Consider the following 122,365-nt stretch of genomic DNA (forward strand, 5'->3'; position numbering starts at 1 on the left):
TTAAGACCTAAATAAATCAAAAACATGAAAGCACATGTCGGGCACGAGGTAGGGCTCTGAAGGGCTTTTTTTTGGATTTAGGAAACAGCCTGGCCACTGCAGTCTATGCCAGTAATTACTGCCTGACAAATGCCACAAATAGTGATTCTGTTTCCTCCTGGGAGCAGCCTTTGTGGAGGAACTATGTAAATTTTACAGCAGCTGGAAATCACAGGATCACATGACAGCTTTTTTCAAGTTTCACACTGTGTGCTTGTGGTAAACACAGTGATGCAATCATTGTCTTGTGAGGAATTACAGTATTTTCTTGTTTTATGTATTATAGCAGTCAGATGCTGTACCTAACAAATACAGTTTAGGTAGAGTGTCAGTTATACGGTCTATGGGGCAAATAAAAATGTGTTTCAAGTTTCAACGGTGCCTTCTTATAAGCTCTGTATGTGGTTGTAAGCGTTAGGCTACATCGCCTAACAATCTCTAATGGGCTTTATTAGAACATGGCCTACAGCATGCAGTGGAATAGTTCACTATAAAGTTATTGGCATTAAGGGGAGCACCTCTGTCTGAGGACGGACACACCGCAGGCATTACAATGAGTAGAATTTAAGACTGTAAAGCAGGACATCTTAGGATTAGCCTTCTCCTAACATGAACCACATCTGGATAAGCGGATGAAGTAATCATGAATGACCATTGTATATTGTTATGGTCGACCTAAGGTGAACCCTTTGTCTACTTTGGAAGTGACAAAAAGTAAAACACCCAAAAGAAAAATAGAAGTCAACAAAAAAAGTTTTCTTATCCTTACAGCTACCAGGACTGCACGTTTTACACTTGGAGATCAAAATGCCAATCACATGACAGCACAGCATAGTCAGGACAGAGGTGCAAGGAAAACTCACAGGGACAATAACTATGAACTATGACTATGAATAACTATGTCTTTACAAGAAAATCATCGTCATTCATTTTAAGGGGTACTAACCAACATGAAGAGTCTTTGTCTTATTACTTTTTATGTTAAAATTGCCTCTGTTTCCAGTTTGTTTGAAGTCAGTGTTACACATTTAGTCAGATGCTGTCAAGGTTATTAAAGTTCTTAGTCACATTGAGAATAATAGTAATAGTTAATACAATAACACTTACAGTGCAGGGATGAGGGTTTCATTGACTCTAATGGATCTGCTTCACACTAAAGACTAAAATACAGGTTCTACAGCTCACATATGACAACATGACAGGAATGGAAAATTCTTTGTAGACCAATGTCTCTCTCACAAATCCTACTGTAGCAGCAAATCTCCCTATTACAAGCAATTGATGTAAGTCAGGCTGCCATCAATCTCATTGGAGATAATGGAGGGCAAAGGAGGGGTATATTGCTTCAAAGAGTCAGTTCCATTCTAAGAGAGTCTTGCTCAAGGACATTTTAAAATAAATGTTTGTGATCTGTGAATAGACATATGTTATAGACTTATGTTATGTATCTTCACATCCGACAAGTGTGAACATATATAACATGCAAAGAACTACAAACCACAAAAGGTAAGTCATGGATGACCATTCTATTGTTGGTGTTTAATGAAATAAAATAGGAAAGAGTTGTGTTACCAAACAGCTTGCTTGCTCTACTTCATGTTGTTCCATTAATGAAAATGATTATGAGAAATGATGCACCCCGTCCTGTAGTCAATGATATAATGATATTTCATTACATTTAATTAGTAGGTGCACAGAAAGGAAGAAGTACAATAATATTACAGATGTGTTCAGCACATCATCGCAACGTTTTTAAATGAATGGTGTCTTTGCACTGACTACTGGTTGTCAGACTGTGAGGCATAATGAAGTAAAGCCATGTGACAACATAGTTTTAAAAAAAACTAAAGAAAAGGATAGAAAAAAAACAGAAATCTAGCAGAGGCAACACAAAGATCTTCAGAACAAGGGATAGCATATGCTTGCATCTCAGCTGCAAGCATATGACTGGTTCAAGAAGAATCAAGAATATTATTGTCATTATTCATAGCACCATGATAGGCTATGATTTGGAAAGGCAAATACAATAAACAGAAAATAGAATAATAATGAAAATATAGGTATTTTGGTTCAAGTCCAGCAGGATGTTATAAAGTGCAGCATAGTCATATCACAGACTTTAGCAGTGTGTGTAAGCCTGTCTGCTGGGAGTGTCTATAGGGGGGAGGTGTGTGTATGTGTGAGCAGGGGGAGTGATTGATTTCACAGCTCTGTGTCTCAGTCTGCTTGTATGAGTCTTTATGATTCCGTACCTAGAAGGAAGAGGCACAAACAGCCTGTCACCTGGGTAGGTGGAGTCTGCCACTACAGTGGTATCATCTGCAAAAGTCACAGCCGTGTTTGTGGAGTGGATGGCAGAACAGTCATGTGTAAACAGAGTGAGGAGGACTGGACTGAGCACACACCCCTGGGGTGTACCTGTGTACAGGATTAGTGTGGAAGATGTGCAGCTTCCAATTCTCACCACTTGAGGCCTGTTGGTGAGAAATCCCCTGATCCAGAAGCACAGTGATGTAGCCACTTCCAGTTTCAGGTTCAGTACCAGTTTGTCAAGAATTACAGTATTAAAAGCTGGATTGAAGTGAACAATTAACATCCTGACATAAGTGTTAGGCTGCTCCAGGTGGGACAGGGTTGTGTGAAGTGCTAGTGAGACTACATCCTTTGCTGATCGGTTCTCCCTTTAGGCAAACTGGTGGCTGTCCAGACTAGCAGGGATGACATCCAGACTTTAGGATGATCCTCTCAAAGCAGTTCATGATTACCAGGGTCAGAGCGTCAGGGCGGAAATCACTGAGGCTGGTGACGGCTGATTTCTTAGGCACAGGCACACTGATGGAGGACTAGTACCCAGCCTGACACCCTGTCCGGTCCTGCAGCTTTAATGGTGTTGATGCTCCTCAGGGTGGAGCTCATCTGGTGTAGCTGCAGGGCAAGAAGCTGGTGCTGCTCCTCCGGCTGGGGAAGATGTACAGCTTCTCTGTCCGTGTGTCAAGAAGAGGTAATTCAAGTTGTCAGGTAGAGTAGTCTGTTATTGTTTTTATGCCTTTCCATGTGTCGTCATGTACACAGTGCTCCTTAATGCGTCGTCTGTACCTGTGTTTGGCCAGCTGGATGCCCTTCTTGAGTTCTTTCCATGATTATGTCACTGGGTTAATAGAGAATGACAGAATCAATCTGCACTTTACTGTACTAACAACCTATTCATTATTGACGTAAATCTCACAAAGAAAAGGACATTGAGCTGCAGATCTGTAAGAGAAGACCATACAGTCAACTGCCAGGAAACATTCAGTACATTTGCCAAGTGTACCTTAGCACACCTCTCTGGTAGTTTTTCTGTTCTGTGGCTTTCTTACAGAACACAAAGAATAATTTGTGAGGTGTTGAGTAGTATGCAGGGAATCTCTGCCTAAAGTTAAAGTTGACATGGGTGTGTGGGGGGATGGTGTTAAAAATAAAAAAGGGAACAACACGTTTTCCCTCCTGGATTTCTTTAAAGCACACAGACTAATTACATCTGAGAACCATTCAATGGGAGCTCAGGCCAAATTCAAAGAGTAGAACAGACGTGACCTCCAGCTGTGATATGTGGAGAGGCTTTAGTTATAGTTCTATCCTTTGGAAGTAAATATAGCCTCACAGCTTGGCTTCATGTTGAGCTGTGGAGTGTTGGCTGGCTGGTGTACTGGGCTCCAGGCCTGCTCTCAGACAGGTGCACTCACCCAGACTACTGAGCAGGTCCTGTCACAACAGGAAACACTAATATGATATTTAACAGAGCATTGGAATCCAAATGTGAAATTAATTAGCTATCAGCTTGTCAAAGCCTCACCGTGGTTGTCTTTAGAGGCCGGAATTTATTCAGATTCATATTCAAAAAACTTTATTTGTCCCAGAGGGACAATTTAAGGCACAAGTGAGCAGCTTGAAATATAAGACACTGTTATGAGATGTAAAGAGATTTCCAAGAGTTTAAATCGAGGCAACTGGACTCAAGGATTGTTTTTTGAAGAAAAAAAAAACAACAATCCACTCCCCCAAGTGGCTTCTTCAGTTCTGCTACTTTTCTGGTTGGGAATCTGAGTTTTATGTGTTCAGGACCTCTGTGGGTGGATCTTGCAGGACCTCACATGACTAAGATCCCTATAGTTGGTTAATGGTCAGTTAACAACCAGAAACTGTGTCTGGGCCATGTGCAGGACTAGTTGATGGCCCATCGTTAGAGTTTGAATGTGAGTGAAGTCTGCTAGGAAGGGATGAAGAGACAGGGTTGTGAACAGGTCAGCCCTCCCCCTCTGTTTAGAGAGGGTTTTTCCAATTTCACATAGTAGGCTTCTTTGACTCCTCTTACATACCATCTGTCCTCCCTGTCTAGGATTTGGACATTATTATCCTCAAAGGAATGACCCCTCTCTTTGAGGTGACGGTGAACTGCTGAGTCTTGTCCTGAGGAGGTGGCTCTCCTGTGCTGTGCCATCCTTCTGTGTAGTGGTTGTTTGGTTTCACCAATATAGAGATCAGAGCATTCCTCACTGCACTGAACTGCATAGATTACATTGGTCTGTCGGTCCCTGGGAGTTTTGTCCTTGGGGTGGACCAGTTTTTGTCTCAGTGTAGGCGGCGTTAAAGAAGTCTCTGGTATCTGCCTCCAAGGAAGGCCACCAAAAGTGACGGCAAAGGAGGTCCACAGTTCAAAGGATGCCCAGGTGTCCAGCCCAGCAGGAGGTGTGAATCCACTGCAGGACCTGGGAGTGGAGTGAGGTAGGTACATAAAGACTGTTAACTGGTTCAGGCTCCGCACGCTGGGCCTCCCGGACCTTAGTCTCAATCTCCCAGGTCAGAGTCCCGGCGACGAGAGAAGGTGGGAGGACAGGTTCAGGCTCAGTGGCGGGCTCTGGAGGTGAAAACTGGCAGGAGAGAGCATCTGGCTTGGTGTTCTTATTACCGGGCCGGTATGACAGGGTGAAGTTGAATCTGGAAAAAAAACAACTGCCAGCGTGGCTGGCAAGAGTTCAGTACCTTAGTTGACTGGATGTAGGCGAGGTTCTTGTGGTCGGTCCAGACAATGAATTGGTGTTCAGCTCCCTCCAGCCAGTGTCTCCACTCCTCCAGGGCGAGCATCACAGCCAGTAGTTCTCTGTTACCCACATCAAAGTTCCTCTAAGCTGCAGAGAGTCGCCGGGAGAAGAAGGCGCAGGGATGGAGCTTGCCGTCCCTCTCGGCATGCTGGGACAGAACCGCCCCCACCCTGAGGTCAGAAGCATCTACCTCTACCACAAACTGCCTGGCAGGGTCTGGCTGCTCTAGAATGGGAGCTGAGGTGAAATGGTTCTTAAGGGAGGTGAAGGCAGCTTCGGCCTGCGGGGACCACGAAAGGGTCTGGCAGTGGAGGTGAGCTGAGTTAGCGGGGCCACTATTTGACTATAATTACGGATGAAATGGTGGTAGAAATTAGCAAACCCAAGGAAATGCTGCAAATCCTGTCTCGAGGTTGGCTGAGGCCACTCAATTACGACCTTGATCTTCTAGGGGTCTGCTCTGATCTGTCCAGTCTCTACTATAAAGCCTAAGAAGCTAACGGACTAGGTGTGAAACTCACATTTTTTGGCTTTAACAAAGAGCTTATTCTCGAGGGGACGCTGGAGGACAGCCCTGACATGAGTGACATGCTCTTGGAGGATTCTGGAAAAGATGAGGATCGATTAAGAAAATCTCTAAGGATTCTCTAAGGATATCATTCAAAAGACACTGAAAGACGGCTGGGGCATTGGTTAATCCGAAGGACACTACCAAATATTCAAAATGGCCAAGGGCAGAATTAAATGCGGTTTTCCATTCGTCCCCCTCACAAATTTGAATTTGACCAGATGATAAGCATTACGAAGGTCGAGTTTTGACAAGACCCGCTCCCCCTGGAGGAGCTCAAAGGCCGAATTCATGAGGGGGAGCGAATACTTGTTCCTTACCATGATTTTGTTCAGTTCCCGGTAATCAATACACGGAGGGAGTGAGCCGTCTTTCTTCTTTACAAAGAAAAATCCAGCGCCTTGTGGTGAGGATGACGGACGAATAATACCGGAAGAGAGTGACTCGTTGACATACTTCTCCATCCCCTCTCCTATGGCAATAGGCTATAGAGCCTACTAGATGGTAATGGAGCAGTCGTACTTGCTAAAAACCTTGGTGAGATCATGGTAATCCGGAGGGATGGTGGCTAGGCTAGGTGATTCGGGAGTGTCAGGAGTTACAGCAGGACAAGGCGAATTCTGAATCAATGAAGTTACCGTCTGCCCCGGAATCAACCAATGCGGAAACTGAAAAAGAGGAAGAATCGGAGGTTAGAATGACAGGTAAGGAACTTCTAGGGTTACCAGCAATGATAGTGAGTCCCGTCTTTTTGGCGAGGCGGCAGGCTGAGACGGAGTGGGAACTACCTCGACAATACAAACATAACCCCTGCGTTGGTTAACGTGGAGATGACAGTTGTCTGCTAAGTCGGGAGGAGCCTCTCCTGGGGTTCTCTCTGAGACGGTTGTCGATTTCGATAGCCAGGTTGATAAGGGCGTCCGGCGTAGGGGGAGACTCCCGGCTGGCTAGCTCCTCTCGAAGGTGAGGGTTGATGGAGTGGAGAAAAGTGCCCTGGCTTCCTGCCCAGCGTGCGGAAGTGGATGGAGAAGTCTGCCACCATGTTCGTTCCCTGAGTCAGTTGAAGACAGGTGTGGGTAATTACAGCCACTGCTCCACCCAACGCACCTGGAAGAGGCAAACTGTGGACCAAACACCACAAGAAACAGAAGGAACCAAGAAAATCCACAAGGGGGCATGAAAGTTCCTCACCACACTACAGACACAATAAAATAGAAAATAGATACAAATGAAATATAAAAATATACAGGTACATGTACAGGTTATCAATTCATAAATGTCCATCCAAATGTCCATGAACAATGTAAACAGATTGTAAAGTGGCTGAAGTGCAATGTACGCAGTAAACAGTACTATCAGGGAATATGTTTGTGCAAATTAAAGCTGAGGTAAAAATGGTGATAGCAGTGACTAAGAATTACAGGTATGTAATGTAAGGGGGTGGGGGGCAGGGGGAAAGGTTGACTGTACTATGGTTGTGTGTTGACTAGAGAGGAGTCAGGGAGGGGAGAGAGTGTGTGTGGGGAGGAGTTAAGGAGAAGAATGGATTTGGGGACAAAGGTGGCCTTTCTTTTTTGGGTTCTGCAGGCAGGGCAGTGGAGCCGTTGTCTAGAGCAGTGGTCCTCAACCACCAGGCCGGGGACCGGTACCGGTCCATGGGTCATTTGGTACCGGGCCGCACAGAAAGACTGCAAAACATATTATTCATTATCTGAGTCTGAAAGCTGTTTCATTTTATAAATCGATCAGATTCATCCGCCTGTGCCTTTAAGCACCTGCCCAGACGCTTGTCTCGGTCATGGGATATGGCCCCCAAAATTAAGCCCACAAGCTAGCAAAAATGAATAAAAAACAAACGTCTTTGGAGAGCTTCTTCGGAAAGGGGAAAAGGCCTAACGAGGAGACAGAAGAAGAGGAGCCTACCCCTTCAAAGAAAAAGAAACCTGCATTTAAAAGACTATATCAGGAGTCCTATTTAAAATACGGATTTATTGCAACAGGTGATTCTCACACACCAAGTCCGCTCTGAGTGATATGTGGCGACAGACTCGCAAATGAGGTAACAAAGCCTTCAAAACTGCGAGACCGAGCACCCTGCAAAGACAAGCCATGGAGTTTTTTGAAAGAAGAAAACATGAACAAGAAGGACAGAAGCAATTAATGATGGCCAAAACAAAATTACGTGGACTAGACATAAGAAACACACTTCGGGTGTCATTGTCTTCCATTATCCCCAGATGGGACCCCCTCATTGCTGAGAAAGCTCAAAGGCTCCCACTAATTAAGCATAAGAGTAAGTTGTCTGTTTATGCACTTTGTTTTTATTTATTATTTTTTCTGTGCCGGTCCGTAAAAGTATTGTTTTACATGATACCGGTCCATGCTGCAAAAAAGGTTGGGGACCGCTGGTCTAGAGGGGAGCCACTGTGGAGGAGTGGAGGACGTGTGAAGGCTCTCTGATGATTTTTACTGCCAAGTTGAGTGTCTATTGGTCATGAGTATGAGCAAGAGTTCTTACAGGCAGGCCAATGATCTGAAGCAGACGGTCGGTTTCTGTTGTGGAGGCTAATGGAGTGGAATCAACAGGTTATTGAGAAGGTAAAGTAGAAGTAGAAAGTCTGTAGAATGTCTCTCCAAAGGATTTCAGGAGGTTGTCAAAGATGGTACCTAGATATCTGACCTCCTCGCCCAGCTCCACTGGTTCTCTGTGTTGTGTGTAAAAAGCATCTCCAAACGCAGACTCACAATAATTCAGTTTATTAACTCAAATCTCTCCCGAGAGAAAAGAGAAAAAAGGCTTGCAAATAATGATGAGAGAACAAAAAACTACCATGAGGGCGAAAAACCAAAAGGCTTGAAAACAAAAGGTGACCACGAAGGCAAAATCCTCGAGGGCAGGTGTTCAAAGGAGGACTGGCAAAGGCTGGACAGGACTAGGCTGAGCGGCGTCTAGGAAGAAGAACGAGGTATTAGTGAAAAACACGGAGCAGGAACAAGGTGAGTAGTTGGTCTAGTTTCCACAATTTGAGCTGAAGAACTGACGGGGAGTTGAGGTGAGTGAGATCCTTAAATAGGCGGAGGAGGAGTGGTGAAGTGGAAGCAGGTGTGCCTAATCAGCCCGGTGCGCCGCCGAGCCAACCTGCAGCAGGGAGGGAGAGAGAAAAAAAAGGAAAGCCAGCCAGAGAACAACAAAAATAGTCCAGTAGGGGGAAAATAGCGTGACTGACAACACTCCATGGATGATTGTGGTGGCTGCTGTAGTCAAGTCCCTCTGTTTTTTGGAGTCACAAGTCACAACTAGCTCCTTGGTCTTGCTGACGTTCGGTTCCAAGCTGACGTTCGGTTCCGAGCTGTCACACCATTCAATGAATTCCTGTAGAGCTGGACCATGGTGATGTGAGGGGCCTGACAGCAGGGACAGGAGAGTGGTGTCATCAGCGTACTTGATTAGATGACAGTTGGGCTGAGTGGATCTACAGTCAGCAGTATATAGGATGAAGAGTAGGGGTAATAGCACACAGCCCTGGGGGGAGCCGGTCGAGGTAGAACGGAGGTCTGAAAAGGTGTTGTTGACCAGTACTCTCTGGGACCTGTGGGTGAGAAAGTCCAGTATCCACAGAATTAACTGGTCATCTAGGTGGAGGAGAGTTTAGTGGGAAGGATATGGGGCTGCAGGGTGTTGAATGCTGAGAAGAAGTCAGCAAACAGTAGTCTGGCAGAGGAGTCAGGATGCCACAGGTGTTTGTGGATGCTGTCCATGATGAATGTCTTTGCATCATCAACGCCTCTCCCTGTGCGATATGCAAACTGAAATGGGTCAATCATGGAGTCCGTTTCTCTGATGATGTGGTGTTTAATGATCTTCTCCATGGCTTTCATCACTAAGGATGTGAGAGCTATGGGCCAAAGGTCATTCAGGGTTTTAGGTTTACTTTTTTTGGGGATAGGGATGACAGTGGAGTGTTTCCAAATATGGGGGATGGTGCTACTGTCCATGGAGCTCTGGAATAGGGTTGGGAACACATCCCCTAGTTGCTGAGCGCAGTGCCTCAGGACTCGGCCACTGATGTTGTCTGGGCCAGGTGAGCTGCTCTCTTTGGCCCCCTGAAGGCTCTCACCACGTCCTGTGTATTGAAGGTAAGCGCAGAGCCCTAGGGTTGAGTGAGGATGTTATAATCTCAAGCTAGGTGGTGTTATCTGTTTCAAGCCTGGTGTAGAAGGAGTTGAGGTCGTCAGGGAGGGATGTGGTGTTGTGTCCCTCCACCTGGATGCAGCTGGGAGCTGGTAGGACTATTAGTGGAGGCCATGGTTTTGAGGTCCTGCCAAGCTGCGCGTAGGTTCCCACTGGTGAATTTCTGCTCCACTTTGTTTTTATACTTCAGCTTGGCATCCTTAATGGCCTGCTTGACCTCCTTGTTGACCTCTTTCTTTTCCAGTTCAGAGCCTGTGAAGAAGACCCTCTTCTTTTTGTTCAGGATCTGCTTGAGCTCTTTGGTGATCCAGGGTTTATTATTGGGGTAGATAGTGACAGTTTTTGATGGGATGATGTTGTCAACACAGAAGGAGATATATGACAAGTAGTGCATGTTATATACTGCTGAGAACCTTTAAGGGACTTGTCAGGAGAGCAGTGGTTGAAGTCTCCTAAGATGAACTTAGGGGGGTCCGGTGATAGCTCAGTCGGTGTGGCTGTGTTGGCTCGGGGATGGATGTAAACCAAGACGAAAAAAAGTTGTGGGATTTCTCTGGGCAGGTAGAATGGTTGCAGGGAGACAGCCTAGAGCTTGATGTCTGCGGTGTCTGTCTCTCTCTCTCTCTACGATTGTGGAGCACCAGCTGTTGTTACAGGCACACACCGCGGACATGTTGTTTCCCGGTGTGTTCACTGTCCCGATCCAGCCGGAGTGGTGGGGTAAAGCCATCAATGTGCAACATGTTATTAGTGTCGTTCTTATTTAACCACACTGGCTTTCACACCACCCTTCTTTCTTCCCCTTCTGGTTACCTTTCTGTTGTTGGTGAAGTCGCGTTGGTTGGAGGAGTCTTTACGGAGTATTTCCTCTGGAAGATTGCTTATGGTGTTGGTGTGCTGTGACTGTAGTCCGATCTGTAGAAGAAAGTCTCTGGTGTTTATGTATTTTTCGGCAGACACGCAGAGAGACAGCCACTGCAAGCAGAGCAAGGAAGCAAGTAATCCAACAGAAAAAAAACAGGGAGAAAAGTGCAGGATTGTGCGGCTGTTGCCCTGCGGTAGAACAAAAAGCTAACTGCTAACTGAGAGGTAGCGTAAGAGTCGCTATTACGTGGTGGTTAGCGTCCTTAGCGTGACGATAAGAAAAAACAAGAGCAAAACTATAAAAACGATATAAAACTAGAGAAAAGTAGAGAAAACTGCTCAGCTTTGCCACCGGTCGACCGCACAAGCAGTGACCCAGAAGTAACACCATAATCTTTAATTATATTGGACACTTGCAGTATCAAATAATCAAATCAAACTTTATTTATGTAGTACCTTTCATACAAAAACTTGATTTTGAGTTAAAGTTAAAGTTAAAACCCCAGACACCCTCACCTTGAAATCTTACCACACACATACACACCTCTATTCATTGTATAAATTAAAAGAAATAACAGGATAAAACACAAGGATCAAGCAAACACTGCCATTACTCACCAAGTTTTGCAGTGTGAGGAAATAGAGGAAATGGAAATACAACCTAAAAACAATGCAATAAATATGAAAGAATTAAATCCATAAAAGGAAGATAAAAAGATATGTAGATTAAATAAACACATACATACAAATGATAAGTATATCAGATAAAAACCATTACATCCAGTGAGTTAAACCATACAATAAAATAATAAATAAGCTAGAGATAAGTAGTTAATAATATAACTTAGTTGACTAATAGCCAAGGTAATGACTTTGCTTTTAAAAATGTCCACACTATCTGCTGCCCTCAAGTCCTCAGCCAGACTGTTCAACAGAAGAGGGCCATAGAAATACAATTATAACTCACCGTGTGTTTTTGTTTTTACTTTTGGAATATTTAAAGGCCAGTAACAGGGGACCTGAGGGGGTTCATAGGTTACAACAAATCAGATAAATAAGATGGTCTAAGACCATGAAGAGATTTATAAACTAGTAAAAGGATCTTAAAATCAATTCTGAAGCTGACAGGAAGCCAATGCAGAGACTTTGGTGTGAAGTGTGCTCTTTGTCTGTCTTAAAAACATTTCCCAAGTTAGACCGTTCCTCTCTCAAGCCAATGCAGAGACACTGATGCACACTTTTATTACATCTAGATTAGATTATTGCAATGCTTCTCTTTCTGTTTTCCCAAAAACCGTCTACAGCTACTGCAAAACTTGACTGCACACCTGTTAAGATGATAAAAAGCAGTCTTAGTGATGTGTTTGATATGTGGTTCAAAACTAAAACTCTGCATCGAGGTTTTTCACTTGATGAAGAGGGTTAAATGCTGCTGCTCTCAGTTTTGTCCCCAGTTTGTCTCTTGCCTCAGGACCAATTATTACAACTTCTGTTTTGTCCTGATTGAGCTGCAAAAAGTTTTCTGCCATCCACACTTTTTTCCACGCTTCCATCCTCTGCCTCCTGGTGCATCACCTAGAGGTAACATATAAAGATTAAAAAGGGTGGGCCTAATACTGCACCTTGGGGTACTCCACAGGTCAGTCTACAGCTTTTGGATGAGGATGTCTTTATGCTGATGAAAAATTCCCTATCTGTGAGATAGGATTTGAACCAGTTAAAAAATACAGTACCAGTGAGGCCAACCACAACGTGAAGTCTATTTAAAAGAATTGTGTGATCTACTGTGTCGAGGGCTGTTTAGGTCGAGTAACACAAGGACAGAAAGGTTTTTTACGTCAGCATTTACTTTAAGAGTATCTACAACCTTGACCATTGCCGTCTCAGTACTATGATAAGTTCTAAAACCGGACTGACATTTCTCATATCTATTGCGTGAGGTTACAAAAATATAATAAAAAAATAAAAATAAAATAATATTATTAATTATTAAGTATTTTTCTAAGATCTTACTACAGGTTGGATACTGGTCTGTAGTTGTTAAGAACTGAAGCATCTAAATGACTCTTCTTCAGAACAGGGATCACCAAGGGATGAAGGGAAGACACCCGTCTGGAGAGAGCAATTCACAATGTTCAGCAAATCGTCTGTCTTCACACTCTTGCTTAGCACTTTGGGATTGGACCAATACCCAGCAGCCACTAGGGAACCCAATTAACCACCTGAGCCTTAGTCACCACAGCTCAAACCTAAACTGTAAACCATCATGTTATTTTGGGAGTCAATGAGTAAATTATAACCAGCCTTTTCACACATGGACTACGTTTAAGTCCAGAGTTAAGTGCAGACATTGTATGAAGATGTGCTCTCACTTCAAACTGGACTTATCTAGGACTACTTTGTGCTTGCAACCTGTTATGTTTACATTTCAGCCCTTCAGCTAGGACCTGACAGGATGAAGTTCAGTTATGTCCTGTATAAGCTAGACATTTGCATTATCACATACAGCTCACCAGGTGATGTCTGGAATGTACTGGAATCCCTGTGTTGGGCAATACTGGATTGACAAAATGAAGCAGTCTTGTAAAGTTTAGAATGAAACTCAGACACATTCAATGTCAATATTTTTGGGGAAAAAGCTTCTTTTTCCAAAAACCTTGTCAGACAGAGGGCCTTTGAAAAAGGTCTTTGTAGTTAAAGATAGCAAATACTTGATCCACTTGATACACTCCAAGTATCAAGTGTGTCCTACTTTTTCACTCGTCTCTCAACTCAAACTTACAGGTTTCCTTTTGACTCTTTTACCAGATTATGTTATGATCCTGTGTTCTCCTATGTTATTTTACTATAGCTGTATTTTCATGGTTTCTTTGGTTATATTCTGTTTTATATTGTAAGACCGGTGTCCTGTGTGTTTTGCTTCCTCTTGTTTCCCTCCTTTGTGTACCTGCCCCGCATTGATTGTGTTACCCTTGTGTATTTGAGTCTTGTGTACCCCTTTGTCCTTGTTGATCCATACTGTGCTGTCACACAGCGTCCTTGCTGTGTTCCCCCCGTGCTCCGGTAACTTCTGTGTGTTCCAGTTCCCTGATCTCTTTGTGGATACCTCTACCTTGGTTTGGTTTGTTTCTGTTTCTGTGACTCTTTTTTGATCACCCTTAGTTGTTCACCTACTTTAAGAGTCTGTATTTGGATCCTTTGTTTATCTGCTTCTCGGCTTCTTTCATACCTTACTTGGTTTGAATCACCTAAAGAGCCTGTAAACACTTTCTTTTTATTCCACACAGAGATAAATCCATGCCTATTACAATATAACCCCGAGAATGTTCTCTTGCTTATGGAACAGATGTGTCAGTCACAAGATCCAGTCTGTGACATCTGTGTGCTTCTGTGACTCGGGAGAAAAAGTCACAGTGGAGGTTTATGGTGTCTTGTCTTCCTGGTGACTTCAGTTTGTCTGAATTTTACAGTCCCCGGTTTTCTCTGCCTGTGCTCATGGTCCCTCCCAGTTTGTTTTTTGTTTTGAACCATTTCCAACCCGAATTGCTCCTTTGTTTTGTCCTTTGTCAGTATTTCTACCCACTTATGTTCTTTGGACTGTTGTTTGGAAACCACTATTTTCTTTTATTACAGCTCGTTTTGCTTTCTGCTTTGAGCAACCTCCTTGTGTATCCCACATTTGGGTCTACCTTTTGAAACCTAACAGCATTGGATGCTTTTGTAAATGAAATCAAGGTCAATAATATTTTTTTTAACAAGAATTACTAAACAGCAAACTCATTTAATTTTAAATATCTGCTGGGAAATAAATGATTACATAAATATTTATTTCTGCTGAAGAGAGCTCATATCAAATCTGGAATAGAGGGTATGTGTGGTAGATTCCAAGGTCAACTGGAACGAGTTTTTTTTTTGATGAGACCTAAATGGCCTTTGGCCTAGGGCTGCAACGATAAGTTCACTAGTCAACTAATTGTCAATGGCAAAATTTTTCAACAACTAATTTAGTAGTCAACGGGTCATTAGTAGCACGGCATGAAGTGTAACGCATTTGCAGTGGATATGGATTGTCTGGCTCGTGGTGTAGCGGGATGATTGGTGCTTTGGGTGCAAGAGCAGGTTTGTGTTCGACCCAAGATCTTCAGCTTTAGATATCGAAGCAGTACCAGAGATAACTGGCTGAATCAACAAGAAATTAGCGCTCCAAAGAAGTCGAGTATTGAAATAGTCATTCCTTGCTGTGGTGAGCTGTATCATTGCCCTCTGTGGGCCGTCTGTCTTTTATTTATTCTTTGCCTGGTGAGGTGGCAGTGTTGGCTGAGTGGAGCACTGGGTTGATTAGGCACTCCCCTCTTTACCTGCTGCCTTCTTAAGGACCTGCCTCACCACTCCTCGTTGACAGTTCTTCAGCTTACCTCATGGTAACAACACCGTGCTCTCAAACGTACCTTTTTGATTCCTCGTCATACTAAAACCTTTTTCCTCTTTTAGACACTGTTCAGCCTGCTCCCTCCAGAGCACCTGCTCCTCAGTAGTTTTTTCTCCTTTGGGAAGTTTTTTGTTTTGTTTTTGCAAAATAAATTGTTATCTTTTGGAATCTGCACTTGGATCTCCTCATACTGTTTAGTCCATCAGACTAGATGCTATGTTTGAATCAGCATTGTATTTTGCCGCATGAGGACAATCTCTAGTCTACAAAAGTACTTTGGCCATTTCCTGTAAAACAATAACCACAGCAAAAGTTATAATACATTACAATAAATTATAGAGTACAAGACTCAAAGCCCAGACTAACTTGTTGTTAGTTTTTCCTGCTCAGGGCTATGCAGGCAGTGCAGAGAATGAGCCTTTGCACTGAAAACATCTGCTACTGCAGGAGAACAGGCTGTAAGCCAAAACACTCTACATGGCAAAATGTTGCATGTATGTGGGCGACTGTCTGTACATTACTTCCTTTCAAATTACATACAGGGTGACACTATGGTGCTTTAAATATTCTCAAAACATATTTGAAAAAGCAAATTGGCAAAGGCAGGAGACAGGAGACAGGATTGGATATGAAGGACTAGAAAATAGGTAAGTTAATCCATCAGTCTGCCATTCCAGACAAAGCCACAAGGAAGACAAGCTCTTAATTGTCTGTGAAGAGTGGAAAAGAGCTTCTATTAAATGCACTGTTGTTCAGGAGTAGCATTTATCTTTGCCTTATAAGCCCTCTGGAGGCTGTAAATGATGATAAAGATAGTCCCTGCAGCACAGCTGAAAGTCTACAATGACTGCCCTAAAGGCATAAAACCGAGGGCAGGGTCTAGAGCAAATCAATGCAAAAACAGAACATTTAAACACTGATAAAAGTGAGGATGAAATAAAATTTGAATCAGAAAAATCAGCAACCGTGTGTGCAGGATCATCTTTGTTCTGCATTTGCTATAAAAATCCCTCATCTCCAGGTAAGCATCAAGTACATTTCAATGTTTTGTTGTAGTCTGTTTCTCTGTTTTATTAAAAGCTGCTGAGTTATGCACATTTACAATTGTAGAGTGAATGTGATATGTAGCTTCGCACACAAAACAATATGAGATTATTAAAATGATTTGACAATGAGGCATAGAGAATTATATTTTAGTGCAGATGTTACGGGCTGAGCAGATCCTGACATGATGGATGTTCTTTTTATTAAAATCTGAAAAGCATCTAATCTTGCCCCTCAAACTCATTGGCCTTGATGACATCCTGCTTAAGTGGTTCATATTTCATCTCAAAGAACACAGACTGATATTCCACTAAATCACCTGACCTTCAGAAATGGGGTGCCACAGTACACTATTCTTAGTCCATCACTGTTTATATTATGATTATGAGGATACAATAGAATTCATTTCAGTCAGTACTTCAGAGTATTGGATGACACAGTTCTATCTTTCACATGCTCTATCCAAGCACAGACATTGTCTCATCTACTGTATAGTCTTCCTTCTATACCAAATAGCATTTCTAAAATGTACACACACACACACAATATACAATATTCTCCACCTAAATGCCACCGTGTCATCCTATAAATATCACAGAAAGTGGTTCGACAACAACCCTAAATTCTATATTCATTTGCAGCATCAATGCTTAAAACTCTCATCAGGATTGTATATATTGTTTTCTACATGTTGATTATGGACATAATCTATATTGCCATGTTGCTTCATCATGCCTTCATCAGTTAGACCCTGTTTACCATAGTGATGTGTGTTTCATCACAAATGACTGCTTTCACTTGCATCTTTATCAAATGTTGGATGGACTCCATTACAGGCAATGAGAAATATGTATTTCATCCAGTCCTTCTATTTAGCATTCCCAACCTACCTCGTATCTTTCCTTTAGATTCTGGAATTACACAACTCCTTCCAGAACATATTTACTCTCAACATCCCCCACATGCACACGCATGAGCAGTAACAGGCCTTAGGCTCTATGCACCCTTTAAATAGTATGAGCAAAAAACTGTTCCCAAGTTGGAGAGCTCTGCTCCTCCTGAGGATTTCAAACTTCAAATATCATGTCTGTCACCACTGTTGTAGTTGATTCATTTATGTGTGTTGTGTTGGTCTGTGTTCTGATGTGTTTTATCTTCGCAGGTCTCTCTCTCAAAATGGTCTTAATAGGACTCTGTTTATATGAAAAACTAAAAGGAAAATAAAATGTGTTGACCCATGCTGAATGAATTTTGGCATTGACAGACACAGACTAACCCAAGGTGGCCGTCCATCACCATCAATGTCATCTTTATTATGTTTTCATCTTCAAATTCGAACGTGTGCGTGCGTGTAACTGAATTGATTCTACCTACTTAAAGTGCTTGTACCCAAAGGAACTCGGGGTTAAATGTCTTGCCATGTGTTGGAAAACATCAGCATGCAGTCTGGGCTACTAAAAAAAGATACAGGAAAAACTGAATGAGGCACGACAGACCAGGTAAACAGACCAGGTAAACAGGTGGTATTGCACTTAAAAAAACATGGTAACATAAACAGAGAAACTGACAAAGAGAAGAACACGGACCAAATAAACATGCAATCACATGGAGGGAACATGACAGCTAAGTAAAACAAACCCACAACACTGGTGTTAAACAAACAGGAAATAAAGTTAAGCTAAACTTGAGAACAGATAGAAATAAACTAAACTAAAACTATGCATCATGACAAAATCTAAAATCTACAAAAACACTCCAAACAGGCATCATGACACTCAGTAGTAATAATGTAACATTAGTAAAAGAATTGCTTGAAAGATCTTCATGGTAGAAACCTAGTGACGCACAGGAAGTGATGCTTTTCTCAGTTTGCTTAAAATAACTTTCCACTGAGCATGAATAACATCAAATTAAGACGTGTCACAGAAAGCCCTGTAGACACTGCTGCTACTGAACCATGGTAGCACTGCGCACAAACAGACAAAAAACTAATTGATTACCACTTCATGCAGCTACTGAATGCACATATTATTCCTGATTAAAGACAAAAGAAAATTATTTCTACATTATACAAAAATGCCACAGCTTTTTATGCTTCAACCTCTTAACCTCTGTGCCCACTTCCTAGCTTGCATCCCCTGAACACACATCCCCTCTTACAGCCTCATTTAGGGACATTTTTCTTTGTGTTGTCACAGCGTGGGTAAATCTGAATAACTATGAATGAATAATGTAAAAGACAACACAAAGATGGCTACAACATACTCTAATGAGCATTTGCTGCACAGGAATATACAATATAAACTCTCACCCATCTTCCTTCCTGGTAAGAAAGGGTGTTTGATGCAGCACGCCCTCTGAAAGGTTATATTTACAGTTCGCCTGGAGATACAACTCTTGGACAATGGCACTTTAAATGCAGCAGCAGCAGCACACTGTGAGGTCATTTCTGTTCATTATAAGCCCTTGATTAGAGTACCCAATAACCCTCGATTGGCCAAAACTCTGCTCACTGTACTGCAACCGGTCTCAACTTTATGCAGCAGTGTGTGTCAATGTGTGTCTCTCATGGTCGGAACATGTGTTTATGCACATTAAAACAACATGAGCTGGACTTGGCTTTTGCCCTGTGCTTGTTGTTTTCTAACATCTGTTGACTGGAGCTGTTGATGAGTTCAGTACAGGGAAGCCTTTTAATCTGTGGTAAGAAGATGGGCGTCAATCTGGCACAGCAGGAGGCTGGAAGGTGCTAAAAATGGCAAACTAAGAAGCTTTGTAATCTGAACGGAAAAAGAATATGAGAATCATGGGTAACCTCTGACCTCCAGCTGGTGAAAGCAGTCTCTGGAGGTTTCAGCTCATCTAGGATGCTGCTGTGTTTTAACAAGAAGCAGGACAGCTGAGCTCTGAATGAATTTGTTAATTCATTGAATACTGTTACACAGTTTTCATGTTTTGTCATTAAACAGTAAATTGATGTAAGTAACCAGTTTGTGGCTGATAGTGATAACACGTGACCTGTATTTGAACTCTTTTTTTGAACAATTGCATGATGATTGACATGATTTTTATATGTTTTATTCACTATGTAATTACTGGTTGCTGACTATATGTCTGTAATTAAACACTACTGCAGAGTATCCCAATGTGCGTAACAGCCCAGTCATTATAATATGACATAATGCATATGGATGTTTCTTTCTTCGTCCTCCAATCATTTAAACCTCTTTATTAGTAGTAGTGTTGTAGTAGTGATGGGACTGGACATTCTCCTAGCAATCAATGGGGAGAGGCAGGACACACCCTGGACAGACCACAAGTCTGTTGCAGGGCAGACACAGAGAGAGACACACAGGGACAAACAACCATTCACTCTCACTGCTAGGTAAAAGTTAGTAGTTAGCAGCAGCAGTTAGTGCTTTAGCACATGTTAGACATGAATGTAGTCATCACTAAAGGAAAGAAGAATGGATTTTCCATTTTAAATGAGCCTTTCGAGACACACACCAAGGCACTATTTATTTCCAGGGATGCAGCCTGGATAAAGGATCCAACTCAGCATGCAGAACAGCAGGATTTGTGTGTGTGTGCACACGGGTGTGTGAGAAAGTATGAGACAGAAAAATCCCTGGTGAATTTACATGGCTGCAGCTGACACAAGATTTGGTGCTGCATACTTGAACCTACCCTTTACCTTATTATTATTATACCCACAATGCAACAAAGTTTATGTCCCTACAAAATAAGTAAAGCACGTTCACACATGCACACCCACTCTACCTCCCACAGTGTGCAGCAGTAGATCAGGTGATTGTCAGACTAGAGCTTCAGATGGTATGTTTGGGTATTCATTCTGACATCCTCTCCGTCTCTCACATCACAAAGACTCCCAGGAGACACCTGCCCTGTGTTTGTGGGTTTATTTTTATTCAGCGCCTTTTACCTGTCGGGACTATAGGATTTATCATCCTAACACTAAACTTACACAAGTTGATGTCACAGTTGTCAAGACTGAAGGGTGATCATGTTGTTCATCCCAATCAAAATAGCTAGCTGTATAATATGCCTCCCAAAAAGAGAGAGGCAGAGGTAAGTGAGGATGTAATACCTCCACCACAACTGTGTGCATGAGAACTGAAATACAACTAAGAGGTAGGCTGATCTACAGGCCAGAGCTGAGCCAGAGGTCAAGGAGAAATGTGTGAGTGCCAGCAGAGCAGAGTCATTGTATGACCTGCATGTTTGTTCTCTTTTCTCCTTTATTCACATTTTGAAATTGTGAACTTGTAACTGAGTCACAACAGAGTCAGCAAAGTCATGTAACAGAGCTAATAAACATTTGTATCTCTAAAGCTCCCTCCACAGCAGATACTTTTTAAATCTTGTATATAAAGATATATATTGTTATCCATTGGCTATTTGGACCTAAAATCCTAAAGCTGCCAAAGCAAAAGCTATTTATTTTTTATTTTTATGTTGCTATAGAAGGACCTTCTATCACTCAGTCACGACTCATGTTCTCCTGAGAGCATAAATGTGCTCAGTTAATTTACTGCACTCTAATAAATTCTGAAAGTCCAAGTACTAAATACAAACAGTTCACTAAAATATCAAGCCATTAATTTCTGACTATGAAACAAAGTGCTGGTCAGAGGGGACACTGTGACCCAACTTTATATGTGAGGTAGTGTCTCTGACACAGCTCTGGGGCGAGGTGAGTGCAGAGCTCAGAGACTGGCTGGAAATTCCAGATGGGGAGTGCTCAGGCTGCACAGGCCGGATTATAACTCAGAACATCAAATTGTCTTATGTAACACATTGTAGTGTAGACGACAGCCACCAGCGGCAGTTATGCAATCTACTGTTGACCCGGCAAGGAAGAAACATGCATGCACATGTGTACACACACACACACACACACCTTAGGCATATGTGGATATGGTGCAGTCACATTTAAACACACAGCCAGGTGTCAAACAGAAATAAAGGTTTTACAATTATGAGATAATCACACTTTTTATGTTAATGCATTTCTACATTTTTTACTTTTAAATTTTAGGGTAAAATTATATATAAATTATAAACTGTTGTTTTTAAAGTGTTACTTTAATTGAATGCTTGACAAACGGTACACATACATGAAGAGTTTAGGACATCAGTTTTTTTAGTACTGCTTAGCTCAGCAAAAAGCTACACATTAAAACATAGCACAATATGATGCTAACATGTCATCAGCTTGTGCTGCTGAAAAAAACAGCAGTGCAGTTTTCATGGGAGGGCAGCTTCATTTCTGACAGCTCACCAGGCCTCCCCTCCCTCTACCCACTGTCCATTATTTATCTACCAGCATTCACATCGATGCAAAGGATAAGATAACCCAGTCCTCTGCAACATATCGGTGATGTCATTTCCTGTGACCCCCCCCCCTTTGTATGTGGGGGATGCACAGGAGAAGTAAACAATGAATGGCTATAAAGGCCATAAATAGTATCATTATAAAAATCATGAGGATTGGAACAGAGCTTAAAGCTCCATTTGGTATTTAGAAGACATGTCTTTATACGAGCAGTATATTTTAAGCATAATGTCACATGATCTGACAGTAAATGCATCTAAACACATTCTAAATGTGAGTGACACAGTGAAGTGCTTTTATACAGTGTGTTATTTTGTGAGTGAGGACAGTGAATCCCGCCCTCACAGGATTAGAGCCTGTGAATAGCTGTCATCGACCCTGCAATCTTGTCATCATGCTGCTGATGTACACATACAGTTAAGGGTCATTATCATAAGCTGACTGTCTAATGAGGCATTTTATTGCCACATTATAATTAAAGAGTAGAAGACTGGAGAGGTGGGGGTCTGTCACATCAACTTTAAAACAATTTACATTTTTTATCTACAAAAGGTGGTAGTGCTCCTGATGCCTGTCATGCCTGCTCTGGACTGTCAGTTGGCATTGCTGTCTTCTCAGCCAGAAATCCCTTATTAGTTTCTGTTCTAATACAATGTCACAGTTTCCACCTCTGATTGGTGCTACACTGCACTTATGCCTCATGCTCTATGGTGCATTGAGGCTTATGATTCCGGGTATGCAGACCTGAACCTGTGTTATATCTTATGTGTAAAATACGGTGATTTTCACACACAGGGTTTACTGAGAGTGGTCTGAAATAGACAGAATATTCAGCGAGTGACAGTTTGCTGGGCCAAAATACCTTGTTGATGCCAGAGGTCAGATGAGAATGGCCAGGCTGGCACTGATAGAAACCTATCAGTAATAAGTCCAAAAGTAACGCCTACTAGTTTGTGGGAGATGCTTTCCATTCTATACTGATTCTTCTGCAGGAAACGTTGGAGCAGCAAAGCAGGACACGATATGTGAAGTCACATTTACATAGCAGTGGAAAACCAACTCTACCCCGTGAGGACACCTCTCCAAGCTTTACAGTGAGGGACCAGTTTAACAGAGACATGTGACTGATGCCAACAAAATTCTTCAGAAAACTGATCAAAGAAATATGGTCAGCTGTAGCAAAGGCTGAGCTTGAGATCAAGGAGAATTCAAATCTACAGGCCAGAGAGGGGCGAAGGCAGCAAGACATCAGTGACAGCAACCATAAAAAACCCACTGCATGGTTTCAAAAGTGTGAATGTTGCTCATCAAACAAACAAGTAGAGTGGAGACATCTTAGGAGCATGGAGATGTGTCTAAATGTAGGGATCAAAGGGGTCTCTCTCTCATTACTGCAACATCAGCCTGAAAGGTCTGTCAAAGACTGGCTCCGAGTAAATTAAAAGCTGTCCTTGAGCCTTTTGTAGTGCATGCATGTGTGTTTTAGTCTTTTGAAAGGTCAGACCAGCTACAACCACACAGTAATACAGCTGGAAATAAAAGGCCTTTATTCTTGAGGAATATGCACTACTGCTGGGAGAAAACACAACACAACACTTTACTAACCTTACAATAACATCATTCTGTCACATAATATTTATCTAGTTTTCCAATAAAAAGCTGTTTGGAGATTCCAAATGACTTTGGGCACTACAACAGTAACATATAATGATATATATGTAAACCTTTCTTCTTTAAGCCAACAATGCTTTTGCTGTGTAGTTGTTGTGCAGCACAGTGTTTTCTATTAAATCCTTAGTTTTCCTGCTTATTTTAGTGTATTATTGTTTTGAAATATTACTTTGAAATACCTTCCTGTATGTTTTACTTCCTCCTGAGTTTACCTTATTGTAATTCCCTGTCCTGTCCTGATTGTGTTCACCTGTGTCATGTTGCCCTCTTTGGTTTTAGGTTTTTTTTTCAGCTTGACGTTTTAATAAAGCGTTTTGTTAGTTTATTCTTCGGTTATGAAGGAGAAATAGGATGAAGCTTTATTACATTAGCCCCAGTCTGTGAGAATTGAATGAATCTAATAGCATGGTTTGGACTGAGTATTTGGTTGTACTTGATGCACTGCATGCTGATAAAAGCAGACCCTGTTAGTTGGGCTGTTGATGTTTTTTACATTAAACTAAACAGAAGTCTTTGCAGTGATGTGTCCCGTGTGACCTAAATTTAGCAGGACAGAAGGCAGATTATGAGCTCACTACCTAACTAGTATACACAGATTAAACCTAAACTAAAAGTACTTGGAGAGCAAGCCATCAGCTTGTATCCATAGTTTGATACAGAGCCACAGTCTGCCTGTTTTAGCAGCAGAATAGAAGGGTGGGCCCTCCAGCTCCTCCTCTGGCATTTTTTGATTAGACTTAAATCCCTTCAGTGTTTTCCTTCCAGCTGGATGTGCCAGGAAAACATCCACACAACAGAATCCTGTAGATTCACAAAAATAGCTCTGGTTCTGACTCCAGAGAAATGTCCAGATAAATCAGGTAACCAGTGCCAATATATCTGCAGAGGTGATGAGTTTAAGCTTGATTACCTGTACAGAGCAGACTTCAGTATTGTTGGGCTGAAGCAGCCTAGCTTCCCCACAATATTACCACCTCCATGCTTGACCATATGTGTTAAATGTGAAGTTCTCATCAGTCCACAGAACAACACAGAGACAGCACCTCACCATTGTCCCATTGATACTTTCATAGTATGTTCTGTGATAGATTTAGAAATTTGGTGACCCACAGCAAACACAGGCATGGTGCCTTCCACATCACTTCTCAAAAAAAAACCAAAAAAACGGTCATGAAGTGCCACCTAGCATCGTGGAACAAATGAAGACAGAAATGAAAAAAAGGTTACACTGCCACTATGATACATGACCTCAGTGACAGCTGGTACAAATTGGCTTGTGGGGCTAAGCCCACCCTACATTATGCAATAATGATGAGAAATGTATTGTCCAAAAACATACCAAAGATGATTTAGGTTTAGTGGCACCAGCACCAAATAGTGCTCTTACTTATTTTCCGGTTGTAAATGATTGATGGGTATCATGTTCCGCCTTCGTTTGGGCTGATTTCATTTAGCCCAACACCGCTGTAAGAAGAAGATTAAGTCTTTTCTATGAGTAAAATGGGACAGGACAGACTAAACGCCCCCCCGGCTCAGCTCTCTACTGAGCGGGAGTTCATCAGAACCAGACATTAATGATATGGTCATTAACATCTTAGCTTCTCTTTCAGTGCTGTACCTGAATTACACCACCACAGCTCTAACTGATGTATGTAATAAAGCACAGAGTCTGATAAACACAAAGCTTACTCATCACCCTCTGATTTAAAAGAACAACGACAATCTTGGAAACAAAGAGCTGCAAAACAGCGTTGATCATGATCTTTACACATATCACTGTCTCTGAGTCACTAAGGCTTCAAAGTGTTCAATCTGCAGATGAGCTGCAAAACCTGCTAAATGCACATGTTTAATGGCTAAATAAGCCTGATATTACTTAAGCATTTATTATTAAAACATCCATTATCTTGCTTTTTCACTGAAATATGTTGTAGTAATATGTTGTAATACAAATACAAAACAACCATAAATAGACTGGAAACTTAAATATACTTAAATATGTAAACTGTTTATAATGTATATATCTTTTATTGGTAGCCTATTTTATAATGTATATATCTTTTTCCTAACTTATCCCTTGCTGTCTGTATGCCGTTGCAAAAATGCAATTTCCCCATTGTGGGACTAATAAAGGTTTCTTAATCTTAATCTTAATCTTAATCTTAAAACAGCTGCTTCTGTTTGGTACTGAAAACGTTGAGAAGATTGAAGCAACACGTCTGGACTTTCGTTTTCTTGAAGACGTTTCGCTGCTCATCCAAGCAGCTTCATCAGTTCTAACTGTTTGGTGGGGAAACATGGTTTATATGTGGTTACAGACCTATGTGGGTGGGTCTGGGTAAAACTTAAAAAACTTAAAAACAATAGCACTAAATGTTTCCATACTTACCTGTGATGTTCTGGCTGACTGGGCCAGGTGTGTCTAACGACTGGCTAACGACTATGAAACTGCCGGAGGGGGACTGGTTGACAGCCCTTTGTTCTTACTGTGAGTATGTGCAAACTTCCTGGGAATGGATGGAATCACTGCATTGTATGTGGTAGAAAGATGATGTCTGAGGCCACCACCTCTGTTAAGGGAAGGTTTTTCCAGCTTAACATAGATGGCTTCCTTGACTCCTCTTTCAAACCACCTTTCCTCTCTGTCTAAAATGTGAACATTGTTGTCCTCAAAGGAGTGTCCTTTGTCTTTGAGGTGGAGGTGAACAGCTGAGTCTTGTCCTGAGGAGGTGGCTCTCCTGTGCTGAGCCATTCTTCTGTGGAGTGGTTGTTTTGTTTCTCCAATGTACAGATCAGAGCATTCCTCACTGCACTGGACTGCATATATCACATTGCTGTGTTTCTCCCTGGGAATCTTATCCTTCGGGTGAACCAGTCTCTGTCTCAGTGTTGTCATAGGTTTGAAATGGACCGGGATGTCATGGTTGTTGAAGATCCTGCGGAGTTTCTCTGATACTCCTGACACATATGGAATGGAGATGTTCTTTCTCCGCCTGGTGTTGTCCTTCTTGTTGTTGTTGGGGGGTCTTGTTTTTGTGGCTTTGATGAGTGCCCAGTTGGGGTAGCCACATGTTTGCAGGGCCTTCTTGATGTGGTGTTGCTCCTTCTTCTTCCCCTCTGAGCTGGTGGGTACAGTTTGTGCTCTGTGCTGCAGGGTCCTGATGACTCCCAGCTTGTGTTCCAGTGGGTGGTGTGAATCAAACAACAGGTACTGGTCCGTGTGTGTGGGTTTCCTGTACACTTCCACATTGAGGCTCCTGTCCTCCTCAATATGTACTGTGCAGTCCAAGAAGGCTAGATTGTTGTCCTTGGTGTCCTCCCGAGTGAACTTGATGTTGTTATCCACTGCGTTGATGTGTTCTGTGAACCGTTCCACTTCGTTAGTCTTGATTTTGACCCAGGTGTCATCCACATATCTAAACCAGTGGGTGGGGGTGGTTCCAGGATAGGAACTCAGGGCTCTTCTCTCCACTTCTTCCATGTAGAGGTTGGCCACAATAGGAGACACAGGTGATCCCATCGCACAGCCGTGCTTCTGTCTGTAAAAGTTCCCATTGTACTGGAAATAAGTGGTGGTCAGGCAGAGGTCCAGCAGGTCACAGATGTGGTCTGGCGTTAGGTTGGTTCTCTCCTTGAGTGTGCTGTCTTGTGTGAGGCACGTCCTTACCATCTCTGTGGCTTCTGATGTAGGGATGCAGGTGAACAAGGAGGTGACATCAAATGAGACCATGGTGTCATCTGGGTCCATTTGGATCTTCTCCACCTTGTTCACAAAGTCCTGTGAGTTGTGGATGTGATGTGGTGTGTCACCTACCAGTGGTGTCAGGAGTTCAGCCAAGTGCTTAGCCACATTGTATGTGACTGAGTTTGTGCTGCTGACGATGGGTCTGAGGGGGACTCCTTCCTTGTGTATCTTGGGGAGTCCATACAGGCGTGGAGTGGCTTCCCCAGGATACAGTCAAAAGTAGAGTTTAGAGTTTTAGTAGAGAGTATTGTTTTTGTAGGTAGCTGACTAGTTTCTTCTTGTAGTTTCCGGTGGGGTCCCTCTTCAGTGTCTCATATGTGGCTGTGTCACTGAGGAGATCTGTCACTTTGGCGTGGTAGTCCTGTGTGTTGAGCACCACTGTGCATCTTCCTTTGTCTGCTGATAGGATGGTGATGTCCCGGTCCTTTTGTAGTGCAATCAGGGCCTTCCTTTCATCACTGGAGAGGTTGGATGGTGGTGCTTTAGCAGTGGCGAGTGTGGCTGTGACCTTCAAGCGGAGTTGCTCAGCTTCTGTGTCTGTCAGGTTGTTGTTCTTGATGGCTGACTCTGTGGCTGTGATGAGGTCCACCACTGGAATCTGCTCTGGCGAGATGGCAAAGTTGAGTCCTTTGGCCAACACGTCTTTTTCTGGCTGGCTCAGTTGTCTGTCTGAAAGGTTCTTTACCCATTTGTCCTGGGTATCCTGCTGTGGCGGTGAGTGGTCTTCCCTCCTCCATGTGTGAAGGTTAGCTGCATTTTTAACAGAGAAAACAGTTTTCAATTTATGGAATTTGCGTTTTTGTCGTTCCTTACCCCTGGTGTGCTGTGCCGTCTTCTCTACGTATGATGACCTGGATGACTGAGTATCTTCATCAACATACTGAAAACGTTCCCTTTGAAGGTTTGCCCAGTGTTAAATGCATCATGTGCGACCAGGATGTCCCCACTCAGAAAACAAATAAATTAATATTTCAGTCCGTGAAAATGGACCGTGTGTATCTCTCTATAGCTGCTTTGCTATGTGTTCATGGGTTTGGAGACTTGGCATGATGGCAGCTGAAAATGGGAACTGTGTCACAAAAACAGTTTCCTTTGTAAAATGTGTCAATCCATAATGTTATGGATTAATGTGTTTTGTGATTATCTTTACCCCCCTTATTGTGTTTCTAATCCAAAAATTTTACCCAGTAGTTTTTTATAAAAATAAAAATAAAAACAAAAAAACAAAACCCATAAACATGGGAGAAAATAAAAGCACACAGCTTGCGGTGTCAGGGGGACTTGCACCTCCTGTCCCATTTGGGTGACATTTAGATAACGTCAGGCAAATAAATGTAACCATGTATCGTATCTGGCGGATGTAGTGTTGTTGTGTGGGGACGTGTTGCATGTGACAAACAGTTCTGTCTTGAGTAACAATGACACAGAGGGCAGAGGAAAAAAACAGTTGCTGCATTTTCATTTTTTGTGCCTTCTGTAAAATTCTAAACTCTTTCGAGCTAACCCTCAGACATGTCCAATATAGAACAAGAAGCTGTTTTCTTTCTCTTTTTAATAAAAAGGTCAAACTTCTCTTTGAAAACCAGTCGCTCTGGCTTTTCTGATCATATTTCATATTGAAGTTTATAGTTCATGCTTTAATTAACAGAGCTCATACAAGAAACAGCGACATATACGTTTCAAACATTCATGTATATAAATGGCATATACAGTTCAATGGAACAACTGTAATGTTTTTGATCACATAGCAAAATAGTTTCATAGTCAGGAATTGTAAGGAGCATCTTTTCAGACCAGCACTTTCACAGAGGCATTACTAAATGTACTTTTAATCAAAATAAACTGAGCTGAAACTTTTAGCCTCTAACAGAATGAACTGGTCTCTGCTCCCTACCTTCTCACAATGACACAATTAAAGCTGTCAGGATGTTATGTGATCATGAGGACAAGAGGGATGTGAACAGCAGGTTTTCCTGCTTTATATAAAAAGTCTCAGTCTGAGTATTCTCTGACTTTACATTAAACAAGGTCCAAAATCTCTAATTTTTCATTATTTTCAAAATAATGGTATTCATTGTAAGATGTAGGTTTCTCTAATAGATTCAATCTGGTATACTTGGCTCACACAAGCAGTGAACATGTCAGGCTGTCCTTTAACTTTAAACAGCATCACTGCCCTCTGAGCGGCACATTTCTAAACAGAGATTTTAGAGATGATCACACATACACACATGCAATCAGCCTGTGCACCAATGAAAACCACTACTACAGGTGCTTCAGAAGTGACCTGTCACAGAACAGTGTGCATACTGCTGCAGCGAAATGTGCCTTAGAATGAATAGGCAAGTGCCCCTGGCTGCCATGTGAACCCAGAGGCGGACCTAAAGACTGCAGCTTCATTAGCTCTGGCTACTGTCCATCAAAAAACCATTGGTAACAACAGCAGATGAAAACATGGACATGCTGCCAACAAGCATAGATCTGATGTGTTCAGAGAGAACTGGAAGATTGAGCTAATTTATTTTGGAGTCCCTTTTTAATAGATGGGCATATATATATATACATATAATACCATCTTATGTAAAATGTATTACATCTACTTATAAGTTATGTAAATTATAATAAAACACATCAGGATCAACTTTGTAAATAGGCTAAATGACTGAATGGCCTTAGACATTTAGAGCTCTGCACCTGAAACTTCAATCTGAACTTCACCAAACCTGACGCATTTGACCTCCTGACACTAGAGGAAGAGAAATGGTGTTTGAGCATTAAGAAAAGTATCAACCTGACAGCTCAAACTCACTCTTAGAAGAAGAGAAGAGAAGCACATAACAGACCACCACAGCAACAAGTACCCTGACAAGTATTGTCACTCAACTGTCTAAGAGAATATTAAGCAGAACAACCACTGACACTTTCACATCTCTACAGGATGCCCCGTGTTATTTCATCTCTGGGTTTGTTTCTAGTCACTTAGTGAAGCTTACATCTGCAACATTTTCAATGACAAAAAATCTCTATTCTATGAACTTACATAAAGAATGGTAAGGATAATGACACAACTGATTCTTCCTGAATACACCCCTGTGAAGGATAGATAGACATACAGACATTTTCTCCTGCTGACAGCTGCTCTGAGGACAGAGACAGTGGAGTATTGATTGGATTGAAGGAAAAACAGTCCCCTGTGATCGTCATTGTGCAGCTGCAGGTACATTTGCCTTCAGCTGTCAGTGAGTGTTGCTGAGAACTCCATTAGTCATAGTCAGTTTGCTCCACCTCCTCTGGCTGAGCAATTTGCGATTCTTCTGGATCTTTATACGAACATCAAAAACTTCCTGGATGGCTTTCTTGAAGCAATGAAAGTTGTAGTCAATCAGTCCTGTGAGGGAAGAGGACAGTGTCAAAGCTGGGAGAGCAAGTAAAACACAAATTCAACTCACGAAATGAGTAAACCTATAGACAGGAAGAAAATATACGATATAACAATATCAATAACAATACAAAACTGACTATGTTAAACAAAAAGTTTTATTATTGTGACATACATTGATTGGTACATTATGCCAAATATTGTTATGGGTTTTGTTTTTGGGGGAAATGTTCTACTGTATGTCTTTGTATGCTGCCGTTTTCTGGTTCCACCATCGGTGGGAGGGGCTCTCCTTCCATGTGGTGAGGCATGACTGGTGATTGGTGCACCTGGGTCTAATCTCTTATCGGCTGCCTTTATATACCTGTGTGGAGCTTCAGACCAACACTGGATTGTTTACTGTGTTGGGTAACTCTCTCGCCACTGTGAACCTCCTGTTGCAGAACAATTTAGAGTTTTGTGCTTTATCTAGCTTTGTAACATCATGTGCAGTTGCTTCTCCAGCCAGTTTCAGCTAGCCACCAACAACTCATATTGTGTTGGTGCATTAGGTGCTTTTTGCTGCCACAAAAAGTCCTGGCTTACGGAGGCATGGACTCCACTACACCTCTGAAGGTGTTCTGTGGTGTGTGGTACCAAAATATTAGCAGCAGTCCTGTAAGTTGGGAGGTTGGGTCTCCATTGATTGAACATATTTGTCCAGCACACCTCAAAGATGCTGGATTCCTCAAACCATTCAAATTATTGTCCTGCTGAAGGAGGCCATCAGGGAATCATCAGGGAATACTGTTTTCATAAAATCAACATCCACAGGTAGGACCTAACATTTCCCAGCAGAACTATTTTTCCCATTTTGCATCCTGGTACCATGTGTTGCCCACACAAATGCACTTGCCATCCCTATCAAGAAAAAAAAGGATTCATCAGACCAGGCCACCTTCTTTGATTGCTGTGATGCTACGTGAGACCGTGTTAACCACGTTTCCTTCCTTGGAACACTTTTTATACAATACTGAGCACAACAGACTGAGAACAGCCTACAGGAGCTGCAGAGATATTCTGACCCAGTCATCTAACCATTATAATCTCAGATCCTTCCACTGCCCATTTTTCCTTTTTCCAACATCAACTCTGAGGATAAAATGTCGCTTTGCTGCCAAATACATATCATACCCATTAACAAGTGCCATGGTAACCAGATAATTAGGGTACTCACTTCATTTGTCAGAGCTAAGAATGGGTTAGGGTTGGATCAGTAGATGATTTTGCTTTAATAATTATGTTATGTTAATTATGTTCAAATATGACTATAAAAATAATAAAACATCTTTTTTCATGATAATTAAGAAGCAATGGAAATTATATGAAATTCTTCATATGATGAGTCACACTGACATCTCTTCTGCACAATAGTGGCTTCAGCAAACGGGTGTTAAGAGAAAAGTGGAACAGCTATTTCAGTGCACAGCACAAACATTTCACAATACAAGATCTACGACTGTGAGATATTCTACAAGCAGGTACAACGGCAGGCGAAGGTCTATGTTTTAAGGTTGGGATGGGTGGTGGGAGTTATTTATTTTTTCCATTCTGCAACATGTTAAGAACATGTTAAGAACATGGAAGAACAAAAAACAGTTACCGAGGCCAGCTATTGAACAGATAAAACAGACAGTAATATTAAAAAGAACAAGCAGCATCTCTGAACAAGTGCAGAGCAGAGGACAGCTTATACCTCAGAATTCATGAGCCTCAGAGCTTTAGGGGAAAACTGCACCTCTGCCCTGTTGTCCAGGTTTTGAGGCTACACCATTGACAGTAAAAACTATGGACAGAGCTTCCGTGACGTCACCCGTTTGTTTCTGAAGAGCCGTTTTGAGTCTCAGTGGGAGGTTCCGGGACGTGATGACCGCCGCCATGTTGGCAGCGTCACGTCAACTAAAACTCCAAATATGGACAAAGAGGGGGGGCACGAGCGGGGTTTAGGGGGGCGGGCGTTCGTTGAAGCAGAAAACTCACGCTGTGATACAGCTGTCTGTCACTCAAGCAGCAACGCCCATAATTAGGCGTAATTTTAAGTCCGAATACAATTGAAACGAATGAGTTGTAAAAAAATTCACCCTCCGTACAATTCACACTAGAAGAGAACCTATCATCTGAGACCAGAGTGGTTTTTTGTACCAGGCTGTAAACATGTTCTTTTCTGCTGTGAAGTCGGCCATTTTAACATGGGAGTCTATGAGCCAACCCCCAGCTGTTGCAGCGTGAATTACAAGTTTTGACACTTCCGCATGGGCTTCCACTTTGAGCCCCGAAGGTTGCCGCTTGGGCTACCCTGACTTCTGCCTAAGGGGAGGAGGGTGAACAGTTCATTGGCTGGGTGGGTGCGGTCCATCATGATGTTTGTTGCTCTAGTTCTGCATCTGCTGATATAAATGTTCTTCCAAGAAGGGGGGCTGCTGGGTTTTTTTAGCAGTTTTAACCACTCTTTGCAGCGCCTTTTTATCAGCCACAAAGCAGTTATGGAGAATGACAGGACACTTTCCACCACACACCAGCAAATAAAATCAGCACATCATCACAGTCCAGCCTGCTTCAGCCTCCTTATGAGGCATTGGTGAGCCTTCTTAATGACACTGGTTGTGTTCATGACCGATGTCAAGTCACTGGAGATGTGAAGACCCAGGTATTTGACAGCAGTCATCAGTTCCACAGGTTCTCCCTCAATAAAGAGGGGAGGGAAGGTGTTGAGGTCTCATCACTCATGACTCTTTCAACCTTTCTCCTTTACATAAGGCACTTGTCTTGAGGTTTCTGGTTAGGGCGATGGTAACATCATTACTTGCTGATGTATCCACACACAGATGAAGCATAGTTGTCCAGGTCTACCCTCTACCCAGGTCATCATGAGTCGCCGCTAGTGGTGCCATGATGTAGCATATTAACACAGAGATGATCTTTTATGTGGGCTTGTTGTCTTTGAGCACAGGACGATGTGAAGGATGAAGGTGTGGTTAGAGAAACCAAGGTGGGGACGGGACACTGCTATATATGCAGACCTCCTGTCTATTGGTGTAGACACCAAGACATGCTGTGTGTGTTGTCAGTTACTGAGCATTACCATCTCCATTATCTACTTGTTACTAAGCAACATGAGGCAAATAAACTAAAAAAGAAAATAGGAACAAAACTGCATGCTAAACTACATGCTGCTACTCAAACAGCTACCACACAAACTGATGTTCTTGAATTACCACTGACAGGGAAGTTATAAAGGCCTTTAATATATATAAATATATATATGTTTCCATTTTCAAATTTCTATTTTCTGTAAATAATGCCTATACTGTTTATTTTCACCATCACAGGTATATGTTTAGAATGTTAAATACCTGTATATTGTTGCTGCAATCGCAACATTTTCCAGCTTGGGATCAATAAAGTACTTCTATTCTATTCTATTATATTATATTCTAAATTCTCAATCAGCACTTAGGAGACAAAATAATACAATGGATAAAAACAGAACTTACATAGTTACATAGTTGTACATGGTGCTGCAGAGCTCATGCTTAAAAGTTTATAATTACCTTCCATTTTTTCCCCTCTTCCTAAAAACAACACATTTTAAAAATGATTCTCCTAATGTAGGCTGTTTTTAGCAGGTGTCTCCCACTCAGCTGCATGTGGATGTTTGAGGTGCTGAAATAATCAAAGTTAAAAAAAAAGTCTGTGTCATGGTGTGTGTTGGGAAGTAACAGATCACATGTTCTGATGTTACATAATTAGAATACAAAATATGTATAATGGTGAATAGTCATTGAAGTGAGAGCTCTTACCGTCAATATAAAATCATTGATCAAAGCTAAAGTTTTTGGTTCATGTCAGCAAACTGGACAGAAAGCTGCAGCTGTGGGTGACTGCTGTGAGGACAGTGCAGCTGGACTGATGGGGTTCAGAGTCTGAGGATGAGGATAGGAACGAAGAGTGAAGGTGTCGCGCTGCACAATTACTTAATGCCGGTTCACAAAAGCAGACTCTGATTCAATAGTTAGGAAAAATTCAGTCCCTTTAATTCAGGCTGGGGTTTGTTACACTAAATGCAGTCTGAGCAACAGTACCAAGGGAAAAGATAAACTTGTGAATCAGAGTCCAGGCCAGAGTTCGGTAGACAGGTTGGCAGTTCAACCAGGCAACAGTAAAGAGGCACAAGTAGGTCAGTACATGATAGCAATCAAACCAGGCAAAGGTACCAAAAGGAACAGACAAAAGGTCGGTAATCCAAAAACAAAGGGAGTCAAACCCAAGGAAGTCACTGGAAAGAAGATCACTGAACGCTCAGGATAAAATAGAATAGAATATACTTTATTAATCCCTTTGGGAAGGTCCCTCAGGGAAATTCGGGTAAAAGCGATCACGACTACGCCAAGCCTGTGAATGGCAGTGTAGGAAGAAGGAGAAAGCCGAGCAAGCCAATCAGAAGCCAATCAGAAGTTGTTCCAAAGTTGCTGAACCTCCAGACCTAACATGTCTCTGCTCCTCTACACAGTAAGAGGAGCTGTATCTGCAAATGCAAACATGTAAATAGTGCTTACACCAACAGAAATGCAAATGCTACCCGGATTGCTTCCATTACTAGACTACAGCCTGCTCTGACTGCCGCAAACTCTGTTTTTCTCCATTTTTGTCAGTTCACATTGAAACGCAAATACGCCGTTTTCCAAAATCTCCATTTTTGCCGGAGTTTTTAGAAAGATTCGCTTTCAGAGGCGAAAACTCTGTTTATGTGTAAATGAAAGGCACAAACAAAGGGAAAAGTCTCAGTTTTTCAAAATACCCGTGTATGTGTAAACAGGGTCTTAATACACAAGAGAAGGGAAGACAATCAGACACAGGTGAAAAACATTAAGGTGGTTCAGGTAATCAGCAGGAGGAGTGAGCTCACAAGGATGGGAAGACAAGACACCTGAGAGGAGAGTTGGAAACTATCAAAATAAAAGCATCCAACTAGCAGACAGAGACCTGAAATTTAGATTGCAACAACTTTATCTCCAAGAGATTGAGAATGTCAGCAACTCAGCCACGAAGTGCTAGGCCACTAAAAGGACAGATCGGAATCAACAGATGCTGAGGTGCGTAGTGGCAGAGGTTGCCAACTTTCTGCAGTCAATTGCTGCAGACATCCAAACTTAATGTGGCCTTCAGATGAGCTCAAGAACAGTGCATAGAGAGCTTAATGGAATGGGTTTATATGGCTGAGCAGCTGCATCCAAGCTGTACATCACCAAGTGCAATGCAAAGTGTTCTCTGGAGTGACGAATCACACTTCTCCAACTGGCAATCTGATGGACGAGTCTTGGCGGTTGCCAGGAGAACAGTACTAAAGTTCCCATAAACACACTCCTAAACCTTGTGGAGAGCCTTCCCAGAAGAGTTGAAGCTGTTATAGCTTTAATACTCATGGCAATATATTATTTTTCATAGCACATAGAGGTCTGAGACACAATGACATAGCTATTGCTTCTTTAACTTTTTTGTAGCTAGATGTGTATGTATGTATGACATCAGAAGGTCAAAGGATCCTTTTTTAATCCAAACTACAATCTTCTCCTAATCATACTTTGCAGTTTTAATGCTAAAATGTTGTCAAATATACTGACACAAAAGTAAAAAAGGTTGGTGCACTTAAGCACACACAAGCAACCGTTGTTTTTTAAATGTTCAAGTTCAGTTTTCTTGCCATAAAGAGACACATGATGTCATCTTGTTTGTTTGAACTGTAGAAAATATTGACCTCAATATAATTTACCAGCTGTCAGCTAAATGACGATAAAAGCATGATGTGTATACTCTGCACTTCAATATGAACTGAAAAAAATGAATCAGACTTCAAAGTCCAAAGCTAGACTGCTGAACTAAACATGTACTCATACAAAAATAATTACCACAGCAACAAGCGCAAAAAGGAGACATGTTATTCAGGACTTCAAAAGGATGAGGCTTCCACCTGCTGAGCAGCTGATTCATTGGTCAGCACAGACATAAACCCACAAACATAATCTCTTTTGAAGGGGAGTTGTAAGACCTTACAGTATATACTATAGGCATTGTAGGATTTTAGGTTGTTATGTGTGACTGTGTTTAAAACGGCCTGGAGAAGTCAACTTGAAACCAAAGAACTATAGGTTGAAGTCCAGGTTGTTGCACATGCACAAGCAAAGTCCTTTAGTGTGTGAGTACCTGTCGGAGAGGCGGCGAGCCCTCTGCAGCTGCAGGGCAGCACTAGTACAACAGCAGAAAATACTGCTTCTGTTTACTACAAAGAATTCTATAGTTGGTTTTTAGATTGACTGTCTACTCAGGTTGAGCCAAGGTGCAAAATCTGTATGTCAAGAAGACTTTTGATTCCTGCCTGAGGTAAGAAGAAAGCCAAACTATGGAAAGCAAACAACAAAAAGTAGTAATTGAATATGTATGGGTTTGTGATTACTTACGTAATAAAAATCATCAGAACATCTAAAGGATATTCTGTTAACCCTTGTGCTCTCCCTGGACATTTTTGTACATTTTTTCTTTTCTCTCTTTTTTTTTTGTTTTGTTTTGTTTTGGTGATTATTTTAGCTTTCAAGAAGCTTTTCTTTCTTTTTCTACTCTATTGATGCATTTTGCATCCTCTGGACACCTTTGTGGCCAAAATGTACACATACGGTACAAAAACCTGCTAATCATATAGCAATATTTTTCTGCTTTTTTTTTCATAAATCCCTTCAACAACTTCAAACTTGCTCAAAACTACCAAACATTAAATCAATTACATTTTTTTTTAGGATTTTAACAACTTAAATGGCAGATTAATTCTTTGAATGATTACCAAAAAACAATTATGTTTTTGTGTGTTTTTTTTGTTTGTTTGTAATAAACGATTAAAATAATTAAACTAGCATTGAAAGGGTTAAAACCCTGATAGTGATTTAATGTTTGGTAGTTTTGAGCAAGTTTAAAGTTGATTTAAAGATTTATAAAAAAAAAAAAGGAAAAAGATATTGATGCATAGTCCTCACCAAAAGTGGAACAGTGAGGCCTTTATTCCTTAATTTTTGCAATAGACTGAAAAGGTTTGGGTTTGATATAAACAGATGAATATGAGACAAAAGATCAACATTCCAGCTTTTAATTCCAGGTATTTACATCTGGAACTGATACACAACTTAGAAGATAGCACCTTTTGTTTGCACCCATCCAGTTTTCATGTGAGCGAAAGTATTGGAACGGACAGAAGTAGATTAAAGTGAATACGTCTTAATATTCAGTTGAAAATCCCTTGCTTGCAGTAACTGCATCAAGCCTGGGACCCACTGACATCACCAAACTTCTGCATTATTCTTTTGTGATGCTTTTCCAGGCATTCACTCCAGCCTCTTTCAGTTGTTGTTTATCTTGGGGGGTTACTCCCTTCAGTGTCCTCTTTAGCAGGTGAATTGCATGCTCTATAGTTTAAGTATGGAAATTAACAATGACCAGTAGAGAACCTTCCATTTCTGGCCCCTGATGAACTCCTTTGTTTTTGGCAGTGTGTTTTGGGTTGTTGTCTTGCTGCATGATGAAGGATCTCCCAGTCAGTGTGGTTGCATCTAATGATGCTGCCATCATGTGTTACATAATCAGTAAAGATCAATGAGCCTGTCCCAGAAGAAGCCATGCAAGCCCGAGCCATGACTTTACCTCCAGGTGTTTGGGATCATAAGCAGATCCTCTCTCTCTCTCCAAACTTTAGCCATTTCATCACTTTGGTAAGGGTTAATCTTTGTCTCATCAGTCCATAAAACCTGGCCCCAGAATGTCTGAGGCTCGTCTCTGTACCCTTCTATTCTTCTTGCATCACCTTGTGTAGCCTCTGCACGTTTGTTCATGAAGTCCTCTGCAAGCAGTTTGTGATACCTTCACTCACGCCCTCTGGAGGTTGTTGCTGATGAATTTGCAAATTCTTTCTGTCATTGCTGCTTTTTCTGTGGTCTTCCTGTCCGAGGTCTAGTACTTTTTCCTCGGGACGTTCCAAATTGTTGTACCAGCTATGGCCAGTGTTTGTGCAATGGCTCTAAATGATTTTCTATTTTCACTTAACTTCACAACTGTCTGTTTTTCACCCACAGACAGCTCTCTGGTTTTCATGTTAATTACAACTAACTAACTAGAAATGCAGTCTGCACAGAAAAAAACTAATCTGAAACTGAGCATAGACATTCAGTGCTATTTACTGTTTAAATAATCACTGTAATTGGACACACCAAGGGAACAAAACACACCTGTCAGTCACATGTTCCAATACTTTCACACGAAGGTGCTATCCTCTAAGGTTGTGTATCAGATCCAGATAAATACCTGGACACAAAAGCTGAAATGTTGATCTCTTTTCTCATTTTCATCTTTTGATGTCAAATCTAAATGTTTTCAGGCTATTGTAATAATGTTATTGGCTTCACTGTTCCGGTACTTTTGGAGGGTACTGTATGATGATTTAATAGCAGTTTTTTGTACATGTACATTTGAGGGAGAGAAAGTATTTTTGAGGAATGCACAAGGGTTAAAAACAGAAGATACTTATAATTTTTTGTATGTTGCTATATGTGACCTAAATGGAACTGAACTGGACTGAACAGGACAGATACTTTTAGTATTCAGAAGGCAACTGGCCTTGTAGAATTTTCAACATGATACTAATTGTTAAAGAATCTCAGATAGTGGGAAACAGGAAGTGGGCGGTGGTGTTCACCTGTACGGGAGGAGACAGGAAGTGATAAGAGGCTGTGTGCTTTCCACACTCTCCCCTTTGTTTCCTGACGCTGCCACACCAGTGAGATGATGTACTCCCTTTATCCCTTGATGGATGCATTATAATGTAAGAATATTGTTTCCCTCTGTTTATTTGAGTTACTGGGGCATGCATGATAATATATGATTTATTGTGTTTTCCTTTATTTAGAAAATCATCCATACATCCATTGTATGAAAAACCCCGTCATCCAGCCCAAATAAATGTTTAAATGGCTCTTGGATCCAGTGTTTGAATGTGCACACCAGGCAGAGGTTCAAACCCAAAGACAGTCTTTTGCACTAATAGTAACATTTTATGAACTGACCTCTCCTATCAAAGCTTTCTTTGCGCAGGAAGCAGACCATGGCAAGAAACTTGGTGACCTCCTTCAGGTACATGACTGTAGTGTTGTTGAGATGAATGATGGCCATAGACTCCTTGTCATAAGGTAAACCAGCTTCACTATTTCCCAAACTTGAGAGAGAAAGGGGAGGAGAAGAGACAGAAAATACACTTAGCCAAACTCCATCACAGGGTAGTGCACCATCTGACGGACAACATACAACATTGAGTAATTTTTCCAAAGCAGCCAAAACGGGGCTGCTATTCAGGAAAACAAGAAATAAAATCCTCAGCCACAGGAATTCTGAGATGTAGAGAGCAATATGAAAACAAGACAGAGTAGAAGGCAGTGAGAGGAGCAGCAAAGTCTGAGAACTGTAACAACACACAGGGTGAGGGACATGCTTCTTTCTCGTAGTTTTACAAAATAAACTTAATAAATTACAAGATTTGTTTTGTTTTCACAAAAAAAGAGTCCACTTGGTTTATATATTTTAGGTTTAACAACATGTGATAGTACAAGCCTCTGAGATACTGAGATACTCTGAGATAACTCCCCAAAAGCCAAACAAATAATGAATAATCTTATCACACGGCTACTGGAAACTGATTATCAGAACTATTCACATTACACTAGGTCAGGGGTCTCAAAGTCAACTTACCGCTGGGCCGCTGGGGGTAGAGTCTGGGTGAGGCTGGGCCGCATTAAAAAAAGGGTTTCAAATATTCCAAAAAAGTACAACTGGTCCAATCGTCTCAGTCTTTATTAATAACAGGTCAGAATAGGGATGCAAATTATTGATTAATTCAATAATCGTTAGTTGAATGACCTTATCGATCGAATTGATAAGAGGTGATTTTCCTGGGCCTGAATTTCCCTCAGTTTCACTAAGACTAAAATCTAAACATTGTTTACTAAATAAACTGCATGTCATATTCCTTAATGAGTGACTTGCTGTACCATTGGGGATACAGTACAGACAGTGACATTTATGTAGGCTAGAATAAGAAAATCTATTGTGAATAGAAATTAAATAAAACATGTCCAGCTGCTTTAACATGAAAATAAGTTGTTCACTGGCTCCTCACACAGACACATGTCCAGGAGTCAGGCGTGTGCAGCTTGTTTACAGTGAGGGCAGCTACTGAGAACACGTGTTCATTCAACCAGCATCCTGATTAAAAAGAAAGAAAGAAATTCCAAGTACTTTATGTGAGCTGCGTATTCACAGCGAGCACAAATGGAAATGCTGATTAACACGCGGCAGTCTCCTAGTTTGATCCATTCTGGGACTATATTCTGACGGAGCACTGCTACATGTGCACAGAGATCACGCAGCACCTGAAAACACACCGTCAACATACCAGCATGGCTAGGCTGCTGAGAACTGTCCAACAGACAGCGCGTCGCTTGGCACAGTTTTCAATGCGCGCTCTCATTGTGCTGGTGCAGTGTGCTCACATGTGTGTGCGCACGCCTGTGTGTGTGTGTCGGGGGGCGGAACTCCTCTGCAGCGGAGAAATGCGCGAGCATGCAGAGACAGAAACGACACGTCGAGCACAACGGACGCTGCCACTCCTCAAAAAAAATTCAAACTAAATATCAGAGAAATACTGACGGGCAATTAATAATAAAAATAAAATGCACAGGACAAGCCTCAGTAAAGAAGTGCGTGTGAGAAAAATGTGCGGGCCGCACTAACACTAAACTTTGATGTCAAGTGGGGGGCCACAAAATATCGGCTCGCGGGCCATTTGTGGCCCGCGAGCCGCTACTTTGAGACCCCTGCACTAGGCATTAGCCAGCTGTTCAAGAAAATGTGGTTTATTTCCAGGCTTTTGAAATGACCTCTGTGCACACATTTAGTGAGCACTTGGTTTAGATATATAAAGCATGTGAAATGTGTCATTTGGGACACTGTAAACTAAACCAAATAGTTTTAATGCACAACATAAGTTTTTTTTATTTTAAACTAGAGGTGAGGTTAACATTTATTTTGTCAGTATATCATGGACATTCAGTGTCCTACGTACACAGGTGGTGCAACACAGTTTTAGCATCCACATTTAGTCATCAGTACTTAGCTGTGCTTTAATCGTCTGAAGTTTTGGAGTTTTAACAAAACACTTTGGGGAATTCAAATACTTTTCATAACACGTGTCTAAGTAGCTCTGAAGAACTGTAAAAGTGTCACTGGCAATTATTTTTACACATTAGGCATCAATCCACACTACACAAGGGTAAACAGACGGCACCAAGCTGAGCTTCTGTTTATTAGGAGACACTTATATCTGTACCTGAGGCACTGTTGCTAACACAATTATCACACCACAGGAATACGACACAAGCATCTCTGTGCAACACAAGTTAAATAAAACCTAATTATCAAAATGAATAAAATGCTCCCTCACACATGATTTCATGCTTCATGGCCTGACACCCAAAGAAAAACATCAACAACTAATAACAATCAATAAAATGTAGAGCCATCATTTTTCTCAAATATAGAAAGAAACTATTGCATTTCTTGGTGGCAAAGGAGTAATAAGACGTCACATTCAAGTTTGTGACATAACAGTTTTTTTTTCACTCCAGAAATCTTTAATTAAAAACACTAACGAACTAAGGAAAACACTCCAGCATTTAGGACAATGATGGTGGCTTTCTGCACAACAATCCGCTGATTTATGTAAACTACAATACTGAACATACCTGGATAAAGGTTTACGCCTCTTTATTAGAAATTGTTGTTAGAGAACATAATCTACAGGTCCCTGTCCTCTGCATGTATGCAGGGCCACATGTTTGTGCTGGCAGTAAAACAATGGACTCAACATTCACCTTTAGGCCCTGTATGGCCTAGTTCATGCCAAACCCTACTGCTGTGATGCCTAGGGTGGGGCACACACACAGACACACACAGTCATAGACAAACACACATATTCTCCTCTATTATCTTTGAAAAACAAAGGTCAAATGGTAATAATGTAGCCTAGGGAGACACCGTGACCGACTCTTAAATTAGCCTTTGTATTATGGCCACCATAATACTCCATGGCCATGGAGTTTTGTACATTATTCTGTGATGAACGCTGTAAGCGTAAACAATGACATCTATGTAAATCAACAAGTTCATTCAGGCCACAGGATAGGTCACAAAGATGTACACATAACCATTCTTGTAAGTATATTTATATGTTGCTTCCTTTGCTGGAGCATGTAATCAGCTAGCCAGCATGTAATTAGACACTGCACAACAGTAGACACATCCCTAATGAATGTCTGTTTGGTGGCTTGGTGCAGGGGAACTTCCAGAAGGGCAGAGAGGGTAACAACATAGTATTTATTGGCACCACTCACAAATTTATATTACTTATATATATTTATATTAGGTAACTTAGACAATAACCAGATATGGCTCCCAAATAAATCAACAATTCAGTTTATAGCCAACCATTGCTAGCTGAATGCAGGGTTGTAAGAACACTTGAGCAGTGAGGAGTAGGGTTGGGCGGTATTAAGGTATACCGGCGGGGCATCGTTTTTAATACTGTCAATTAAAAAAAACGCAATCCACTTATATAAAAAATAAGGGTCAAATATTAAACATATTTTCTTTGATGCCTTGTGTGTTTTCATTACCATGCGTAACTTCTACTGCACAAGGCTCTTAACATGATAAAATTACAAAAACAAACAGAAACACATCGGGACGGGCTCATACCCGTTTAATACCGCGGCGTGCTGCCAGCTGGAAATTTAAAAAAAGTCTGTTTGCTATATGTGTTTTTAAATGGCCTCAATAAAAACTATATTAACTGAAAAAGATGGCTTGACATGTGTCAGGCAGTTTATAATGCACTTTACCTGCAGTAAACTGTAGGCTACAGCAGCTGAATTAAAATTAAACGTGCGCGGTGTCTCTGTAACTTGAAATGAGCATATGCACTGTTTGATGGGGCTCTGCAGACACACACCCCTCTCTCTCTCTCTCTCTCTCTCTCTCTCTCTCTGCAGGTAATTGAAGACGGCACCATGCAAGCAGGGTAGATTTAGCTGATTTTTTTTTCCTTGTACCTTGAGAAAATTATTTTTCCTATAGACAAAGCCTTCCTACCATCCACTCTCAGTCCAACCAGATCATTCCTGTTGTCGGTCTCAACTCTATCATGATGTGACATTCAATTTCCCATCAGCTGCAGATTTTTATGAAAGTCTCAATGGATGAAACATTACAGTCACATTATAGGCTGTCAGCAGTATGTATGCCAAAGCCAGTGCCTTCAACTAGAAATTGCTAGGACTCCCACTGTGCTGCTCAGCAGCAAGCCTGAACGGGTTGAATACTCTCTAGTTACCCTTGAAATCATCACCCTTAGGAACAGACAAGAGATGACAGGGTTGGCAATGGTGCTAAGGAACCCCTCTGACAATACATTGCGGGATATGTATGCCTGGGTGGTGACTGTTAGGAAATGGAAGGCAGTATGGAAGGCTACTGTAACATCAGGAGTCGTGGTTTTGGGCTCAAATGGTCCAAAGCAGGTAAGAATGACACGAAGAACCTGGGTACAGGTGAGAGAGATGAGATTTTCTCATCAGGGCAACCTATAATAAGGGATCTCTACTGGCTGAGAAACACATTGTGTCAGATTTAAGACGACAGGATCAGAAAGTCTTTCTAGATGACAAGATGGGCTAGAGGCAAACAGCAATACTCCAGCAGTGCACAGAAGATTCCCTTAGACAGGCAGGTATGTCTGAACTGTCTTGTCTTATAACATTAAAAAAACCTTATTGGGACAGAAAAAAATGACTTGTTATTAAACAGATCTGAGAATTACAAGTAGGAAAATAACATGTCCCTAAACACTCCACTTCAGGATGTGATGTGCAACGTCCCTTCCATTAATGGGATGAGTATATCTATTCACAAGTGCCCTATAACTTGAATTGAACCGGATGGGCACAGCTCAACATCAGATAACCTCAAAAGCATATGACAATGAAGCCAAAGCAACAGCAACAGTGCCACATCCCTACTGCTTTCATCCCTTTTCCTCTTTCATCTTCTGCCATTGAATTTAGACCTGTCCACTTCCTCGCTTTCTATTTTACGTTTCTTCACATAAGATCCTCTGTGATTTCTTCACTGGCTCTGCCATAACGTCCCTTCAGAGAACAACCAGCTACATAGCTCCAGTTTATATTCAGCTACTGGCTAACCCAACCTTTGAGCGGCCACAGTGATGTATGCTTGACAATGTCTTAAGCAAGACAAAACTAAATTTCAAATTGCTCCTTTAAAAATTTGACAGGGTGTGTGTTTTCTAACCCCTTCAAAAATTGGTAAGTTTGGAGAGAATTTCCTCTCTGTCTACTTTCAACTTTATGAACTACGTTCAAATTCTGTATATTTCTGGAGAATGGAAGATCGATTTTCACCATAAATTCTTTTGTTAGGAGTTATTATTGCATACAATTTAGGTGCTCCACGGTAAGCAAGTGCAAAGCTCAATTTCATTAAGTTCATTCTCTGTTTTCAAAACTCCACAAAATTAAATAACCCTATAATATTCTCAAAAAAGGAAGGGACAAGTAATTAGCAGAGAAGATCAAGGTAATAAAGGAGGCCATATCTTGCCAACCTTTTTGTTATGTTTAATTATAAAATGGTCTAGATTCTAAACCACTTTTTAATTTCTTCACAGTTCAGAATGACCATGAGGTAAAGAGTTTGGGATGTCCCCCGACACCTTTATGATGAATCAGTATGTCATGTGCACCAGCACTCAAATTCATTTTCAGGTTAGAAGTGAACTCTGGCCTGATGCATTACACAAATCTAGATTAAGACCTAATTATACTCCCAGCTAGAGTGATAATTGAAGTGAAAATATAAAGCAGATCAGAGTGGATCTGGGGAATAGTCATGTGCTTTGGGCTTTACTTGACATTCAGCTCCATACTGTATTATCCTATAAGCCAGTTCAGTCTGTTCAAGAACTACTCTGCAAACTTCCCCTTGACAAGGGCAAAGATTTCAGTTGCTGTAACTACTGCCTTGTTTCAATGCTTTGTACACCTTAATATTCTATGAAGTCACATGACCATCTTATGCAGCTCTAGAACTACTTAGCCAGAAGGTATCAGTAAGTCCATGGTTGAAATTCAATTTGCTCCGCTATTACTTTGCTGTTTTATGATTAATAATAGCAGCAACATTGATACCAGCATATGTAGCATTTTGCTTGTACACAAACTCAGGTGTCAATTCAACAAGAAAAAACGCTCTTCCAGTCTGTAGCCCATGTAAGTCCATCCATTCATCATGTCTGCTGGGAGAGCTTTACGATCACTTTTTATGGCACTACATTGATGTGTTTGTGGTCATGAAGATTAGAATGCATTGCTGTTGACTAAACTAGAGTCAGGATTAGCCCAACTTTATATATCAAAAAGCCATTAAATGAAGCAAAGTATGTAACAAAAATAATGAATCAATCTGCTTTGTCTAACCACTGCGCATTTGTTTTTACTTCATTATAGTCTGGGCTAGAGAAAACAGAGCCTGTGCAGACAGAAGCATCTGACTGTCCTGAGGGACATGCAGCAGGCACAGTGAGAACAACATTTGCAGATGGCTATCTATGATAAACAGCAAGTAATCGAGTTGGAAGAAGCCCAAAAGAGGGATAATAATGCTCAAACTGTGTAATGAAATGAGCGTATCTAAATAATGTTAACATAATTATAATAAGAACTAGGTATGCTAAATTATTGTGTGAATACAGCTAATGGACATTTTGGACGCACATTGACTTTTAAATCAATGCATATTTATAGTATATAGTACATAAAAACAGAGAATGTTAATCTGTTAATATAGTCAGACAGATCCGAATCGAGTCACAGCTGAGACTGAGGGCTGTGAAACTGAGGACGATTTGTACCAGATCAATGTATTATTATCTTGTTCTTCACCCTCTTTCTTTCTTCTTCTTCTTCTTCCGTACGTTTCTTGGCGCAGCGTATCTTCAGCATACATTGACCGATTTCAGCCATTCAACTATCAAAATGTTCATCTCACAGAGGACATTCAGGTTCATTCAGGGTTTTTTCAAAAAATTATAGTTTTTCAAATATTAAGCAATTTCTGTGTCATTTTTAACATGGGAGTCTGTGAGAGAGCCCTTGAACAGGGCCAAATGTATCTCCTCCTACAAAGTTCATGCTACCATTTTAGTCTTGAAACGCTCATTAGATGCTGCTCTATCAAACTTCTATTCAGAATTTTCTAATTCCGAATCGTTTCCACACGCCAGGCTCTCAAAGTTGGAGTGGTTTTTGAGGTCTCCTCTGCTGTTACCATGGTGACAGGCTGACACACAGAGGCATACAAAGCTCTGAATTGCTCTGATTCTCCAGCAATTCAGAGCATCAATCCTTCACATCAGCGTTCAAAGCAATGCTTCAGCTGCAGCAACCAAACTTGCATTCTCTTCAGGAAATGCCCTTTTCTAGTTATCATTGCTAACCTTATGTACATTGCCTTCTGAAGAGAAATGCCCTGCGATTACATACATTAGATTTTGGATGTTCTGAGAAGAATGACTGTGTTTGCTTTGTTTTGGCCAACCTGTGTATATAGCCTCCTTTCTTCTTTGATCTGTGCCAGTTTGTCTCTGTTGCCTCGTGTGCATAGCTGTTCAACCTTGTTCCTCATGTTTGCCTCTGTATTTTGACCTTGTATTTTCAGGTTTTGTCTGAAATCTGCTAATACACAGAATGTGGAAACTAACCGACATATAACCAGCATACAAGTGCACACGTAAAAAGTGAATGACAATAACAATCTATTCTATTTGGACAATAATATAGCAGGAGCTTTTCCAGTGTGTTCACTTACCCATAGATGCAGGAGATATCAATGACCACATCAATCATGTCACAACACAGTTCATATGTCTGCATGTCAACTGGACTGCTGTCTGTGGCAATATAGATCTTACTGACCACGTCAAAAAGGAAAGCCTTCTCAATACCAGAGTTCTGAAAACAGAGACAGAGACAAAGGAGAATTACCACGATGTAGGATGTACTGTCCTCTATACACATATGGCATTTCTTACATATGTCTATATGTCTTAGTTAATATGAAAGGAATCATTAAACCAACTAATGAACGATGCAGCTGTTTACTACTGTTTGTTTAGAGGATAAACTACACCTCTGATTTTAAAAAATTAGAAAATGTCACTTGAAAGTGAGTGAAAACTGCATCTGTTCAGACTCTGCACATGATTTACGTCAACCACATTGAAATTTCATCCAGCTATGCCCTCAGTTGAACAACAAAGCTGCTAAATTAAATAGTCATCTTTATTTGTTATTATTAAGATAATCCTTTATTATTAATATCAGCTGAGTATTTTGTTTGGTATAAAATTGCTCTGTTGGTTTAATATAATTTTAATTTATTCCACTGAGATAAGTCAGGCACTAAATTCTAAATACCATACCTGTCAAGGGACAGCCGGTTTAACTTTTAATTCATACATAAAACAATTTGAACCAATTAAAAATACTGTTTAATCTGAAAAATGTCAGCCTAGTAAAGTGGTGGTAAACTGAGAAGGATTTGCCGAGTTCAAAAATAAATTAAACTTATTTATTTATTTATTAATAGTCCTAAAGTAATTGTGCAGAAAATGCTACTTTATTTCGCTGAGTGGACCATACAGGCATTAACCATTCAAACTTATTTTTCTAATATTACTGTGGTCACTGTTAATAAATGAACAAAGACCAAACTTCTGATCATTCTGACCGCTAACAGGAGGGCTCTCTGATTTCAGTACGAAGGCCAATAAATCACTTGCCACTTAAGAGACAAACCACAACAGGTTAACAACATTAAAACAATCAGTAATACATGACCTCCCTTGTATTACTTCTAGGTTAATAATCGTTGTCAAAGCTGTCACTGCACGACAGTGTCTCTGCTAGAACATGGTGCTGTTCATGTTGGAAATGGGAACTTGAATAATGTATTATTTTAATCCTTCTTCATTGACAGTGGTAAACCTGTCATTACTTTCCAGATGTATAGTTAACTAGAGTCGGTGCTTCCTTTTTAAAGAGAACAAGAATTTGGTAGTCACTGATCAAAGGTCAATGTCCATGTGACCTTGAACAAAAAGTACAATGACCTGGGTAGGATATTTAATATCCATATGGTCAACTTCACACTGAAATACAGTATTTTTATGTCATTTACTCAGGTTCTACTAATTAACACCAGTGCAATGTATTGATTTAATCTTATATTAAATTAAATTAAATTAAATAGAAATAGGCTCATGCATGAGTGCCCTGGTAATGGTTTGCCAGGTAATGGGGGGAAATAAAAAGAATATATTGTGTAATATATATAAAAAAGCATTCACAACCACATGGCACTATAAACATACAGGAAAGGTGTAGTGCCAAAATCTCTACTCGAACAGCTTAGGCCATTTGCATCCTTATTCATGTTAGACTAACATTTCAAAAGAAGGTCTGGGGCAAGAAGCAATGTTCCTGAACTATTGAACTCACACTGCTGTTTTGTGACTTTGTAACCCAAAATGCAACATAGTTAGGACATCAACTGCAGAGGTATAAATCAGCCTATGTCCTACTATGTGGCTCTGGCACTGTGTTTCAGAGATAGGAAGTGTCTATATTTTATTGGGGGAAAAAAAGAACCCTGATTGAAAAGCTGTCCTCCCTGACTTATTACTGAGTGCTCCTCAGTGGGTGGATCTGTGTGAAACTCACCAACAATAGTTCTAAATGTCTCTATACTTACCTGTGTCCGTCTGACCGTCTGTGTCCGGTGTCTAATTGTTATCTAACAACTGTAACATACACAATACAGTGTTTAAATACTCTGTATCCTTTCCTGACAACTTGTGCAATCCACTGACAATAGAAGTTGCCTGTGTACAACACAGGTTTTAGTATAATATAACACTATTATATATATAAAATATAGTTGTTAGCCAGCCATTGTCAGGAAAGGTTATACTCAAATCAGATCAATTTTTTACTTTTTCATTTTTGTGAAAACTAGAACAAAACTAAATATCAAAATAGAGACTGAAATAAACTCTAAGATGTGGCGTGGAGGGGGCTGGAGCTTGCCCCAGCTGTCAATGGGCGAAAGACACCCTGAATAGTGTGCCAGCCTATCTCAGTAAAATCTATACCTAAAACTAAAAATAAAACAGCTGAAAAATACACCCTGCATGTTGGTGTCTGATTCTTATTTGTGAACATATGCATTCCTCATTTCCAGTACAGTAGTAATGTTTTTTTAAAAACTACATTTTCAGCACAGAACACACACATATATAATGCATTTTTCATTTGTATACTTTTTTCTGTAACAACAGCAACCCCAAGTGTCCACAGAAGGTTACAGCACATCACAGTAATGTCTTTCAAAATGCAGTACTGGGCTGATGTTTATCTGTGTAAAAAATAAGCCCTCAAGTTAATGCATTTAAAAAAAAAATCACAGTATGTTTGAGCCTCCTTAAAAAAACAAAAGGAATTATTGTTGTGTCAGTAGCCAACTCTTAAAACCCTTCTACTCTCATCCATGAGTAGAATCATTTTACATTTGACATATAAGCAGTGGATGGGAATTGTACTGAAAATGTATTAAACAATGGACTCATCTTTAATTACAAGATTTTAAGGTGGTACTATGGTAGCAAGGAATAAAACTATTCATTCAGCCATTTATCTGAACCCACTTGTCCTGTACAGGCTCACAAGGGGGTGGGATCTCCTATCCCCTGTCAATCAACACATAAGAGTCAGGGTAGCAGGGATTACACAGACAGACAAACAACCATTCATAATCAGGCTCACACCTACAGCCATTTTGGATAAACTTAACTAATTATAGTTAGGGAAAAATGATTGCAACCCTTGATGATTTTGTAAGTTTGCCCACTAACCAAGACATGATCAGTCTATAATTTCAATTGCATTTACATGAATGAAATAAGTATTTGTTCACCAGAATTCATTCTTTTATATTGGTAACAATATAACTGGGAGCCCTCTCAGCTCCTTACCTGTATAAAAGACACCTCAAGTATCAAGAATCAAGAATCTTTACTGTCATTATGCAAGGCACAATGACATTTTGTTTAGCAGCTCTCTCTTGCTAGCAGCTATGTTAATAATACTTTAGCTTGTTTTGTCTCGTTCACAGGATTTAGCATTAAAGTGCTGGAGTTATTTCACCTCGACACAACTTACTGTTAGAGTTAATGACCACAGCAGGAAAACCTGCTGTATATTTGTTTATTAATGCTCTGGTGTTTCTCTGTAAACAACAAGCTAGTTAGTCAATTATTGTCATATAGTTGTTATTGTATGGCATTGTTTATTCATTTGTTTTTCATCAGGTGCTGTGCTTAAACACCTGTCTGTGTCCCCTCATGAAGATGCCACAGTATGTGCATTATGAATAATCTGGATTATTTACAGTGTTAATTATCAGGCTGATCATTATGGTCTTATACCACACAGGTCATGTGGAGCCCTGTGAGGAAACTCCAGAGCCAACAAAGGTTTTGCCACCAAGTACTAAAGCATGTTTCGTGAAGGCATCAAATATGTATTTCATTTATGAAAATGCATTTTTCAAATTTGTAGAAACTTACAAACTCAGCAGTTTCAAATAATCTTTTCTCTAGAGGAAGCCACAGTGCCCAGAGAAAACCTGTGCAGGCCATACATACCCTACACAGAACAGTGATGTGCCAGGGATGAAATCATGTCAGTTGGCCAGCATTTTATCAAATATGATTTATTTTTTCAAGTAATGCCTGTAAATATGCAATATAGTATATGGTGACTTGCTAAAATTTGATTTGATAATCCAACTAAAAGATGATTTAGACTTCTTGTTGGTGAAATTTTCCCTCTAAGCATTGTCATGTCCCCTAAATAGTCACACTACATACTCAAGATACAGTAGCACCACAGCATTGGTTACTCACAGATATGAAGATGTTGAGCAGGTTTTCCAGTGTGGGCAGCTGTGGGATGAGCTTCTGGACTACTTTACTAAATGCCTCAAATATGGAGTGGTCGTATATACTGGTTAAATAAAAGCTGTAGATGACAGAGAGAGAGAAACACTCCTTTATAGTTTCATCATGGTTGATTATTGAAGGTATGTTATGTTACCAATCAGAACATCAGCATATCAATATAGTGAAACTATCATTGTTCTAACACTTCATTTTCTAATTAGCCCAACAAGCATATGTAAATATAGAATAATGGTCTCACAAGCTCCCACAGATGCCTGAAGTAAAACCTTTCTGAATGTGTATGTCTAATTTTCCATTCATAAAATTATTCTAAAATTATTATACCTTAATTATAAACTAACAAAGCAGGAGGCAAGCTAGATAGCTTAATGTATAAACCCTAAGAGGAACGTTCCAAATCAAATGCTTAAAGAACACATACTGAATGCAGACATGAGAATGAGACATCACAGAACTGTTGTTTGTAACTGACAGATTACCCTCTTGTTTTTATGCACACTGTATACCTAATGTGGAATTAAATCATATTAATTTGAAACCTTTTTTATTAATTAAGGACAACAGTGCCCCTGAAAATAAATGTGTACAAAAACCCTGTTTAAAAAGCCAACCTGTCCACTGCTTAACTTGTTTTTTTCTGAAATAGATTCAGACTGTGAAATTGGGATTAAATTTTGTAAATGTGCACTCCTACCTATAAGCATTTTTAGCCTGTACCAAAATAAAAACTATACAGACATTCAGTAGGCAGCCTTAATCCTGTTTAATAATTATTTGTCATCATCAGAGTAACTCCTCACTTGGTGTCTGAGTCTGAAATGCGCTTGTATCTATTGATTTCATGCAATGAAAATATATTTTTGAAATTATACGTCTGGTTAAATAGAATGAAGTAATGTATGACACAATTCGGTTTGAATGTGAAATCTGTAATGTATGTTAATTTACGCAAACTGTGGAACCAATAACTCACCTCAGGTGAATTTGGTCAAGGCCTGCATCTGCAAGGTCATCATTGGCTCGTTTGTGGATGTCCCTCTGCTTCTCAATCTTGTGATCATCTGATAGACCGTCCACTTTGTGAATGAACACCTCAAAGTTGATGTCTGGGTTAACTGTGTAGGCCCTGGTCACTGTAAGATGCAGTCTGCTCAGAGCCTCCACATAGTCATCCTATTAATAAGAACATCATTTCTCAGTCATGACCCCTATCAGTCTGTCTAACTTGAACTCTGTTACTCTTTGTGCAGAGAGTGGAGACAGCACCTGAGCCTTCATCACTCAAGCAGGAACATCTTAGTATGTACCTTAATAACGCCTTAAGGATTTAATGCACAAAACAATTGCTTATGTACTGTATAGCCTTGCAGCCTGACCTGTGAGTCGATGACAAAGATTAGGGCTCCGGTTCCTCTAAAGATCATTTCGTAGTCAAAGGTGGGGTCAAAGAAGTCTATCTGGCCAGGGAAGTCCCATATCTGGAAGCTAACGAAGGAGCTGCTGGAGACATCCTCCCTGCAGATCTTATTAGTACTCTCCAGGAACAGTGTCTCATTGGGTGACATTTTATGAAAAACCACCTTCTGGATGGAGGACTTCCCACTCCTCCTCAGGCCCATCAACAAGATGCGTGGTTTGACCTCTCCAGTCAAAGACTCACTGAAGCCCAGCACTACACGACCACGAAGAGACAGAGAGAAATCACTTTCTGCAGCAAGACACTGACAAGGAGACTAGAAGAAATCAGACATCAACGCAGCAGTCAGCAGACCGTAGTCAGTCAATAATGCAGTCAAAAATGATTGTGTCCATCATTACAAATACAACATTCTCATTTTGTATTTCAAAGAACTGTTGAGCTATGGAATACTGAGACTACAACAATAAATCATTTCTTCTATCTATTCTTCTATTCATATTTATATAACATACATTGTCAAATAAAACCAATCAATCTATTCATTACATTCATAGTTTTACTTGTATTGAACTATTCAGTTCAATACAAGTAAGGTGGGTTTACTGCTCTCTGATACTGTGGTCTGGACCGCCACCTGCCTGCCGTTTGGATTCATTTGGACTGCTTTCCTATCAAACCTGCTCAAAACTGGTTCCTGCCTCTGCCATGCATTTGAGTTTTGCCTGCTGTACCTGCTTCATATTGTAATGTTTGTAACTCTAGGTGTGACTCAATAACACGGCTTCTACCTGGTTCTTCTCCCCTCTCTTGTGATCCTGCTTGAGGTCACAGCCCTGCCTACACTTCCCCTGTCCCTTACCTAAATACAATGCATTCATTTTGGGTGGAGTTTGTTGGGAGGTTGGGGACAATATGTAATTAAGATACCTTGTGCACTCTTCACACATAGACTCCTTTTAATATTAACACTATAGTGGTTGGTGGCAGCGGCTGGTATTATATCAGCAGTAAGGTTTTATGTTCACAACACAGCAGCTTCTGTGTGTTCCTTTGTAAACACTCAGCAGTCATTTGGAATATACTGGCCCGTAGGATATTGTCAGACCTGTTAGTTGTGATCGTGGTAGAGGATTCATCTTTCAGGAGGAAAAAGTCATTTCTATGACACACCAATCAAAAGTCTCCTAAGTACTTAACAGAGTAACAGATCTGTTGGCTGCAGTAATAACTTATGTTCTACAGCCTGCTGTAACATCTTTTAACCAAAGACAATCTTCAAATCTACGATTGTTTGCTAACAGCGTCTGAACTAAAAGTGTAAAAACCATGTGAAGCTCCGTCTGACTGAACTGTCTGAACACGTAGCAGCCGCGTGTTTCCAGAGGTTTGTGTGCTTTATGTGCACCTCGCTGTGACTAATTCTTGTACAGTCCTCCGTGGAACTCTCCAGGTTCCGCCCATACAGCCTGGAGCCTGCAGCAGCCCGTGTTAGCTACAAGAGCGCTCCACGCCGCTGTGTGACCTTCCCACGCAGCACAAACACTCCTACCTCCGTCCTCTCCGTCCTCGCCGCCCAGTCCGCCGTCTGAGAACGCCTCCAGGTCGTCTTCGTCGTCGTAATATTCCAGAGCTGTGTCCTCCTCTTCCTCCTCGCTGAGCGCCCTCTCGGTCGTCATGTTTAGAGCTGTGGCTTCAAGACGCCCGCACTGTCCAACCTCTCCTCGTTGTCACCTGATCCAGCGGAGCCATGCTGCTGACCTTCCACCCTCTGCTCACACACACGGGGGAGGGTCGGAATCCCCTGGGTCTGATGAGGACATTTCTTTGAATAGATCCGGATTCAAATCCGTTTAGATGCTCTCTGATACTAGTTGTTGCACCTCCTTCAGGGACTTTCTTACATGTCTCATGCAGAGTCCTTCAGTCTGGAACCATCAGCACCGGCTGTACACGTCCCAATCTTAATGCTGCTGTGGAAAATCCTCCTGAACTGCCTGTGACCACAGAAGTACCATCACTTAAATAACTCTTCTCCTGAGTATTAGTTCAAAAAGTAATAAAGGCAAACTTATGAGACATAATATATTTTATATAATTTATGTATAATTTTTTCATATTTATATGCATTTTTATAACTTTATAGCACCAAATGACCAAAAACAGCAGTTAACTGCTAAGATTAGATAAGCAAGCTTCTGACTTCCTGTCTGAACCCCCAGTCTCTTCATTGGCTATGGGTAACGTTTTGATGTAGCCTGAACAAATCAGTAAGACCTAATATAATGGTGGGATCCTAGAGGGGTGAAATTTTGAAAGGCTGTGTGGTGTGACATTTTGTCCTGGTTCCTTCCTGTGGTTTTTCCTTGTATTTCAGGTGTCCTTGGTGCTAGAGCTGCTGGGTGGAGCATCCCCAGGTAACTCCCCTGTGTCGCTCCTCCTAAGACTCCTAAGCATCATTCCTCCTCTGGTTCAGCACCAGTTCTTCATGTTACCTGATGTAGTAAGACACCAGCCTCAAGCCCTGTCATTTTTTGTCGTAGTCTTACCTAGCCAACTTACCTTGTTTTCTCCTCGTCTCAGGTCTCCAGCCACGAAGCCCAGCAGCTCCTCTCCCTGGACACCTTCTTCCATCGTTTTTCTCACCCTCTGTGAGTCAGCCTGTCACCATGGTAACAGCAGAGGAGACCTCAAAAACCACTCCAACTTTGAGAGCCTGGCGTGCGGAAATGATTCGGAATTAGAAAATTCTGAATAGAAGTTTGATAGCGCAGCATCTAATGAGCGTTTCAAGACTAAAATGGTAGCATGAACTTTGTAGGAGGAGATGCATTTGGCAGATGACCCTCGTTGAAGGGTTCTCTCATAGACTCCCATGTTTAAAATGACACCGAAATGGCCTAATATTTGAAAAAATGGAATGTCCTCTGTGAGATGAACATTTTGATAGTTGAATGGCTGAAATCGGTCGATGTATGCTGAAGATACGCTGCGCCAAGAAACGTACGGAAGAAGAAGAAAGAAAGAAAGAAAGAAATAAAGAAAGGGTGAAGAACAAGAGTTCACCACGATTCCTTTGTTAGTGGGCCAGTGCACTAGAGCAGGGCCTAATGCAAAGCCGTAGGCAGCCTGGTCAAGCCTTTAAAGAGACAGTGTGACAGACACGTTAAACCTGCGATCAGAACATGATCAATAAAAAGTTTGACTGATGATGTACCTCCTTTAACTGTAGCTGAGATTGACCAAGGTCTGGTTGCCATGGATGATGTCCGCTGAGATAATGACCGGTGAGGAGGTTAGAACGGTGACTGACACTGATGTGGGAACTCCACGGAACGCCAGAGGTGTTTGGGAGCCAGAAGCAGGTATGAGGGCTGAGCGTCGGACCTGAGGAACAAGGAGGTAAAGCACTAAAATGCATTTAAATAAGGAGCAAAGTTTAACAGAACTTTAATGTCACATACTTAACTGGCTAATCTCTGGATTTGTTGACAGTTCGTATATGATTCTTTATTGGTTTGCTTGAGGACTAAAACAGAACTGTATCATTACACACATTGTTTTGTTGTGCCAAATAGAAATGTGTAATTTTCTTTCATCGTTGACCTCCAGTATGGGATCCCGTTTTACCTCCAGTACCTGGCCCACTGGCCTCAGTACTTCATTGTTGCTGAAGCTCCAGGTGGTGAACTGATGGGCTACAGAAACTCATAGACACCATGTTCCTAACCTTAAAAAGTGTCCTTTCTATTGTAGTAATGGGGGAGGCGGAGGGATCTGTGGCTCATGAGGAGTGGCACGGTCACGTCACCGCTCTGTCTGTCGCTCCAGAGTTCAGGAGGCTTGGCCTGGCTGCCAAACTCATGGAGATGTTGGAGGAACTCTCAGAGAGGTTTGTATCTTTGTAAAGTCTGTACCAGAGTATATTTTATTTTACAGCACAGAGAGTAAAGTACATAAAGGCTGAGATTTACGTTAAATTCTGCATTTTGTATTGTTAAATCTTGTCTCGTAGGAAGGGGGGATTCTTTGTGGATCTGTTTGTGCAACATGAACATGTATAAGCGCCTGGGCTACAGTGTGTACAGGACAGTCATAGAATATTACTCAGCCAGCAATGGAGAACCTGATGAAGATGCAGACGGTGAGTCCATTAGACCTCAGCAAATATTTTCACATACACTCACAATTTCTTTAAAGAAACAGGAAGTCAATCCTCTTTCTTCAACCTAGATTCTGTGCTGCACTTGGTTTGAGTAGGATATTGAAAAATAACCAGAAGAGGGTGCTGTTGATTCACAACAAACACCTGATAAGGCAAAGACTTTCTTCTTGTCCCTGTAGATATGTCCATCATCCCACTGCCTCATCCCGTCAGACCAGAAGACATCGAATAACAGTAGACGGTGGCTCTCTGACTCTGCTCCCTTCATCCTGACGCTTTCAGGTGGCTGTACATAGTTTAACTGTCACACAGGCTGCTTCCCATTGGCTCGGTGTTTTTATTCAGAGCCACTGTTAAAAATGCCCAGATCATTTGCAAAGTTTAATTTTCTGTAAATTTACAATGAACATTTGTTAAAGAAACGAGCAAGTATGAGTTGATGTAACAACACAAAGAAAACACACTAAAGACTGCTCTTAAGTTTTCAAAAACAAACAGTAGAAAACTAGACAATGACGTCCTCAATACCCCTCTGGTCTCCAAACTTCTTCTCAAACATGGTGTAGTTTTTGAAGAGCTCCTGCGCCTGGTGTTTAGGGATTCTGTCCAAGGCATACTTATAGATGACTCGAACACGCTTAAACTGTGAAAGAACGCACAGTTTGGACATTTTAAAGCCTTGTATTTAGAGGAAAAACATCCAGGCTGCTCTCACCTCTTTCTAACCTCCTCAAACCTGGCAAAGGCCACAAAGAGGTTTTCATCCAAATGTTCCTCACCAAAGAACTCCACTGCCCGCTCAAACACCTTCCTGCTGTGTGCAATGCAGCCATGCCTCTCTTCAAAGTGAGCGTACTTGATCCACTTTTTCACTTCGGGATGAACCATAACAAGTGCAGAGGAGTCAAGGAGCGAAAATGACTAATGCTTCGAGGCAAGGCTTCATCTGACACGCCCCCTCTACTCGGCGCGAGCCTCGAGCCTCGGCTTCATTTGTCCCATCACTAGCTCTAACTGACTTGGAGCCCTCACTGATTACGTCATCGATACCGTCTCCCTCTGCAACAGAAGGCTGGGGGAGCCGTTCCCACGGTAACCTCCACAGGTGTTCAACTGACTTGGAGGCTTCTCTGATGACATCATCTAAGATGGCCGCTCCCGTTAACAATGAATTGGCCTCATTTAAACCAATGTAACTACACTGTGTTGATCCATACAGAGGCAGACACACACACACACATACTCAACCATACAGGAACATGCACAACTACACTCACACACACACACACACACACACACACACTTTCTGTGAAAAATCCAGAAAAACTGCGATCAACCCTTCTGATCAAATCATCAAATCACTGTCAAATTTTCATTTCAACTGTAAACAGCTCCTAAAGACTTGAACTTCATCATATTGAATCGTCATGTTCCTGTCTTTTACCCAACTTCATAAAATAGCAGCCAAAGTTGCATCCACATCTTTAGGATTTCTCCATTCAGAATGATGGTGGCTCCTTTGATATATGACGGTGATCAGGAATGAGGTTTGCTGGTATATAATGGGGCGGACCAGCAGCAGAGTGTGGGCGAGCGCGCCTTGGCCCACTCAAAAATTCTTGTGAAATTTTCTTGTTATTATTATTTCTCCCCTTATTCTGGGACTGTAACATTTGTACTGGACAACACTTTACAGCTGTTCAGGCAAAAGGAGCAGTTTATGAGAATCTTTCTCATAAAAACAGAAAGTTCGGGTAAAAACTGGATTTATTTTTTTACTCAAGTGAATGCAATATGCTTCCGTAGAATACTTTCCCTACCCACTGTAAGTAAAATTGAATTGAACTGAAAAAAAATTGAACCAGGTTACAGCTGAACAGTTTAAATGTAAATTCAGTTGAACTCAAATTAACCCTTGCAGGTCAAACTTAACTTTTCAAGTATTGAAGTATTATTCTAAAATGTCACTGTTGTTGTACTACAAGCCAGTATAGTTTTGCGTTATCAGTTTAAAGTACTCAAAACAGGTTTACACCTCTCTCGCACCAACAGATTAAACATGTGAGCTTTTGCGTCATGTTTTTCTTCACCCAGCTTGTTTAACCTGTTCTCTGACACAGTCCTATTTAAACTTAAAAACATTACTTTCATTTTGTCTCCTATTCAAAAACTCTTGTGTGTTAAATGGCTTAAGATGCAGGAGTTGAAGTGGATTTTAATTCAGTTTTTACTGCTGTCACAAGCTGAATGTGGTAAGTAACATTTGTTCTGTGCTGCTTCTGATCTTTTAGGGCTGCTGAGTGCTGACAACAGAGCTCTTACTTTCTCTAATCCAGCCTGTGCTCCTCTTCTCACATAGTGGACGTTGAAGCTTTTTTTCCCCATTTTTTTATTTTCCAATAAAACATTAGGACAGATTACCAAGCATATATATATATATATATATATATATAGTACATTTAATCCATGTAAGTAAACGTATTAAACTTCTTCTGAACTACTGCACCTACCTTAAAACATTTTTTCATCTGATAGTAGACTTTGCTGATTATGAGGATTCAAAACATGTCAATAACCAAAAAGTCAGGAAACATAGATGGTCAGCCAGCATTGTTTAGCAAACTTTAACCATAACAATTCCAAAAGTGAAAATGAAAGCTGAGTCATGTATGTGATGGGAAACAATAGAACTATCCTCACAGGCCCCAGGACAGGTTTAGTTTAGTTGTCTCATATAGTTATTATATTGATTGCTGCAAAGCACTCCACCTTTACTTCATTCTTTCTCTTTAATAGTATTATTCTTTCATATGTTTTTCTGCACTTCTGCACTCAACCCATGCATACTTTGTGTTATTAAACCCTACCAAATTTATACCCATTCAGCTTTTCAAAAAACAAATCAGTCTATGGAAATAATTGGAGAATCTTCTCCAAAATCCTCCAACTTTTACCTTTGTCATACTTTAAGCTGCAGAAACCATCAAACTGTCACTCTGTTCAGCTATTCGACTACATTTAAACTGTGTATCTATTTTTAAACAACACTGTATTAAACTATTTCAGCTATTCGAATGACTCAGCAATTTCTAAAGTGGTTTTTACTTTAAAGTGAATGGAGGATCCATTTAAACCCATTCCACTTGGAAAGGCTAAACCTCTGTGATAGTTTAACAGACACCATTCAACTATTTATCAAACATTAAATATTATATATGTCATATTCAGCTGTTTACTGCTTTCCCACATAAAAATCCTACATCTCTTCAGGGAGATTATTACAGCCTCAGACAGTTCATGCAGTGGAAGCTTGTGCTGTCAACACGTTGTGTCTTCTCCTCCTTTAGTCTGTCATCTTTAGCTGTCAGCACAGAACTCTATCCTCTGCTTCTTCTTTCTCGCACCCCAGCTTCATGTCCTCTCTTAGCACATCCATCTGGCAGCCCCATCTTTGTCCCTGAAACAGCCAACTGTCACCCGAGCTGTCCCACTGATGTTTTTTTCAGGTTCCCACTCTCTGGTGTTCTTGTCTACTGGTCATGTACAACCAGGACAACAACCTTTATTTGAGCAACTGACTGTATATGATGGAGTCCCCATATCGTACTATGACAGAATTGAAGTGCTTAAACCAGCTCTGAAGTCCAAGAATTTACCTGAGCACTACGAAGCAGCACGTGATGACATGATAGAATCTCTTAATAAAATCCCTCGACTGGTCAATGACACAGTGTGTAAGTAATAAAAAAAGGAACCATGTTAATTGCATTTTGGTTGATAATTGTCTGAATGTTGTAGTCTTACTTTCCAGATGTGATGCAGCGGCGGCGTGGCTGCATCACATCAGACAGTGGGACTGTCACTGCCTTTGAATTCTGGGCAGTGAATGGGAGGGATTTTATCCGTTTTGACCCTGAATCTGAGAGATGGACGCCTCAGACTCCCTCAGCAATAAAAGTTAAACAGCAATGGAACAATAACACACCAAGGAATGCTGACTTCAGACACTTTATTTCCAAGCGATGCCCAGATATGATCCAGAGAATTGAATTACAACCAGTCAACCCAAAAACAGGTAAGAGCTGGACCAGTGCTGTCAGTGTCAAAACTGAACTCAGTATATAGTCATTCCAAACTCAATACATATATAAATTAGCATGTCTTTGTCTGAAGTTGTGTTGGACAGATTGGCAAATGTAAATTGCCTATTGAACTCCTCATGTTCAATTAGTGTGTTAGTGTTAGCCAACAAAGCTAGACGGATACATGCATGACAATAAAGTAGAATCAAGGTAAAACCCGAACTGGGACTATTACTGTCCCCTTTTTGGAAGAACAGAATTGTTATCCTAATATTCACACAAATTTGATTACATGACATTGTCAATGTGAGCATGTTAACATGCTGATGTTAAGCTGTACTTATCTGCTGAATAAGTACATAAAATATGCATAATATTTCTGAATCCTAATAGGATTATAATGCTGTGTCCTTAACAGTTTAGGGAGGCTTCAGCCTCCCCTGTGACCCTGTACAGGATGAAGTAGGTTAACAGAATCAGTGTTTACTAAACTAAACTACTAAAGTAGTAAAGTAAATTTGATCTAAAGGTGACACCTTCAATCCTCACTCTACTTCTGGTCATATTTCCTTCAGAGCTCTTTGTGTTTGCCAAGGCCATTCCCAGCACAGACCAGGCCCTGCTAATGTGTCATGTAATAACCACTGAGACATCAGTGGACACAGTACATCTGACAGGGAGTGGGGCTTCCAAGGTTAGCTGGATGGCAGTAATGGGACCAGCACCTTGTGAAGATAGGTGTGTGATCCTCAGACTGACAGCAGGGATCTCTCTCAGACAAGACGACACTTATGGCTGCATGGTGCAAACTGGAGGCCACAACCACACTGTGTACTGGGGTGAGACTTTTTTATATTACCCACTCACAACACATAGACTGAATTTACACTTTGAGCCAGGATCTGAGTCCAGCGTGTTCTCCTAATAAACAGAAATCCACTGTTTGTTTGTATTTTGCACTTTTAATAAGTAATGTCCTTATTTTGCTGAGAGGCACCTACCAGTCTCTTAATTACATGAATGCTATTCCTTGTGCATTGTATGAGAAAACAATCACATAACTTAGTGAAAATCAACTAAAATGATTGATTTTGTATATAATATATAGCACTGTATATAATTATATATTAAATAATAATAATAATAACAATAATGATTAAAGCTGCACGCAGCCCTGCACACCTTGCGATCTGCGGGGCCATCGCAGTCTCTTCTCCTCTGCTCTCCTTTCCTCACATTTCCAGAGACTTACAACAAGCACATGTTTATAAGAGAAAGTTCATGTTGCCAGTAGGTGGCGCTATGACCGCATCCTCCTATTAGCATATATATCTGGGAGACTCGGGTCCATAGCAGTACTGCAAGATTTTGTCCACATTGCATGAAGTATGTTGGTGGTACTGCAGGAAATACAGTGTTCCTTTGTAATGGCGAATGTCAACTTTGAGGCCACGCCCCTGCCACACGGTAACTCTTTTGAAAGAGTTTTGGAATGCGTCTATTCCCTATGGTGTCCTGAGTCCTGAAGTATGCGAGGCGTGAAAAGTTTTGTGGCAGGGTCAGAAATCGCCACAAATGACCACAAAATTCATAATGGCGGACTTCCTGTTGGGTTTGGAGGGGGAGCCAACAGACTTTTTTGTGTGTGATATAGATGTGTGCCATTTTCATGATCCTGTGTCAAACCGGTCAGAGGGGCTACGCGTTAGGGGGCGCTATAGAGTCATTTTCCCATGTACGTTTCCAAAGTCAGCAAATTTTTTCAAATTTTTCGGGCGAATGAATTTTTGTGAGTATTATTATATATATAATATATATATAATAGTAATATTATATATAAAACTATATATTATTATTATATAAAATATATAATAGGTAGTACTTTGTGCTGAAAGATATTTGAGTGGTACATGCTACCTGCTTGTCTGACCCCATAAAGAATTCAGTGTCACATAAACACACATCTAGTCTCCATCAAGACAAGAATGTTCTTCTGGCCCATTCCATCATGCAGCCACATGTATTAAGTATCTTGGAATTAACCCAATAGGAATGAAGAAATTAAGCAATATATCTTAATAATTTAAAGAATAAAAATGACTGCATGGACCTGTTGAATGGATCTTTTTTGATTACAGGTAGGCACACTCTTGATGGCAGACAGGTCTATGCATCGGCCAGGCTGTGGATAATTTCGGCAGGATTTATTGCACTCGTCTTCTGTGTGCTTGGAGTGTCCAGTGCAATGATACTATTCCTTAAGTGTGGTAAGAGTGTTTTTATGTGTGTGCATGTGTGTATGTGCAACTTTGAATGAAAGAAAAGGAAGCAATGCTGTCATTTCCTCCACTGGTCTATATTTGTATCCATGCAGCATATATTGTGCTCATACTGCGTACTGTACTATGATTTGGATTTTAGTGACACTTATACTCTTATACTCTGTACTTAACTGCATTTAATGTAACTTGATACATCTGGCACAAGAATTTCCTTTGGGTTAGGGATGCAGTGATTGATTTCTCTTTTGAGTAATATATTGAGATTATATCTTGATTTACTTGATTCTAATCTAAAAAAAAAATCAACAATAAGAACAACTTTGTCAGAAAGTCTGTTCTTTGTCATCAACATGAAGGCTTTTCTGATTTTTACTTTTACATTTACATACTAAATCACTAAACAACTAAATCAATAATAACTAAGATTGCTAACCTGTCCTAACTGTCATTCTGATTATCCATGTAGTGAAGAAGAAGCGCCGTCCAGCTCCAGCTCCAGATCCATGGCTGATGGAGCAGTTTGCCAAAATGCTGGAGAGTATTGCTTATCCAGATCTGCAAAGTGTCATTCTTTCATACATGCAGGGTACAAATTTAAACAGGGAGTACCAAGAAAGGTGGGAGCTCAGCATTAGGCGAAGGGATGAACAATACTATGATCCAGATTACTTTGCTACCAAAAATGAAACACACAGGGTCTGATAAAGGGCAGCAAGTGTTTTTATTGTATGTGCTTTAAACACCACGCATTACTGTCAGTCCATAGAAATGCATTCTGTTTTGCTGTGATGACGTCTTACTTATAAGATTATCATTAATGTAGATTAAAGTAGATGATCATGTCATGCATCACTCATTCCCTCCACTGGTCTATATTTGTATCCATGTATCATATATTGTGCTCATACTGTGTACTGTACTCTGATTTGGATTTTAGTGACACTCACATACTCTTATACCCTGTACTGCATTTAATGTAACCTGATACCTCTGGCACAAGAATTTCCTTCGGGATTAATAAAGTTTTATCTGATCTGATCTGGTCTGGTCTGGTCTGGTCTTGTCTTATTATTCCAATATACTCATTGGAAAAGCACTCTAATGTAGAGTTGTGATTTTCACATTAAAACACTGTATTGTATTCTTGGGGAAGATTCGTTGTATTGTACAGGTGATCAGCTTCAATAAGTTCATTATTAGAGTGAATAAAAATTCAAATTGTTTTTTGGAAGAGCATTCTGGCTGCAGAGCTGCATGTTGACCTGTACACCCAGGTCTCCACCTCCCTAATCTTGTACAGACCACTGCACTTTAACTTACACAGTTTATAGCTTGTCTGTTAACAACATTTACCTGTAACCTGCCATGTTATTGTGTACTGCAATGTATGACACATATGTATACATGTATATATATGATGTATATATTTGTGTATATTGTTGATGTGTTATTTGAAGTAATTAAATAAATACATTCTGCATCCTTTATTTGGCCAAAAAATGACCAGTGCTTCATCTTGTTGTTCATGGTTGTGTGTTTGTCAGGCTCATTCATGTCAGTCTGACCCAAAGTTTACACTTCCACAGTACATAACCTGTTATTATATCATGATCGGGATTGCTCTGGATTAGTTACCATGTGCAACAAAAGAATACTACTAGATTAAAATGACAACTTTCCTTGCAAAGCAGGCTAAATCACATTTCATCTGTGTATCCTGATGTTAATCCTCACAGAATGCATTTCAGAAAGATTCACCACAGACATGCAGGCCTAATACAATCTGTGGAGATTCAAGGTACAACATGTCAATGCAGCTAGAAGTCAGCTGCCATGTTGTGCTGCCACATTTTAAGCCTTATTATATGCTGCAGTGTGCATGCAGAGACAGAAAAATGAAGGTATTATTATATATAGAAGTACTACCCCCCCCCCCCCTCTCTCTCTCTAAGCTGTCATTCACTACAACAGCTGTCATCCTCTCACTGAGAAACAGCCTGGTGTTGTTGCAGCAGCACCAGCAGCTAGCAGCGGCTCTTGACAGCCTCGTTGGGTGTTTGGTGTGGATGCTCCTTTCTGCTGCTGAGGGTGACAGAGGTCTGCAGGCTCAGAAAGAGGTAAACATGCTACACTTTTTTTATGTGGAACTGACCGGTCATTTGTTCTACTGTAGATCATTGGGCTTTTAAGTCATGCATTAACATACAGTACTTGTATGTATTTTGTGTCTTGTAATGTCAAAACATAGAAACAATTACAGGTTACACTAAGGCAAACTAACATTAAGAAAAAAATCCCAGTTGAACTGCCTATATCACTGTTTGTATGGAGCACTAAATTTATGCAATTTATCTGATGATGTTGCAGCTGGAAAAAGCAGAAGTGATGAGTCTATGCACTCACATCCAAATCACTCAAACCCTCTAAAATCATACATTTAGACATGCAGCCCTCATTGTCTAAGACTACATGGAAATCCAGTATTGTGGGATGATGGATTCAGTATTGTATGTACACATGCTTAATGCTCAAGACTCTTCATAATCACCAGGAAAGATTAAAGGTTGCCCATGGGCCGAGAAGATAATCTGACTACCAGCTCAAACACCGCAGCGCTGAAATAAATGTCATTTAGGTCACATGGTGAATATTCAAGGAGATAGTAAGAATTCAGGTCATGAATGAGTGTCACCAACAACACAGAGCAGGTGCTAAAACACTCATTTCATATCATTATTGTCTTTCCACATAATTTATTTATTTTATGATGATTTTGTTACAATCTACATTGCAATACAATGTCATCGCAGTCTCTTTGGTAGAGAACAGGGTCAGGTCCAGCAGAGGGAAGATTATGTGACCTGGTCTTGTAACTGAAAGCTGGGGGTTGTCTCTAAGAAAAAATATGGTATATTGGGAACAATACGGTTGTTGTTTTATGTTGTATACAAGGGTGTAGATTTGCTTTTGACATTGGTGGGGACCTGAGATTCCAACACTATCTGGCACTCGCTGTCTTGCATGTGTTTTGGTGCTGCCAACCAACACAGCTACACGTGACAGCAGGAAAAGGCACATCCAGTCACATATATGAGTGTTGGACCATATGAATTACGATAGGACCAGAGCCCATGATAGAACCCTTTGGGTAGGACCAACGATAGAAGGATATTTATTGGTAGGACGCCAGAATTAACCCTTCCTGCACCCAATAAGAATCTGTTGGCTTTTCCTAGCCTTGTGATTTATGTGCCTCCTGTAGAAATGTTAAAATATGTTACTTACAGTACAACTCAGAAGACTGTGTGTCTGTGAGATCCTATTTGGGAATGTTTACCTGGAAACCTTTTTATGGAAATCTGCTCCCTGCAATAATTTGATGCTTTCCTGACATGTTTTGAGCCACACACATGAAACAGACTGAAGCATTCTCACCTGCACCTTGTGTCAAGAATGCTTCTCTGAACCTGTTGCTGCGACAGCATTATTAGGGCCCGAGCACCGAATGGTGCAAGAGCCCTATTGAAACCCTTAGGATTATTATTTTTCATTTTTTTTCCTTCCCCCCCTAAGATCGCATTTTTGGGGGCCTTAACATGCCCAAAAACTCACCAAACTTGGTAGAAAAATTCATTCGCCCGAAAAATTTTGAAATTTGCTGACTTTTGAAATGCACATAGAAAAAGGGCTCTATAGCGCCCCCAACGCGTAGCCCCTCTGGCCGGTTTGACACAGGATTATGAAAATTGGCACACATATGTATCACCTCAAGACGCACAACAAAGTCTCTTGGACCCCCCTTCCAAACCCAACAGGAAGTCCGCCATTTGAAGGTTTGTGGCCATTTTTGGCGATGTGTGACCCTGCTGCCAAACTTTTCACGCCTCGCATACGTCATCGGATTGAGCTGAAAGTCGCCGTGTCCACTCAGGACACCATAGGGAATAGACGCATTCCAAAACTCTTACAAAAGTCTGACAGTGTGGCCGGGGCGTGGCCTCAAAGTTTGACCATTTCAGAGGAAACAGGAAGTCGCTATAACTTCTTCGTTTTCTGTCCGATCTGTACGAAATGTCACATGTATGATCAGAGTCTGACCCTAAACACATCTATACAACAATATTGAGGCTTTGACAGAGCGCCACCTACTGGCTACACAAAATGTTGTGTTTTCATAGGTTTTTCTGCCTGCCCCTGTGGCCTGTTTTGAGTAGGGTCATGAAAATTGGCACACGTGTGTATCACCCCAAGATGCACAAAAAACTCTCTTGGACCCCCCCTCCAAACCCAACAGGAAGTCCACCATTTTGAAATTTATGTTAATTTTTGGCGATTTGTGACCCTGCTGCAAAACTTTTCACGCCTCGCATACTTCATCCAATCAAGCTGAAAATCACTGTGTCCACTCAGGACACCATAGGGAATAGACGCATTCCAAAACTCTTACAAAAGTATTACGGTGTGGTGGGGGCGTGGCCTCAAAGTTGACCATTCGCCATTACAAATGAACTCCCTGTATTCTTGCCCTAACGCATAGCCCCGCTTACCAGTTTGACACAGGATCATGAAAATTAGCACACATGTGTATCACCCCAAGACGCACAAAAAAGTCTCTTGGACCCCCGCTCCAAACCCAACAGGAAGTCCGCCATTTTGACTTTTGTGGCCATTTTGTGCCTATTTGTGACCCTGCTTCAAAACTTTTCAAGCCTCACATACTTCATGCAATTGAGCTGAAAATCACTGTGTCCACTCAGGACACCATAGGGAATAGACGCATTCCAACACTCTTTCAAAAGTATTACCGTGCGGCGGGGGTGTGGCCTCAGAGTTGACAATTCGCCATTACAAAGGAACTCGCTGTGTTTTATGCAGTACTACCCATATACTTTATGCAATGTGCACAAAATCTTACACTACTGCTATGGACCCGAGTCTGAACAGATATATATGCTAATAGGATGATACGGTCATAGCGCCACCTACTGGTAGCAGGAAAGTTTGGTTGTAAACATGTGTTTGTTGTATATCTGTGGAAATGAGAGGAGAGCATAGCACAGGAGAGTATAGGAGACGAGAGCATAGGAGAGAAGACAGCAATAGCCCCGCGGATCGCAAGGTGCGCGAGGGCCCGCAATGCTGCTTGCAGCTTTAATGTTTCATTGTGTCCGTAGTGTTTAAACTCAAACTTTGCACAACCTTGTGTATGTGTCAGCAGGTATGAGTCACGAGACTCTGGTTCATGTTCCTCCATCATTATGCCAGGGCTCAGGTCACCAGACAGCCCTGCACCGCAGTGCCATGGTGGGGAACAGCGAAGCAACAGCTGCTCTGATTCAGGGAGGCTGTGCTCTGGACCTGCAGAGCAGAGTGAGTGGTTGAGTGTGAATGTCAGCAAACACACAGGAACTTTCATTCATTCTCAGTTAATGTGGTTTAAATGATTATCTGTTTGAGGATGGCAACACTGCACTCCATGAGGCATCCTGGCATGGATTCTCTCAGTGTATCAAACTGCTGGTCAGGGCCGGGGCTAATGTACACATCAGGAACAAGGTTGGATTATTGTTACCATTACCTCATACGATATAAAGTATTAGAATAATGTGTTTGTGATTTTCAGGCAGGAAACACAGCACTTCACCTGGCGTGTCAGAATGCACATGCTCAGACTGCTCGCCTTCTGCTGATTGGAGGATCTATACCAGATGCTAAGAACAATGTGAGTCTTCTCTGAGACCGTTTGCAAAGACCTGTATCTCCACAGGGCTAAATGGTAATAAAAGATCACACTGCTCTGATAAGCACTAAAGACTCTTCTATTACAGATGGGGGACACCTGTTTGCATGTGGCTGCTCGCTACAATAACCTGGCTCTGGTGAAAATCCTGCTGGGTTCATTTTGCTCTGTGACAGAGAGAAACAAGGTCCAGTATCATGATGACCCTAGCACGACCCTCACGACAAAACACCCACATATGATCTTGTCATGGGGCTGATGCCCACACTCAGAATACCCAGAAAAAGGGGTGAATGGTGGTCAGACAAGGGTCTAGACATTCACCCAGCAGGCTGAGTTGTATGATTGTTTCTTTTATTTGTGACCCATTGTGAACCATCACTGACTTCAGCTGGTGTTTATTTCTGCTGTTGGACTTTTTAACAAGGAATTGTAGAGGCAGCCCCAACAGGTCGGTTTATCAAGTTTTAATGGATTCATCAAGTACTGAATGTGTCTGTGTTTGACTGTAGAGAGGGGACACAGCCCTCCATGTGACTGCTGCTCTCAACCATAAGAAATGTGTCCAGCTCTTACTGGAGGCTGGGACTGATGGGATGGTCAGAAACAATGTAAGATCCGTCTTCAGGTTCAATACAACGAGACCCCTGAAAATTCTCGTTTCTCATAATTGCTATCTATCATTATCTCCCGTCTAGGAAGGTAAAACAGCCCTCGACAAGGCCAGAGACAACAATCACAAAGAAGTGGCGCTTCTTCTGGCCAGAGCTCCAAAGGTTTTTCATCATATCAGTAAACCACGTGTGTGTTTGTCCTGATTGTTAGATTACAGCAATTATTGGGGTAAATCTAACAGTGTGTTGTTATCAGGTGCACCGCTTCTTGAGAGGAAGAACAATCAGGAAACCCAGGACTCAGTCTGTCACTAGAGCAGAAACACTACAGAATAATGTAAGGAACACGTTTCATTGCATTGCAACCCCTCTGTCAATGCTGATGATGATTTCAAAAGGAAAATATAATCTGAGGCCCAAACTTGTTTAATATAATATTTAATAAATTATTTTTACCCAAAATATACATATTATTTTGACTAACTGAAATAAAATGCAAGTTAAATATATAGTAAAAATATAATGAAATGTTAAATGTATTTAAAAAACTGTAAAAAATTACCGCAATTATTATTAATCTAATTTCCAATGACACCTTTTCACATCACAGGGGTGTGTTGTCACACAGTCCCAATGAATGAACTCAGGTGCTACGTAATGCCCAACAGTCAATCTGAGTTCAAGAAACTATGAACAAAAGACAGAATGTCGGACATTAAAATATAATTTATGTTTTTTTAATGGCTACACTGAGTCGTATGTTACATGTTTCCTGTCTGTCATGATCAGGACAATGGTTCTGTGATGGGGGGAACTCCTGGCAGTGGACAAAGAGAAAGAACTCTTGTCAAGGTGAGTCCTTTACAGCAAGCTCTACAACAACAGCAAGGGAAGAACAACTTTTTTCTGATTGGTCTATGTGTTGATTTACAGGTTTTAAATGAAAATGATCTCACTAAATGCAGGAGTGAATTCCACAGAGAGAAGGATCTGCTCTGTGGGGATGATGGAAACAGGTCCACTCAGGGTGGAAAAACGTATCAGCTTTACACACTGTACCGTGACAAGGAGGGCAACATCAGACAGGTTACATACATTTCTTTATATTTACTGTTAAGCAGCAGTCATGGTCTGGACTGAATTTACAGATTACAGTTCCAAATCCTCAACAACTAGAAGAGTCATGTAATCGGGTGGAGAGCGTCTTTGTTGAGCACACCTCCTACAAAAACCATTGGCAGAGTACTGTACTGTGCTGAGATTGGCCGTTCTCTTCAGGCACCAGCTGGTTCGTGTCACTGCAAGCCTCTGCTGAAGAAGCTGGAGGGCCAGCTGAAAGCCACGCAGGGGGAGATGAGGCTGCATATCCTCAACATCCACGAGCAGGTCGACAGTAGGCTGGTCAAAATGGACCGCAGGAATCGACACCAGGTCTGCTTCCAGATCGCAGTTTTTTATTTACTTCTAAAACAAAAAAAACATTCGTTTTTTTAAAGTGTTTATAGTTGACCTGTACTCATATCTGAACTCATATTTTTGTAACAAATTATAAACCTTTTAGAGCCAATTACCTCACACCATTCTAACCCTATACTAACCTTAACCCTGATCATTTATTCAGACATTTTCTTATACTGTGGCTTGGACAGATTAAAGTGTTGGACATGCTGAATCAGGAAAGGGCAGCAGCAGAAAGGAAGAACATCATTTACAAGATGGAGCAGGAAGCTGCCAAGGGCAGAGAGGAAACCCTGACGTCACAGGTATCCCAAACATTTTAATGTTAAAGGTATAAATACATACAATACCATAAAATGAGTTAATATTTATAAATACATAATTCATACACACACACACACATAAATATAGCTTTTTTAAAAAAACAATGATGAAACTACACCTAACATGAGAAAACTAAAGAAGCAGCATTAGGGTTTTTTGTCATATTTTTGACATCTCTCCAAGCAGGCAGCATTGAGACACGAACTGAAGAGGTGGTGCACGTCCCAGCTCAAAGACATGGATGTCCACATGCCTGCTGAGCCTCAGTATTACAAACTCCAGCCGTCACCATCTGTGGAACAGTCTGTGGCTGAAGCCGACCTGGAATCACTCCCCCTGCTGTCTGTGTTATCTGGAGACAGCAGCACATCTCTGGCAACCTACGTCAACATACTGCCATTTAAACCTAACAACAGTGCAGAGAACTCCCAGCTGGAGCAGATTGGGAGCAGGACGTATTTTGAAATGAAAATGAACACATCACCAGGTAAAGACAGCCTTTTACAAAGTTTAGTGACATCTGTGTTTATTAAGTGAACTGCATCCTGTTGCTCCTGTGTGATGGAAATAGGTGGGGGACAAGCCCCTACTATCTCTAACCTATTTTAGATGATTACTGCTGCATCTGAAGCTAGGCACCATTTATCCACTCTTTGAGTCAGCCATTATTTACTGTAAAGATAGCTTAGAAAGTCAGTCGGGTTAGGGTTAGAGCAAATCAGATCAGCAGCAGTCTGGATGAATTAGATGCTCAGGGAATTTTAGGTGGCAAACACTTGTCACACCCCATTGAACAGAAGGTTCTCAGGTTATAAGAGACTGAAAGAGTACAGATAGGCCACCCTGTCTCCAGCAGCAACCCCTAGCTCCTCCTGAGGGATCAACAGTCATTCGCAGGCCTTCTGGGCCGGAACAATAGAAACACACATTGTAAGAAGAAAAATATAAAAACATAATAAATATAAATGAATACATAAAAATGAATGTTTGTGATGCAGAATGATCAGGCATGGTGACAATATACACTAAATATATAATAGCAGAAAAAGGATATTGCACTTTATAAAAGAGCAAAGTTAATGCACAGGAGGTAGTATCGTTCTTAACAGTGAGTGACTGTATGTGTGTGTGCATGTGTGTGTGTGCAGTAGTGCTCCTCCACACAGTGTCGATGGAGCAGCCTGTTATTAGGAAGGCAGCCAGGGTTGTCCCTATCACAGTTATATAGATATTCATTTTGTGTGAATAATATGTTTTTCAACTTCTTCCTCTATTCCAATCAGATAACTATGAGAACACAGCCCTGTGTCCTCTGCCTGCTAAACCTTCCTCAGGCTTCATGCTTGGCTCTGCTGACCCCCCTTGGCAGCACCCGGGAGTGCAGGACAATGCCATAGCAGCAGTGGTGCCGTTGTGTGGGGAGGGTTTCTCCAGCAGCAGCCAGTCCAGCACCAGTGACCAAGAACCAAGGCTGATCCAACAGCTGAACCACAGCTGTGGCAGACTTCTGAGTGGCCAGAGGGTCGCAGGGATACACACTGACAGCACCACTACACTGGAGTTCTTCATTGATCGTCCCAGTGAGCCCACATTCAGCCAGGAGAGGAAAAACCTGCATGCTATAGAGGTGACTGAGCTGACCCCAAACATCTCAAACTTTTGTAATTTAATGCAGTTTCCATTCAAAGAATAATTTGTATATTTGAACTTTTGTGTCCTTCCTTTTAGGTGACTCAGCGTTTCTTTGAGACTGTCTCAACTCAGTTGGAGCATTGGTGTGAGCGGAAGATCTTGGAGGTGGAGCAGCAGACTGAGCTCAGAGCACAGCAGGACAGGAAGGAGTTGCTGCAGCGAATCACTATGTTAGAGGAGGAGATTCAAAGGCTGACGACCAATGAGAACGCAGAAAGCTGAGTGATCAATGCTGGTGGAGATTCTGCTGGTGCAGTCAGGGCAAAAAGATCATTTTGATTATGTTATGAGAGACAACACACTGACCAGAATGATGCATGGACATAACAACTGTAGTACTGTGATGTATCTGCTGTCAGAGTGTGTTCTCTCCTACAACACAAGGTTAAGCATTCTACACTGCTACACTTCATTTTGTAGGCCAATTTGCAAGTTAGCAGCCTGAAATCTGTGTTAGGTTCAGTAAGATAACACAGATAAACACCACTGCTTACCTGTTCAGTGTGATGATGAATAATTGACAATACACAGTGGCATGAAAATGTCCCATTTCAAAGGCTTCTCTTAATACAATTGTCAAATTCATCCATCCTTTCCCTTCGTGGCCCAAGAAGGGAACAGAATAGCTTAGTAGAAGGGATGCAAAATACAACAGGATTGCACTGGTGCAACAATCCCACCATTAAATTACACATTACAAACAACAAAGTAACAATTTTTGAATTCACTTTTGACATTTTAGTAACTTTTTGGGAAAAAATAATATTACAATCTTGGTCCTGTATAGGGTAGCACAACAAGACCAGCAGGGATCATTTGCAGTCATTACTGTTTGTAAAGCCTCATAACAGTAGTCTATATATCTATAAACTCATACTCACACAATAACATAACAGCACTTAAGTAATATTCTTATGAACATAACAATTCTTATGAACTGGGGACAGCAGTGGCGCAGTGGTATAGCAGGGTTGTCCAGTAACCCGAAGGTTGGTGGTTTGATCCCAACTCCTCCCTAGTCACTGTTGTGTGTTCTTGGGCAAGACACTTCACCCTAGCCTGTGGCGTGCCTTGCTGGTCATTGTATGACACTGCTGTAAAGAATTTCCCTCTGGGATTAATAAAGTATCTAAAATAAAAAAAAAATAAAAATAAATAAATAAAATAAAAATGAACATTCATTTTTCATAAAAACATTGTGTCAAATTAGATGGTAACACTGAACACTGAAATTATAATTTATTTAAAAAAACTGAAATGAAACTTTTGCCATGTTTATAGCCTCCTTCAGTTATCATACTCCCAAAGGCAGTTCTTTACTCTGAGAAGCAGGGCTGGACATTGCACCTGCTGCAAAGCATGTTGGTGTAGCCTTCAGTTCTTACAGGGAAATGTCCAGTCTTGTCCTTGCATACTTCTCTCAGTGTGTGTACATTTGTATATCATTACTGATATTCTGACACTTTTGGATTGCCTCAGTGATGACATACACAGATGATGTCATAGATGATCAAGTGAATAATTTTAGTGCAAATTAATTTCCAAAATTCAAACATTTTTGAGAATCCATGCATTCAAGAGGTCAAACAGTACTGTCTGACAGACCTATTGTTCAGTCTGTTATCATGCCCTTACAGGCCTCCCACCCTGATCACCCCCCATTCAGGAAACAGATATTTGGTCAAAATAGGACCAGTACTACAGTACTTTTCAAATACTGCTACAGAAATGCATCTATCTATCCTCAAATAGATATATTCTTTAATCTGATTGGATCTTATAATTTAATCACTAATGTAATAAAGCATAGCATTTTGCTCTAAATCTGAATAAAGACAAGCCCCTTACACATGTATACATAAGTATTAATGTGCAGCCTGGTTTCAATGTATAAATAGCATTATATATTGTCAATATTTATATTAATATTAATAATATTCTTAATAATAATCTTAATACATCTCACAAAACTGTCTTAATGACCTGAACCAGCAGTTATGTTGACAGTGTTACAGGAACAAACCCTCTGGCCCTCAGGTTTCTGTGCACATCAATAGGCTACATGGGAGGTAAGATTGAAGGTGTTTTACCGCATGTTTATGTGCTCTCTAAATGAATGAAAGTCCTCATATTTGCCTGTCCTGCTGTCAGTCAGGCAGTTGGGTGGAGCATGTGATGAAGCTTGTTGTGTAACAAATCCAATGATCTTGATGTGACATCTGGCTTTTGGCCTCAGCGACCATAGCAGTAGCTTCTGAAGGGAAAATCAAATCAATGCTCCATTGACTCTGTCAGAGTGTGATGGAAACCTAATTAAAGGCCCTACAGGCACAGCTGGTCATTTTATGCAGCCAAGCACCAGGGCTCTAAAATCAAGCCAGTAATATGTACTATTTGCTTTTCACTATTCAGTGAGTGAGAGGAACTGTGGGCAGATAAATGCTTTGAAAAAAAATGAATTGCATAATGTGACTTTACAGAGTGAGCACTCACATTAGCAGGATCAATCAAAATCACTTTCTCTTTTTAAAGTTTAAATTAAAAAGTTAGTTTTAAAGGAGTTTCTTTTTAACTTTTCTAATGGTGTTTTGTATTTTGTGTTAGGGAGACTTATAACATTGAAGTTGTTTCTTTCATTTTTATGCTAAGCAAAGCTAATAATGTTGTGACCCTGTGATAACACACATCACATTCACAGAAATCTACTTACCTCAGTCTGCATGAAAAAGTAACTTGATGTATTTTCCGATGTTACTCAAAAAAGTATCATTAAACTTTTTTTTTTACAGTATGTACCAATAACAAATCCATGTAGTTGTCCTGTCATGATCTTCGCGTGGGATATTGTGTCATTGACCCGTGTTGTCAGCCAGTCTTACATGCATGCACATACAGTACCTATACACCTGTAAAATGAAAAGCTGTTTGCACATGGTGCTGTAAGGATGTGACCTGTTCATCTAGAGCAGTAGGTTGATCTTTGATGAACTTAAGTGTTAATGTCTTGCTGCTGGTTCAGCCTCATCTATGTTTTGGGCCCTTTGTGATAGACCAACCATAAACAAACATCTCCATTCTGTCAGAAAGCCTGATATTGATGGCACTGGTTGGAGTTGGCATTGCTGGCGTGGGAGAAGGGAGAGGGGTGGGGGCAGTGTCCCGTCGGGTGGTAATCGATGCTCACATCCTGTGAACCCAGCATGTAACACGGGAGAGCACTCCCGACACACAGGAAGCCACAGAACACAAAGAGGGACAGAGAAAGAGAAGAGCAGAGGGATGTGGACTGGAATTTGGGATCAGCTCAAAAGGACCTTCAAACACCTCTATGGGGTAGCCATAGAGGCACAGTCAGTTTCAGGATGCTTATATAAAAATGATGAAGTGCATCTACAGGCCAAGAGGGAAACCATACAAGTGACAAGTAAGTGCTGCTAAATGTTTTTTTTTTTTATCGGACAGCATTTTTGGTCTTTAAAGCAGTTACAGATCATAACATTGCAGTATGGATTTTTTAGGCACAAACAAAGCAGTAAAAAAGTCAACAAGCCTTTATTTGTTTACAAGATGTACACAATGGCCACAGTCCTGTCTAGTATTGTAGTTGCTTTGAATCCTTCCTCAAAATCAGTTCCTTTCCAGTCTGCAGTAATAATCAGTGATATTTTTCAGTGTTTAGGTGTTAGATACATTAGGTTGGATGGATTATGTGAACTATAAAACTGACAGGTCATGAAATTGTGGAGAAGAGACATTGGTTCCCAGACTTTATCCTAAATACTGGACTCAGCAGGGAGGTGAAGAGACGTCTCAAAGCATGGAACACATGTATACTATACACATGTATACTGCAAAATACATCATTTTTAGACAGTTTGAAATTGCATTGACCCCAGGGACAATGCTGGTCCATGAGGTGATTTTGTTGTAGTGTATGAGTAGGTGTATTTGCACAGTGAAGAGCCACATAATTGAAATGATACTACTTGAAAAGAGGAACCAGTCACAATAAAATGACATAGTACAGGATCACTGAAAACAGACCCTGAAGTTTGTATGCAGCACTCCTCAGTTCCTGTATCTTTACAACTATTTATCATCCAAGAGACCCTGGTTGCTTCAGACTCCACCAGCATTCCCTCCTAGTACAAGGCTGCCTTAACTGCTCTCCTTGTTGGCTGGCATCGTTTGGCTCTTTGTACTTTGTACCTATATGTGTACTATATATAAATAGTATAAATTATCTTCTGCTTATATAGGTAGTTACAACCATTAGGCTATGACATCAGCATGATCCAAAAATCTGGAGGTACAGTTAGTAATTTGAGCAGGAGCTCCACTTCACTGTAGAACCTACGGTAACCAGGAAGGGTCATGATGCCTTGGCATCAGGTCTATTTAAGTGCCAAGTAAAGGTAACAAGGAAACACATAGATTCTATCAAGTATGCAAACATTGTGATTGATAACACATATGTTCAGTCAATGTTCAGTTGTTGGCTCTGCACAGGGAAAAAACAAAACAGTGCTGATGTATGGAACTAATGAGTTGTATTTCCTTTTTGTGGCTCCACAGTTTGAATATGTGGCAGTGAAGTGGTGATAAGCTGACCATGGGTGACTGGAACCTGCTGGGCAGCATCCTAGAAGAGGTCCACATTCATTCCACTATAGTGGGCAAGATTTGGCTCACCATACTCTTCATATTCCGCATGCTGATCCTGGGAGCAGCTGCTGAGGATGTATGGGATGACGAGCAGTCAGAGTTTGTCTGCAACACTGATCAACCAGGCTGTAAAGCGGTCTGCTATGATCGTGCGTTCCCCATCTCCCTCATTCGTTTCTGGGTCTTGCAGGTCATCTTTGTGTCTGCACCCTCGCTGGTCTACATGGGCCATGCTCTCTACTGTATCCGGAGCTTGGAGAAGGAACGTCACCGCAGACGCATCCAGCTCAAGCAGGAAATGGACGAGGCTGAGTTAGCACTGGATGACCATAAACGCATGGAGAGGGAGCTGAGGAGGCTGGACGAGCAGAGGAGAGTGAAGAAGGCTCCTCTTAGAGGATCTCTGTTGAGAACATACATCATCCATATCCTTACACGCTCTGTGGTGGAGGTCTGCTTCATCCTGGGCCAGTATGTACTCTATGGTGTCCAGCTGGAGCCACTCTATAAGTGTGAGAGGCTGCCTTGCCCCAACAGTGTAGACTGTTACATTTCCAGGCCTACAGAGAAGACCATTTTCATGGTCTTTATGATTGCCATTGCTGGTGTGTCTCTTTTCCTAAACATTCTGGAAATATCGCACTTAGGCGTCAGAAAAATCAAACAGACACTGTATGGAGAGAGGTACATGGAAGATGACAGTTTGATTTACAAGTCCAAGAAGAAGGCCTCCTTACCACACCTTTGTGTAATGAGCAATGTATCACCTTACAATGGGCCTTTGACTCAGACCTTCAAAGTGATTCCAGAGATGGATATGAAACCGCCTCATTACAGTGGACTCAGACCCAACCAGGAGGTGCCAAGACACAACAGCTTGGCTCATCTTGGGCACAGTCAAACCAGCTACATTTGTCCGCAACCTAGGATGCCACCCAGGTCTGACCACAACTGTGCAATCCAGATCCCTCAAACTAATGAAAGTTCAGAGGTCCACACAACTATGATGGACCACCATCTAGCCTGGACATCTCTCATGTCCACTGTGGATGGAAATGCAACAAGCCAAGAGGACACTCATGAAGAAGAACATCCTCATCCCAGTAATTTAGAATCTCTGCTTTCCAGCACCTTAAGGCCCAGTACTATCAGAAACCTAATTGAAGAGGAAAGACGGGAGTCAACAGGAAGTGAGCTTCACATCCCCAACCCCAGGAAGACAAGCTTCATGATCAGGCCACCATCTGAGAGCTTGTCATCCATAAGTGGCTCCACAAGTCCGTCCTTACATACCTCAGAGGAGTCAGATGAACTGGGCTCCCTGCAGGGGGACATGCCCATGATGCCACCTGCTGGGGGTCGACGAATGTCAATGGCAAGTTATGAGTTAATAACACACCAAGCTAGTCCAGAACATCTGGACTCTGCCTTTTTCAGTTCAGAGAAGGAATGATATGTCACAGACTCCTGATCATCCAATAATCTGTCATGATTTTAGTAAGATCAGTTTGAGTTTTTAAGAAAGGCAATGCCAAGATTAAAAGCTACTAAACTTGAATTCAGTTGACAAACAATAAAAGCAACTAGACAGGAAGTTTAAACACGTCAGTCACTTTAGGACTAGTTAGCTATGATGGCCTATGGTTGGTTGTGGCCTGGACCTGTGACTTACCGTGTGAAAGGATGTGAGGTGATGGAAGTTCCAGGGGCAGCACAACCTGTTTCTTGTGGTCTGCCCGTTACAATCTCCATGCTGTGGTTAACTTTCCTGTTCTTTAGCCAGTCATCAGAGTTGCTGTCTTTGCCAAATATGTTGAAAGAAATCATTCTTTTTATAGACATAGGTTTAGTTAAACTCTTGTTAGTGAACAGTAAATGAAGACATCCACCATGTCTCTGTGCTATGGTTTCCCACTTTAGATTCAGGTTAAGGTAGTTGCTTATGTTTAGCAGTGACTAAAAAGACACTGTCATGATCACACAGATTTCAGTTTACAATAATCCCTAATATTCTCCTGTTCTCAAGTGTGCCTTATTTACCTTGACTCATACTGACACACAGCTGCTTTGGGGCATTTTTATTTGTCTTTTTCCTCTGAAATGACTGAGCAACAGTAATGCAAGTTCAAAGAGGTGATGAGCTGTGTGGGTGGGACTTCTGCTCAGTTCAGAAAGTACAAACAGACAGCAGGAACAAGTGACTGTCACTTCATTGATAGGAAAAAACTCAGACTGCTCTAAAGTTATCATGTTATACCCTGGAGTTTTTATAGTAGGTCAAAAATAAAAAAAAGACATTTTAAATTACAGTAGTGCTGAAGAAGATAGATTTACCAGAAATGATGATATTGAATGAAGTGAATAGGTGCATACCTGCACCTTACATAATATGTAATATCACACAAGATAACACACAAGATTTAAAACAAAGCAGCATTTTTTAAGAAGTATTTATTTAATGTATAAAAACACTTGATTTAATGTACTGCACCTTTTTACTGAACTGTACTGAACCTTTACTGTACTGAATCTTTTTTTATGACACCCCACTACTCTATACATTTCACATTTACTATTGTATACAGTGCTTCCTTATCAACTAAGGCAGCACAAATATGCCAACAATGCTGCATACACAAATGTGGAATACTTGTTGATGTAGAACATTGTTATTCATGTTCAGAAAACTGCCTATACTGTATAGGTCAAATGTCTCTCTTTTTGTTTTTCAGAGTATGTTTCTGGATATCTCCTCTATCATGAAGAAGTGAAGAGACTAACAACATGGCTGGTAGGAGCTAGCTGGGTCACAACAGGGGAGAAACTGTATTAATGATCCAGCCATCAGCATTGATCCACCGCTCATGTCACATGGGGCCAGAACCAGTCAGTCAGTCAGTCAGCCAGCCATGATGAGACTCAGGGCCAAAGCCCAGTATAAATTGGATTAGAAGCACCTTACTGTGGGTACTAGAGGGAAAGGAGGGAAAGCTGATTTTTTTAAGACTGTGCAAAAACATTATTAATTCTGGAGCATCCTCAGAGGATCTGTTTGTTTCTGTGCCATGGACGATCAGCTTTTTTTATGTCAAGGGCCTGAGTAGAATCTGTGTGTATGATTGTATAGCTATTTGTATACAGATAGTAATTATAATACTTTATAATATCTTCAGATTAAATGCTTCTTAACAAAACAGCAAAAAAATATATTGAATCAGTGTCCACAAATCAGCACACTATGGAGTTGTCATGCGTTTTCTTTTATTTTGTCTTTAAAACCCTTTTTTTCATATCAAATAAACAAGACATGACATGTTGCACAATATTTACCAAAAAAAACAAAACACAGCTCATTGAAACATTGAAAGATAAAAAGGGAAATGAAAAATGTTCATCCGCGTTTAACAGTCATGTTGTAGTTACTGGGAAATTATATAAAATGGCACCAAAATTTACAAATACAATGATTTAAGCACTGTAAAAAGTTTTAAAACACAGAAACTGTCTACATGTCTATTATACAGTCCTTATCCATATAAAGAGGTACGCTGAATCATCCAGGTAGATAAGTGTGAAGAGTTGGTTCAACTGACATTTATATAAAAAACCTTAAAAAAATCTGAAATTCAAGTGGCCCAATGCATTCTGTGCAGTGTCTGAAATACAGATACTTCCTTCAGTTTCTGCATTACAGCACACTGAGGGTATCCCCACACACAGTGCCTGAACACACAATACTCACGGTGCCTGTTGGAGCTAATATTCTATGTGATAACATGCAATGTTACAGTGATTAAAGGAACAACGTCAGGGTAATGATGATGATGATGCTCTACTAATGTGGTGTGAAGCACCTGTCACAGGAACAGAGAGTTTGCCAGTGGAATTACATCACAAGTTTTGAACAGATGGTATAAATACTGTTCAACATTGCAGCAGGTGCTATTGTTTCTATATGAGTGTATGAAAATAAGGGCCACAGAAATCGATAACTGTAGTTTTTTTTCCCCAAAACATTTGAAGAATGAATTTCTTTACTTGTGTTACAAGCACAGCGGTGCATAAATATTAGCATACTGCTTAAATATCAGATGCAATTCGTCCTGCCAGTTTTTGCCCTTTGTTTGTTAGAATGGATAAAAGCCTAAGAAATAATTTAATGCCTCATTTTCACATTTAGTCACACAGAGGTGTAGCGTTTGTCAAGCCCAGTCACAGAGGTGCATCAGAAAACATATGCCTTGTAAAAGGAAAAAAAAACATATGAACAGAGCAGAACTGAGTGCAATGAATCAAATCCTCCTTTTATTTACTGGATAGTTTGGCCTCTATAACCTATATAAGGCAAGAAAGTGGTACTTGTCAGTTCCTGTTTTTCCTCACAAAGTCCACAACACTTTTAACATAAGCGAATGAAAAAGAACTTAGCTTTTCTATTCAAATAATAATAATAATAATTATATCTCCACAGAAAGAAGTACACACTGTAAACATACTCACATCCCTTAAGATTAAGTCTGTAAATTCTAAATAAAAACTTTTGATAAAAAAACAATACAACTATTAAAAAATCGTTTAAAAAAAAAGCTAGTGACCTATGTTTAATATGAATGGAATTTTATCTATACCCCTTTCCCCGTCCCAACAACAGTTCAAATAAACACGTTCACATTAAAATCTATGACTTTAGTGTACATTCAGATCAGACAACCAGTCTGACAGTGGACATGTTACTCTCAGATTCATTTAAATTGAAGCTCGGTCAAGCTGCCTTTGTCAACTGATGGACTATTTTTAGAACATAATTATTTTCAAAACTCACCCAAAGAAAATGATCTTTTATTTCAAGTGCAATAACCCATTCTTATTTTTGCAACAAATTGTAGTTGTGTGCAAACAGTGGTTACCCTGAACCTGGCAGACTAATGAAGGCAAACAAAGCCAGCATTCACATGCCGTGGACATGCTCCACTGCAGTGGGCAGTAACACAGCAGACAGCAGCAGCAGCAGCACTCGCCCTGCCATGTGCCTCACTATTGACTTTTCAGAGATGAATTTGGCATCTCTCTAGATCAATAATATGCCACTGTGTGTTTGTTCGGACCATACATAATCAGGGATACTGATGTGTAAGAACTATTTGATCATTTGCTTATTCAGTGTGATTTTTAATATGTAGGTGTCTTTTCCCCAACACACTGATGCTTTTTGTAGGGATATTCAGCATCTGTACAAAACATTGCAGCTAAATACATGATTACTATGAATTCAAGCACTAAAACCTAAGACAATAAATATTGGGTTAAAAGAGCACTTATGATTTGTTTGCATGTTTGTCCACAAGTGTTTCATCCCATTAAAATGTACACCAATGTTCCAAAACATCAGGGAATATTAAAGGAACCAATATTATTGTATATTATAACATCACAACAGGTCCTAAGCTTCATCAAACTGGTGCAGTGTTTTCTTGGTCAGCATGTTGGGTTTACCAGCCTCCAAAATGGCCAAATTATAAGACAACTGGGGTGGAGATTGTCTGACACTATGAGGCTTGTCAGGAGTTTCTTCGCTGGTGATAATATTCACATAGAAGTATGGAGTTGTACTGGACAAATATTAAAAGTCACACGATCTCCTGCTAATATGTCTTTGAAAGACACCACAAAGCCAATGCATTCTCACACCCATTGTGTCACATATCAGTTGCATTTTCAGCATCATAGTGTAATGCTTCTTACCACCCACAGGAGGTCGCCTAAAGGCCGCTACAAAGTGATAAGAGGTAGAAGGGGTGGAGGCACACACTAAGGAAACCCTTTACAATGTTTACACTGTTGTGTTTTCACTCACTGTTCTTTCACTTTGTCCTGCTGCTGTAGCTCTGTACCTGGTTAGGGTTAGGCATTAAAACACTTGGCAACTTGGAAATAAAATGGACCTTTCTTGGTTTAGAAGATTATCTAGTAGTGTGGGTTCAGGACTTTCTCTCAGAAAGGAAGTGACAAAGCTTTATAGATGTGTTTCTTTCAGACCCTAACCATGCCTGTATGTAACATGCTGAGGTCTGAGGAGGGGGTTAATATTGTTTTGGCTCATTGTTGTACATAACTACCATTACTTTTCGATCACCTAGCATCATATTGTAGAGTTTTGCAGCTCCCAGTTTCTACTGAACTCACTCTGTGATAATGTGACTTGCACTGTAAATCACAGAGAAGAAATGCATCACTAAACGTTGTCTGCTCTTTGTGTGAGAAATGTCTTCATTTGTCAGTGGTTTTTCAAATGCATAGCATTTCCAAGTTGACCTACTTTAACAATTTTGTAGAGGTTTACTGGAGAGGGCTGCATCATTTGGTAACAGTGATCTGCAGCAAAATAAATAAGGGTAGGAAACTGTATGTGTTTTAATCACATCTTTATGTGATTAAAAATATTTGTGCTGTCTGCCTTGGTAAAGGAAGGTTATCCTACCAAATTCATATAGTGTGGCCATTTTTCTGTAATTATATATAAAATGACTGAGGTCTTTCCAAGAATCCTCCAATTTAAAGAAAATGGTTGAGATTGTTCTGAACTGAACAAATAATTAAACAAGAAACACTTACTTTGGAAATGTCCATTAGAAAATGTAAACTGTCACCAGTATGGTCTTTTCTCTGGTCTTTTTTCTTTCTCTTTTCTCTCTGTCTGTTTGGACAGTGGTTATGGACATATCAGGGCCAACCAGGTGTGGCCTAGAGGAGACAGCGGTGCAGTTACTTACTAATAGTAATCAGTACAGTCTCATGAAGAAAGGCAGAGGAGATGTGTGAAACATCCATCCGAGTACACAAAAGTAGGAGTGAAGTTTAACAAAGAAACTTTGCATAATGAGAGTTCATTGGACCATTTCTATTTTTACAAATACACACCTTTGGTAACATTTTACTTTAGAGTCCTGTATCGCTCAACAATTACTGGATGGTATAAAATGTTGGGTAGCTCTATGTAAACTGCAGTGTGGTGCTGCAGTGAATAATTCACATGTTTAACTGATAGTTAGGGGGACATATTAAGGACCTTTTGCAGCTTCTTCTTCATAGTAAAGAAATGTTTTATGGGGCCTGGGCGTGAGTGTGGAATGGAAAATGGCAGCCTGTCTGAGAGAAGTTGTGAGGAAAGGGACAGGTAGACCCAGGTACAGAGACAAACTATGACTGTACAGTGCTGCTTGAAAGTTTGTGAACACTGTAGAATGTACATACATATGACCTAAAGTCCTGATAGTAGAAAAAGAGAACCTAATCAAACAAACACTTTCATTTGATTACAGAACATTAACTTTGACCTTGAACCATGCTCTTGTAAAAACACTTGTGTGTGATTGTTGTTGTCTTTCTGCATGACCCACTTTGTCTTGAGGTCACCGACACATCCAGCATTTTCTTGTTAAATTCAGAAGTAGACATACAGCAGTGTTCTTTTTGGAGAGCAGCGACCTTCTCCATGTAGCTCTGCTTTGCACACCGTGTTCAGTGTTCTGATGGTGGATTCATGAACAGTAACATTACTTTAGTTAATTTTACAGGTTGCCTTACAGGTTACCCTGGTTTCCTTTGTAACTTTGCAGACATGACTTTGGTGTGATCTTTGTCAATAGATCACTAACAATGGACTTACATTTCCTGCATCTGTACAGTCTGTGGATTTGTGTTCATACTCTTTTAAAAGAGTTGAGTAACCTTTATAAGCAACAGTTTGTATGAGATGCTCAGAAACATCTTTGATAGATCACTGTCCTTTAAGTAAAACAGAGCACTCACTGACATCCTCCATTGATTGAAAACACCTCTCAACAGATTCATTCAAATAAACTGCTAAACTCAGGATTTCTGTGAAAATATGACCTAAATGTTTTAGGTCATATTGTGCAAAAAAATATAGAAATGTCTAAATGATTACAAACATTTAAGCAGCACTGCACATTTATATAAATATATTTAGATAAGGAAATAGGGTCCATGGACTTTTCAGTCACCCTAAAGAAAAACAATGTACGTTTAGTAATAAGTTTAAAATAAACCATTGTTTTTTTGTAAATGACACATGGTACAATATGTGTATAGAAGTTTGCTGAACCTAGTTCGGCTTAACACAAAAAAGCAATGTTAGTTGCAAAATCGCCCAAATGTTGTACTGTTTCTTTACTGAGATGCTGAAATTTCAAACTGACCTTTATGTCAAATATGCAGTATTACCACAAATCAACTAGCTGCACTGAATGAATTGTCAAGATTCAGCAGGACTGTAAAGTAAAGTGCATGTACATATTAGAAAGATATTACTGTACATTCTGTGGAATTCCTGAGATTAACCTCCCTTTGTGCACAACAGAGGGAGGGGGCTGACAGGAAGAGAATGTCAGATGAGACAGAGAGGAAGCTGCCAGTGCTTTATGCCAGTCAAAAATACCTGCTGAACAGTATTGCTGATAAGACAACACCTGTGTCATCTAATACAAAAAATACTTCAAATATCAAAGTATATACAAGTCAAAGGTTGCCTAGTCCCTTCTGCTTTGTTCCTCTGTTGTGCATTTTTCTGTCATTTCCTGACAGAAATCTACTGTAACAGTGGGGCTACACATTTCCTCACTGGATCCGAGCACCAATGGACACTCTGGGTCCTCCTGTTTCAGACTGGACACCTCCAAGCCAGACTGTTTGTCCTCTAGCCCCTCTTGACTGACACCCGTGTCAGACAGACATATACCCACACTTTGTGGTGACACAGGTGACCTGGGTTGGAAAGAGCTCTCATCAGAAAAAGGCGACGGTGGGCTAGATGTGAGGTCGATGCTGGCAGAGACAGGAGGTGGCTGGCTGCCCTGCACCTCACAGCAGACTTGCTGGGAGAGGAAAGAGAGGTTCTGCCACAGTTCAGACATACAGACTTTCAGCTGGTTCCGCTCACTCAGCAGCTTCTCCTTCTCACATACCTGCACTCAGAGGACACAGTATCGTTAGGTTGATGTGACACTTTATCAGGTATACTGAGCCCACCAAAACACTACAGCATCTGTTTGTTGTGTAAGACCAGATAAGTCATATTGGCATATGAGGCCAATGCTGCAAAGTTCCTTCTTATGGGCATATATTAATTACTTGTCAGGCAGACAAGGCAGACGAGCCTGTGGTTCACCGTCTATTCCCATCTGTTACTCTATATGTACAGACATTACAGAACTAAATGAAGTGGTAAACAATAACTCTCTATAAATGGGACAGAGACATAATATCAGCACCAGTGTGTGTTAGATCCCAACAATCTAAAAAATGTTTCAGAATTTTCCTGTCATGCTTTTTCCTTTAATTCTGTTGGATACTGTCTCTTGGTGGATTGAACTGTGTCGAGGATCACAGAGACCCAGCCAGCCCACATGCAGGAAGCCCTACACAGGAGTCCTTAATCCATAATCCTCAACCAGGCTAACCAAAATGTACTTTGACTATACCTCCACAGGTTTTAACCCTCCAAGGACTGTGTGTGTGTGTATTATGATCGTACCAGTCTGCGGATCTCACACTCCAGGTTCTGGATGCAGTCCAGCTTCCTCTTGCGACAGCGCTGAGCCGCGATTCGGTTTTTGCTGCGCCGGCGGATGTCATGGATGAACTCCAGTTGTTCTGATGTCAGTTTATGCATCTTGATGAGAATCTGGAAGTCGTTGCGTGGCAAGGTGGTGATGTGGTCCACAGGGAAGGGCAGCTTAACCTGAAAAGACCACAGGTTTCATGGTGATCCAGCTGGTCTTCATCAAAATTAATCAACTTTATGTGCTGAAACACATGAACCAAAAATACTGCATTACAATGAGTGAAATATTATTTTCATATAAGTGCATGAACAGACATTGTGAGCAGTGACATTGTTTATGTGTTTCTCTGAGTTTGTCTCTGAGTTTTCCCATGCATGCAACACCACACTAACCCAGCATTTTAGATACCGGTGCTCACTGTGAGTGGCTGCAGAACATATGTGCTGTGTAGTAACTACTAGTAGTCTAATTAGCTGAGTAGTTGTGCTCTTAACTTGCCAAAGCCATATTAGCTAGCAAAATATTAGTTCAAATATCCCTTACAGAATATTTTATTGTGTGGTTTCTTTCACGGTCATCACCCAGTGCAACATAAACCCAGAATCCACTAGATGTCAGTATTGGAGGTGGAACGACAGCTCTGACACACAGAATGCAGGAAAAAGCTTTTACAATCTAATTTTAGCAACTCTCCCCTCAATTTACATGGATAAGAATTGGATTTATTTTTTTAATAGGTTAGGCTTCTATTATGCAAATATTATTGTAAATATGCTTGAACTTTTATTTTCTACTTCTTTAGAGTCTATCTTTCTACTGATGTGTCAATGCACAGGCATTCTTTTAGTTAATAAAATTCTAAACGGCAGCGTATTATTACTGTTTAAATAGTCATGTAATCCATTGTGTGCTGACCACTTCTACTCTGCTCTCCCTACATGTTGAACAGTTGGCTACAGCAGCCTGTGTTTTTTATGCAATGACATAATGCACTGCTCTGGCAATGGAGGAGTAGGCAAGGGCCCAGGTATTACTCATGTTGTGGAGACCTAAGTCTGTTTACACAGACAAATTATGGACACAATCACACTGTGAGTCTTTATCTAACAGAGTTCACATTTTAACGTGAAACCATGTTTGAAGTTATCTTTAAGCTAGTACTCATGGATACAGAATACATGTAGTCAAGTCAGTGTTATGTCCTCTTTCAGCCTTCCTCCTACAACTGCAGCTGTGTGTGTGTGTCTCTGCATGAATGTGTTTAGGTGACCCCAGTCCTTTTCTTTATAGATGTCTATTTATATCGCCATGTCTCCCAGCAGTCACATAATAAGGTTGGCAAAGTGAGCCATAAATCCCCTCAAAAATCTCCCTCTCTACCATTTTTAACACTGTGCTGGCATGCATCAAAAGAGGCTGTTTAACATCAACATTTGAATTCATTTATAAAACTGATCTAATTTATAAAATACACAGCCTTACTATTTATTATTAAATCTTCTATCTGGTAACTCCCTGTAGTCATACAGAAGGGTGGTGCGTTGGTTCTTGGTGGTTGGGTTTCCGCTGGACATGCATGTTGGACTCTAAATTGGCCGTATATGTGAGCACAAGTGTGAATAGCTGTGTTTCTCTGTGTTAGCCCTTCGATTGACTTGTGACCTGTCAGGCTTGTACTCTGCACTTTTACCTATTGACACGGCTGGGATAGGCTCTGTGACCCTGTACAGGACAAAGTGAAGGTAGAAAATAGATGGCTGAATGTAGAATGTGGTCTCAACATACTGTCTGGGTCTGCATGTAGGTGACAGAAAACAAAGCATAACAGATAGCAATGCCGTCTTGCACACACAAAAAAAATATTTAAAAAAATGAATATGTTACTGTAAACCGTGTTTCTCACAAGTCCAGGATGAGCAGATGTTCCTGTTTTCTGGGGACAGTCACTGTTTTTTGTGGCTATTGTCCCAGTTTTTTGCCAATGCATTAAAAACATCTCTCATCCTCTGGCCATTGGCTCAATTATGATTAGTGCAGTAAACTGGATGCTGAGTCATACAAGAGTGTAGCATACAGAAATATATTATAAAATAATATATTTGGCTATTTAGAAATGTACTCTTTATTGCCATTTAGATGCAACTGACATTTAACCTGCTCCCTGCATGTATCATCTCTACATTAATGCCTTCCCACTTCCCTCCTTGTGGTCATCAGTTTGTATTCACTTTTTTTAACACAACTAGTACCACAAAGGTGCAAGAGTGACATGCCAATTTTGGCCAAATTCAATTGTAATAGCCAGTTCACACAAGCAATAACCTAGATTTGAAGCCCTCAGATACAAATCTATGTTTTCCTATTAATCAATATATCAAAACTGCAAAAGGTGGGCTGGGCAGGCCTACTTGGAATGGATAGATCTGGGGTCAAGAATAGCAGATGGTGGAGAGAATGTAGACAGGACACCTTCCACCTGCGTACAAGGCACCCCAGGGTGTGTGTGGGTCTGCTCTATGTGTAAGACAATTGGGTCAGAGCAAAGTGGGACAAACCGTAGTAACACAGAGGTGGACTAACTAACAGAGAGAGATAGAGAGAGAGAGAGAGAGAGACGCCATCATGATTATTATTGCAACAAATATGTTCCCAAATTTAAAAACACCTTTTGTTCTGAATGAAATGAAGAACTCTGTACTATAAGCTATTTTAATTATTCGTGAGGTTCCTTTTTTGTGGTCTACACCTTACCATTATTAGTAATGCGACCGACTTGTCGGCCACAATGTTGTATGACAAGGCCATTAACGCTAATAGACATTAGACTAACAGGTCGAAAATACACCCTACATACTGGTAGCTGTACGTGTTCAAAGTATTCAGACAAGCTGAAATTTCACAATTGATGAACCTTTGTCTATGCTCCTTCACAGAGGCCATGGCAAGTCATATCTAACACTCAAACCAATATCTTGTCTGTGTGTAAGAGAGAGAAAGTATCACAGAGGAACAGCGTGAGTGTGAAACATCTCTTATCACATCCAAATCACCATAGCAACCATACAGTTTTTTTAACTACAACGAGTATGTGTTGGAAATGTATGCACAATACACAATATCTAAGAGTAGCAGCAGGTTAGGATGTAGAGAGAAGGATGTATAACAAGAAAATATCAAATCCTATCTCACCTGGTATTAACATGTGTTCAGAACCAATTGCAATCCAACAGATTGCATCTGGGCAACACTAGGACTGTCTACTCAACTGACATCCTATGCTTTAGCAGACTTTTTATCAGTAGACCACTGTGAACTCATTTTTCCACATGACATATGTTAAAATCTGAACAGGTCCTCAGTTACACAACCAATCTCTTTGTAAGTAAAATTTACATTGAAACTTACACAAAGAACATCCTGGACAACAAAGCACAATAAAAAAAGCACACTAACCTCAGGACCAGAGGCTCGGGAGACGCCACTTTCACTGTCCCCCTCTGAAAAAGAGCCTGATTCATCACTAGAGTTGTCACCACCAGCACCAAATCCTTGTTCGCTTTTTATCTTGGTACAGCCCTGAGAGAAGAGCACCTCTCTGCTGTGGGGATTCTTTTGCTCTACCACCCCGGCCAGGTAGTGAGGGAGTCCAAGGATTGAGCCTGAGTGTGGTGAGGAGGGCAAGGGCAGGCTGGAAGGTGAGCTACCACCGGCTACATCCTCTGGGTAAGAGAATGAGGAACCAGAACTGGAAGTCTGGGTGCAGGGTTCAGACGGAGTGGGGGAATCTGCTGATGTCTTGATGGAAACAGGGCAGCTGGTTGTGGGGCATGACTGACCTGAGCAGGGAGGTTCTCCCTGCATCAGTGTTGAGACTTTTTCTCTGAACTTCCTGTCTAAGATATGCTGCTTGCCAGCAGTGGAAGAGAAAATCACACTGCATCTGTCTAGCTCCCCCTCATGCTTAGAGGATGAAGCCTTGGACATTGGCATTTCCATGTTCCTGCTAATGCCAGTCAGTGCTGCTGGTATTACATCTGCAATGCCTGTCTTGAGGTCAAGTTCACCCAAAGAATCTCTCTTATTCCTCTTTCGGTCTTTGACCAGTTCTCTGTAGCAGTCGAGGGATAGCCGGTTGTTGAGTAGCTGTTGAATAGAGGCACTTGGCATGCCACTAAGATCCAAGCCACCTCTGTGGAGGTAGGAACGCAAGCACAAAGAGGGGGAATCTTGGTGCGGAGAGTGCTCAGTTGCTACTGGAACCCCTTCTACCTCTAATTCCATCTCCAGTACCTCCTCAGTACACAGCTCTGGGTTGCTACCATTTCTTTCATCTCCTCCTTCATGAAATGGAAAGGGTTCCTCTTTGATCCTGGAGGGTGTGAGCAGAGTTTGTGGAGCAGCACTGTTGCCTGTGAACTGTAAGCTCACAGGGCTGACTGAGGTATGGTTGTTCAAAACCACATTGTCACTTCCATGATGGTTTTCTACATTGTGCTTGTTGTCATAAATCTGGTACTGATATTTCCTGTATTTAGGACACTGTGGGAGATTGGCAAAAAGTGGAGCAGTGTTAGTTGAATGATTACTCTCTTGCCTTGACACTGCAGAATCCTCCAAGGGTTGTTCCTCAGAAAAGTCTGTGTCCTTGGCTGTGATGTCATCATCATATTCGACCTTGCCATTGCTGGTGTGTAGGCTGTCATTCTGTAGCTGTGCTTGAAGAAACCGGAAGCAAGAGTCTTCCAAATTGTGAACTCCCAGAAATTCAGCACATAGAATGACCTCATGGATGTTTTCTTGACTTAAAATCAACTTGGCAGTGTAGGCAAACTGAAGCAGTGGAGCAAAACCTTTCGCTGTCACCTGTAAGACCAAGAACATATTTGAATCCATTCAGCACCTCTTACCTTGGCTATTTTGGCAAATGTCAATGTTTTAAGGAGATTAAATATTCTGAAAAAAAGTATTATAGCAAAGTAGTATAGCAATCCTTAATGAGTTATTAAGATAGGATACAACTTCATTAAATTATTTTGCATGAGGTTACAGGCATTAAAATATAGGAGTATAACACAATGAGCGGGTTAGCAGTATGACTGTACACAATTTATGTTGTATAGCTGTAATTCAAAGGATGGACTTTGTAAAACGTAGGAGGTCTGTGAGAAGAATTTAAGTACATATTAATCAATATGACAGAACTGGGCCATCAAATGGTAATTCCAACCACTGGGATCAGTAGTGGTCCCCTAATCAGCCATGTTAGTGGACGGAAGTAGCAGTGGCTCACAGGGCAACACCATTAATATTCATGTGTTCATAAAGACACTACATCAATTTGTGTCAACTGTCCTGTTTTCATCCATGTGACTTCCCTTTTTTCTTAGCCCTAATTATCCAAGGAAGGTCAGCTTAGCTTCTCCTTATTATTCTATTATTCTGCTCATTTACATTGGCAGGGACATAAAACTAAAAGCAAATGAGCAAGGGGAACATTTAGAACATGCACTGTACTAAAATAAAACTACCAGACCACAGTGACAACTATTCTTTGTTTGACAAAGACATACAGTGATTTATGGATCTCATACAGACATGACACAGTAACATGTTTCAATGCTGATGACCATCATCTTATGGTTTACAGTAGCTATACATAAGGACATGGCTGATGACGTGAAAAAACAAAACAAAAATGTTTTCTCTGTTGCTCCAACAGGTCAGTGGTCCTATTAGGGGCTTTGGTAAATGTATACAAATGCATCTTGGCTTTTGACATACATACATACATGTTGTTAAAAGGCAGATTAAGAAAATGTGGCTTAAACACATTTTGCTGGAGTATTGCAATGTTATAAGTTTCCAAACAAACCGCCATGTTGGTCCGGTTTGAAACTGGCCCACAATGAAAGTCATCCATTCAGTTAAAGGGAGAACGTCTTTGGGAGCAGAGCACAAAGAATGAAGGGAAAACGGAAAACAAAGACCACACAGATCCACAATGTATGTAGGTGTGATATGATCACATCACTGTTTTATATTTTATATTTTGAATAATTTTGCTGATGTTTAATGCAATTCAGCGTGGGTCATTTTTATTTATTACTTGGCAGAGTTCAAAAGAAGAGTGTAAAAATATTCATTATTTGTCATTGTGTCCCTTTACCTTGTCTGGCAGGTTTATAATAGGCTCTGTGTTGCCTGGTGACCTGTTGTGTTCCAGTAGGGCTTGCAGAAAGTAGCGGCTACTTGCTGCGAGGACTGCCCTGTGCGCCCGTACCTCCTCCCCCTCCACAAGGACAGTCACGTCACATAGGATGCCCTCCCGCCGTTGCTCCTCCAGGTTCAACAGCACATTGGTACAGTGGACCTTGGATTCATACACATACAAAGGCACTGCTGCCTCACTGTCATGCTCCTTGGCCGCGGACATCACTCCCTCTGGCACATTGCAAAGAAGAAAAAAGAGAAAAAATATATGTCAGCTAAATCAGAGACTGAGTGCACAAGAAAGGAAACTTTACATTGTGTCTACTTTCAGGATTAGCTATGACACCTGGTGTTACATTAGGCCTTTATGTTCAGCATAGTCATGACTTCTGACTGGAGGTGGTATGATTGTGGGTAGGCTCGGAAGGTCGTGAAGTACAATATCCTAAAGTGCCTACCCCTGGGTTGTATAGGTAAAAATAGAACAGCAACTAAATTAATTAAAAAGCAGTGTGAAAAATAAAAATGATGTTTCAGTCTCTATATGAGGGTGTGGTGGCAGTGCTGTCCACTATATATTTTTGGGGAACAAAAGAAAAGGATTATGTTGCTTCATGGATGATAGCATTTTGAAAAGAGAATAGCATTATGAACTCCTGTTCAACCAGACGATAAGGCTTGTGTTACTGTACTAAAATATACAGATATATGTTTGTATTTATAAAAAACACACCTATAATATATTAAAGTATGTCATCAGATAAATATAAGGCAGTGTTCAATAGTGATTGCAGGTAGCTCTGACCAGAAGCATTTCATTGTGTTTCATTTCAGTGCTGGAGTATAATGCCTCGACACAGACAGCTGAGCATGCAGTCTGTCTCATCAGCCCTGGTCTGTGTCAGCACCCTTGCTTTCTGCTGATTCATAACATTTGTAAAAGGAGAGACCAGCACTGGTGGCTTACTAAAATAGTAGTAATGTTCTGGTATTTCTCGCTTTGGCTCTCAAGCCAAACATCTCTCGATTGATTGTAGATCATCCATTTTATCCCCACAGGAACATTTTAGGCCACCACACTACAACACTCTATGCCTATCATGCTGATTGTTATTTTGCCAAGAGCTCCAGAAAAAAATGTTAATACTATGAATCTTTCTATCATTTTAATGTTCTTGCTAACATTTTTGTTTTTACATGAACATTTACATCATCCATCCATCCTTCTGAACTTGCTTTGTCCTGTAGTACAAGGGTCACGGTCTACAAGTCATAGCTTGTTGAATAGATTCAACAAGGTGCTGGTAGCATTCCCCAGATATTGTTGCTTCATATTAGCAGTAGGCATTTACTACATGGTGAGCCTGTGTGAACTGCAGCCTCAACCTCTGAGAGGAGAGGCGCCCAGGGTGCTCTTCTGTTGCTGTACACCAGGGGGCGGCAGGTCATCTTGGCCACAGGCCAGAATTTTTCCAAGCCACTAGGCGGCATGCCAGAGTCTCGAGAAGCGCCAATTTAAACTGAAAACACTGTAGTACATATGCCAGGCCTGTGAGTGGCGCTGTAATGTTACCAGAGAAGCACTCCAAAAACAGAAAATAAGACATGAGGCATGCACACAAAACCTGTGCGATGTAAAAGGAAAAACAAAAATTAAAAAAAAGGTAGTAGTTTAGTAGTTAGTAGTTTGTTGTTGACAGGGTGAGCACATGCGGGTTTAGAGGGAGCTGGAGCTGTGGCGTCATATGACTTTTATTTTGAAAGATTATTTACAAGTGAACTTCAAAAAATCCAGTGATAGACCACATCTCTCACTAAATTAGTATGAATTTTTTTTCCTTGTGTCTTTCTTATGTGTGTCGTTACAGGAACACGCATTATCTACCACCCCTGTTTTTACTGTCCGACTGCCTGTTCTGTTCCAATTACCTGTTTTCACACTGTGTTTGCAGGCTTAAGTATTGTTATAGAAAAAGGAGAGATGGGTGAAGCTATGCCCTGGTATTCTTTCAATAGGAGCCACATCTGTTTAATAATGCACACATAATGCCTATTAATCACTAATGCTAATGTACTGTCTATGATGTTTGCGGGCTAGATTAAAATGCAAGTTTGCATTTGTTGTGTTTTGAAATATTCTTCTGCAGACCAGTGCGTATTTGAGTTCCTGTTGTCTTTCTATCTGCTCCAACCAGTCTGAGCATTCTTCTCTGACCTCTGGTATCAACAGAGAGCTGCTGCTCACTGGATGTTTTTTTGTAAATCCCAGGAAATCAGCAAACCAACAACCATGCCATGTTCAATGTCACTTAAATGTGACCAAAACTACAGTTATGGATATTAATCAGGGTTACAAAAATCAGAAAACCTCGTGTCACAGGATAAATGGGCAGCAGCTGTAGGTGTCTTGGTCTTTATGTGGCCAAACCATTGTGTGAATGATTAGGAAGTAGCATGGATACTGTTTTGAAATTGCTTACAGAAAACAATCCTGTCATCAAAATAAAACACAGCTTGTTCAATTTATGGCTGAACTTAAATAGCTAAATAATTACTCGAGTAAGTAAGAGCCGCAGAATGCTATGCAGTTAGGTGTGCCTGGACCATCAAAATGCTGAAATTACTTGAAGAAATTGCATAACCATTTTTTACTTTTCTATTTCTTTCGAATCTTTGATGTTTAAAGCTATGCTTTAACATGTTTTCCTTTTTTTTCTCTGCCGACCATGCTGGATAAATTGTTCAGAGACAATTGAGGGGCTTTGGTAAACAAGGCATTGCCAGTGGTTTCATCATCCTGCCTGCGCTGTGTGAGGAGAGGTTGACATGTTTAAGCAGCAGACTGGGCTGAAATACGGCTCTGATATCGTTAATCCTCAAACAATAAAACGACTGAATTGAAGACAGGAAGAAAAACAACTTCTTCAGCATGAAGTCTGATAATCTAATTGAAGAACTGTGACCGCTGAAATACACGATGTGACACGTATCATTGTCCAACAGGTACACAATAACCACAAAACACCAAGACACAAGGTACTGAGGGACAACACTCTCTGTACCTGTCAATCCCTTATTAACCAGCAAGATCACACTTATGTCATTATCATTTTGAAAGTTTTGAAACCGCTAACCGAAAGTCGCTAGATTTGTCACTAGTCGCTTTTGACAAAAAAAGATTTGGAAAGTCACGAGTTGCCAGGTTGGCAATGCTCTGTGCCAGTGGGAAAAGTCCTGAACTGAACAAAATTAATATTATTTTCCTGAACTGTCCAATGCCTATAGGTACCACATTTATGACTACCATCTCCATCTGCCAATAATTAGTTGCCTGAAAAAGAGCAGCTCACATGGTCTCATGCACACCAGCATACTGCTATGCCCTACTTTCTTCCAACCGTTTCCCCTGCCATGATTGTGCTGTACTTCCATCTTCACGGTGTCTGTGAGTACTGCTTATTGTATCTATTGTGAGTTATTGTGAGGCATCCTGTGATGGTTGAGGTAGCAGGCTATGGAGTACCGGTACATTACATTACATCACTGTAGTGTCCCCACAGAGGTAGTGTGCAGAGGTGTGTGTGTGTGTGTGTGTGTGTGAGGAGGATAAAAGGTGAAGTTCTTGGAGACTGGGGCAGCACAACAACAAAAAGACAGAGGTCAGCTATTCAGCATTTATAGATTGTAACCTTACCTGCACACAAACCAGCATACAGACACTACTCATACCAACACATATCTCATTCCTCCATAAACTGACGTTCTTTTGAGCCCTAGTTCATTGACTCCTTATCCCTCACTACTACCTGAGTCTCCTGACATGATATCTTTGCGACTACATGCCTGCAGGAGGTTCCTGCTGGTTTCATTTGCACTCAATCCACTTCCTTGAGACAACAGCCAATAGCCCGGTGAGTTAAATAGGGTTTAAAAAGCTGAGGGCTGAGCAAACATTGTTGACGCTGACCTCAGAGGTCATTTATCAGGTTTTCAATGACCAACGTGAAAGTGAGAGCTTCCCTTGAGCTGGATGAATTCTCAACAAAGGCCATGCTGATGTCATGGCAGTATGTTTCTGGACCTCAGGAATTCCCAGTGGAGGGCCTATGTAATACAGACTCTGAACTATCTTTAGCTAAACTGTAAGAAGTTTCTTCCTGAGGTTAGATTTCAAGAACAGAAATTAGACAGGCAACCTGTCCAGGGTGTACCTGGCCTCCTCCCCTCCCGACAGCTGGGATAGGTTCCAGTCACCTGTGACCCAGTTTTACAGAACAGTGGTTTAGGAAAAGGGATATATTAATCTAATTATCAGTTAACATAAACAAGTAAATGGGCCTCTAAAGATTTGTTCTTATTTATTTAATTTCAGATTTGCACACAACAAAGTACAAATTAGTAATAAAGTTAATGTTGACTGGTCCTCATTGCAGGCACTTCCAGTAATACCATACTATACTTTATAAGATAAAAAAACAGAAAGAAAAAAATCACTTTTCACTGTAGTGTGAAACAGCACAACCAAGGCTAGAGTTACCCAGCTACCAATGGGTGAGAGGCAGGGTACACCCGGGACAGGTCACCAACTATCAGCATACACAAACAAACAACCATTCTACGGGCAATTTAGAGTCACCAATTGACCTAACAAGCATGTCTTTAGAATGTGGGAGGAAGCCAGAATACCCAGAGAAACCCACACAAACCCCGAACAGACACAAGCTGTGTTCCAATTCAGGGTCTGCATCCTTTGGAGTGCGCATTTTAAGGCCGCCTACGTCACAACGCTGCACGAAGGCTGTCCCAATTCCCCAAAATTTGAAGGGTCCTTAAAATGCGGCCTTGAAATGCATCCTCCTTTTGCCTGAATTTGGAGGATGCATCACCATCCTTCTTGGCCTCACATATCCCAAGATGCTTTGTGGGCTTATTTTCTTCAACAAACCGGTGTTCCGGTTTAACTGGTGATATTTGTTTAGATTTCAGGTAACCAGATGTGCTTGGTGTTGGCCTCCGCAGATTCGTCACATTCCGATATGATTGTATTAATTGTCTTGGTTCATTGGTAGAAGCCTAGGAGGCAGTCAATGTTATGAGATTTAGTTTAGTTGGTTTAGTTATCTAACAAATAGCTAACTAGCTAATGTATATGGTACACTTCTTGCATTTGGGGAATGCTTTAATATGAGAGAATGTTCATTTCAGTCATTTTAGACACGTGTGTGTCACTGTGTGCCTGTGACGGTGTGTAGTGTGTGTAGTAGTGGTAGAGAAGAAGAGAAAGTTGTTAGCTTGGAAGAGGAGTGATTTATTAACAAGAATTGTACAGCGCGAAGAATAAGAGAATAAAGCTGCTTGTCCCTGGAGCTGGAAAGTTTAACAAATTATCAGTAACATAAAGAAGGCCTACTAATTTATTTGCTTATTATTACATCCTTTTGCCCAGATTACTTTGCGCTGACATTAATTACACACTCGAGTCTGCCTGCTCTTGGCATCATGTGCATCTGCGCAATATCATAGCTTTGGATTTCCGAAAAATATACCATGATCTAGTGATATCAGCACAAACTATACCAAGTATAGTAGGAAGTAGTGAGTCAGTGAATGATTTCAAACATATGCCCATTTTGTTAGACTATAACTACATTTTATGGAGGACTTTTATAGGACTTTTGATCGTGACGTGTACAGTCAACAGAACACTGAACACAGAACACAGGAACACTGTTACAAAAAAGGGACTCCACCACTAAGTTTAAAGTGCATACTGTAAATGTTTGTTTGTAGCTTCTGCTTTAACTTCTAAATACATTACACATAAATAAAATATAAGTTGTGTGTTCATATCTGGTGCATGGCTGACACATTACATCAACAGTGTAATAACTGCTTCCTAGGAGGGTGAAAAAGTTCTCAGCTGCCAAATGAGTCATAGAGGCTGAGCAGTTGAGGATGTTGAGCAGAGGATTATTCCAACTGCTTCACAAGGCAACAAGTGTAGGGGTGAAATAAAAGTAGTGTGGACTTCTACAGAAGAAAACTGGTACAACGAACCTTTATGGAATACAGTGAATTCTTGTTCCATGTTTTGCAGTGCAAGAGAACCAAATGCAATGTAACAGTACTGTGACTGACACACTTAACACCAGGTCACACCACAGCTATTCTCAGTCAGCTTCCATGATGTTGATCTCATCTGTGGACTTCTGCTGGATTTCTATTTTCTACTCTCCTGACACCTGTTGTCACACTGAACATTGTGGTGATGTCACTGCCCTTATAAACACAAACCATTGAAGAGTTCTGATCCAATGGATTAGATTTCACCTATTTGACGTATTTAGATACAGCAGAGGAGGACATACGCCCCCCAGGGAGCTCTTCCACAGTCATCTGTGTTTCCTGACAGGCTGAGGCAGGGCTGACATCATTTTGCCTTAGGCTGCTAGGGAAGCATAAATTAGAGCAGGCTTGTCAGGTTTCAGGAAAAGTGAAGTTACAGTTTAGCTGTGAGTCATGTTCATGATGGGAGTTCTGTAGAATTCGAGATTCACAGTGAAGGCAGCCAAACCAAACATGAATGGAGACAGGATTAAAGATAAAGGCCCACTTAATACATTACAATACAATACATACATAAATTAGGAACACATTCTTTCATTCATACACTGCACTTAAAGTGAGCATTTATATTAGCAATCAGGATCTGGAAGGTCACCACCCTCACCCACCTATTACCCAGCCCGGGCCCTTCATTGTTGGGCATGACTCCATATTTGCAACTATAAACTGGTAACCTCCTTCAGGTTTTATTGTGTAGGTAGTATGATCAGAACTTATAACATTTGGTGGAAAAGCATAACACTGAGAAATACACACAAGACAGCATACAATGGAATGACAATCCTGTCCACATGGCCCTAACAGCAACTGACAAAGTTAGGTTGTATACCTGTAACTGACCATTCATGTGTATTTACAGCAGGGTTTCTCAAACTATTTTGCTCTGAATCCCAGTAATGCTATACCTTGGCTCTCCAAGGGCCTGTAAAATGTGTGAAAATGCAGTTTCGCAGAGGTGTGCTGAATGGAAAGGTAATTGTTTTCACTGCCATCTCACTCAGCTGGGGATAGTCATCGCAGCATGAGCTAGAGCTCCAGATGTCTATCCTGCACCACAGGTGGCAGATCACTGATATGACAGAGATGACAGACACACCTCTATTAAGCAGTGACAAAAGCGCTGAAAGCAGCACCAAACAGAATCGCTTGTCTACATGATCTGATTCTGACTGACACTTAAAATTGTAATATTGGCTAAGCTTTCCCCAGTTTGAGAGACACTGATTTAGAGCACAATAGATGACCACAGGCATGGCTCCCAAAGTTGGGTGCATAAAATAGGAAACATTTGCACAGAAGAGAAGCTAATTACAATTATTGATGAAAAAAAAACATGACAGCTACAGCTGCTTCACCTGCTAGCCTGGTACCACCTAAAAGTGGATGAGTAGCACACCTGAATAGGATGATAGCTTCAGTTTGGAGAGGAAGCTGGCATGCAAATGTACATGTATCACATAGTTGTTTAGTAAACGAGTGGCCTGGTGGAACGAGAGCATCCACAGCATGGCTATGCTGTGGATGCTCTCGTTCCACCAGGCCATAGTCCAAATTTAAATCGAGGCAACTGGACTCAAGGATTCTTTTGAGGATGATTCACCACTCCCCCGAGTGGCTTCTTCAGTGCAGAAGCCACTTTACGATATATAGACAGCCATGTACTATCTTAGGGCACAAAAGGCCCATCAAACCAGGCTTGCCTTCATATATTTCCTTTACTCACTAACAACAGCCCACACACTCAGCGGGTATCATTTCTATGTTGGGTCTCAGAACCAGCCATATCAATGCAAAACATGAAAGCTTGTTTGTCAAGTACTGCTGTCACCCTACCATACAAATACTAACTGCATCAAATCAAAGCCATGTCTTTTTTCAGCAGTAGGCATGCAGATGAATGTGAGAACCTCTTAATCTGCCTCGGCAGGTGGAACCTCCACAGCATTGAGCAGGCTTTGCAGTTTCATTAGTACTGTTACATCAGCCAACAAACAGCTTCAATGGTGCTACTCAAGAAAAGCTTGACAAAATACTAATTGCAATTAGTACATATGAACCCAATAAGAGGGGTATTGATTCAATTTTACTCTACAGCTACTGAGAATTTGGCAAATTCTTCAATGCAATGCTAAAACAGTGAGCAACAATTTACCATCCTAAACTAGGTGAAATGTTTAATTTCCACAGCACCAGCATCACCTTACGTTAAGCTGTAGTTTCCTATATATCTGGTGATTTCTTTTTGCAAGAGCATGTTAATTTGCACATCAATGTGGCCTGCTCCAAGCATTTTGCTTCTTTTATCACTGTTTTCTGAAGTCTATCATTAAAAAACCAGTACAGAAACAGACATATTTCTCTTTCCTTTTGTCCACACTTTTCCAATGTATAGTTTTAATTCAAAACTATGTTAAAGTTTTACATTTTGTATAGAACTGCTTAGCTTGTACTATTAGTAAATGGAGTTCAGTTCCTAGCAGCCCTGCTTTGGGTAATAGGTAAATACGAGTGAACTAAAATCTTTAAGATCAGGCCCAGAGTTAAAAACATATTGAGATTGCTTGGGCATAATGAATGTTGATTGATTATTTTTGATTTATTCTATAATGTAATGTAATAGGTGATTTTTGAATAAGACTTTCAGACACAAACAGAGATCATTCTGCAAAAGGTTGACCACATGACTGGCTGTATGCAAGAAATATATTTGAGCAAAGGAGAAGTGTATGAAGGAACCAGAGAGTCCTGACCTGATGAGTGTTAATCTGAGGATGTCCACAGAATTACCCAGCTAAGTGAATAAAGATAGTGCCTAGTTTGAGTCATCAATCTTTGAATTTGTCTGGAATGGGACAAGCTCATGGAGACTTTATTTCTGCACCCTGGAGAGGAGCCAGATTGCAGGCAGTGGACTGGCAGACAAAGAGCCTTGTTTCTCCCCTGCCGCACAGGTGAAGAAGGATACTGTTCCTAGAGACTTTGTACTGGGTCAAAGAGGGGGGGCTGTAGATGTGTGACCCTGGGTGGATTTTAACCCCCCATGGGATATGCAATTCTTGCATATCCCATGGGGGGAAGAAAAAGGAGCAACAGCAAATAAGGACGGCCCTGAAAACTTGTGGTTATCCCAACTGGGCACTCATTAAAGCCACAAAAACAACAAGAAAAAACAACAACCAGCAGAGGAAGAATATTGCCATCCTATTTGTGTCAGAAGTATCAGAGAAACTCTGACAACACTAAGACAGAAACTGGTTCACCTCTAGGACAAAGCTCCCAGGGAGAAACACAGTAATGTCATTTATGCAGTCCAGTGCAGTGAGGAATGCCCTGACCTGTACATTGGAGAAACTAAACAACCACTCCACAGAAGAATGGCTCAGCACAGGAGAGCCACCTCCTCAGGACAAGACTCAGCTGTTCACCTTTACCTCAAGGAGAAAGGACACTCCTTTGAGGACAACAATGTTCACATCTTAGACAGAGGAGATGGTTTGAAAGAGGAGCAAAATAGCCCACATAGCATTGTACTAATCAATATTTCTTTATGTGCCACATCAGAAATCAGACATTATGCTGGATGCCTGAATTGGAGATAAACATACCAACAGTCTGCAATGGGTATCCACCCACCCATCCATCCATTGGCTTCACCTCCTGTACAGGGTTAAGGGAGTGGGTAAAGTATACATTTTTGTTCTGTCACTGTAAGCATTTCAAGCAATAAACAATATTTACAGAGAATTAATTGACCATCATCTTTGAGATGCTCTGCATGTGCAACATCAAACGTCACATGAGAAAGCTAGCCAATGCTTGATCTGAACATGAACATAAAAACAACATCTGTAGCACAAATAAGTGAAGATGAGACTCACAGCAGAGAACACATCCATTCTGCAGAGTGGCAGATCGCTGAGGTAATGTGGTAAAAATAAATACGTTGTGAAAAAGAAGGTAGTATGGACAATGAGAAAGAATCTAGTTTCCTGTCTGCCCTCAAGCTGTGCTACACCTCCTGGGACAGTCTGTACTCATCACCTTCACACTCTCAGTCTGGCTACCCTTGCTTGATCAGTTCCCTTCACTGGCACAGTATGTACAGTACATACACTCAGAACAGACTGAGTGTAAATTATGTATCAGGTTTACACAATATGTCTTATTATGGTCTGTCACATGGCAGCAGAGGAGAATACAGACATTTCTCTCACATACTGAGCTGTGATTGCTTGTCATTAAATGCTGTACATGTTTTTTTTTCTCCTCAAAAGTGATGTTGCTCCACTTTCATTCTACAGTAACATGGTGTTTGACACGATGTTGGGAGTCAGGATTAGTCTGTCTGCACCCTAGTGGTTATGAGGAGTCATGGCAGTCTCCACATTTCACACTGAACCAGTGACATTTCACTATAAACTGCTAACAGCTGTTCTTACATATGCACTACAGCTCCTTTCTGACAATTTTGAAATATATTGGAGGTAAAATTAAAATACATTTTATTTCAGCCTGTGCACATTTGTCTACTTATCTTCGTCTTCTGTTGAACATGTTCTACAGTTGCTATGGTTATGTAGCACTATCAATAAAAAGCAAGTATGGGATGAATATTGTACTGTATGTTTGAACGGTGAAAGCCTTGAAATCTTGTTTTGTAAGTTTTAGAAGATTAAAAATAATAACAACTAATACTTAATGTAACTTGCAACTATAATTTGTTGAATGACTAAAAAAAGAAAGCAGCCTTCTTTTTAGTGTTTCTTCATTTCTTATTAGAAAGAAACCTTATAAATGCTGCTCTGAAAACCACTGGCTTTTAAAGGTTTTAGGATAAGACTTGGCAATCATGTTGGACTGCTCTTCCACAGCTTAAAAATGTCTACAGAGTTTTTCATTCATTAAAAGTCCTCTATAGTAGTTAGGGTTGTGTGCAATATGGAGATGAATACAGAGCATTTTGAATAGAAAGCAAGTATGAGGCAACTTTATTACTTACAGTAAAATTAGTGCACACATATAGTTTTTTTCTAAGTGTTGAATAAACAACATCAATGACACTTGATGCTGCTTAACTCACAAGTTACTTCACTCACTGAGAAAAAATACTTTGACTTAAAATGATTTCACGAGTACATTGGCCAATGCCCTTTTTTTGTGTGAGGATGCAACTTCAATGTTGAAGAGCTATGACTTTAGTCATGTTATCTAAAATGTTTTGTTGAGTTACTTCCATTTGCTGTCATAGATTAAAATGTACAGTCAGACATTAGGTGTCACAGTCCGTGCAGGAAGTTAGCTACATCCATCGATCACACACACATAGGTGTCAACGCACATTGAATATGTCACCACCTTCACTCCAGAGCAGTACATGAGAAGTCTATACTGCAGAGGTTTACGCTGCATCCATCACTTCAACATGTTTTATCTGACCCTCCGGAGCGAAGCCGAGCTCTGTCATTTCTCTAGACAGGGCTCAGCATTAGACATTAAGGTAACATAAAAATTGGCCTTTAACAAAGATCTGTTGTGAAATATGCAGACAATACAGCAAATAAAGCAAAACAAAGCCATATTCCAGGACAAGCAAGATCCCATTCTCAACAACTGTCTGCAGCAGAGGTGGTGATAAATATTTCATTAGCTTCAGTCACCTCTCATCTGCTCTGTTCCACTGAAGTGTGTGAAAGGACAGAGAGACAATGACAAAGAGCATAATGTGTTCACGATGGCGCAGACTACAGTAATAGATCATGTATAGGGGATATAAATGAAAGGCTTTGGTTTGGAGTAAAGTGGGTAATAGGAATAGAGATTATGGAATAGTGTCTCGCCTTATTCTGGAGGGTGTTTACAGCGGTGGAGGGCGGGAACACGGGGCGGTGGGAGGCTGGGTCCTTTGTCCCCTGCAGCCGCTTCCTGCCCCAGCCGCGCACAACGTGTGTCCCACGTTCAGTCTCTCAGCCTCTGCAGTCTATTGTTGGTGTTCGCTTACAAAATGAAATTAAAATGAAGACCAACAACTTCCGTGTACATTTAACGGTTGCACAGAGAGACGCGGAGCTGCTCGTTGACTACAAACAGAACTATACAGTTTTTTGTGGTTACTTGTCTCGTATTTGATTTTTTGCGGTAAAAGATAGCTTCACACCTAACACAATACCACATGTAGGACTGTACTTTACGGACGTGGATATTTAAGCACAACACAAAGCCCGCCGCCACAACCATGCGTCAGGTAGGCGCACCTCGGGAACAAGTGACATAAACAGAGCTCGAGAGGACTCGAGGGAGCGGAACACCCACGGAGCTGCACACAAACAAGAGGACGGCCGGGGAGCACACAGATCACGCAAATCCTGCGCTGACAGAGGCTACGGTCTGCCTCATGGAATAGTAGTCAACCCCAATGGCTGCTTATTATTATCCTCGCAACGCACTTACCCGTCTTTCCTGCTCCCCTGTTCAGTTCCGTGGGAATGAGTGTGTCCACATGTCTTTAATGTCCGTGGTCCTCCACAGCCGCTGCAGACGGTCTGTTGTCCGTGTGTTTGTGTGTTAGGATGAAACGCCTTTTCTCCTCCAGGAGCCGCATTGTTGACATTGCCTTCATGACGTCATGCTGAACCTCATTCACAACAGCCCCCCCCCGCGCTGCCCCCGCCCTGTCCTGACGGCGCAGCGCAGGTTCCGACCTCAGTGCGAACAGTAGCATCAGGCATCACGTGTTTCACCACATCACTCACATGTAGAATACTCTGCATTCATAGGTCAGCGTGTTCTGTGAAATGCTGAACTTTAGTAGTTATTATCATTTATTGTTATATATCATTAGCTATAATGTATATTATTTATTATTAGTTAACAGTATGTTGAGTAAAATCTCTCGCTCTGTCTATCTGAATGCATGGGAACGTTACCACAGACATACATTGTCTGTATCTGGTGAATTTAGTATTGATGACATCATAATGCCAATATGTCAAACTACAGTGTTTTTTCTGTGCTAGCTTGCTGACACTCGTGTGAGTCAATATGGTTAACAATACGGACATGTTTCTTAATACATTCTCAGGCAAATAGCCCTGTCTGGTAACAATGCCTGCAAAAATGACGTGGCACAGCTTCAGATAGCATCTCCAACCCACTACAGTGGATCATTATTTTTAGTTTAGGTCAAACCATTGCAACCACTGACCTGTCTTATATAAAAACAGCAGTTTTTTAGAGTGCATTGTTGTTGATATGGAATATGTTGTTTTACATGTTTCCAGTGCTTTGAACAGGACAGTAGCCTCTACCATGATCCCTAACACGGAGCATAATCCTGTTACATGTTATCAGTTTGCAACAGACAGACACCTCTTGGGTCTCATACCAGCAGCTGAATTGAGATCAGCCTACATTCTCAATGTCAAGATGTTATAAATAGCCAGAACCAATTTGAACAGCTCCTCTGGCAGCTAAGATCAGCGCAGCAGTGGACACGATATACTCAGTGATGAATCCAAGTGTAGCCTGGTAGAAATGACAAAGAAGAGCAGCCTCCTGAAAACGTGCATGCACCTCAGAGGGATGTTCACTGATTGTGTTTGTTGATACGAACATTTATCGTATTTTTTGTGGTCTGAAAACCAATCCTTACGAGTTTCAGCCTTTCCTCTTGTATACAGAGAACTGGCTGGATTCTCTGAATCCTTTTACATCAACAAACATTATTTTAGTAGCAAACCATATCATTACTGATCTTGGCACTTATTATAAGAACTACTTAGGTTTGGCAACCATGAATTAATACCTGATTATAGAAGAAATCAGTGTTTTCTGTCACTTCCAACACAAGTGTGAACAAAAATGTCTACAGCCATCTATCCCCCATCTATTGAGTGTTTTCTCCAACTCTATCCTCAGCATCCTCTTCTCCCACACCAACTGACTTCATGTCCTCTTTTAGCACATAGACGTCAATAAGTACAGTTGGATAGACTATTTAGGATTTCATCAGAATCAGAAAGACTTTATTAATCCCAAGGGATAACCTTCCTTATGTCAGGTTATAACATGTGAGTCCATTCTGGGCCTTTTACTACTTGACAGTCCCCTTTTCTTGCTTGCCATCTGTCTCGTTCTCCTGATGAATACAGGCAAAAAAAGCCCCCCAAAATTAAGCATGTTGTCATCATTAGTTGTGTTAGTTGTAGGTCCACTATTATGACAGGAAATAGCAGGTTCAAATTCAATGGGCCTTGTGATCCAGAAGCTTTCTGTGTATGTGGTGAGTAAAGCTTAACTACCACAAGGCACATCAAACTATTACTGAAGGGAGAAGTGGGCTATAAAAAAACTGTATTGCTATGGAAACTGCAGCTTGGCATCAAGATGATTCTAGTCCTCCGCTTACAGCTGCAGTAGAAATGATTGTTGACATCAATAACCTGCTGTACTGTAGCTGCTGCTTCTAACGGCTTCCAGAATTCTGTCAAACACATCTAATCAATTGCCTCTTCATCCTACTACTTATCTTCTGTGTTAACAATTGAAAATAATTGAATGAAGTTATAAAATATTGTTGATACCCACATTAGAGGTGGGTGGACCCCACAGATCAGTGTTTGTGCTGACTTTGTCAGTGAACATTGTGGGTACAAGTACTAGCAGTTACCGCTGGTTACCATACAGTCTTAACAGGCCACATCAGTTGTTTTGTTGTCCAACAGTGTCAAAAGAAAAATGATGAAATACTTTACAGAAAATTTTACTGTAATAAATACAATACAGTAGATGTGAGCATTCATCAAAAGCCCCATACAGAAAACAGCTGTACTGTAACATTTGTATGCCTGTCTTTATTTACCAGCAGAGACAGTGCAAACCCTAGATAAGATGTTTACAGGTTTCACAGCTGCCTTGTTTCTATCACAGCTTGCCAGGTACTGTATACAGGTATATCCTCTCTGTCCTGTCTCCCTCTTCTTCTCCTCTCTCTCCTTCATCCTCTCTGTCCTGTCTCCCTCTTCTTCCCCTCTCTCTCTCCTTCATCCTCTCTGTCCTGTCTCCCTCTTCTTCTCCTCTCTCTCTGTCCTGTCTCCCTCTTCTTCCCCTCTCTCTCCTTCATCCTCTCTGTCCTGTCTCCCTCTTCTTCTCCTCTCTCTCTGTCCTGTCTCCCTCTTCTTCTCCTCTCTCTCTCCTTCATCCTCTCTGTCCTGTCTCCCTCTTCTTCTCCTCCTCTCTCTCCTTCATCCTCACATGTGCAGAATGTAACCAGAATAGTGTAAAGTCTGATTATGTTCAGGAAAAGCTTTCTCAATGAGCACAGACACCACCAAATACCTGCTACATAGTAGGTGTGTGTGTATGTACAATAATATATAATATATAATATAATATACAGTTGCAATCAAAAGTATATTCAACCCCCATTGCATTTTAGGGTTATTGGCAAAATGTTAAAATTTACACAAGAAGAGTTTAATAGTCAAATAACAGTAATATTACAAGGCTATCCAAACTCAGCACTAACCCCTACTTTTATTTACTGCACACAGGGCTTCATTCGTTTCCTCAGCTGTGCAACTAACTTACATGGACTGTTGGTGGTGACGTTTGATTGCACCTCAAAAATATGGAAAAGTTCAGAGATCATTGCTTTGCATACTCAAGAAAAAGGATACAAGAAACCAAATGTTCCTAGAGATACAGCTGGAAGCACAGTTTAAAGGTAAGGGAACAGTGGCTGCACTGCCTGGGTGTTGCAGAAAGAGGAGGCAGGTGGTCCAAACCCTCGACTGACTGCAAAACACCTGCAGCAAGACTTGGTGGCAGCAGGTACTAAGGTTTAAGCTTTCACAGTAAGGAACATTCTACACATTGAAGGGCTACTGATTTTGCTTTCTCTGGAACTGGAAACATGCAGCATGTGAAGGGCAAGATGGATTCAGTCAAGTATCAGGAAATAATCCTGGGAGAAAAACACCATGCCGTCTGTGTAGCAGCTGAAGCTTTAGCGCCATTGGGCCTTCCAACATGACAATGATCCCAAGCATACCTTAGCGTTCACCAAGGTTTGGTTTCAGGAGAAGTCCTGAAAAATCTTTCAGTGGCCATCACACTAACCTGACTTGAACCCCGTTAAAAAACTTTGCAGCACATAAACCCCAGAATATTTGTGAACTGGAGGCCTTTGCCCATGAGGAATGGAAAAGATTCCCCAGGATCACTGCCAGAAGCTGGTGTCTGGCTATATGCATTATGTGTGCAGCAGGTCATAACAGCAAACGAGTGCTCCACACTGACTACTAAAGATGCTTGTGGTGAAGGGGTTGAATAATTTTGAGACTGCAGTAGTCATTAAAAGTGGCATCTTGTGTGGAATTTGGAGAAACTTGTAATATTAGTTGTACTGAGCTACACTGCTCAAAAAAATAAAGGGAACACTTAAACAACACAGTGTAACTCCAAGTCAGTCACTCTTCTGTGAAATCAGCCTGTCCAGTTAGGATCAACACTGATTGTGAATCAGTTTCAGCTGCTGTTGTTAAATGGAACAGACAACAGGTGGAAATGAGAGGCAGTTATCAAGACAAGCCCTATAAAGGAGAGGTTCTGCAGGTGCTGACCACAGACCATTTCTCTGCTCTCATCCTTTCTGCCTGATGTTTGATCACTTTTGCATTTTTTGAGTGCTCTCACCCCTAGAGGTAGCAGGAGGCGGTGTCTACAACCACAGAGGTAGCTCAGGTAGTGCAGCTCATCCTGGATGGCACATCAATGAGAGCTGTGACAAGAAGGTTTGCTGTGTCTGTCAGCACAGTGTCCAGAGCATGGAGGAGATACCAGGAGACAGGCCAGTACACCAGGAGACATGGAGGGGGCTGTAGGAGGGCAACAACCCAGCAGCGGGACCGCTACCTCCTCCTTTGCACAAAGAGGAACAGGAGGAGCACTGTCAGAGCCCTGCAACATGACCTGCAGCAGGCCACTGATATGCATGTTTCTGCTCAAACTGTCACAAAGAGACTCCATGAGGGTGGTATGATACTCAGACCCATTGTGAGACCATATACTGGTGCAGTGGGCCTTAACCTAGGGCCCACTGCACCTCATGTGCCTCATGTGGCTGAAGTGTGTCAGCAGTTCCTGCATGATGAAGGCATTGATGCTATGGACTGGCCTGCCCATTCCCCAGACCTGAATCCAATTGAGCACATCTGGGACATCATGTCTCGTTCCATCCACCAATGCCACGTTGCACCACAGACTGTCGAGGAGTGGACTGATTCAGGTCTGGGAAGAGATCCCTCAGGAGAATATCCACCGCTTCATCAGGAGCATGCCCAAGCGTTGTAGGGAGGTCATAGGCACGTGGAGGCCACACACACTACTGAGCCTCATTCCGACTTGTCTTGAGGAATTTCCAGTTGGATCAGCCTGTAACGTGACTTTCTACTTTTATTATGTATGGAAGAATGGGTCCAAATCAAGACCTCCATGGGTTAATAGTTTTCATTTACATTAATCATTTATATGTTAATTTGTTCTCAACGTATTCCACTGTGTAATGAATGAAGATTTTCAACTGGAATATTTCATTCATTGAGATCTAGGATGTGTTATTTTAGTGTAATTTTAGTGTATTTAAATAGTTTGATGTGTCTGTTGCAAACAGCTGCTAGTTTGTACATATTACTAATAAACCTAATCAGTGGAGCTTCTTGAATAATTTTGATTGAAACTGTATATGTGCAATAATGTAATAGTTCCTATTTTACAAAATTTGTAATTAAAAATACATTTTAATGCTGCAAATCAGAGTAAAAAACAATTCACCACATGATCATGACATTCATGTTTGAGCATGAACACAGGTCATATCTCCACTGTTTCATTAAAAACAATAAAAAAACAAGACATGTAGGGTATCGATAGGCATTGCCATGGTTTCTGAACTAGACAGTCCCTTGCTATAACTAGTCCTCCTCACTATCCGCCAGATTCTCCAACCTATATCTCCAGAGTCACTGAAGGGTCTGGACTCCTTGTTCTGGCTGAAATCCATCTTCAGTTCAGTGTTGCCTCTTTGAGTCACATGCTTTAACTGTAGACATGCTGCTCAGTAAGCACTCCAGAACAGAATCATCATACACACAATGTATCGGCAAAATAATATACTAGGCAGTATTTACAAAGTCTGGCTGGAAATATTTCAAAATTGTAGCAGATAGTTAGTAGTAGTTCTACTTCGGAATGTCCCACTTAACCAATACTGTAAAGATCAAATATTACAGTGTTTAGATGACCAGTACAAGGATCAGTGTATGAATCAGACTGTTATTACTAAGGCAGCAGGTTGGTATTTCATTCTGTTCTATTCATACAGATTGCAGGATAATGCTGCTGCAAAGCCTTACTACCCACCTGCAGCAATTATATCCCACATGTCATGCCTGGTTAGTCAACACTGTGACACAGAAGCACTCAAAGAGCACTGGTAAAGTATAATATTCTCGAAATTCTAAAATAAGCTCTTTTCTATGTATCATTTGGACAATAGATTAAGCTAATTAGTTACCTGTGATGCACATATTTCTATTTGCTGCTTTAGCTGTTCCAGGTGAGGCTTAAAGCACATCCAATGATTACTGAAACCTATTGACCTGAAGTTTTCAGTAGGTCTGTGTTGATTATCTTTTCTCAGTTACACACCAAGTAGTGAATGCCAAATCTGCATCATACACAGCCACAATAATGGGTGCACAACTCCAGCCTGATGGGCCACTTCCACTGCCAGCTCCTTGTTATTCATTTATATTTCATTACCAAAAAATGAGAGTATTAACTGTGTTGCTGGTTCTGACTCTTGATGAGGCTCAGTTTGCTCTTCAGGCCTTCATAGAAGGCTGACAGGTTGCTGTTCTCCTCCAGCAGTTTACTGTATTCCTGGATGAGTCGAGATGAAGTCTGCTGCTCTCTCTGTTCCTGCTCCAGGTCAGACATTAGCTCCTGTCTACACAAAGGCAGCAACAGAAGGATCTGTTCAGAGACTTTAAGAGGTAAAAATCTGATTTGTTAAAACATTTTGGAACTCTACTTATTGGCAGTATTTATTATTCCAGAACATTATTGTCAGCTCATCAGAAGAAAGAGCAAAAAGTCAGTGAATCTATGTGTGACAGTGCAGGAACAGTGCATGTCAGGTTTCAGTTTCACATTAATGAGGCTTAGACTTGACATATGTTTCAGGTAATTTTACCATAATTCCCCAGACTTCTGTTTGTCTGCTTTTTGTGATTGTGGCTGGTACGTCATTATTCTGTGTGATTTTTGGTGAAAGTAATGCAAAAACAGACAATAATAACAATGACATTGCCATAACTAATTACTTTCAAATGACAGTAATAATGTATTACATTTTGAAAGTAACTTACCAAACACTGTTCCATAGTATTCAGGCTAACCTAGGTTATAGTTCGGAGTTAAAACTTCACTCATTGACTGTTTACAAACCCTAACCCTGTTTGTTTTCAGCATGTTGGTTAACCGCTGTTAACTCAATGGAAAAAAATATCTCTGAAATACAGTGTTGGTGACAGACCGAGTGGTCAACACTTCCTCATCTCTTAGACCAGGGGTCGGCAACCTGCGGCTCCGGAGCCGCATGAGGCTCTTCCATCCCTCTGCTGTGGCTCCCAGGCAGCGAGCTCATTTTTGGAAAAAAATAATAATAATGTGAATAAATAATGGCTGTTTAATTTAAATGTATTTTATTTTATTCATTTAGTTTTTTCATAGTAATAGTTGTTTCTTCGGAGATTGAGATGCTCTCGTGACATTAAAATAAAACTTTTAATATTTGGTCAAAATATAGTCGCGTCCTGTGCACAGCACGTGACACCGGACAAACTGGTGTTTGACAGCCTACATGGAATGACATTCCTGACACTTATATGAACATGGAAAAGTTTGCATTTGGAGTCCTGTCGATCTTTGGGTCCTCATACTTGTGCGAGCTGGTGTTTTCCATCATGAACTACATTAAAAGTAAACATCGCTCCAGCCTCACAGATCAGAGCTCAGTCCTTCGTGACGTCTTACAGCCCTGAAATAGATACGATACGCTGTGCAGTGAAGTTCCAGAGCAGAACTCACATTAACGAGGTGAAAGAAATAATTACACAAGCTGTTATTCTGAAAATACATATTTTTATATCGGACCCTGAACGACGTGTTTCATAATTGAGGTTGGTTACTGTAGCCTACAGCATGGAGGAATACCGAAATCAAAATAACATAAACTGGCATTTTTTGTTCAGATAAATATTATATCTATCTATAATATTACCTTCAATTTAGTGGTCAGATAGGTGTAGATTAGTAGTTAGGGGTTCGTGGCTCCGAGTGTGCTTTATTCAGTGGGAAACCGGCCCAAATGGCTCTTTCAATGCTGAAGGTTGCTGACCCCTGTCTTAGATCATTATCATGCATAGGAAATGAACTTGAATTGGGCTACTTGAAGGAATTGACTTACTTTCTGCGAACAAGGTGAGCAATCTCCGACTGGACTTTGAGGTATTCCTGAGCCATCCTGATGTGCTGCTCAAACACTGCCATGGATTCTTTGGAGTTTGGACATGGAGCAAGGGGCTGAAAACAAAGACACAGCTCAGTCATTTATACCATTTTCTACACAAAACAACAGCCAGCAGCACCTGCAGTGTTAGTGTTGTGGACACAAGGAAATGTGGTCAAAGAAATGACTGATGAAAAGGATTGGACATTTTGTACTGATAGCTTTTTAGTTTTTAGCTGTCTCCCAATAATCTAGTAAATGAAACCACAGAATGAAAACAGTAGTAAGCTGCAGGTATTACCACATAGTCCAGAGACTATAGTTAGCAGCTGGGAAAGGCAACTTGCTCTAGAAAATCAGCATGTCAATCACCCCATTAATAATAATAATCAGCTATCTTTAGCACCTTATCCTTCATGTATTAGTCAAAATACACCATCATTATCTTAACATAACTTACCTGTAACTGGTGATCTAGTTTCAGGTAGGCCATGGAAAAGGAGCCGTCTAATCCATTGGTACTAGCTAAAAACAAACACAATTTCTGTATGTATAACAAATGAACTGTGTGATTTAAAATGACACACACCTCAGTCTTTTCTTCTTTGGCAGCAGTTAAAACCAAATACACACTACGAACACTCCCATCTCCTCAAAATACCCTACCTGTGGGACTCAAGGTCATCCTCAGCTCTGACTGGCCAGAAGTGGTAACAGGGCTGGAGGAATGGGTGGGGCTTTGAGAGCGTCCTGGCTGACTGTCCATGTTGGACATCCTACTCAGACTAGTATGCAACGTGGCTGTCTGCAGGAAAAATACATCTCAAAGAAAGACACAACAGAACACAGTCCTTCCAATTAACCGACAGCTTTTACAGTTTATTACCTTAGAGGGTTTAAACTGAAGAGGGAACTTGGAATCAAAGCTTTTTAAGGTTTCCTCTCTGTCCACTGAGTTTCTGTGCTCTGTGTTGCTGTTGTCACTCTTGTTACTGTTGACGGGGCAGTCAGCATACGAGCCTACACACAGCAAAAATGGATTCATGTGAACACAATTTCAATTAATTAGTAGGAGTGTTCTACAGTACAGATGGCACCTTCTCCTCAGAAAACTGCTGTCAGAAAAATACTGCATTAGTTGAAGTTAGAGAGATGATGTTTACCTGTACTGGTGGCTGAAGAAGAGCCACTTCTGTTGGCTGAAGACTGGTGAGGGAGGTCGAGTGGTTCATCGGAGCCTGGGAAGTACTGAAATCAACACACAACACCCAGAATCCATCACAGTTTGATTCATAAAGCCTTATGGAACATTTCAACATCAGAAGGGTTATTTACTGATATCAAAAAACAATGATCATAATACAGTTGTCTTTTTAAAACAGAGATCGATGTCATGCTGGTAGGAGTTCAGGAGCTCTTTATAATGTCAGATTTTCACTAAAACAATCATTTCAAAATGTGACAGAATATTCAGGTCACTCTGCAATCAGTAAATGTGCTTATTCAAATTATGGAGCAGTTTATTTGTGGACATTGTTGTTTTCATTACACACCCTTTCCTTTTACATCAGCTTGCAAATAAGCAGGTGTATTACACTGTGCATCGGGGAGACTTCTCCCACAAAAAGCATTTACAACAGGATAACTGTGCACCTGAATGTGGGGTGAGCCCAAGAGCTTTTCTCTTTTGTTTTACGTTAATATGTGCATCTCTGATGTTTGCAGCTCTAAGGCTGTACTCTACATGTCTGCATGTCACTCCCAGTGTTGATAGTGACCCTTATGACTTTGTTGAAGCTTTATTAGCTTAATAAAGCTTTAATCAAGGGAATAGATGTGTATACAAACTGAAATTAAATGACCTAAAATATGTGACAGTTGGTGGGTTAAGAGATAAGATAAGATAAGATAAGATAAAACTTTATTAATCCCGAAGGAAATTCTTGTGCCAGAGGTATCAAGTTACATTAAATGCAGTTAAGTACAGAGTATAAGAGTATAAGTGTCACTATAATCCAAAATAAGAGTACAATACACAGTATGAGCACAATATATGATGCATGGATACAAATATGGAGATGTAAGGTGCTAAGTAAACATAAATATAGACCAGTGGAGGGAATGACAGTGATGCCTGACATGATTATCTAGCGCTTCTCCCTACAGAAAGGGGAGGAGTTAGAAGGGGAAGTTATGGACTGGGACTGTACCTTCATGAGACTGCTCATGGTGTTATTGACCTCCGTCATGGATGGTCTCTCGCTGGGCTCTTTGTCCCAGCAGCGAGTCATCAGGCTTTCTATCGGCTCTGGAAGGTCTTTGATCAAAGGAGGTCGTGTACCTATGCCACAGAACAAAGTTAGGGTTGATGAAGTTAGTTAGTAATGAGTGCAATGCTTTCTATCATTCCTTCTTAGTATGGCAAAGAAAATTGCTGTTAGATCACAGGGTTGGAAATGCAATGTATAACTATTATTTAAAATGCCACGCTAGGATTTGGTAAACGGACTACAAATGGAGTACCCCTCTGCGTGGTACCCGTCCTTTGTCCATTTATGTATGTCGGCTGTGTTTGATGATACTGATTGGACTTGATTAGGAAAGACACACACCTGTCTATATAAGACCTTACAGCTCACAGTGCATGTTAGAGCACATGAGGATCATGAGGTCAAAGGAACTGCCTGAAGAGCTCAGAGACAGAATTGTGGCGAGGCACAGAAAACACCAAAAACTCGTAAATAGTAAGCATATGCTTAGGCTTAGCATAGGCTGCAAACTCCCTTATGTCCTGTTTACAGTAAATATTACCACAATAAACAACATTTCAACAACTTTTTTAAATACTTGCCCAATATTCACATGTGCTGTAGCTCTAGTTTGCATTTTTAGTAAACTGGATATCCCAAGGGTTAATTCATGAGAGATGATTTATCAATGTGTGGTTTCATGTAGAAGGCAATAACTTGATGAACTTATCAATGACCCTTGGTGCAGTAAGGTCACTTCTTTCCAATCCCACACTCATGGTTTACTATTTTTTTACCAACTGACATTCACTACGGTGAGCTGATTTCAATCAATTAGTTAATTCATTCATTCAATCACTCAGCGTGGACAGAGTATACTACTCAGTGATATAAGATGTGAGATAAGCAGGATTGCACTCACCTCTGTGGACAGCCCACATGATGCAAAACGCAGAGCCACCAATCTCATCAAAGGGTTTCTTGCGTGTGATGACCTCCCACAGAATAATGCCCCAGCTGAATACGTCACACTTTTCACTGTAGTTACTGCCTAAGAAAACATCATGTTGTAGCCAATAATAAGCACATTATAAGTGAGGGTAGGTTTAAGGCCAGAATAAAAGCTTAAGAGAGAGAAGCTTAAGCACAAAACGAACACATTTAGAAATTCTAGCACACATTGAAGCACACACTTGGACAATCTGGAAAGTGACTCTAGCTGTGATGCTGATGAGAATTTAAAATCTAGACACTTGCTGTGAAACAAACATTTATCCACATTCCTAAACATTAATTGGCTGGAGCTCCAGAGTGAGAAGGGAGTTTATGACTGACCTTCAAATACCTCTGGTGCCATCCAGGCTGCACTGCCTTTATTGTTGGTCATGTAGGTCTGAATATCACAAGCTGTTCCAAAGTCACATATCTTCAGCACTGTACCTCGAGCCACAAGGAGCAGACTAAAAGAAAGGAAGGAGACTAAAGATATTCAGCACTGATATGTACAAACTACATATACATCTCTAGAGAAACACTGGGAGCATTATTCAAAAACAAATGTCTGGCTTCAGGCTACTACAGGTGATCACCAATGTGTGCACATTTCAAGGCCACCTGACAACTGAAGCAAATGAAATATTTGGCATGAATGGTAGATCATCCCCAGGGTCATGACCTACATTTTATTAAAAAGAAAAGAGAAAGATAACTGGATGAATAATAATAACTTATTATCAGTCATAAATGAACAGATGCATGTGATTCCATATCTACCTAATATCTACCCATTCAGATTGCTGCAACTGTGTAACTTAACTTCTGCTTTTTTATGCAGGGACATACTTTGGTGGTTTAAGGTCCCTGTGAATTAAGGCCTTTGGCTTCATAGCATGAAGATATGCCACTCCCTGGGCGCACTGCAGACACCAACTCATTGCATGGGATGCTGTGTAGTGGGGCTGTGGGTCCGCACTATGCAGGACTTTGAATAACAAAAAGAATGAGAGAGAACATTATATGGCTTATATTATTGTGTGAACACACAAATGAGATGACATCAGATGACAGCAAATTTACAATATAGTATCACAACTGCACAAGGAAGGGTTTCATATCAAATCCTGCTGTCATAGGTCACCTAATAACCTTTGCATATTTAAGGGTGTGACAGTGTGAGCTTAGATGGCCAACTTGGTTTATATTCAAAGGATGTCACAGACAGCTTATCATTGTTCTCATTATACTATTTTCATCTCTGAGTGTGGTGAAGACAGTCCATACAAGCAGAGTGGATCATCATCCACAGGGTTGTACAGCCTATGCTGACACACACTACATCTTTTGTCAGACTCTGGTCAGTGTCCTTTGTGGCAACAGATCTCCTCACACAGCCTCTCTTTGAAGGATAAACCAGTCTGCATAGCTATCAAATAAAATAAACTAGAATGACTTACGGTTATATAAAGAGCCACACTCTGCATACTCCATGACCAGACAGACCTGTGAACAAAGATTAGGAAAATAAGGCACAAGGAACAGGCCTGAAAACAGTGTACAAGTTTAATTATCTATTGCAAGATGGTAATGTAAAAGGTAAGGTCATTCAATAGCTTGTAGATCCACCTTTAGCAGCAATAACGTAAGTAATGGTTTTCTCTATGACTTGATCAGTCTCTCATATTTCATGTCTTATGTTGTGGAGGGATTTTGGCCCATTCTTCCCAATATTGCTTCAGGTCATTGCCCATTTTAGGATCCACTCACGTACAGCCCTTTCATGCTGTTTATTGGTCCCGTCTCAGCATTTCAATTGGGTTGGACTTTAATATGTTTTTATTCATTAGTTGTCTTTATTGATACATTTTCTTCAAAATGCAGTTAAAACACAAGGGAGACCCAACCTAAATCCATTTGAGGACTCTCTTTCCCTCACAAACACTCGGGTTAGCAGCTTCCAGTGTTCAGTGCTGAATACTCACTGGATTTTCACAGGAACCATACAGCTTCACAATGTTGGGATGATTCACCCGCGACAGCTGGCGAAGCTATACACAAATCAAAAGAGAGGAAAAACAGAGAAGTCTATTTCAGTGTTGGTGGAAATGATCAGAATAAGGGTTTACAGATAGGAAACACTCTCCCAGCAAACTGGCACTAAAGCACAGTGTGGTGAACAGCTCATCTGTTTGTACCTCAACAAGGAAGGCGTTCCTTTCATTGTCACTTTCAATGGTCTTGATTGCAACATCCTTTCCTTTCCACAAGGCTTTGAAGACAACTCCAAAGGTTCCTCTGCCAACAGCCTACAGAGATGACAGCAACAGTGATCATGTTACACTTTGTCAGGACTTACACTTATTAAATCCAGGAACGGGCGTTTACGTCAAACTTTGCTTGTTTTCAAACCACACGCTGTTAGGCCCGAGACCCACACGTACAACCAAAACAGCTGTCTGCTTCAGAACGAAGAAGACTACACTGGTCTCACAGAAGAGACACTGTCGTGTTTGTGGTTTGGCCTTTGTTAAGAAGCATGTGTCTGTACTCCTCCTAAAACGGACCGTAGGCATTAACGAGCAGGTCCGCCTTCTCTGAGGCCGGTTGTGTCGCGTCCCCACTGTGTGGCTAATGGACTGAAAGAATACTTGTTTGAAGTCGAGCCCTAGCCGGGTGTGCTAACATCAGTCCCCCTCCGGAGCCGCTGTCGGTGTGTAAGATTTACCGCTTCAACTTGGATGTCTTCATACTGGATGTCCTCGAACGGACAGCCGGCTGGAGTCTCCACCATCGCAGCTTGTGAGCGGCGACTCTCCACAGCAGAGGCCGACGTGCGGGAGCTAAAACCCGAAGAGTATGTGGCCCCTTATCCGAACAAACTGTATGCCTCTTTCATCTGTTGCTGTGAAATCAGGAAGTGCTCAGCAGCAGCTCACAGTGTTGTTGGAATGATCTTCAAACTATGTGTCCGTGAACGCCGCACAGCAGAGGGGAAACGGTAGAACTCAAGAATGGGGACCCGTTCAAGAACCTCGCCGAGTCCATATGTAGACTATCTGCTCAGGGCTGCAGGGATTGATTCTGCTGCAGAGTCGCAGTCCTGAATGCAGCTTTGTTTTGTTTCTGCGTGCTCCTCGGCTGTAGCGGACAGACAGTATCTCACACAGTTAGGTCCGTGAATACGTGAACAAGGAAATAAGCAAAGCTCAGGATTCTGTTGGGCTCCCCACAAACTATCCCATTCCCTTTTCTTTCGACATTTTGCATTTCAGCCTCACCTACTGCACGCATACACTACCTGCCCTTTAACGCCCTCTGACGGTCTGATACTGCAACAACACTGTATGGTACAGCTATTAAATCTGTATGGAACGTGTGTAAATATGGTGTAAAGAGGAGCAAATATCAAGGACCGTGTATAATGATTCAGACCACTGGAGTCAAGATGGCACTGGCTCTACATGCAAGGTGTAGAGGACAGTGCTGAGTTCCAGCCATGTTCCAAAGTTAGTAATACTATGGTTTTTGTGTGTAAAACTTAATAATACAAATTTGGATTGTAGTGGGTCTTAGTATTAGGCATATACAACATCAGACAAACAACAACATTAGTTTTCACCAGATTTAGCAAAAATGAAGCCAAAAACAGAAGCATGTAGCTCAAGTCCCTTCTGCGGCTTCCACAGGATATAAGAAGGTGAACTGAAGCAAAGAAAAAGAAAAAGCAAAGAGAGTAGATCATGCACCGTCGGGTCCATCCATCAGCTCACGCGTCATTTTGATAGGAACTAAAGAACACCAGGAACCGACGTTTCCGAGTATGTTCCCTGAGGGCCAAGCAAGCGAAGAACGTAGACATTGCGATTGGTTGCCAGTACTTTACAGCCGAATGCGTCATAGCTAATTTGCATAGAGTTAAGACGTTTTCAACTTTTTCAGTTGCTCTGCGCCGCTTACATCTTGTAGCTTTAGTCCCTCTTTTAATGGAAAGTGAAGGACTTCCGGTGAGTTTACAGTCTGACAGCATCAGGAAGGAAAGACCTTCTGAATCTCTCCTTCACACACCGAGGGTGGAGCAGTCAGTCACTGAAGCTGCTCTGCAGGGCTGACAGGGTGTCCTGCAGGGGGTGGGACTCATTGTCCAGCATGGATGTCAGTGTTGCCAGAACCCTCCTGTCACTCACTGGCACTGTGTCCAGAGAACAGCCCAGGACAGAGCTGGACTTCCTGATGACTCTGTCCAGCGTCTCCCTCTCAGTGATGCTGCTGTTCCAGCAGACCACACTGTACAGAACGACAGATGCCAGCACAGAGTCATAGAAGGTCTAAAAATCTAGTGCTATAGGCTAACTACAGCACACTCACATTGCAACATCATCACTACTCTTACCTTATCTAGCAACCATCTTTTTAGAATTGTAGAAGCATACAAATCATTGCTAAATACTTGTTAGTGTATTTTACATGTTGGCAAATAAAAAACCAAAAACCTCTTCACAGCCATTAGTTTGGGACATGAGAACTTAAAGTGCTAACATGCTAAGATT

General features: G+C 41.0%; 6 protein-coding genes across 7 annotated transcripts; 3 read left to right on the plus strand and 3 right to left on the minus strand.

Annotated features, from left to right (window-relative positions):
- Positions 1-28,588: 28,588 nt before the first annotated feature.
- On the minus strand, positions 28,589-54,831 carry rragd (ras-related GTP binding D). Its single transcript, XM_028396452.1, has 7 exons — positions 54,615-54,831; positions 53,022-53,317; positions 52,619-52,818; positions 51,589-51,703; positions 47,433-47,575; positions 39,506-39,654; positions 28,589-30,377 (listed from the first exon to the last, which is right to left on the minus strand). Exons 1-7 carry the CDS (start codon positions 54,739-54,741, stop codon positions 30,226-30,228), a joined length of 1,182 nt encoding a protein of 393 aa, XP_028252253.1. The 5' UTR covers positions 54,742-54,831; the 3' UTR covers positions 28,589-30,225.
- Positions 54,832-56,214: 1,383 nt separating this feature from the next.
- On the plus strand, positions 56,215-57,695 carry LOC114427646 (N-alpha-acetyltransferase 20-like). The gene is made up of 4 exons (XM_028395819.1): positions 56,215-56,464; positions 56,819-56,954; positions 57,078-57,206; positions 57,407-57,695. The coding sequence occupies exons 2-4, from the start codon at positions 56,849-56,851 to the stop codon at positions 57,457-57,459; spliced, it is 288 nt and encodes a 95-aa protein (XP_028251620.1). The 5' UTR covers positions 56,215-56,464; positions 56,819-56,848; the 3' UTR covers positions 57,460-57,695.
- Positions 57,696-68,811: 11,116 nt separating this feature from the next.
- On the plus strand, positions 68,812-73,641 carry ankrd6a (ankyrin repeat domain 6a). Its single transcript, XM_028396073.1, has 15 exons — positions 68,812-68,961; positions 69,049-69,147; positions 69,215-69,313; positions 69,420-69,518; positions 69,844-69,942; positions 70,030-70,107; positions 70,202-70,282; positions 70,735-70,797; positions 70,879-71,031; positions 71,224-71,376; positions 71,595-71,708; positions 71,914-72,214; positions 73,011-73,175; positions 73,257-73,354; positions 73,456-73,641. The coding sequence occupies exons 1-15, from the start codon at positions 68,812-68,814 to the stop codon at positions 73,639-73,641; spliced, it is 1,938 nt and encodes a 645-aa protein (XP_028251874.1).
- Positions 73,642-78,031: 4,390 nt separating this feature from the next.
- gja10a (gap junction protein alpha 10 a) lies at positions 78,032-80,855 on the plus strand. The gene is made up of 2 exons (XM_028395371.1): positions 78,032-79,459; positions 80,817-80,855. Exons 1-2 carry the CDS (start codon positions 78,032-78,034, stop codon positions 80,853-80,855), a joined length of 1,467 nt encoding a protein of 488 aa, XP_028251172.1.
- A 5,678-nt stretch (positions 80,856-86,533) lies between these two features.
- LOC114427526 (transcription regulator protein BACH2-like) lies at positions 86,534-106,603 on the minus strand. The gene is made up of 5 exons (XM_028395634.1): positions 106,452-106,603; positions 93,835-94,109; positions 91,122-92,531; positions 87,638-87,844; positions 86,534-87,068 (listed from the first exon to the last, which is right to left on the minus strand). Exons 2-5 carry the CDS (start codon positions 94,099-94,101, stop codon positions 86,634-86,636), a joined length of 2,319 nt encoding a protein of 772 aa, XP_028251435.1. The 5' UTR covers positions 94,102-94,109; positions 106,452-106,603; the 3' UTR covers positions 86,534-86,633.
- A 5,176-nt stretch (positions 106,604-111,779) lies between these two features.
- LOC114427059 (mitogen-activated protein kinase kinase kinase 7-like) lies at positions 111,780-121,091 on the minus strand. 2 transcript variants are annotated; one of them, XM_028394794.1, is made up of 14 exons: positions 120,544-121,091; positions 120,014-120,124; positions 119,801-119,866; positions 119,276-119,321; positions 118,665-118,803; positions 118,158-118,282; positions 117,745-117,873; positions 116,784-116,914; positions 115,737-115,821; positions 115,460-115,593; positions 115,240-115,378; positions 115,034-115,098; positions 114,532-114,647; positions 111,780-113,010 (listed from the first exon to the last, which is right to left on the minus strand). In XM_028394794.1, the coding sequence occupies exons 1-14, from the start codon at positions 120,607-120,609 to the stop codon at positions 112,839-112,841; spliced, it is 1,524 nt and encodes a 507-aa protein (XP_028250595.1). In that variant the 5' UTR covers positions 120,610-121,091; the 3' UTR covers positions 111,780-112,838. The 2 variants fall into 2 exon arrangements, with proteins under 2 accessions (XP_028250595.1, XP_028250596.1); XM_028394795.1 differs by lacking the exon at positions 120,544-121,091 and adding an exon at positions 120,383-120,515.
- Between the last annotated feature and the right edge of the window lie 1,274 nt (positions 121,092-122,365).

The sequence above is a fragment of the Parambassis ranga genome, chromosome 22 (genome assembly GCF_900634625.1).
Source record: "Parambassis ranga chromosome 22, fParRan2.1, whole genome shotgun sequence".
NCBI classification, from domain to species: Eukaryota; Metazoa; Chordata; class Actinopteri; family Ambassidae; genus Parambassis; species Parambassis ranga.

Coding starts and splice junctions, on each gene's coding strand:
- rragd (XM_028396452.1), bottom strand. CDS start 54,741: ATGACGACCGAGAGGGCGCTCAGCGAGGAGGAAGAGGAGGACACAGCT. Junction 51,704..52,618: donor CTTGACCAAATTCACCTGAG/GTGAGTTATTGG, acceptor TGTCATCTACAG/CTTTTATTTAACCAGTATAT. Junction 39,655..47,432: donor GATATCTCCTGCATCTATGG/GTAAGTGAACAC, acceptor TTCTCTCTCAAG/TTTGGGAAATAGTGAAGCTG.
- LOC114427646 (XM_028395819.1), top strand. CDS start 56,849: ATGAGGAGTGGCACGGTCACGTCACCGCTCTGTCTGTCGCTCCAGAGT. Junction 56,955..57,077: donor TTGGAGGAACTCTCAGAGAG/GTTTGTATCTTT, acceptor CTTGTCTCGTAG/GAAGGGGGGATTCTTTGTGG. Junction 57,207..57,406: donor ACCTGATGAAGATGCAGACG/GTGAGTCCATTA, acceptor TTGTCCCTGTAG/ATATGTCCATCATCCCACTG.
- ankrd6a (XM_028396073.1), top strand. CDS start 68,812: ATGAGTCACGAGACTCTGGTTCATGTTCCTCCATCATTATGCCAGGGC. Junction 69,943..70,029: donor ATGGGATGGTCAGAAACAAT/GTAAGATCCGTC, acceptor TCTCCCGTCTAG/GAAGGTAAAACAGCCCTCGA. Junction 71,377..71,594: donor ACCGCAGGAATCGACACCAG/GTCTGCTTCCAG, acceptor TGGCTTGGACAG/ATTAAAGTGTTGGACATGCT.
- gja10a (XM_028395371.1), top strand. CDS start 78,032: ATGGGTGACTGGAACCTGCTGGGCAGCATCCTAGAAGAGGTCCACATT. Junction 79,460..80,816: donor GGGGTCGACGAATGTCAATG/GCAAGTTATGAG, acceptor TTTGTTTTTCAG/AGTATGTTTCTGGATATCTC.
- LOC114427526 (XM_028395634.1), bottom strand. CDS start 94,101: ATGTCCGCGGCCAAGGAGCATGACAGTGAGGCAGCAGTGCCTTTGTAT. Junction 92,532..93,834: donor TTATAAACCTGCCAGACAAG/GTAAAGGGACAC, acceptor TTGGTCTTACAG/GTGACAGCGAAAGGTTTTGC. Junction 87,845..91,121: donor CCCGAGCCTCTGGTCCTGAG/GTTAGTGTGCTT, acceptor TGGTCTTTTCAG/GTTAAGCTGCCCTTCCCTGT.
- LOC114427059 (XM_028394794.1), bottom strand. CDS start 120,609: ATGGTGGAGACTCCAGCCGGCTGTCCGTTCGAGGACATCCAGTATGAA. Junction 116,915..117,744: donor CATGTGGGCTGTCCACAGAG/GTGAGTGCAATC, acceptor TCTGTGGCATAG/GTACACGACCTCCTTTGATC. Junction 113,011..114,531: donor GCTCACCTTGTTCGCAGAAA/GTAAGTCAATTC, acceptor GCCTTTGTGTAG/ACAGGAGCTAATGTCTGACC.